The sequence below is a fragment of the Oryctolagus cuniculus genome, chromosome 3 (assembly GCF_051225735.1).
Source record: "Oryctolagus cuniculus isolate XC-2025 breed Fujian yellow rabbit chromosome 3, ASM5122573v1, whole genome shotgun sequence".
Lineage (NCBI taxonomy): Eukaryota > Metazoa > Chordata > Mammalia > Lagomorpha > Leporidae > Oryctolagus > Oryctolagus cuniculus.
The window spans coordinates 65,642,795-65,786,973 of NC_142869.1; the positions used below are offsets into that span (position 1 = coordinate 65,642,795).

Sequence of the window (144,179 nt, forward strand, 5' to 3'; positions counted from 1 at the left end):
GAGCTCCAGACTCCTGGCTTCCTCCTGGCTGTGCCTGCCTGTTGCAATCATTAAGGCAGTGAGTCAGTGGCTGGATCTCCTGCTCCACTCCCTCCCCACCCTGTGCTTCCTTCTGGTCTCTTTAAAAGAAAAAAAAAAAATCTAGATGGACCTATATTGCACATAGTTTTTTATCCAATACACAAAGAATTTCTGGTTATTGTGGGAGATCGTCTTTCTCCAAGGCATCTTTATCAAATTTGAATTTCAAGTCTTTATTGCCAAAATATTTTACAAATTGTAAACAACATGAGATGAAATTCAAGATGAACTATTTTTGTTAGACACAGAAAATGAGTTTTACTTGAAATTTAAGCTAAGTAGTCCCTTTAAAAAATTCATTAGCAAAACACTAACATAAAGACTAAATATAAATAAGGGTTTCCTATGTGGAAGGTAACACTTCTTTTACAAGTAAAGTTAAGCACTTATAGATACTGGCTTACATCAGGGCAATGCAAATCAAAAGCACAATAAGATATCACCTCACCCCTATCAGAATGGCTAAAATCCAAAACACAGAGAGTAACAAATCTGGGGAGGGTGTGGACGAAGGGGAACACTTACACTGTTGGTGGGAATGGAAATGGGTGCAGCCACTGTGGAAAACAGTGTGGAGATTTCTTTAAAAACTAGAAAAGAGTTGCCACGTGAGCCCGCAATCCCACTGCTGGGCATATACACAGAAGACTTGAGCACGGGGTTTCAGAGAGACACTTGCACCACCATGTTCACAGCAGCGCTGCTCACAACAGCCAAAATGTGGAGTCAACCAAGGTGCCATCATCAGCAGGATGGATAAAGAAAATGTAGTATATATATATATATATATATATATATACATACATATATATATATATATATTACTCAGCTATTAAAAAAGAACAAAATTGTAACTTTTCAGCAAAATGGACACAACTGGAGGACATCATATTGAGTGAAATAAGCCAGACCTGGAAAGACAAATACCACATAGCTCCCTTATATGTGGGAGCTGAAATTAAAAAAAGAAAGAAATGTTAGGGCCGGCGCCGCAGCTCACTAGGCTAATCCTCCGCCTAGCGGTGCCGGCACACCAGGTTCTAGTCCCGGTTGGGGCGCCGGATCTGTCCCGGTTGCCCCTCTTCCAGGCCAGCTCTCTGCTGTGGCCAGGGAGTGCAGTGGAGGATGGCCCAGGTGCTTGGGCCCTGCACCCCATGGGAGACCAGGAAAAGCACCTGGCTCCTGGCTCCTGCCATCGGATCAGCGCGGTGCGCCGGCCGCAGCACGCCGGCCATGGCGGCCATTGGAGGGTGAACCAACGGCAAAAGGAAGACCTTTCTCTCTGTCTCTCTCTCTCTCTCACTGTCCACTCTACCTGTCAAAAACAAAAAAAGAAAGAAAGAAATGTCTATGCATAGCGGTGTCGCTGCAAATATGGTTTTGTGTAACTTTGTTTTATACCTTTGCCAAAGCAATGGTTAAGAATATTGAACTACTTTAGTTTTAATGAACTGTGATTATTTTGAAATTTACTGTATATGGTGAAATGGTCATTTTTCCAATCAATTTTTGTTTATAGCCATTGTCTCTATTCTCATTAAACTAGGGTCTTTTTGCTTTCTACTGGTTAAACTTCTTATTTGGTATCTGTAAATATAAAATATGTCATCTTAGAAACAAACAAACAAAAAAAGAGAAAAAAGGAGAGTGGGAGGGACAACCAGGGCGGGAGGGAGGGATGAAGGGAATTTCGTCATGTTCTTACAAGTGAATCTACGGCCGGCACCGCGGCTCACTAGGCTAATCCTCTGCTTTGCGGTGCCGGCACACCGGGTTCTAGTCCCGGTCAGGGCGCCGGATTCTGTCCAGGTTGCCCCTCTTCCAGGCCAGCTCTCTGCTGTGGCCAGGGAGTGCAGTGGAGGATGGCCCAAGTGCTTGGGCCCTGCACCCCACCAGAATAAGCACCTGGCTCCTGCCTTCGGATCAGTGCGGTGCGCCGGCCGCGGCGGCCATTGGAGGGTGAACCAACGGCAAAGGAAGACCTTTCTCTCTGTCTCTCTCTCTCATTGTTCACTCTGCCTGTCAAAAAAGAAAAGAAGAAAAAAAGAAAAAAAAAAAGAAGTGAATCTACAAACCATATTGAATCTATTACGAACTAATTAAAATTTTAAAAAACAAGACGCTGGCTTAAAGGTCCTGTCAAAGCAGATTCTCGGGTGCCTGGCACATTCTCATGGACGGTGTGGGGATTCCCCAGGTTAATGAGGGAGTGACCTGTGATCCGGCACCTGGCTGAGATGTCTCTCTCTCTCTCTCTCACTCTCACACACACACACACACACACTCACAACTCACCCTCAACGTTTCCCATGATCTGCCATAAACGTACATTTAGCAAGCAAATCTGAGCAACAAATGAAATGCTCTCCACAATCCCATTTCAAAGACACATCAAATTCTCTTGAGTCCATCCCATCCCAATATCCGGTGTCGGCACTGAGCATCTCTGTAGGCAGAGGGCCTGAATCGTTACAAGAAAAGAGTGTGAAATTTTCAAAAACATTTAGTGTTCGTTTCCTCCAAGGCCTAATTCCTTCAGATCTTTGGTTTGGGGAGCCAGGCTAATTAGTGGGCCTTCTTCATAGAAGTCCCGATTTGTGAAATGTGGCTTCTCGTAACCCTCCAGGGAGAGATTTTGGGTGGCCAAGCTTTTGAAGTCCATGCAGCAAATGCAGGTTGCTCCCTTTAGGAAACTGAACATGACAGATGAGACCCAGATGAAGGCATGGGATGCCTTTGGCAAATAACACTTCTGAATGTATAATTTCTAAAACAAGGCACAGTAGTCCCACCTTACTGTGCGGAATATATTGCAAGACCCTCCATGGATGCCTGAAAGCACAGATGGTACCAAACTGTCGCTCCCCCTCTTCGTGGAGGAACGACACAGGACCCTGCGCTGTTCTTTCGTCTGCTCGGCCCTCCCCGGGTTTTCTGCTGGTTCTTCCCGGGTTGGCTACTATCCCTTCCACCTCCGTGGAAGGGCAGTTCCCCCTGGCCACATTCCCCACTTCCGCAGGGGAGCGGCACACCGCCGGCCGGCTTTCTCGGGGGCTGCACGGGTGTTCCTTCAGCTAGATGTTCCCCATAGATGTTCCTGGTGCATGCCGTCTCTCTCCTCCTTTATAGTCCTCCTCCGCCAATCCTAACTCGGCTGCCCACACGCCGAGTACGCTGCTCTCCTCCAATCAGGAGCAAGTCCTACAGTTTATTGGTTGAACTGGAGGCAGCTGTGCGGAAGCTGTTTACTTCTCTCCCAGCGCCATATTGTGGGAGAGCAGATGCATAGAATAAGTCTTAATTCCAGTAACTCAGTCCAGTCCGGATTGCTCCCCACAGATCCCCCTTTCTTTTTATTTTTTGGCGTTGATACGCGCCTGTCTTCGGTGTCCCGCGGCACACACTCTGCTCTACTTGCTAGAGTTGCCACAGGCTCTTACAAGTCCTATCAATCAGGCAAACCGAATCCGGGTCCTCTCTTCGCCATGTTGTGAGGAGGTTTTTAGGCGCTGATGCGTGCCTGTGTTCGGTGCCCTGCAGCGCATGCTCTGGTCGAGCCTGCAGGGGCTTACAAGCCCTATCAGGCAAACCGAATCCAAGCCTTCTCATTGCCTTTTTGTGGGGAGGCCTTACTGATGTTAATTCGTGCCTGTCTTCGGTGACCTGCGGCGCATAAGCTGCTAGCCGCCGCAGGTGCTCATCGTGCTCATCGCCTCACTTAATCAGGCAGACCGAATCCAAGCTCTCACACTGCAGTGTTGTAGGGAGGCCTTTCTATTTCTCTATTTCTCTATCTCCGGGCATTCCTATTTCTCCCATTTTACTTCTGTCTGCCAACATTCCCATTTCTCTCACTCCACTTCCAAACTTCTGTTTCTCCCCGCAGCTTCCCGCTGCCTGCCCCGAGGCTACTTCTCGGCGGCTTCCCAGCTGAGCCGCTTCAGCCCGCGCCTCTTTCATCTGCGCAGCTTCCCGGCTTTGCGGGGCTTGGCTTCGCGCGCTGCGCGGTCTCCACGCCCTTCGCGTCTGCACCACGGCCTCGCGCCAGCCCCGTTCCCTATCTATTCACGCCCCGTGCTCTCTCTGCACGCGGCGGCTTCCGCGAGTAACACAGCGTAGCTTACGTGTCCGCCACTAGCATTCAATCTAAGTTCCCCGGGCTAGCCTGGTGAATTCAACCCAGCATACGTCTCCGCCCCACGATCTGGCTTCCGTTTCAGCTTCTGGTTTCAACTTTTCGCCCCCTATTCCCGGGCTAACTTGAGAATCCCAAAGTGGCTTTCGTATCCGCCTCGGCCTGCACTCGCGGCTTCATTTTCCCTAACATTTTTCTCTACCCGGTATATTTCCCCCAGCTTTCCTCCAACAATATTCCTCCCTCATTTCTCCTGGCCTCTCCCCACAGTCCGCGTCCGAGTCTGTTTGTTCTAGCTTTCACTTTCGCTTTCGACCTTAGAGATTTCTCCCAGCTTCCCCCCGTAGTCCGTATCCGAGTCTATGCCTAGGCTTTCAATAGCTTCTTCCGGCTCCTTTTTCGTCCGGCTTTTCCCTAGGCTGTTTGCTAGTCTCTCCGATATTTTCCCTAGGCTGTTTGCTAGTTTCTCTCTCCAATATTTTCCCTAGTTCTTCCCGTTTCTTCCCTCCTAAGTTTCATATCCGTCCTAAGTTTCCTATCCAAGCTAGGTTTCCTATCCGAGTCACGGCACCATTATGTCGCTCCCCCTCTTCGTGGAGGAACGACACAGGACCCTGCGCTGTTCTTTCGTCTGCTCGGCCCTCCCCGGGTTTTCTGCTGGTTCTTCCCGGGTTGGCTACTATCCCTTCCACCTCCGTGGAAGGGCAGTTCCCCCTGGCCACATTCCCCACTTCCGCAGGGGAGCGGCACACCGCCGGCCGGCTTTCTCGGGGGCTGCACGGGTGTTCCTTCAGCTAGATGTTCCCCATAGATGTTCCTGGTGCATGCCGTCTCTCTCCTCCTTTATAGTCCTCCTCCGCCAATCCTAACTCGGCTGCCCACACGCCGAGTACGCTGCTCTCCTCCAATCAGGAGCAAGTCCTACAGTTTATTGGTTGAACTGGAGGCAGCTGTGCGGAAGCTGTTTACTTCTCTCCCAGCGCCATATTGTGGGAGAGCAGATGCATAGAATAAGTCTTAATTCCAGTAACTCAGTCCAGTCCGGATTGCTCCCCACACCAAACCCTCTCATTTAATGCCTTTTCTAGTTTAACAAAGCATTTACTACTAACCACGGCTATGACTTTGACAATCTGAAGTGAGACAGCAAAGCTAGCAGGGCGTTCTTTTTTTCCTTTGTGACTTCATGGGCAGAGGATACATTCTTCTTTATAGGATTTATTCATTTGAATGTCAGAGTTAGAGAGGGAGAGACAGAGAGAGACAAGAGAGGCAGACAGACATAGAAAGAGGTTTTCCATCTGCTGGTTCACTCCCCAGATGTCTGCAATGTCCAGAGCTTGGCCAGTCCAAAGCCGGGAACAAGGAGCTTCATCTGGTCTCTCATGCAGGTGCAGGAGCCCAAGCACTTGGGCCGTCCTTTAATGCTTTTCCAGGCCATAGAAGAGAGCTGGATCAGAAGTGGAGCAGCCAGGACATGAACCAGTACCCACATGGGATGCCGGCATCGCAGATGGTGGCTTTTCCCGCTATACCACAGTGCTGGCCACAGAAGATTCATTCTTATCATAGATCTTAGCAGTCTCAGAATATGATTTTTTTTGCCTTTTATCAAGAACTTTTTCACTTAAAAGAAGCCCTTTACAGATTCTCTTTGGCATATACAAATTGCCAATAACTGTGCTTTGGGGCCATTACTAAGTAAAATAAATGTTACTTAAATGCAATACCACAGTAGTTGAGCTGATGACCAAGATGGCTACTAAGAGACTAAATGGATGGGTGACATAAGCCACACGGACACACCGAACCAAGGGATGAGTCACATCCTGGGTGAGACAGAGCAACGCAGCTGAGATTTCATCAAGAGACTCAGAACAGTGCCCAATGTAGAACTTACGAGTTATTTCTGGACTTTTCCATTTAATATTTTCAGACCACAACTATGAATTACTGAAATCATGGAAAGTTAAACCTCTGATGAGGGAAGTACTATGCATACATCTGCACTTTATAACCAAAAGGTTAAGTAATGGTAAGTAACAAATTTTCTATCTGCTCCTTGAGGATGAAGAATTCAGAGCTTTGCAGGGGCAATTTGCTAAGTGGACTTAAATTCAATAGACTTTTAAGCTAGAAAACTCAGAGAAGCCTTCCTGGGGTGAGAATCAGTCTAAATGAGACCCTAAAAGCACAGAACACAGGATGGGTTTGGCTGGGAATAGGGATCCTGGGGTGCAAAGCCCTCTGTGGGAGCTCGCCCAGGAGCTCCACACTGTAAGCCAGAGCCCAGGACTGGGTGGGTCACTGGCAGGACACCTGCCCCTGGGCAGTACCAAGTTCTTTGCCTTCCAAGGGGAAGAGCCCAGTGCTGGCCATTCTGGAATTTTTAGAGTAGTTCTTTGATCAGAGTCAGCAAGGAACACATGCCTTCATGTCTTTTTCTTTCCTAACTTCCACTATGAGGCACCTGGTTTCCAAGCTCAAGCAAGGTGAAGGGAAAGAAAATCCAGCACAGTGAGGGTGCCGGTGTGGCTGCTGGCGCAGGCTCCATCCTTGTGCTTCAAGTTGCTGTGGCTTTAAATTGTCCATGTTTGCATCTGAGCTTGCGTTTCAGCCATGGACACAGGCCTGGCAGGCTGAGACGAGGCGCCCTCCCCGTCAGTCCTCCCTCGTGGCCGCACAAGGAGCAGGGGACATCCAGAACGCCCTCAGCTCTGGGTGGTAAAGCTCTGTCGGCAGTTACATTTGTTGATCTTATAACTGAAATATAAAAGGGGCTTGCAGCTGTCAGGAGTGGGTTTAACAGGGTGTCTCTGCTGCAATATTGCGAGCTGCTGTGACTTTGTAATTGTGCGGTGTGTTTACAGGCGCCACAAAGAAGGGCAAGGAAGGAAGCACATAAAGAAATCCCTTGGAACTGTTTGTAGGGTCTGGGCCCCCAGGGCAGCAGGATATGTTGGCCAAGGGTCTGAAGCAGTGTTGGGAAACCAGCAGGGCCTGTGGTTTTGGAAGCTGGGCTGGGCTACATTACAGTTAGCTGGGGGCCCACTTGGCGAGTCCGAGTTTCAGGACCAAAGCATTCACGTCCTCTGCCACTGTTGTGCGTCAGATGTCCCCACCCTGGTGTCTTCCCTGGACACTCTGACCTGCATGGGAAACTCGCCTCTGCCTAATGCTTCGTGCTTCCTTTGATTTCTGCAGTGTATGATGCCAACAATGCCATGTCCCTTGCCTTCTGTGATTTGTATTTTGAAGGTAACCCCCTGTTCTACTTTATGTCTAGCCGTTCTCTGTCCTTGTCTAGATTTCTAGTTACACAGGGAAAGGAGAGCTTATCCTCTCCATGCAGTCACAGCCGGTAAGTCTGCACACACTGATCTCATCTAACTTCCCGCTTGTTTGAGTTGTACTCACTCCTGCTGTTTTAATGATCCTTTTGCTTTTGCTAACTTTTTGCAGCACGTTCCCTCTCTTATCTCAATGCTAGCATTTTCTAAAAGAGATTTTACTTATTTATTTGAGACGTAGAGTTACAGACAGGGGGAGAGACTGGGTCACTCCCCAAATGGCTACAACAGCAGGAGCTAGGCCAATGCGAAACCAAGAGCCAGGAGTTTCTTCAGGTCTCCCAAGCACTTGGGCCATCTTCCACGGTTTTCCCAGGCCATCAACAGAGAGTGGGATCAGAGGAGGAGCAGCCGGGACTGGAGCTGGCACCCATATGGGGTGCCAGCAACACACGCAGGGAGAAGCTTAGCCCACTATGCCACAACGCCAGCCCCTCAATGCTAGCATTTTAAATACTGTAACTTCAGCCAGAATAGACAGAGACTCAGAAAATGTTTTTGAATATTTGAGTATGCAGTCTGAACTCCTCACTCTGACCATTATTTAGATGTCGGTGGATTTATTGGAACCTCAGTTGCCATCTTTACTGACTTTTACTCCTTTGGCCCATTCTTTAGTTTGTGAAGTGTGGCATTTAGAGGGCATGGTTGGAAGGATGCTTCCTGTCAGAAAGAAGGGTTCCAAGGCCAGTAATTCCTCACCATCTGTGAAAGGGGCCTTTAAAACTATGGAAAGTACCTATTGTGAAAATACTAAAATACTATGCATGGGCTGGCGCCGTGGCTCACTTGGCTAATCCTCTGCCTGCGGCGCCGGCACCCCAGGTTCTAGTCCCAGTTGGGGTGCCGGGTACTAGTTCCAGTTGCTCCTCTTCCAGTCCATCTCTCTGCTGTGGCCCAGGAAGGCAGTGGAGGATGGTCCAAGTGCTTGGGCCCTGCACCCCATGGGAGACCAGGAGAAGTACCCACCCGGCTCCTGGCTTTGGATGGGCACAGCACCGGCCGTAACGGCCATTAAGGGAGTGAACCAACAGAAGGAAGACCTTTCTCTCTGTCTCTCTCTCACTGTCTATAACTCTCTCTCTGTCTCTCGCTCTCTCTAACTCTGCCTGTCAAAAAAAAAAAAAAAAAAAAAAAAAAACAACTATGCATGGATTCCAAGCCTTTTTGCACCAAAATAAACTATTTCCTAATTTTATTTGTCTGCAGACTTCTTTGAATTCCCCTCATGTGTATGTCTTTGGTTTCTTTAGTTCTCATCTCTTTCACCCACATTCCCCCATTTGGATGGTGGAGAAAAGAGCAATGTATCTCCTTGACTCCCACAAGGGCTGAATGAAATGCCATGGGTGCAGACCCACACAGGAGTGAGGCCCCAGTCAAAGTTGATTGCTGTTAATATCATCAGAATATTAATTCAGAAAGCCATCCCCTGCTCTGTGGCATTTGGTTTTTATTTGTTGAGCAAAGGGTTCTTGGGGTTGCAAGGGTACTTGGTTAACCGTTAAGCCATGAGTGTTCCAGCAGCACTCCTTTAGGACTTGAAGAAACGCATCTCTGTCTGGGTGTTTTCCTACCACTCCGACTGGAGATAAGAAAAGCCCATTGGCTGCTCCAGTTAACACATCTGGCCACCACCAGAATCTCTGCTTACCATGGGACAGCTGCCCCTCCCCCAAAATCTGGTTCCAGGGGCAACCTGGGGTTCCTTTGAATTTTGACTTTGACAAAGATCTTCTGGCCTTGGGTTGCAATTCTCCATAGCAAAGCAGTGGCTGCTTCCTCAAACCTGGAGCCCATTCTGCTTCTAAACATCATCCCTATGGTCTCAATGAGCTCCTTCCAGGCCTCACTGTCCATATTGTTTTAAATCCTGTTGTAAATAATTGTGACTGTTTCTTTTCAGTCAAATTCATCAGAAAGCTTTAAGCCTGATCACCTTACTGAATACCCTACAGACACCTAAACTCAGTTCAACCTAAGAAATGTTAGAAACTAAGGGAGCTACAGAGAGGAGGACTTGCATGTTCACAGCTTCCTACACAGGAAGTGCTCTGAGCGCAGAGGCAATGAGAAGGCAGAGGCAGAGGTAGACACTGACACGACACTCGCCCTCTCTTATGGTTTGAACAGGATCTATCTCCCCCAACACCTGCCGATGTTTAAACTCCAAAGCTCTCTGTTAACCATTAATGGACCAATGTTAAGGGTCTGTGGATTAGGGTGGAGACTTGATCCAATTATGATATCTGAAGATGGGACTTCTGGAAGGAGACTGGATTAAATAAATGGTTATGGATGAGCCTGTGGTCAAATCATGATAACTTTATGAAGAGAGACCATGTGGACATGGAAGATGAGTGTGCTCTGGTGTCTCTCTGCTTCCTGGCTTATCATGTGATCATCCCTCCTCCCTCTTCATCATTTGATCATCCTCCTCCATCATCATGTGATCATCCTCCTCCCTCCTCATCATGTGATCATCCCTCTCCCATCCTCATCATGTGATCATCTCCCCTCCATCATGTGATCATCCTCCTCCCTCCTCATCATGTGATCATCCCTCCTCCCTCCTCATCATGTGATCATCCTCCTCCCTTCTCATCATATGTTCATCCCTCTTCTCTCCTCATCATGTGATCATCCTTGCACCTTCCTTCAGTCTCACCAGATGCCTGATCCCATAGTCAACCCAATCTTGGACTGTGAACCTACACAACTGTAAGCCAAAATAAACTTTCTGCCTCCATAGGCAACTCTTCTCAGGTATTTTGGTGATAATAATGAGAAGCTCTTTATACTTGCCACCCAAAATTAATTATATGGGAGAGGCCTTAAACAAAGGATGTACACACAGGAGTAGGACTTCTAACGTAGCACAGTCAGCACTCTGTCTCCACAGATTCCACATTGGCAGATTTAACCCACTATGGGTTGAAAATTTCTTGGAAAAAAAAGTGTCTGTATTGTGTAGAGACTTTTTTCTTGTCATTATTTCCAAAACAGCATAGTATAACAACCATTTACATAACATTTACATTGTATTAGGTATTATAGGTAATCCTAAGATGATTTAAAATAATTGGGAACATTGTAAATAGGTTATATACAAATACTACAGCACATTATATAAGGGACTTGACCATCTGCAGATTTTAGTATTCAAGGGCAAGGCCTGTGAGCAGTCCCTATAGATACAAAGGGAGGATGGCTTGTGCGTGTGCCCTGCCATACCATGCAGCAATGCTTAGATGAAAAGGAACACTTGGGTGGTACTGCATATGTGCCAGGCCTGGCTCTAAAAGTTTCAATGTGTCCACTGTATCACAGTAGCCTTATAAACTAGATAACATGACTTTTACACTCAAAATATGTGGAAACTGAAGTCCTTGTGTAAGCTCACACAGCTAGCAAGTGACAGGACCACATTTGTGAACAGAGGGAGTTTAGCTCTAAAGTCCACATTTTCTTTTTCTTTTCTTTTTTTTTTTTTAAGAATTATTTATCTATTTGAAAGTCAGAGTTACACAGAGAGAGAGAGGTCTTCCATCCTCCCATCTGCTGGTTCACTTCCCAATTAGCCACAACAGCTGGAGCTGCACCGATCTGAAACCAGGAGCCAGAAGCTTCTTCCAGGTCTCCCATGCAGGTCCAGGGGCCCAAGGACTTGAGCCATCTTCTATTGCTTTCCTAGGCCATAGCAGAGAGCTGGATTGGAAGTGGGGCCACTGGGACTCGGACTGGCACCCATATGGGATGCTGGCACCGCAGGCGGTGGCTTTACCTGCTGCACCACAACACTGGCCCCCGCATCTTATTTTTCAAAACCAAATCATATCTGGCTTCAGTTTTGCCAGGATGGATGGAACATTCTCTTTCAGTCATCATATGGGGTCCTTTCTCAGAGTCTCTCAAGAGTTAAAGGGGCACCTAGTTCTACAATTATGAGAAAGGACTTGTGGGGAGCAACTCGGACTATACTGTTACTGGAATTAAGACTTATTCTATGCATCTGCTCTCCCACTGTGGGGAGCAACTCGGACTATATTGTTACTGGAATTAAGACTTATTCTATGCATCTGCTCTCCCACAATATGGCGCTGGGAGAGAAGAAAGAGGCTTCTACACAGCTGCCTCCAGTTCAACCAAGGAACTGTAGGACCTGCTCCTGGTTGGAGGAGAGCAGCGTGCTCGGCGTGTGGGTAGCAGAGTTGGGATTGGTGGAGGAGGACTATAAAGGAGGAGAGAGACGGCATGCACCAGGAACATCTAAGGGGAACATCTGAGGGAACACCTGTGCAGCCCCCCGAGACGAGCCGGCCGGCGGTGTGCCGTTCCCCTGCGGAAGTGGGGAATGCGGCCAGGGGGAACTGCCCTTCCACGGAGGTGGAAGGGATAGTAGCCAACCCGGGAAGAACCAGCAGCAAACCCGGGGAGGGCCGAGCAGACGAAAGAACAGCGCAGGGTTCAGTGTCGTTCCTCCACGAAGAGGGGGAGCGACAGGACTGGTTTTCAGTCCACTGTGACTGCATTTGGGAAGAGATGTGCTTTGGAAAGCTGGACCCAGCACACTGCTGCCTTGGAGTCCATTCTCCCAAAACTCTAAGTCTCTCCCGCCCCACCCAAGGCCCTGTCACCCTTCTGAGTGAGAGAGAGCACACTGGGTTCAACCAGGAGCCACTTACCTCCCATACATGCATCTTCCTCCCAGTTTTAGGAAAGCTTCCCTTTCTTTAATTTTTAAAATTGCATAGGCCGGCGCCGTGGCTCACTAGGCTAATCCTCCGCCTGCGGCACCAGCACCCTGGATTCTAGTCCCGGTTGGGGCACCGGGTTCTGTCCCGGTTGCTCCTCTTCCAGTCCAGCTCTCTGCTGTGGCCCAGAAAGGCAGTGGAGGATGGCCCAAGTGCTTGGGCCCTGCACCCGCATGGGAGACCAGGAGAAGCACCTGGCTCCTGGCTTCGGAGCAGCACGATGAGCCGGCCGCGGCGGCCATTTGGGGGGTGAACCAACGGAAGGAAGACCTTTCTCTCTCTCTCTCTCTCTCACTTTCTAACTCTGCCTGTCAAAAAAAAATTGCATTTTATTTGAAAGAGAGATTTTTCTATCCATTGGTTCACTCCCCAGATACCTGCAATAGCCACGGTCTGCCAAGCCAAAGCCAGAAGCATGGCACTCCATCCAGATCTCCTACTTGGGTGGCAGGGACCCAAGTACTTGAGCCATCATCTGCTGCCACCCAGGGTGCAGGTTAGCAGGAAGCTGAACCTGCTAGTTCAGCAGGTTTAGTAGGATAGCTGGGACTCGAACCAGGCACTCTAACATGGGATGCAAGCACCCCAAGCGTGACCTAAGCCACTATACCACATGCCCCTCCCAGGAAAGTGTTTTCCTCCTAAGGCGCCATCCCCTCCCCCTTGCAGAATATCTCCAGGTCTAAGTTTTGGAAACAAAAGCTTCTGAAGTCTCCGGTGGGACAAGGGGTAGCTGGCACTGTTCTTTCTTAACATCACTGCAAGGTAAACAAGCATAGGGAATGTCTCACTCAGGTTAAATCGCTTCCTGAATATTCTGGGATGCAGAAACAATTCCAAGCTCTCACAATGCTTCTGTGAAGCAGGTCTCCTTACATACAAGTACCACATTTGAACCTAATTTCAAATTAAGGCTTTCCTACTTAAAATGATGCAGGCAATTTATTGAGCTAGTGTAGAAAAAAAGGAGAGAGAAAAAAAAAGAGACTGCCAGAAAGCCCTCAGCCATGGAGGTGAGTGCCTGACCCTGTAATCCCAACTTGTCTATATAATTTGCTGTGTGTTGCATCATACAGAATATGCCAACCTTTTTCCGCCTGCTCAAAAAAGGTGATGCTAATTAGGTCAGGCAAATAGCTGCTGTTGTTGATTCATTTGAAAATGATTGTTCCAAGGCAGTGTGTTTTCACCCAGCATGTCCCGGCTTTCCCTATTAATGCTCCAAGGTGGCTGCCAGACTTCCAGTCAGGGGTGTACTCGGAGGCTCTCAGTGCATGCTGGGACAACAGTGGAGGCCAGGTCCCTACCAGAGCCTTTATCTGAGCGCAAGAAACAAATCTGTCGACACTTAGGAATTTAATCCCTTCTGGTTAGTATGTATGGACTCCATCATCAACTCAGGGCTAACATATATCCAATGGGCCGTTTGCCATGTGCAAAACCTAATATGGAATTCACACAAAAACCAACAGGAAACTGGGGCCTCCTTCTTAAGGCTCTTACACTGCAGTGAAAGAGCTAAAATGCTGACCAATGCATGTAACAATGCAGCTTGTTACAGGTGCTGTAATTAAGTGAAATAATACGAGTGAAGTGCATTGACAGAATGCCGACCTCTCCGTATTAGCTGATTACTTACTACACTGAAAGTATCCCTAATGTGCTATGAGAACATCTTTAATGTAAAGATTCAACTTAAAAAGGTAGATCCAGGAATAAAAACAGGAGAGGGCTTTGTGAATATGGGTGCATCTGAGCTCCTTTAGAAGTGTGAGTCAAGTTTTGACTATCAATAAAGCATAAGAGTAGAAAGCCAAGAGCAATGATGGTGGTCCGAGTTGACATCAGCAGCAAAATAGAAATAATTCTTGTACTTAAAAATGTAATTGGATCATAGAGAGTCTCAAATCTAGGCGTGAAGAGTTTGGATCTTCTTTCTACTAAATTCACAATGAAGCAGAACACAAATGTTTCTCTGGGAAGTGTCTGTAAAAAACCCAACACACGTTAAAATGGCCACAAACAGGGAAACGCTCTATACCATTATTGAGGTTAATCTAAAAAATGTGTGAAAATTACGATTTATTTTGGAGGGTGGTGTTTCCAAAGGCACAGATTCTAGATAAAAGTTGGCCATTATAATCCAATAATATTGAAACAGATTTCATTGCTACCAAATAAAGAACATGTTTTCCTCTTTTTGTCTTCTGTTTAAATTCCCCTTCCTCCTTGTGAAACTGTTAATATGCTGCAGCAGTGCGTTTAGCCCACCTCCAAACCCTTAAAATGTGGGTAATTACAAGATAGTCCAATTTAAACTTTACGACATTCTTGATACCAGAGTGCAGGCTGAGTCGGTGCCGTTAATCAACAGAAGGCAGTGGGGGTGGTGCCGGGGGCGCTGACCCTGGGAAGGGCAGGGCTGCTCTGGGCAGAGACTGGGCTCAGCTTCCCACTGGCTGGAGCAGCAGCCACTTCACCCCCTTCTGGATCTAAGGAAGGAGGCCATGGGCCTGGAATATCTCGGCAACTCAAGCAGCGGAGTTGTGACACATGGGCTGTGTGAGTGCACCGTGAGAATGTATATAGAATATTCTCAAACAGTTCCCTTTGTCCATCACACATACTAGAGAAGGGCTGCTTTCGGGCAGACAAGGAGGCCAGAGATGCAGATGATCTAGAAGAAGAGATGATTTCATTTTCAAAATAAAAGGATGACATATTCTTCTGCCCAGTGCTCACGCTCAAAATGGCATTTCAGGAGGTCAAAACTGGAGGCATCCTGGATGGGAGGTTTCTCAGTTCTGTGTCGCTCAGTTGTGTCCTGTGGAATGGTATCATTTTATCCCTGTAGCTGGATACTTTGGAATGGACAACCTGTAGCCTAAAACCCTAGCGGAATCTAGCAAAAATATTTTGCCTGGGAATACAAAGCTGGCAGTAATTTTTTCAGATCTTTTAAAACTGATTGCTGTCTCTATAAACTTGGAAGCTTGTGAGGCCCTAGCTAAAGAATCTCCAGATAGCAGGTGCCTGCGACTTCCTTTCCTTTACCTTTCTTCGCCTTTGAAAGACTTCAGTAGCAAAAGAATTCAATGGAAAACTGCAGGGTTTCGTTGCCTAGAAATTAATTTATCTCCTAAAGATTTCAGGGGACAAAGTCAAGTGCCCTCCTGATCCAAGACAAGAAGTCTCTCGATTGCGAGAGGAACATAAAGTAGAAGTAGCTCATGGCGGGGTTATAGTGAGGAGACACTGCAAACAGTCAGCAACGTGATTTTTCCCTGTTGCCCCTGTGAGCTCATGGTCTGCTCTCCAATCAGCCGGCAGCATCCTTCTGTCTAGGGGAGAACAGAATTGCTGCAGAGGGATGCAAGGACAAAGAAAATATATATTTATTTTTTTCCCTGCTGACATCCGGTATAAGATTGTGTGGCAAGACACCAAGCATGCGAGGCAGGCTACTGCCTTGAACTAGGGTTTTCCGCGTCCCTCTATTGCTGTCCCTAACACAAGCAGAACCAAGGCAGAAGATGTCCATCGCCAGGTTCTGCTCTTGTGCATAGAAAGATCCTTCTGCTGGGGCCCGGCCGTTCAACTTTGGAGAAGAACAAGAGAAACTGCTCTGTGCCTGGAGGATTTGAGCAAGCAGTAGGAGGAGAGGTGAGGAGGACAAGGCAGCACCGCGTGCGGGAGGAGCTCCTGCCCCACGCCCTCTCAGGCACCAGGAAGAGCTCAAGTTTCGTGGCCTCGCAGAGCTGTGAAGCCAGAAAGGGCCTGCACTCGCCCCGCCCCCGCCCCCTCCCCCTCCAGCAGACCGCGGCCCCTCAGGGCACAGAGGTGGCCGGATGTTAGCCTGGGCCTGGGAGAGGGATAGGGGCAGGTTCCCAGAGCTGTGGCTGGTGAGGGGACCGAAAGGACTCCCCCGGCAGGAGCCATGGTCTTTGTTACCAGGAACACTGGGTCTGGGATGAGCGGAGTGGATAAAATGCAGCGCATACAGTGACCCTGGAACCTCAGACAAACAGCAAATCCTGTTACGTGTACTATTTGGGACATACTTATGCCAAGACAATTACGTGTTCTTTATCTGAAATTCAGATTTAAGCGGGTGTCCTGTATTTTCATTGGGTAAATCTGAGAGCCCTACCTGGACCTGACCAAGAGCTGCCACCAGACTTCACGGGGGCCCTGATGCAAGCGAGAACCAAGGAGAAGCAGCGGTAGCAGCAGCAGGCAAGGCACCACCAGGCTGGCAGCGAACCAGGAACGTGACAACACCCCCACGCTACAGCAGCAAGCACCTCAGCAGCAAAAGCGATCAAGACACCTGCTGGCCAGGCAGCCGCGGACACTGCTGCGGGTGACCTGGTGGCCGGGGTAAGGACAGCACTGGATCTCCAGGGCTCTGAGCTCACGTAGCGCCCTGTGCATCTAGATGCACCTTTGGCAGAGCAGCAGAGGCAGGGAGGCAGCCACGGGTGCTCCAGTCCATTTGTGCTGCTAAAACAAAATACCCAAGGCTTTGTACCCTGTAAAGTACAGAAGTTTGTTTGTTGGGGCTGACTCTGTGGCGCAGCGGGTTAACACTCTGGCCTGAAGCACCGGCATCCCATATGGGCGCCGGTTCTAGTCCCAGCTGCTCCTCTTCCGATCTAGCTCTCTGCTATGGCCTCGGAAAGCAGTAGAAGATGGCCCAAGTTCTTGGGCCCCTGTACCCACGTGGGAGACCTGGAAGAAGCTCCTGGCTCCTGGCTTCTGATCAACGCAGCTTCAGCCATTGCAGTCATCTGGGGAGTGAACCAGTGGATGGAAGACCTCTCTCTCTGTCTCTCTCTCTCTCTGTAACTCTGTCTTTCAAATAATACAATTAAAAAAAAAAAGTTTGTTGGCAATTCTGAAGGCTGAAGTCCAAAATTGAGGTGGCGGTTCCGGTATTTGATGAGGGTCTCATCTCTGCTTCCAAGATGGTGCCTACGGTGGGGAGGAGCGGGCGCAAACACTGTCCTCATCTCGTGGAAGGGACAGGAGAGCAAAGCAGACCCTAGCTAGTTCCCTCTGGGCCTTTAGTGAGGTTGCTAACCCCACTCATGAGAGCTCCGCCTCCATGACTCAGCCTTCTTCTAAGGCTCCTCCTCCTAACAATGTCACATTGGGGTTTAAGTTCCAACACACAAATTTTGGAGAGGCCCATACATTGGAACCACAACAGAGAGAGCAATTTATTTGCAAATTGGTAGTAAGCTAAGCCTCACACTGGAAGGAGCTAGAAAACATACTTTTCCCTTCTACTCTGAGCAGGGGTTCATAGAAGAAACCAGCTAGGGACCCGCATTATGGTGCAGTGGGTTAAGCCACCACCTGTGACTCTGGCATCCCATATGAGTCCTGGTTCTAAGTCCTGGCTTCTCCACTTCCAATACAGCTCCCTGTTAATGTACCTGGGAAAGCAATAGAAGATGGCCTGAGTACTAGGCCCCTGCTACCCATGTGGGAGACCCAGATGGAGTTCCAGGCTCCTGACTTCAGCCTGGGCCAGTCCTGGCCATTGCAGCCATTTGGGGACTGAACCAGCAGATGGAAGATCTCTCCCTCTCTCTCTCTGTCTCTCTTTCTCCCTCCCTGCCCCTCCCTCCCTTTCCTCCACCCCTTCTCTCTCTCTCCTTCTCTCTTTAACTGTCTTTCAAATAAATAAACCTTGGCTGGCGCCGTGGCTCACTAGGCTAATCCTCCGCCTTGCGGCGCCAGCACACCGGGTTCTAGTCCCAGCCAGGGAGCCGGATTCTGTCGCGGATGCCCCTCTTCCAGGCCAGCTCTCTGCTGTGGCCAGGGAGTGCAGTGGAGGATGGCCCAAGTCCTTGGGCCCTGTACCCCATGGGAGACCAGGAGAAGCACCTGGCTCCTGCCATCGGATCAGCACGGTGCGCCGGCCGCGGCGGCCATTGGAGGGTGAACCAACGGCAAAGGAAGACCTTTCTCTCTGTCTCTCTCTCTCACTGTCCACTCTGCCTGTCAAAAAATAAATAAATAAAAATTTTAAAAAATCAAACAAATAAACTTTAAAATAAAAAAAAAATCAGTTGCAGAACTGAATTTTTAAAGTGCATCTTCTCTGCACTTCGGAGTTGCAATGTCCGTCATGATGAGATTCCTCAACTTCACAGCTGTCTGCAAGGACTTCTCAAGAGAAAAGAGAGAATGAAAGATTCCAAGAGAAACCTGGCTATGTTCCTTCCTCAATTTTAACTCCTCACACTAGAGCAATCTGTAGACCCAGAGCTCTGACCCTGGGGGCGTTAGTGGTTGTGGTCCTTCCCCAGCCACTTCAATCCACACCTTTGCAAGCCACTGTGACGTGGTTTCAGAAAGCCCTGCATGGAGTGCAAGCACAGAGCAGAAAGGGCTGCTGTGGCTCCTCAGCGCCGTGGGCACTTGGAAGGTCCCCCATCACGCCACATGCTGCCTCCTGCCAGCACACAAGTCTCCAAGCATTGCTCCTAAAGAATGAGCACACAATTAGCATACACTGGACAAGACTGACATGGAGCTGTGGAAAGGGTTAAATGTGCATTCTTTAGAAATAGCTGCTGATAAGTGGAGTACAGCAAACTTTCCCTCCCCCAGGTGATGGAAGCTCAGGGTGTAAAGGGCCAAGAGGACCTCTGTCCAGCTGCTACCCCTGCACAGCGTCAGGTCAACTGGTCACCCGTGCTCTGCTGAGACCCTCCCATTCCCCACAAGGGACAGCCGCCCTTCCTGTGTCTGTCGGCAGGAAATGAGTTCCCACAAACTTGGGAAGTTCTAAACTTATTACAATTCCTATTTTCCTAGATTCTGTTTGCCCCAGCTTATTTTTCAAGATCCAAGTATGTGTTGATTTTTATAATCAAAGAAAATTTGGTGAAGATAAGACATGAAAAACCTTGATGAGTTGGATGTCAGGGGCAGATGGATGTTGTTCACCACAGAACCTTTGGGAGCCAGGGCCCAGCCGAGATTACTGTGTGTGTTAAAATGTAAATGGCATTCTAACTTCCTACTCCATGTTCGGTGGAAGTTCAAGTCCTTCTCACCACTTCTGGAAATTTCTAGAAACTTGTATTCTCAAGGTCACGATTGGTTTCTCTTGACCTGACTCGTTTCTTGCCCTCCAAGACGTTTCCTCTCTTCTGAGCCTCCTGCCCTCCCAGGAGCTCCACCCCTTCTCCTTACTTTTCTCTTGAACTCCTCCAATGAGCCAGTTCTGGCACTTAGGCAGAGATGAGCTCTGCAGATTGCCTAAAGTGGAGGATTAAACATTCTGCAAAATCCTCTGGCTGCCCTGCCACAGAAAACTCTTCAATGTCCACTTTTCTGGAAGGACTCCAGCCTCCTGGATGGGTCTGGACTCAGGTGCTCCCCGCCCCACCTCCCTTGCCTCCCTTTCTCCTCCCCTCTCCCCTTTTCCACTTCAGATTCCTCTGCATTTCTGTATTCTCTGCATTTGCTGTATTCTTCCAACTCCTGCCCTCGAATCTCATTTAGAGATTGCTCCCTAAATAAAAAGCTTATTTCCTAGGAGGAACTCCAGTGCTAATAACAGATAGGTGGACGGAGTTTTGGGGAGGGGGAGAGGGTTGGCCCCAAAACCTAAGGGGACTAATTTCCAATTTCTCTCTGTGTGTGTGTGTGCACGCGTGTGCGTGTGTGGGTATAGAGGACATGGGAACACTAAACTTTAATTATGGCAACAGAAAGCCCTCCGGAGTGGAACTACAGAGAGCTTCTTGGCCGACATCTTTCACATGCCCTCTCCATGGGTGGCCTCTGTGCCTCTAACCACTGCCCAAGGGTCTTCCTATCTGTGCATACGCAGTATACAGTATACGCATGGAACTAGCAACAGGGAGGGCGGCAACCTTCACTGGGAAGGCTTTTGCAGGTGGTGAGGGAACAGGTGAGAAGCAGGTGTCTCTTCTTAAAATCCCAAAAGGTCACACTTGTGTGCCTCACATGGCAGGTGAAGCAGCTGCCGCCAGAGTTTTCAAGTAGACAAGAGGACCTGAACAGTCTTCCTTAAGGTTCATTACCCAAGTGTGACCCCTCCCTGCTATGATTTGAACATTAGACTTCTCATCTAATGCAGCATTTAAACCCCCAAATTGTGTTGGTGGTAATAGAAAGGTAGAAGCTTGATCCATTCATGGCATCTAGCAGGTGGGCGGTCCTTCAGTCGTTGGGGTGTGGCCTAAGGAGGTAGGGCTCCCAAAAGGGTTGCTTAGAAAAGCTGGCTTGGGCCTCTGCTTCCTGGCTCACCCTGTTGACTTCTTACCTCCACACGTTACACGGCTGAACCGGGCGGGGGCCACCCAGCCTTGGACTAGGAACCTCCAAAACCGTGAGTCAGTATCAATCTGCTTCTTTTGTAAGTGGCTTGCATTCGCTATCTTGTGATTGTGGCGAAAAGCTGACTAATACACCGTGTGCTGGGCAGCATAGAAAGAGGAGCAAGAGGCGAGGCTGGCAGAGAAACTGGGAAGCACGGAGAATGAAGCGAAAACGGCTGGGCTGAAATCTGCACCCCCTCATCTGCGCCTTGGGTTTGTGCTTGTGCTCAGGTGTTTGTGTTTTTCCAGGGAAACAATAGGCTCATTAGAGCGCAGCTGAAGAAGTTACTTAATAGGTTCGTAAGTCACCCGGTTCTTACAAGCCAACAGCCATGCAGGGCTGCAGATGAGTGAGAATCACTGATGAAGCTTTAAATTGATACACTCGCTGAAGCGTGGGCCATCAATACTGACCTTGTTTACGGCTTCCCAAGCAGGCAAGTAGAGTCTCTGGAACCTTCGAGTAACAATCTGTGCATTTAAACTGATTTCAAAGAACTGCATTTAATTGAACCACATAGCTCCATTAAATTGTTTCTGGGTTTCCAAGGATTAAACTCTTATTAGAATAGAGGTTTAAAACTTTTCTCTTAGTCATCCACTTTGAGCAGAAGAGTCTAAGCTTTAGTTTTTCTAGAAAGAAAACATCCTTGAGGGCTCGAGGAGATGGTGGCTGGGACAGACGCGAAGCCCTCTGATGATCGCAGCCAGCATTAATGCACCACGTGCTGGGTCCTAGGGCCTCTGATAATGCACTTTAAGAGGCATCATTTTATTTAATTCCCATCCTGACCTTGGGAGAACCAGGCAAGGAAATTAAAACTTAAAGAAGTAAAGTGAATTACCCAAGATCTCAGAGCTAATTAAGATTTAAGTCCAGGACCTGAGGCTTTAGCTACTTCCCTGTATTGGCTCCAATGTAATTCCACAAATATGTAAGTCCAGAAATGTTTTTTAAATTAGGACTACATAAAAAGAAATAAAAGTTGACCCCAAGTATTCGTTCTCTTGTTGCCTATCACATCAATGGAATTCCACTTAGCTTTATCTACATAGCCAAATCCTAAGCGCAGCGGCTTACCTCCCTCAGCCACATCGCCTCGGCAGGGCTGTGGTGCGCCTTGTCTCCCTCCAGTCCAGTTCCCAGCTGTGGCCAGAGATCTTATTCTAACACCCTAAGGATTCCACTTCTTCATCTTATTTATTTTTTATTTATACGAAGTGAACAAACTCCATGGATTTCATATACACAGATCTAAGAACATAATGATACTTCCCACCCTACCCCTCTTCCTTTCTTAATTTTTTCTTTTACTTTTCACAGTGACATCCTTTCAGCTTATTTTATAATCACAAGCTTAACCCTCCACTAAATAACAAATTCAACAAGTAGTAAGTCCACTTTTCCTCGAGTAGCTTAGCACCATCCATGCAGCCTCTTTCTGTCGCCGTCATACACAGCCTGTCATGATCCAGCTCCTACCTCTGTCGTAGATTCATTTTTTTTGCCTCTCATCCCACACATACACTTCAAGTGATGATTTGTTTCCGAGATTCATGTACAGACAGCTTGGGCAACTTCCCCACCAGCATTGTGTAGAAGCCCTGCTCACGTTGAACACAATCTTGTGAGTTTACTGGGAGACCCCGGAATCACAGGTTGGGGGCAGTGGAAAAGGCCTTAGTGTTGATCTATTAAATGTTTTCATCATCTTTCAATTAAATATGAAAGTCCAAAGTCACTAAGTCCCCTGCATAAAATCACATCACTGGGTAGCTGGTATATTAATCTGTTCATACAAAGCCTGTCCTTAGATCAAGAGTTTCTGTTCTAATGATTTCTAAATTTATTAAGTAGAGGCTTCATCTATCTGCCTTATATATATATATATATATATATATATATATATTTTAACAGGCAGAGTTAGACAGTGAGAGAGAGAGAGGTCTTCCTTCCATTGGTTCACCCCCCAAATGGCCATTGCAGCCAGCGTGCTGCGCAGATCCAAAGCCAGGAGCCAGGTGCTTCCTCCTGGTCTCCCATGGGGTGCAGGACCCAAGCACTTGGGCCATCCTCCACTGCCTTCCTGGGCCACAGCAGAGAGCTGGACTGGAAGAGGAGCAACCAGGACAGAGCCGGTGCCCCAACCGGGACTAGAACCTGGGGTGCCGGCGCCACAGGCGGAGGATTAGCCCAGTGAGCTGCAGCACCGGCTCTGCCTTATATTTTGAACCTCAAAATTCTTAGTATAAATCACCACAATTAAACTTGTACCTTTCAGGGCTAATGTACCCACTGTGTTTAGAAGTTTTGGAGCAAGCACTGACTTAGCAGTTAAGTCGCCACTTTGGGATGCCTGCATCCCAGATCTGAATTCCTGGGTTCTAGTCCTGGCTGTGCTCATGAGTCCAGTTCCCTGCTAATGGCACCCTAGGAGTCTGCAGGTGATAGCTCAAGTAGTGGGGCCCCCACCACCCATGGGGGAGACTTGAATCATATTCCAGGAGGTCTGTGTCCTCCCCTAATCCCAGCCATCATGAACCTTTGGGGAGTGAACCAGTGAATGGGACACTCACTCTCTCTCTCTTTCTCTCTCTCTCTCTCTCTCACACACATTGTATCTCTGTCTCTGCCTTTCAAATATTTTTAAATATTTTAAAAATTTTAAGAAGACTCACATTAAAAAAATCGAGACTTCTCAACTGTGTTTTCCTGGCCTCTTATTCATTCTGTAATTCAGCAAATAATGGCTGATACTGTATTACCGCTTGGCAGACACTGTGAAGATCAAGATGAGAATGTTTCTGCCCCCCGGAGATTGCCATCTAGTAAGGAAAGAGATGTGTATTTTTATTTAATTCAGTATGAAAACTTTGAAGGAAAGAGGGACAGAGGCCTATGACAGCACAGAGAATTACACAGACTGGGGAAAGTTTGGCAGGAAAGACACAGGGAGGCCTTTGCGCTGGCCTAAGTGGGGAGGGGGCGGGGAGTGGGGCACAGACTTCACACCTTGCCCAGCATTCCAAGAGGGGGCATCTTCCAAAGGCTCATAAGACTTTAAAAACAGTAATGGCTAGGACAAGTGTAATACTGACAATGTACGGGATCGCTTCCCAGTGATGTTCATGCCAAAACTCGGAGCAATCCCATTTTGTAGATGAGGAAACCGAGGCACAGAGGAAAACTGAGTAACTTGCTGAAAGCCACCTGGCTGCCTAGTGGTAGAATGAGGATGGCATCCAGACATGGGTCTGTGAACTCGGCCACTGTTCCTCCCATGGATTGCAGAGCCTGAGGTTCAAATGAGCACACAGGTGACATAAGACACTCGTGGTCTCATCTCGGCCACCCCAAGCCTCAGTGTGCTAACCTTTGGTTTGATCATTGAGCCTCTTAGCCACCTGAGTCATAAGCCAGTTACAATCCATCTGCCAGGGTCTTGGAAGCCTGCCAGTGTGTGTCTCAGCTACTCAGTTCTGTTGTTGTAGCCCGGAAGCACCAGGAAACTATGCAAACAGGTGTCACCGGGCTTAGTCTCATTTCAAGAGCCTAAAATTAATTTGAATCTCATATAAATTTTACAGCTGGCAAAGTATTCTTCAGAGTTTTTTTCCAACCATTTATCAAGATCAAATTAGTTCCTGCCACACAGGCCACCCCAAGGCAAGTGGCTACCTGAGCCATGGCCCGTGCCAATCCTTGGTCTAAAGTGTTGGGCAAAGCTTCTTAAGAAAACGCTACAGGTAGCCGGCACCATGGCTCACTGGGCTAATCCTCCGCCTTGCAGCGCCGGCACACCGGGTTCTAGTCCTGGTCAGGGTGCCGGATTCTGTCCCAGTTGCCCGTCTTCCAGGCCTGCTCTCTGCTGTGGCCCAGGAGTGCAGTGGAGGATGTGCCCAAGTGCTTGGGCCCTGCACCCCATGAGAGACCAGGAGGAAGCACCTGGCTCCTGGCTTTGGATCAGTGCGATGCGCCAGCAGCAGCGGCCATTGGAAGGTGAACCAAGGGCAAAAGAAAGACCTTTCTCTCTGTCTCTCTCTCTCACACTATCCACTCTGCCTGTCAAAAAAAAAAAAAAAAAAGAAAACGCTACAGGAACCGCCCAGTGCTGGGCACCCAGGGGCTGCTCAGGACATGTGAATGCTCCAGGGTGGCTCCTACGGATGTGGTAGAGGGACGTCAGGATCTGGAAAGATCGTGCAGCGAGGGACTGGAAGACCAACCTGGAGCCCCACATCATATTTACTAGCGGTAACCCTGAGACAGTCATTAATCTCCTCCTGCACTTTGGGTTCCCCTTTCATTTGTCCTTGGCAAGGACAGGCCATACTAGCCGTTAAGAATGCCATTCACTTAAGTTGTATTACAAGCCTGGAACCTTACATGTGTTAACTTAAGCCTCAGAACAGCCTTCTAAGATAGAAACTAGTAAGATCCCCTTTTAAAAATGAAGAGCAGAGGCCGGCGCCGCGGCTCACTAGGCTAATCCTCCGCCTAGCGGCGCCGGCACACCGGGTTCTAGTCCCGGTTGGGGTGCCGGATTCTGTCCCGGTTGCCCCTCTTCCAGGCCAGCCCTCTGCTGTGGCCCGGGAGTGCAGTGGAGGATGGCCCAGGTGCTTGGGCCCTGCACCCCATGGGAGACCAGGAAAAGCACCTGGCTCCTGGCTCCTGCCATCGGATCAGCGCGGTGCGCCGGCCACATCGCGCTGGCCGCGGCGGCCATTGGAGGGTGAACCAACGGCAAAGGAAGACCTTTCTCTCTGTCTCTCTCTCTCACTGTCCACTCTGCCTGTCAAAAATAAAAAAATAAAATAAAATAAAATAAAAATGAAGAGCAGAAAACAAGCTATGCCCAAGATCACAGCAAATGATCAAGGCTGGACTTGAACCCACGCTTGCTTCAAAAGCTGGGCCCTAACCTGTGGGCTGTAATGACTTCTCTTAAACCAGTGAGAGAGGTCCCCTCTCTAAACAAATAAATGCACACACACAAGACCCTTCAAACTCCTGGCATGGGGAGTGCAAAGTCTCAGTGATGAATTCCTGAGAAACAGAAGCTGAAAAATAAACGTCATAAACCATCCTATTTTTCCAGGTCGAGTATTTCACTCTGTCTGATCTCACTTAATCCTTCAAACAATTTTATGAGTTAAGTTCTGTTACGAACCCCTTTCACAGGTGGGAAAGTTGAGATGTAGAGAGATGAAAGTGTTTGTACAGGGTCCCGGAGCAGTAAGCCACAGGGCTAAGGTGTGAACACAAGCCACCTGGTCTCAGAGCCCAAATGTGGCCCGAGTGCAGCAGCAAGCACCTGCTCAGCCAAGCTTGAGTCTATTAGCAGTCTATTCTACTCCGTTACAGGTCAAGTACAGCTTTGGCAGCTTGGAACCTAAGCTCCACTTAAAACTCCACTCCATGGGAAAAGCCATGGTGAGATGGAACCAACTGGATCACAAGCAGGTTTTGGAAAACAACCAGTTGGTATATTTGGTACTGGCTGTGTATATTGCTACAGTGGAATGACGGTCATGCTGGTCAATGGTTTACATGCGTCTGTGTTGATCCTATCCCGTGTATGAATGTTAGGCACGTCTGCCTTAGAGAATGAACTTGGCCCCGCCCTGAAGTGCCTACTCCTAGCTGGTAATTCGCTGGGCAACTCTTGGTGCTGGGCTGGGAGCTGTGTAATGACAGCTCTCATCAGACACCCCAAGTGTGGCCTCCAGACGTGTTGGAGGATGCAGCATCATCTGTGATCAAGGCTACAGGGACCCACTGCACCGCTGTTGAATGAAATCGAATTGAAAGGCTGCAGATCAAGGTCAATGTGAGGGCTGAAGTACAGCAAAAAGAGGCAGAGGAGTAGCTCTTGTAGTCTCAGGATGGGGCTCCTGACAAGGACCTCTGCATGAACTGTGTGGACGCTGGTGGATTGCCAGGCAGTAACAACAGTCCTTATTAAGCTTGTCGTGTTCATTTGCTTCTAAGACATGTGCTATATTTATTAGCAATGCTTATGAAGGAGTCTCCTTTAGGTTGGATTAGTTCCACCTTTCCCTGGAGCATTCTGTGTGTGGAGCTATAGAGAAGGGGTGAAGAGCAGTTCAAGGCAGAGATGCAGCATTGGCTTGCAGTGTGACCTTGCGCAAGTCACTTTATCGCCACACTTCTGTCTCCACCTCTGTAAAAAGAACAGCGCTTGCTCTAACTCTCACAGATAAATCAATGTCTGAGACGTGCTTGGAGCCTTTGGACATATAGGCGAGCATTCCGTACCACCATTAATTAACATTTATTAATAGAAAATGTAGTGCAGAAAACCCAAAGGTGATCCAAAATAGTGATGAACAAACCTGTCATATTATATTAGCAACTGTCAGGGAGCAGGCAGTGGAAAAGAACAGCCTCTCTCCCTAATTCCGCACGGTTTTTCATCCTGCAGACTGACTCATGTGAAATCCAATCTTTTTTTTTTAAATAAATAAATAAACTTGTGTGCCAAGTTCAATTCACTTGCAAATGTCTTAGCAAGTGAAATTTTCTTTTGAAAAGGGATGCAGAAGAGAAATCTCCCCCTGTTTCTTCCTAATTTAACACAACTGCTGAGTGTACATGAACCTATAATAGGTAGGGGAACACCATTGACTGCCATAATGGCCCAGGTTTAAGTATGAGGACTCATTAGTTGTTTTGTTTTGTTTTTTTTTTTTTTTTTTTTTTTTTTTTTTTTTTAATGCGTTCGCTCTTTCCTCCTCCATTGGGCTGTTTTGGCTGAAAGGATCTGACAGCAGCTTTCAGTCTTATCTGCAGGGTCTTGCTGGCACTCTCTGTGCACCTGTGTCTGTCCGTGCAGTCGACCTGACTGGAGGACTCTCGTCACAAATGAACTGTCAGATCATTGCTACGGCTGATGCAGTATAATCTGTCTTGAAATTAGAGTCGGTCTGGCCGGGTTGGGCACTCGCTTGCCACAGAGGCTAATTCACTGCTTGAATATGCATTCATGGAGATGTGCCTCGATTTGGCGTCCGGGGGGAGTACACGTTAAGAGCAGATTTTCTGAATTAGCATGGCGAGAGGAGAGGGTCCTTCATTTAGACGGCTGCAGATGCTGCTCCCTCTTGTTCATTACAATTGCATTTCATCAGCTTTATGATGTCCACATGTCAATTGAGTGTGAGGATTTTGCACACAAAAGAGCCTCAGGGAAAACGACTCCACGAGCTAATCAGCTGATTATCATACCTCAAATGGGCTGCAGTACTTTCTGCTCCCAACCTGTACGGGCGAGAGCAGAATTGAAGATTAAGACTGCAACGGAAGAGGACTCTTCAGTCCGTTTAGGGAGCTGGAAGAGGAATTTGTGGGCGAGGAGAAGAAAGAGCGGAAGGGCGAGCCTTTGAAATAAAAGGACATTTGGAATAAAATGGCTAACGTTTGTCTTTAAAAGGGGGTTGGTGGGGAGAGGGTGAAAGGTTAATTAACTCTATCATCCTCCCGTTTATGCCCAGCTGTGGAAAGCTCCGTCTGCCTCTGCCCTGGATTTTAAAACCTAGGTTTAAGCACCCAGCCCCGAGTGCAGGAGAGCATCTTAGAGTAATTGAATTAGTTTCCGACAAGAAGAGGATTCCGAACCGCCCCGGGGGCACCGCCTTACAGGTTTCCTTGGATTGTTTGGGAATTAATTGATGAAGAACAAGGAATTAATGGCCATCGGAGAAGAAAAACACACACGATGACTCCACGCAGGGGGCTGGCTTGAGGAAGTATTTATGAAAAGTCATTAGCTGAGCTCTTATCAGAGGCGCACGTTGATACGCTTTGAGGAGAGGAAATTAATGGGTGATCTTTTCTCCCCCTTTTTTTTTGTCTGAAATTTACCAAAGTTTTCTCCCGGCTCCCTAGGGTCCTCCTGCAGTCGATCTAAAATGCAGTTCGAGCAGAGGCTGTCTTTTGCTTCACGGCGCGCCTGCCGTATGCTTTCATCAGAGGAGTCTAACTCACACAGATGCACTATTTAACAATGCCATCCCCTGCTTTCATCAGGAGGGGGAAGGTTGCAGAGCCGAGCCCTGCAGAATAAGGGGGGCAGGTCCCCTGTGATCGGCGAAAGCTGAACATCGGTGCCAGTTTCCATCTGTCATGATAGCCTATCTCCGAACCTTCAATCTGTCAAAAGCTCGCTGCCTGGCTGAAGGCTCCAGGAGATTTGGTGCACTAAACACATTTGACAACAGCATTATCACTGCAAGAAGCCAGCAAAACGCCATCAATGTGTTAATTGTAACTGGCTATGTAAAGTGTCACTTCCCATAGCATTTAACACCAGCTTCGCCTCTTTCGCAGTCCCTAATTTTCTACACTTTATAAACATATGGATTGCTCTTGGAACAACAAGAGAGCTTCTTAGCAGAGGTTTAATTTTGTTGGGATCCAGGGCACCCAGGCTTCTGCCAGGCAAAGGGCGACAGGAAGGGGCTCCAGGGAGGTGAAAGGGAAGGGAAAATAAAGGGAAGCTTGGGGAAGAGGAGTGGGGGGGGGGGGGATGCCAGAGACAGCAGGAATCAAAGCGCTTCTCTGGGAGGCTGCTTGGCTAGTTTTTTAGGTGTCTGGAATACTGGGGCTTTTTCCGGGGTGTGTTCCTGCTCACGGGTAAATGGTTCTATTTCTCTTGTACAGGATAAAAAATGCATATCCAGAGTGCTGGCAGGCAGGGAGCTTTCTTCCATCGCAACATGTACAGTTTCATAATGGTAAACATGAGAACAGCACATAAATAAATGAAAACTCCCCCTTGAAGGTCTGAATGGGTTTTTAGCACCCAAGTACCTAATATTCAATTTCTAGTACAACCAGGGCCAGGTGTTAAATTTCTCTAGTTACTGTCACTAATGCAAATTAGATTCTTTTTCTGCTCGTAAAAAATCAAATCCACATTAGAAATTAGCTATAAAATGTAATGACTTAAATGCTATAGTGTTTTACAAATCTCCCTGCATTTCAATGGTAGATACTGCTGTAAAACTGGGAGAAGATAATAAAATATGGTAGGAAGTTGAGTTATTTAAAGGTCTTTTGTGACTGCTTGCTTAGAAATGGGATGTATTCTTTTGCTCTTCTCCCTCCCTGTCCCCCTCTGCTGTGGGAAATGAACACATTTATGATTCTGTTTTTTACAAGCATAGAAGTAATCAAAATCCATTTGTAAATGTTGTCACTAAAAGAGCTGGAAAGATTATTTGCATGATTGAAAAAAAAAAAAAAAACCCACCCAGAAAACTTTACAACAGCGTTGCAACTTTGATTCATTGATACCTAACCATCCCGCGGCAAGTTGGCAGTGATTAAATAAGGAGATTTGTTAGCGTTTTTCAACTCTTCATTCAGAGGATCACCAAAGTTGCCCATGGGATTGTTTGATAGTGTGTACCCACCGCCCTATCCCAATTTTCCTGCACAAGAATATCGGAGGGAGAGAGAGGAGAGGAGAACTTCCCTTTAAAATGCAGGAATATTTTTTTTATCCTACAATAGACAACAGAGTAACACTGAAGTGGGAAGAACATAAAGCTATGTATTTATCACAATTCAAACGCTTAGCATTTCATTCCCTTGGCTGTAGAATGCATGTTTCACTGCACTTCTGCCAAGTACCCAATTTAAATCCTTAAACTAAAATCCTAATGAAGCTTTAGGCCCCGGATGAATTGGGAATTTCTCACAAAGCGAACAAAGGCAGGATGAAGATTAACATTTCTCAACTCAGAGAAACTTAGATCACAGAGCAGGTTTATCTGAGAAATAAACTTGATCAAAGGAAGACAAAGAGAACAATACTTCTTGAGCATATTCTATGTCCCAAGACCACACGGCTCATCCCATTCTGACCCTTACTCCCTGATGTCACCCACGGGTGCTCAGGAGACTCTGGGGGGAGTCTTGTGGATTTTTGTAGACTCGCCTTAACCTGCCTTGGGTCCCTAACTTGACCATACTCATTCCCAGTGGCTTTCTTGCTTTTTTTCTGGGACATCTTCAGAAGTCCTGCCTCTGCACCTCTCTTTGGCCAGTGATGTCTTAGTGCCTGGAATCAGATGCCTCTACCAACATCCAGTAGAAAGTTCCCTTCTCTCCACTGCCTCGTGTGCTAAGCCACTGTCTCCCGGTCTTCACCTGGGTTGCCTGGACTTTCTGCCTCCACATTGTCCTCCTCTTCTCCTGGACTGACAGTGCCTCCCTACAGCTTCCCACTTGCTTGCTTTACCACTGTGTGGGTTTTTTCCCACAGTCCTCTCCCCAAGTGGTTCTCAGAGAAGGTGAATTCATTCACAAGGAAAGATGATAGTTGATAAAGAGCTACTTGGTTCTGCTCTTGTGAGTGTTTGAACTTGGAAATGAAGCCCATGCAAAAAAAAAAAAAAAAATTCTGGGTTTTGTTTCACTGGGGGATAAGGAAGTGCTTCCTAACCATTAACCGGATGCACTCTGCCCTCCCTCCTCTCATGTCTGACCTCATAAACAACATGTTTAAGATTCTTAAGGCATCTTACTGGGGTGAAGAGTCTCCCCCCAAAATTCATGCTCCCCTCAATCTGGGAATGTGATCTTATTTGGAACCAGAGTCTTTGCTGGTGCAATCAAGTTAGGATGAGGCCATACTGGATTAGAGCTTGGGCCTAAATCCCATAGGACTGATGTCTCCATAAAAAGAGGGAAATTTGGATACAAGCACACCTGGAGAAGGGAAATAACCCTGTGAAGGTGGAGGCAGAGATGGAAGCTTTGTGGCCAGCAGCCAAGGAACACCAAGGCTGGCTGGCAGCCTCCAGATGCTAGGAAGAGGCCCAAGTTACTTCCACAGCCTTCAGAAGGGGGCGTGGCCTCACTGCCTCCTAGACTGGACTTGCAGCCTCCACAACTGGAAAAGATGAAATTTCCGTTGTTCTAAACCACCCCGCTTCTCGTATTTTTTTACAGCAACCCTAGGAAACTAACACAATATTTTTCTACCAAAACCCCAACAGGTTCCACCACATTTATGTCATCCATCCTTATACTGCTACTTTCGGAATAGAACTGAATGACCTTGATAACTCATTCATGTAGCACATATTAACTGAGCTCCTACTATGGGCCAGGAACCCTGTTCCATGAAAGTATCCCAAAGGCAGGAACAAGCCAGATGCAGTTAACCTCACAGAGCATAAATTCCGGTGGGTCGGTCTTTCTTTGAGAATTTCCAAATAAGCACTGTTCATTTTTCTTTTTAGAAACCCAACACACTAGCAGCTGTTATGGTAATGATTTCAAAATATAACAACATTATTGTGGAAGAAAACTAGAAATAAGGATGTATGGTTTAGTTTAAAAAAAAAAAAAAACCTGTACTTGCACAGATCTAACTTCAATATCTCTCATTCTTTATTATGTAACTTTGGGCAAATTACTTAACCCTCTTCATGCCTCAGTTTTGTTATCTCAAGAATTGAGATAATAAATACATCTACCTCCCAGGTATTTTGTGATGTTCGGGTTATGAGTAAAGTGATTAGGGCATAGTTAACTTATATACTCTCAACAGTTGTCAGCTATTATTTTTAAATGAAAAATACATTACATAAAAAGGGCTCAATAGAAATGACTGCTTCAAATGGAAAAATCCTGCATTTTTGCTGATGTGACACAACCAATATAATCAGATTCGAAGTCTGGGAGCACGCCTGTCACTTAGAATCTTGCCAGCTGCTGTGTGCCCCTGCCCATGTCACTTGACCTCTCAAAACCTGGATTACTTTCTTTCTTTAGTAAAACAGCTACTTCCCGCAGTAGTTGGGAATATTACGTGGGAGAAGTTCCTGGAAAATAGCCGGCACGAGGCAGGCACCCGCCCCCTCCTACCCCAAGTCTGCAACAGCGCCCTTCAGTTTGTGGAGTTCTTGCTTTTTAAAAATACCAGATTATGATCCAGCACAAAAAGTACTAAATGTTTCAAAGAAGCATTTGAGAAAGTAACAAATGTTTATTTTCAACTCATTTTCCTACAAATACTAAGAAAACTTTAAAGGCCTTAAACAAAAACGTATGTATCTAATGTGGATGTTTTCTCTACATGAAAATGATACACTTTGTATCTTATTTGCTTGGTTTGAACCTGCAGCTCTCAGAGGCTAGAAACAGAGTGGACTTTTTTTTTTTTTTAATTAATCGTTATCAGGATATATTGATACAATGTCAGTACAGCAGCGGAGCCTCTCCTTCACTCTATCTAAGCTCTACCATCTCAGCTTCTATGAACTCTCACCACCACTTTTCTCCTCCTCTCTCTCAGATATGCTGCTCCTATTCTGATACTAATGGCATCTGGGGAGGGGCTCCTGGGAGAACACAGTGGAACTCTGTCCCTTCTGATGATATCACCTCTCTGATAGAATGCTTCTGCTTTATGGAAACTAGAAGTAATAATGCATGGGCTGGGGGGAGGGAGAGCAGAGTTAATATTCAAATGTTCCAGTCTAGCCTTATTTTTAAAAAAGCAGCGCAACTCTGAAAATTTGTCTCAGCTAGTTTTTGCTGTGTAACAAGCTGTCCCAAAGCTTAGCTCACAACCCCATGGGCCAGGCATCCAGCTGGACTTCCCTGGGCTTCCTTTACAGCTGCAGCCAGATAGCAGGCCCCTGGAGACCACATAAGCCTACACTGACCTCACTTGGGTTTATCTGGAGGTGCTGGCTGTTGGCTCGAGTAATTACGGTGACCGAGCTAATTCACATGATGGTGGTTATAGGGTTTCTTTATTTATTTGAGAGGTAGAGTTACAGACAGTGAGAGGCAGAGACACAAAGAAAGATCTTCCTCCCGTTGGTTCACTCCCCAAATGGCTGCAACAGCCGGAGCTGCACCAATCTGAAGCCAGGAGCCAGGTGCCTCTTCAGGGTCTCCTACGTGGATGCAGGGACCCAAGAACTTGGACCATCCTCTACTGCTATCTCAGGCCATAGCACAGAGCTGGGCTGGAAGAGGAGCAGCCGGGACTAGAACCGGCGCCCATATGAGATGCCGGTGCTGCACGCGGAGGATTAACCTGCACCACAGTGCCAGCCTGCTTTCAGGGTTTCTAAGAGCAGCCAGGAAAAATGCATCTTGGTAGCTAAGCCTCTGCTTACATCATATTTGCTATTGTACATGGGCAAGTCACATAGCCAAACCACAGGCAAGGAGACTGTCCAGGTGCATGGATGAAGAAAGAAAAGTAACTTGGGCCATTTTTACAATCTACCAAGTTAGCAGTTCACATTTATTCTGTTGTCTGGAGGAAGCAGAGCCTGTGCTCTAAATGGGCACTTTAAGGAGATCACCATTATTTCCACATATCAGGAAAAAACAGGAACCCCAGAAAAATTAAATATTAAGGAGAATCCAACTTGGGAGGAGAGAGCATCCAAAGAATTCTCAGAAATGAATGACAAGGGGCAGGCATTTGGTGTGGCCGTCACTCACTGATTGAGATGAACACATCCCATAGCTGAGTGCCTGGGTCATGTGTCAGCTGCTCTCCTTCCCAGCCAGCTTCCTGCCAATGTGCACACACCCTGGAAGACAGCAAATGATGGCCAGAGGACTTGGATCCTTGCCACCCACGTGGGAGACCCACATTGATTTCTGGGCTTCTGGCTTTTCCTGGTCCAGCCCTGGCTTTTGCGGGCATTTGGGTAGTGAGCCAGCCACGACTCATCTGAGACAGACCAAGCAGAGGAGAACTCAAGCTCTCAGAAATGCTTCCAGCAGTGGACTGATGTGAAAGGGGGTTTAAGACAATTCTGTGAGTCTGAATTTTTCGGTGACCAGGATTTTGTCATTTGATTGGCAAAGTCTTAGGTTTTGTGGTGACTTGGCTAAGGTTGATGCACAGTCACAGAAGCAAAAGAGCATGGAGAGCCACACCCCAGCCAAGCTACTTTGCTCCAAAACTCGGGAGGGTCAATGTCTACCCCAGAGCAAGTGGCACTTCGGATCACCAAACCTGCACCTGCACCTGCACCTGCTGCTGCCTCTGCCTTCCATGACCCCACCACTCCCAGCCCACAAGGCCCCCTGCCCTCGCTCCCTGCTCAGGAATGGTCTTGGAGCCACCCTTCCAGATCACTCTCTGGCATTGCAGAAACTGGCGGAGAGTCCAGGCTAACAGAATAGCTGTGTTAGTCTGGTAATTAAGACAGGAGTGACATTCAAACACAGCCTGGACAGGACGAGGCAAATTACTGTATTCTTTGTGTGAAAAGCTGTTCCCGATCTGCTTTGTCTGCCCTCCTGGGATCTCATCATCTTCACTAAAAGTCAAAATGGGATTTTGTACCCTCTATTCCCTTATCTTTCCCCCCTAATATATATCTGCTTTGTGGGAGCTATGTTTGTCAAAATGTGCTAATTTATGGCATTATGGGGGAAAATGAAACCTCAATTTTCAAATCTTATTCCTTCAGGCGGCTTACAAAGGGTCTCCTTTCTCCCTCCCTCTCTCTCGGATTCTGGGGCCGTTGGTTGCTAAACAGAACAGGTTCTTTCCCGCCCCCCTGCAACCTATGAGGCAGGCAAATGGCTACTCGTCATCCCTTTTCCAAGCATGTTATACATGCAATTGTCTCACAGCTAATAGCTCCTTCTATTGTCCATAATTTATCACTGTCAAGGTTCTTTACATTTTATTCCCTCCTTATGTGTTTCATGAGAAATCTGTGCTCCTCCTATTGTAGCCCTGGCTTTCATTAGCATAAACTGCATGATGTCAAAGAAATATATGTTCTGTATCACACTAGTGTCCGTGTTCTTTGCAAAGAACAGGATGTTACCTTTATTGGTATGTTTTTACTCATTTCCTTACGGTCTTTTTCTTTTTCCCCTAAACCATTATGGAGTGAGTACCAAAGGTATCCTGGGTAATTAGCCATTACAGTACTGTCACAGAGGGTTCCACAGTCAATACAAAGATAATTTGGGCAATGGTGAATGACAGTGCTGTCCAGACTTTTGGGATAATCAAGGACACATCCAGCTGTACCAGACATCTGTCAGACCCATGAATCATTTCAACTAGCTCGACAACCGCCAGGCAGCCCCGGCGAAGGTAAACACTACCGCAGGCAGCAACACTTGTTCTCGCACAAAGCCTGCGTCTGCTGCAAGAGCAGCGCCCTGGGCAGAACAGGAACAGTCGCGATGGTTTTGTATTGCCTGGGAAAATAAGAGGGAGCACATGTAAATCCAGTGGTTAGACGCAATGCTACTCAGGGTATGAGAATACTTGCTTTTTGCCTATCTAATCATTTGGGATATATTCGGTCCTAATTATTGGTTTGGTGTAATTAACTCTGTTTCCGACCAGTCCAGACTTCTCTGCACACTGCGGTTCTGCTCTGTTAAGGGTTTTTTTTTTTTTTTTTTTAATTTTATAAGTTGACATTGCTTTTATGGCTTTCCCTTTCAAACTTCCTCAGCAGGAGTGGCTGGCTGCAGAGCAAGCTTGGCTCCCGGATCTCAGAATGGTATTGAAAACTGTCTGAAACGGGACGGAGAGTGAGACAACAGGCCAAATTGAATTAGAGGCACTGTAATTGCTTCTGATTTTTTGTTAATGGCTCCCTCTGTGAGAATCTTTGATGCTCTCACATGGCAGATCGAACTCGGATTCCAAACTATAATCGGCACCTGATCAGGAGTTCTCTACCAGGGGGTGTAAACATGATCTTGTCCTGGTTTGGTTTGACTTGGTGTTCTCTAGCTACTCCCGAATTCCCAGCTGTAGCCAGGTGCCAGAAACTAGTCAGTTTGCTGCCCCCACACCCTTGTCTCCCAAGAAGCTATTCTTATACAAATCACTTTTATGAGTCACTTAACAGGCTGCTCATTCCCAGTTCCTTCTAAGTCCTTTAAATGTCAGGCCTGGGAGTGCAAAGTGGGCTGAACTGGAGCAGCACCATGGTGGGTCCTGCAGTGGGGCCAGGGACCAAGGCCACCTGGGAAGTTGGGATCCCAGGTAATTCAAGAGTCTGACATGGAAATCACCATCAAAGGTACATCAAGTATCGCTCTTTCACTAATTCCACCAACTTTTCAAGCGCTTTTGAAAATGAGCTTTATTGGGGTATAAGTGAGATTCTAGGAGCCGTGCAACTTTAAAAGCCCAATTTGATCATTTTGACCTATGTGTACACCTACGACACCCTCATCACAACAAAGGCAGTGAACATATCCCGCACCTCTAAAATTCACCTGTGCCCATCTGTAATCTTTTTCCCTGACCCCTTTCCCTTCAAATGTTTTCTGTCACTGTACATTAATTTGCACGTTCTAGGATTTTATACATTTTGTGCCTGGCTTCTTTCATTTAATATAATTTTGAGATTCACCCATGTTTTTTGCATGTATCAGTAATTCAGGTCTATCAAGTAGCATTCCATTGTATCTGTAAACTACAATTTACTTATCCAGTTTCCTCATTGATGGCATTGGACTTGGCTCCTACAGATGAAACTGCAGTGAGCATTCAGGTACAAGTCTTGGAATGGACACATGTTTTCTTTCTACTGGACAAATACCTATGAGTACAATGGCCCAATTACATGGCTCTTTATATCATGACAACCAGTGGTGCGTGGGCGTTCCTGTTCTTCAACGTTCTGATCAACTCTTCATTGATCAGTTGCCTTCCTTTCGGCCGCTGTAATAGACATGTAGTGATACCTCACTAGGGTTTTAATTTTCACTTGATGACGAACGATGCTGAGCATCTTTTCATCTGCTTTTGCCACCTATATATATTTTGATGGAGTGTCTGCTCAAATATTTTGTCCACTCATCAAAAGTGAGTTTTCTGTAAATCAATATTTTGTTCATCAAAAAGTTTTTTGTAAACCACCATGTCTATTTCTGGACTCTACATTGTAGAGTCAAAGTGTCAGATCCTAAAGTATACCACATTTTTATTAAAGAGATTGATTTTTAATGTCAGTGGATATCATTTTTATTCCAATTTCTAAATATTTGTAATGGGTATATAAAATGCAATTTACTTTTAGAAAATCGCTTTGTATCCAGTAGTCTTGCTAAATTTATTTATTGGCTCTAAGAGATATTTTGTGGATTCCATTGGATTTTCTATTTAGACCATTACAGAAGCAGGCTTTGTGCAAGAGCAAGTGTTGCGGCCTGCTGAGTGTTCACCTCCGCTGGGGCTGACTGGTGGTCAAGCTGGCTGAAATGATTCATTGTTCCATGGATTAGTTTGACTCTTTATGCCAATACCACACTTTTTCATTATTATTATAGCTTTGTGATATGTTTTTTTTAAACAGGCAGAGTTAGAAAGAGACAGAGAGAAAGGTCTTCCTTTTTCCATTGGTTCACCCCCAAAATGGCCACTGCGGCTGGCGCTGCACCAATCCAAAGCCAAGAGCCAGGTGCTTCCTCCTGGTCTCCCATGTGGGTGCAGGGCCCAAGCACCTGGGTCATCCTCCACTGCACTCCCGGGCCACAGCAGAGAGCTAGACTAGAACCCAGGGTGCCAGCACCGCAGGCGGAGGATTAGCCTAGTAGCCATGGCACCGGCCATTGTGATATGTTTTAATAATAGCACTGTTCTTCCAGCTATATTTTCATGTCCAATTTTATTTTGACTGTTGTAGGTCACTTATACTTCCATATAAAGGTTAGATTTATCCTGTCAGACGAAAGCTAGCTGGTATTTTGATTGGGATTGTGTTGCTTCTAGAGATCAACTTCAAAGGAGTAACCTGTTAATAATACTGACTCATCAGCAAGGAATATTTCTCCATTCACTTAGGTAGTCTTTAATTTCTCGGCAATAATTGTTCTGCTGGTGATGGACAGTTTCAGCTTTCCTGTGTCTGAAAACATCTGTTTCATCTTCATATCTGAAACATTTCCAGCTGAGTATAGTTTTAGCTGATACATTTTTTTTCTCTCATTGCTTTAAAAATGTTGCCCCTCGGTCTTCTTGCTTGCATGGTTTCTGGGAACACACTGTATTCTTGTATGCTTTCTGTGTTCACAAAGTATCTTTTCTTCTCAAGCTGTTTTAAAAGTTTCTCTTTATCATTGAATTTAAGTGACTTCATGATTAGCCTTGATGTTGTCTTCTTCATGTCTCTTGTGCTTGTTGTTGAGGGAGCTTCTTACATCTGTGAGTCTACCATTTTCATCCAATGTAGATGTTCCATCCCTTTTCTCCTTCAGAAATTTTTCTCTCTCCCTTCTGTTTCTCTTGAATACTTGAGTTTTACATTTATTTTGCTGCTTGAGGGAGAACCACAACTCTCTAATACTCTTTTTTTTCTAAAGATTTACTTATTTATTTGAAAGGTAGAGTTACAGAGAAGCAGAGGTAGAGAGTGGGGGAGGAGGGAGAAGGAGAGAGGAAGAAAGGGAGAGAGGGGAGAGAAGGAGAGAGGGAGAGAGAGAGAAAGGTCTTCCATCCACTGGTTCACTCCCCAAATGGCCACAACAGCTGGAGCTATGCTGACCCAAAGCCAGGAAGCTAGAGCTTCTTCCAGGTCTCCCATGCGAGGACTTGGGCCATCTTCCACCACAAGCCCAAGACATAGCAGAGAGCTGGATTGGAAGTGGAGCAGCTGAGACTCGAACTCGTGTCCATATGGGATGCCGGCACTGCAAGCGGCAGCCTTACTTGCTACTCTACAGTGCCAGCCCTGCTAATGCTCTTTTAATTTTTGTGGATTGTTTTGTTCTACCTGTTTCATGTTGAATAGTTTTTATTATCATTTCTTCAAATCCACTCATATTTTCTTCAATAATGTCTAATCTATTGTTAATTACTTCCAATGTAGTTTTTTTGTTGTTGTTATTTCAGAAATTATAGGTTTCACCTCTACAAGCTCTTTCAAAGCCTGGTAATCCTTGATTGGAAACCAAACATGACGAAATTTGCCCTGAGCTTTATTTGGGGATACAGTTAATTATTCATAAATGTGAGGTCTGGTCACACCTTGCTTCTGTAGCCTGTGAGTAATTCTGTAGCAGTACTCAGTTCAGAGATGATTATTCTCCCACGTCTAAGGCCAAGATTTCCCCGTTATTCTACCTAATGCCCTGTGAATTGTAAGTTTTTCCTTTTTGGTTGGTAGCTTAGTCACTATTCCAGTCCTATATGAGGGCAAATGATGTTCCTTTTAATCTTTCCCATGTATTCTCCCCCAGCCTTACGTGGTTTCATCACGTATGTACACAGTCAGTACTTGAGCGGTTCTTGAGCGGTTCCCCCACAGATCCTCAGGTGTCTGTCTCTCTGCAGCTCTCTTCTCACTGGAACTCGTCCTGGTGACTCACCGTGGTCTTGCTGGATGCTGCACTCCATCCGGGCAACTCCGATATTTCCTGAACTCTGCTTGGGTTCCCCACGCCTGAACCAGAGTCTGGAACCTCTCTGAGGCAGGAGAGTAAGCTGGAGAGATCATAGGACCCATTCTACTGGTTTTCTTTCTCTCTCAGATTACTGTTCTTCATTGCCCATTGGCCAATGTCTTGAAACTTTTTTCATATAGTTTGTATTTTTTTTCAAGCAGGACAACAAATCTGGTTCCTATTGCTCCATATTTTGTGCTTAATGTCTTCTCGGTTCTTATTCATCCGTTTATTTATTCAACAAATCATTATGCCCCATCCCTATGTGATAAAGACCTGAGAAGATTTAAATGAAAAGGTCTGCTCTCTTAGGGTGGAGACCTATCTGTTTCATTCATTTATTCATTCATTTATTCCATTCCATTATTTCATTCATTTATTCCCTAGGGAATAAATAAAGTAATAAAGTGTTCATTCATCAGAGTGCTCAGGAGCTGGGGCGGGGGTGGGGGGGTGGAGTGATAGATGATTCTAATTCAGTCTGCAGGTTGCATGTTCATACAGGGGGGGAAATACTTGAGTCTATATGGAAGAATCCAAAAGACCTTGCAGGAATCAAAACCCTTGGGCCCAGTCACAATGAAAGTATCAAAGTCTTCCAGAGAGGCAAGAAGGGGAAGGCATTCAACAAAGGTGGACTCACGTAAGCAAAGGTGTAGAGACACAAAGAGGCATGCTAGGTTCAGGGAGATAAATTTACTTGGAGTGTTAGGCTTGTGAGGGCAGAGTGAGAGCACCAGAAAGAAGGACAGTAGCAAAGGATGCAGTTGAACAGATAGGAAGGAGCCAGATCACCTAAGACTTCATGCTAAGGTTGTAAATATGTTGTGAAAAAGGACCATCATTTCAGAGAAAAGATTAAATCATAATAGGAAAGAAGTACAGAGAGCTCGAACTCCATGATGTGAGACCATAGAAAGCTAAGAGCTTGGAAGTCAGCAAGTAGGTCTGGGATGAAGAGGAGGTAGGTGAGCCACCATGAGCCACATGTAAGGAGATATTCACGGTCAAGGTCACGGACTTGCCCTCCCTGCACCAGCATACTCACAGGAGGGAGCAGCTCCTTCAATCTCACACCCTTGGTGCCACACTGCCCCCCTCTAGTCTCCTAGAGGAGATTTCTCATCTCCTATAGGTGATCAATAGATCAGTAGCATAGAGAACCAAATCAATGACATAGAGACCCAAACAGAATGGAGATGGAGACTGAGAAAGAATAGGCAGCAGGCAGACATAAACAGTCCATAGAGAAAATATTTATCTGTTCAAGATTTTCGACTAAATCTCACTCCATCATCTGGAGTTTCTCCCATCAGCAGAAGTCAGTCACATATAACAGTTTTCTACCTAGAGCACTGGAAGCCTGCATTAAAGCTCTTTGGAAGTAGATCTTTCACTCACACCAACTATCTGGTAGTCACTGCACCTTGGCTGGCACAGCCTGGAGAAAGAGCACCATACTGGCCCCCAGGTGCCTCAGATCTCAACCTCGGCTCCAAGAGACGGCCCCCGGGACAGAGGAGACTTGTGTGGGAAGAACTGTGCTCCAAAGTGTTGCCACTTAACCTTGGTCCCCCAGCAGCACCTGGCAGCTTGTCAGAAATGCAGAAACTCGGGCCTCACAACAAACTCGCATTTTCTGAAGATGCCCAGTGATTGCTGTGCACGCCAGAGTTTGAGACGCACTGCCGGAGATGAGTCTCCTCTGGGTTGCTTCGAGGATCCTGCTGCACAGGTTACATAAAAGATGCATTTGGAACTTACAGCTGGTGAACAATGGTCCCAATCAGTCAAGGTACATCAGTACCCTAATACCCAGAACCTGCACACCCGGCTTTATTTGGGGAGAGGATCTCAAGATGACATCTGAATAATCCAGGGGGGGCCCTACATCTGTGACAGGCACCCTAATAGGAGTGAGGTGGGGGAGATTTCACACCAAGGCAGGGACACCCAGGAATGCCAGGGGCCACCATCACCAAGACAAGGAGCAGAATCTTCCCTAAATCCCCCAGAGGGAACGTGGCCCTGCTGAACCCTCAGCTTCAAACTTCTAACCTCCCAAACCACGAGAGAATACTTTTCTGTTTTAAGTCACAAAATTTGTGACAATTTGTTATGGGAGCTCTAGGAAACAAACAGAACGGCCAAGTGCACGAGGTGAGTCATTCAGTGATTTAGTCAGTTAACTGGTGAACAACATTTATTGTTTATCTTCTATGGACCATTTCACAGATGTAGAAACTGAGACCCATAGAACTGAAACATGTTCATTGTCACACCCAGGGAGTAAGTCACAGAACCAGAGTTCAAGGTCAGATGATCTTAATTTCAAATCCAGTTTGTCTTTTTTTTTTTTTTTTTTTTTGACAGGCAGAGTGGACAGTGAGAGAGAGAGACAGAGAGAAAGGTCTTCCTTTGCCATTGGTTCACCCTCCAATGGCCGCCGCCGCGGCTGGCGCCCTGCGGCCGGTGCACCACGCTGATCCAATGGCAGGAGCCAGGAGCCAGGTGCTTTTCCTGGTCTCCCATGGGGTGCAGGGCCCAAGCACTTGGGCCATCCTCCACTGCACTCCCTGGCCACAGCAGAGAGCTGGTCTGGAAGAGGGGCAACCGGGACAGAATCCGGCGCCCCGACCGGGACTAGAACCTGGTGTGCCGGCGCCACTAGGCAGAGGATTAGCCTAGTGAGCCGCGGCGCCGGCCTCCAGTTTGTCTTTCTACTGAACAACACTTTAGAAGCAAAAATTAGGTCCCTGGTCGCCAGTGAGTCACAAATATAATTCTCACCAAATCAAGGCCCTCCCAGTAGCACATCTGTAAAACACTGCCCACAATCCCTGCTTTTAGCCTATTAGTGAAGGTGAACGTCATCGGCCTCATCTTGTACAAATCCCTATCAAGTCTTCTCCAAGTGCAGAATCCCAGTGCCTTCTGCTGTGTACACTTGGCCTTGCATCAGAGTAGGAAAAGCACTGGTGTTTGCACTAAAACCAGCCCACTCTACCCATGTTTTGCCATTTGCCTTTAATGCCTTTCACAGCTAGGAACAGGACGAAAGCTTCATTTCCTTGGTGAAGCCAAGTGGCTCTGAAAATGCAGTGGAGACAATGACTTTAGGGGCCTGGAATGATGAGGCCAGCAGGTATCCTGCCTTCCTCATGTGTTCTTCATTCCCTTGCTCCATGTGCATGTAGTAGGTCCTTGCTACCATCAGGAACGGGGTTGCACCTGGGGTTGGAGTTGGCAGGGCTTGGGAAGGGCAGGTAGGACAAGAGAACCCCAGCCCCTGCCTTCAGGGGGTCAAGGAACTGATGTTGAGGAAGGGGCCTGTGAGTGGAATTGGCAGGGAGAAAGGATCTGGTGTACACTTGGTGCTGTGGGAGCTGTTCGGGCTCATCACTTGACACCAGGATCCAACAGGGCATGGTGAGGACTATGACAAACTGTGGGAATCCCGTCCTTAGCTCCAAACAACTCACTTTAACTTGGAGCACCTGATTTCAACTGGTCACCTGGTAATCCTCAGTCCTGAATGCCTGATGTGTCTAGCCTGGACATAGAAAAGCATGGAAGCTCTCCAAGGATAATCTAAGCCAGGCGCTCCTCGTGCTGTCCTGGGGAGGAAGAGCCAGGGCACTGCCTGCATCTTCACTGCCTGGCACTCGTCCTTCTCTGCTCCATTTGTTTTTCAAAACTGAAGCCCAAAATGTTGCAGACTAAGCTCATGCGTCTCGGGATGCTCATGGACTTCCTTTATGTTCAGCCTTCAAAGTTCACATGGCAAAGCCTACTCTTCCCAGACTGCAGACCCCAGAATAAACATTCACCTTGGACACGCTCCTAGAGAGAAGGAAAGGAGCAGGGTTTCCTTTGGACGGGAGGCTCAGGTACGAGGCGACCTGGCCATGGTGGAGGAATATTAGCAAGGGGATGGTGGAACAATAAGCCACCTGTGTCTTTTTAAAGAGATGAACTTGACTTGAACCTTCCAGCCTTGGTTTTATTCTGATTTTCATGTGTCCTTGGGAACCTGGCAAGAAATCTATAATTATTAGTAGATCAGTTCCACATTTTCATTTTGCCTTCATCCAATGCCAGCAGCAAGTCTTAAACCTAAAAGAAGCTCCATTGCAGACAGGAATTGGATTCAGGGAAAGGGTGCCCCTCAGAAAGGCGTGGCCACAGCAGCTCCAAGGAAGGCTTCCCTCCCTAGTTTCAGAGGATGGCACCCAAGGAGCAAGGGCAGAAGATACCATTTTGGTCTTCCTAAATCCATACGAGACAGGTTGTCTCAAGAGCTCCAGCTTTGCAAACCCTGTGAGTAGCCTCTGCAACACACCTCGTCTGGGGTAATGAACTTGAAGGATTTCAGGAATTAATCTGAGGTCATCTTGGGTACTTCCAAGAGTTCGTCTTTGTTTTGCACAATGTCTGCTATGAATCGTAGAGGCTGACATTGGACTACCTCAATGCCCTTTCAAAAGTATGTGAGAGGGGTCCTTGGGAATTGGGGGAATAGTTAGGGCAAACTGAATAAGGAAAAGAAACCATCTTGAAAGGATGTATTATTCACAATGGAATTGGAAATCCAAAGTGTGTCAGACTTAGATGAGTTAGCACAGTAGTAAAGGAGACTACAAGAGGAGAGAAATTCAAGCTAGGCGACCTGACTGGGTTTTTAATCTTGAGTTGGTTCCTTCTCAAAGCCTCCACTTCCTCATCTGACCAACGGGCATGACAGCAGCCCTTCCCACGGGACTCCTGCAGAGAATGCTGAGGTAAAGGATCCCTCTGTGCTGTGCCCTGTTCACAGGAAGCACTCAGCTACCAGTGCCCAGCAATACCGCAGCAGCTGTCGGCGGGCGTGGGAACTGGAAGAGATGGAGGATGAGCTGACAGCAGGTCAGGGGGAAGTGGATGAGGAGAAAGGCCCAGACACAGGCCAGGGCTGTGGACAGTGGCATCTCCCCGATAGCACCCAAGTTTGAGGTCCTCACTCTGCACACTAGGTTTTGCATTTTTTTAAATACTTATGCTTAGGCCTCACCTTCCATATTTAAGTGGTCTGGGGTGGGGCCAGAGCATCCGTAGTTTTAAATGTGGGTAGCTGTCTTTAATTTTCCAAGTGTTTCTAATAATGTGCAGCCAGAACTGATGATGCACATGGAGATGACCTTGAACTCCAAGGTTAGAGAGAGCTTGGATGAGAATGGCAGGAATCTAAAATGACTCCTGAGTTCTTTGAAAAACTAGAACAGGGCTGCCATTTCCTGGTATAGGTAAGACTGCACAAGGACACGACAGTTGCTTTTAGCCCAGCAGTGAGTGTAGAGCACTCAGCTTTGGGGGTGCAGAGCTGACTCTGGGGTCACCGCTGGGGGAGACAGTGTGTGTTTGTCCAGAGAGTGACATGGAAACGTGGTGAGAGCACTAGGAGCAATGTGCATAGACAGTCACAGATGCACAGAGCCAGAAGGGTCCAGCTCTGCTTGTTGGGGAAGACAACAGGCCGGCAGTGCAGGGGATACACTGGGGAAGACCATGGCAGCCCAGAGTAAGGGAGGGGTGCTGGGGTCGGAGACCAGGAGTCAGGACAGCTGGGTGGCGCCAGGCAGAGGTGATAGGGAGACTTTGCCTGTGGCCAGCCCTGCATGGGAACCTTGGATGAGTGGAGGCCTTCCCCATTCTGTCTCCCCAGCAGCACCTGGGCCAGCTCCTAGGTACAGCGCCATTTGGAGATAATCTGCCTCCCCAGGAGTGCACATTCATCCTGCTCTCCAGGTCTTTGCAGCCCCCGCTCCCAGCTCAGTGACTTGGGACCTTCACCTCTCTCACTGCCTCCTTCTCTGCCTCTGAGCTTCTCCACAGGCGCTCTCTGCCCTTGGGCTTTCCGAATGCCATCAGCCTCAGATGGCATTCTGTTCTTCTCCATCCTGACAGCCTCCTCCTCTAGATCGGTCAGCTGGTATCAGTAGCAAGGGATGAGCACAACTCTGGGGGAGCCCTTATGTAGCGCCAAGGTCTTAGTAGTACATCTTTATTATGCTGCTCCGACCCTGTTACCGTGATTTGTGTTTGTTTTCTTTGTTGGTTTCCCTGAGTCTTTCCATGTGGGCAGCAATTTGCTTTGAGTTCTAGCTCCAGTGTTCTCCAAAGACCTAGCAATCAGGCTCACATCATGGGTGGGCAGGGAAGGGCATGCCGACACCCTGGGAACCAGTCCAGGGTCCGTCTGTCATGCTGAGTTCTGGCATATCTCTTACCTATGCTATCACATAATCTTCACATGCCATAAATATACACGTACCTATAGACCTACCTATATGGGTGTGCACAGGTATAATTTACACTTAGGAGAAAGCATTAGCTAAGCATCCAAGCCTTAGCCACCTACAGGCCTGAATTATCTCTCCGGCCAGCTTTGAAGCCTCTCCACGGAGTGAATTTGCACGTGCAAGTATTTAACCCAGTTTAAATCAAGCCCAAAGATCTAGCTATCCAGTATTGCCTTTTCATAATCTGCTTTAATTGCTATTGATCGCTGTGTTTGGAACGTGCTTGGCGATGAGAAAGGCCTCCAGGCGGCAGCACTGCCGGCCACTTGCTGGTTGGTCTCTGCCAGTCCTTGTCTCTTCATTTGGTCCCTCTTTAGCACTGCCACAACGGTGCCACCTCTGGCCCCCGAGGAGGTCCCCAATCCTGTAACAAATTGAGTTATCAACCAGAAGCAAACTGGTAAATTAATGGCATTAAATAAAATCAAATATTCAAAAGAAGATTTTCTATGGAAAGGCAATTGGAGTTCTAATCAGCAGTGAAGAAAGATGAAATATATCCTCTCTATTTTCATGTATTAGAATCTCATCAAGACACTCATGGAGAAATTTCTGCCCAGGTGTGACCAAAGTGCTGTGCAGTACCTCTGCTCCACCGCTCTCTGGCAAGTTCTGTTCCTCCAGGTTAGCTGAACTTGGCCTCCAGTTTTTTCAGGGGCCTGAGAATTCATAGTATTGTTTCTGTCTTTGGGTGACTGGCAGCAGATGAAGGAAAACCAATATAATCATGCTGAGGGGAGGAGAGGGGTATTTTGATGATGGATGAAATTAAAATTTCATGGAGCTCTTAAAATCTATCAGTTTATAATTAGCATCAGTTTTCCTCTCGGCATCATCACTTGTATGTGTCCATGTGGAGTAGAAGATGATGAAAACTCATTAGAATGACTTCTTAGGACTAAATAGAAGAGAGAGAATGCAGGCCATCCCCTCCAAAAGCAGAGGACAAGTCACTCACATGGTATGTGATATGTGAAGGAGAGGGGAAAAAATCAGAAATGACTTTGTAGATCACAATGGAGCTGTAAAAATAAAGAATATTGGGATATGGGAAGACAAGACAATAAAATCTCCCTTTTGGTAAATTGTGTAGGAAGCATTCCTGTTTCTGTGCCCTAGAGCTGTCCTGGTTTGTTTGAATATGACTTAAATTCAGGTTCAAAAGAAGAAGTGAAATCTCTTTTTAGAAATAAAGCCAGCAACATCCTAGTATGGTAAGACTAGAAGACTGGCACGTGAATGGAAAGGAACTTTCCACAGCTTCAGGTGTAAGCTCAGCAGGAGCCTAGTGGAGTGAGGACACAGGGCTGTGGACCAGAGGAACCTGCATGGAAAGGGAGTTCTTGGGGCCGGTGGGCATGCGAGCACATCAAGAGTGAGAGGTTGTTTGGAGAAATGCGATTCGCCAATCTACAAGGAAAATTCAAATGGGGGGATGTAACGTTTGGAGACGTGAGGCAATTAGGATTAAATTTAAAGTGCTCCAAAACAATGAACAGAACCAGCAAACAGTGCAAAACAAGTCAACAAGTGCACGCTGCCTTCTTTGTGGGAGAGAGGGGCGGATGAAACTGCAGGCATGGCTGCAAGGCTGCCCTGAATCTCAGAGGCACTCAGCTCACCATTGGCCTTGCCTGATAATGTGTGGACCCCAGAGGAAGCTCCACTATGAATTCCCCATAAGAGAAAGAAAACTTGCATTGGTAAATATTGCCTTAGATCACAAGTTTATTTTAGGTTTTCACATATGAACTCCTTTCAGTTTTTGATACTTGAAACAGATGACTATTGGAATTTCTAGTTTTTTCCTGAAAAATTTACACAGCAGTTGTTTTTGCGGAAACCAAAGATTTAAGACAAGCAATTCAAGTTATTAAGATGTGCCACATTATTATGACTCCGCTTCATGGTGACGGTCTGGGTTAACAAATCCAAGAGGCAAAGAGCAAATGTTTTGAAGGAGCATCTTAAGCAACTTCATCCACTACTTGCTGCTTTTGGATCTGGAATTTGTTTTCTTTACCCTACTGGTTCCTAAAATGAGGAAGACAAACTTTGGTTGCAATGTAAGGACTCTAATTGACCTTTTCATATATTCCTTTCTTGTATCTCTAGCCTATTTAATGAATAAGTAAGCATGCTTAGAAAACACTTCACAGAGAGAACTTCCACTTTGCTTATGGCCTTATCGAAATACTGACTTAGACGGTGGACTCAAAAGGCTTCCATAGCCTAGGCAGCTCATGTCAAGAACCTCAGGTAGTCATTGACATCATACATAGGAGTGTTAATTGTTAAATCAACAACAGGAGTCACTGTGCACTTACTTGCCGTGAGGGATCTTTGTCCTCAATGAGTTGTATTATGAGTTAACTGTGATACTTGTTCTCAAACAGTTTTTTTGTTGTTGTTGTTGGAGTGTGTGCAAATTGTTGAAATCTTTACTTAGTATAGAGTTGATCTTTTGTATACAGTTAATTGAAAATGAGTCTTAATGGAGAATGAGACAGGGAAGGGGAGAGGGAGGAGGAGGAGGAGGGGTGGGAGTATAGGTGGGAGGGTAGATATGATGGCAAGAGTAACTATATTCCTAAAGTTGTACATATTAAATTTGTATTCTTTAAAAAATAATTAATTTTAGAAAAATATTTTACAATAGTGCCACTGCCCCTATTCTTATGCCTCAGTAGACATCATTCATGAATCCTGCCTTCATTCCCCAGTGGGTTTGGTCAGAAGCACACAACTTTTCTCTAGACTTTTTTTTTTTTTTTTTTTTTTTTTAAGATTTATTTATGGCCGGCGCTGTGGCTCACTAGGCTAATCCTCCGCCTGCGGTGCCAGCACCCTGGGGTTCTAGTCCTGGTTGGGGGGCCGGTTCTGTCCTGGTTGCTCCTCTTCCTGTCCAGCTCTCTGCTGTGGCCCAGGAAGGCAGTGGAGGATGGCCCAAGTGCTTGGGCCCTGCATCCGCATGGAAGACCAGGAGGAAGCACCTGGCTCCTGGCTTCAGATGGGTGCAGTGCACAGATGTAGCAGCCATTTTGGGGGTGAACTAACGGCAACAGAGGCCTTTCTCTCTCTCTCTCTCTCTCTCTCTCTCACTGTCTAACTCTGCATGTCAAAAAAAAAAAAAAAAGATTTATTTATTTATTGAGAGAGTTACAGAGAGAGGAAAGGGGAAGATAGAAGTCTTCCACTCACTGGTTCTCTCCCCCAGATGGCCTCAACAGCCAGGACTGATTCAGGTCAAAGCCATGAGCCAGAGCTTCATCCAGGGCTCCCAATTAGTAGTAGGCCCAAACATTCGGGCCAACCTCAGCTAGTTTTCCCAGGCCATTAGCAGGAAGCTGGGTCAGAAGCAGAACAGCCTGGATGAGAACTGGCACCCATATGGTGTCACAGGCAATAGCTTTACCCACTACATGACAATATCAGGCCCTAGGCATTGTTTTAAGAAACCCTGACACATTAGCATATTAAGTGAATCCTATTTCTTGTCTTAGGTTCAGTATCTCAGTGGAAGTTTTTAAATGCATAAGATAGGAGAGAATCTTGACCAAGTGGTACCTTTTCATGACTTGCAGAGGCCAGAAAGTAGAAAGAAACAATAAAGGAAGTAGCAACATTCATAATCTAAGGCCTATTTTGTTGCTAGTCACTAAATGAATTTGTTCTTCTGTCTGTTGCTATTTAAGTGCAACATAATTACATATTATGGAGTATATATACTACTTTAATAGAGGTTATTATTGGGGCTTTGCCATAATTATTTTCACTTGTTTCATTAGAGGTATAAATAATTAGGGGAGGGAGGTGTTTTTAGGATGAAAAGATGGTTTTTAATTATTATGGCTTCCTTTGTTTGGAGCTTATTTTCATAATTAACACATATTGGAGTCAAATACAGCCATGTATTTTAAGCTCAGTGGAATACACAAAATTTCCCTTCTCTCCTGGGCTGTTTGCACCAGAGCATTTTCAGAGTGGCCTCTGCAAACTCTGGGTGATGGTGATTTTATGTCAATATGCCAATCTATACCATGTGTACCACTGAAAGAATTAATCAACTTTTTGCAGAGTTTACACAATGTCACACTGTTTGATGAAAATGTCCAAAGTAAAATTTCATGTTAGTAATTTAGAGTCGTCAGACCTCACTGATCAGCAAGTGTAAAGTGAAGAACTAGACTGAGAATGAAAGAGGCAGAGAACTTGGATAGACTTTTTTTTTAAGATCTATTTATTTGAAAGAGTTACACAGAGAGAGAAGGAGATGTGAAGCAGAGAGAGAGAAAGAAAGGTCTTCCATCCACTGGTTTACTCCCCAGATGGCCACAACAGCCAGAGCTGGGATGATCCAAAGCCAGAAGCTTCCTCAGGGTCTCCCACATGGGTGCAGAGGCCCAAGGACTCGGACCATCTTCCACTGCTTTCCCAGGCCACAGTAGAGAGCTGGATTGGAAGAGGAGCAGCCAGGACTAGAACTGGTGCCCATATGAGATGCTGGTGATTCAGGCCAGAGCTTTAACCCACTGCGCCACAGCGTCGGCCCAGGATGGCCTTTTAAAAAGCACTCTGCAAATGTCTGGGATCTGGGAAATCAATTCATGTGAGTGATACAACTCCTACTGCTTGAGCCATCACTTGCTGCTTCTCAGGATATACATTAGCAGGAAGCTGAAATTGGAAGCAGAGCTAGGATCTGAACCCCGGGCACGCCAATGCGGGAGGCAGGTGTCTTAATTAGCAGGTTAATCTCAGTGCTAAACACCAGTCCCCACACACAGGTTTGAATGCTTGTTGTGTAATGAGTTTGAAAAAGCATTAGACAGTAATTCTGAGAATACAGACTTTACCATCAACTACAATAGGATGAATTCTTCTTTATAAGTCTTCCTGCAACAATTGCATTTTTCTGGGATATAACCTCAGTCTGGAATATGAGCACCCCTGTCTGAAATGAGCGTTTCCGGGTTGGGGATCTAAAGTGAGTTGGAACAGGTTTACTCTGTCATTAGAAAGCACCCAGCAGGTGCTAGAGGCTCCAGATAAAGTAATATTATTTCACTCAACCCTCTTGGCTTTCCTAGGAACTAGTCACTGGGTCTTGATTTCATAGATATGGAAATGCGAACAAGGAATATTAGGCCACAATCTTGCAGACCACCGCCCTACTAAGAGGTGGGGCAGCTCCCCACGCCCAGACCGTGCTCTTCACTGGTCTGCTGCCCCAGGTGCCCCACCTGAAACTGACTCCAAGGACCTCATAATCTTGATGGCATGAGAAGTTGATAAAGGGGATGGGGGCAGGGTAGATGCTGTCTCAAAAGATACCAGTAGTTTCTGTCTTGAAAGAGAATTTGAAAAGAAAAATAAGTCTTTTTAGAATATACTGTTGTTATTGTTTGCTTAAAAAAACCATAATGGATGATATGCATGAAGAAGAAATAGCACACTTGGAAGTGGAACTTGTTGCAAAGCAGAGGCTGTAGGAGGTCATATTTTCAGTTTCAGGCAGTGTGGTATGGTAGGTATAGCCTACAGGATATTGTATACATTATTTTTAATGCAGACAGAATTCTCTGAAGACTACTCAGGGTTTAGAACAAAATATATGCTGGATAAATACTGAGTAGGTGGAAGAATATGGATTTAGGTTGCCCCAGGCCTTTGAATAGTGGTAGGTTCTTGGGGGCACATAGCATTCCCAGTTGGTTAGCTGTTCAAGGAACATCTGACTTGACAACAAGAAGATTTTAAGGATTTTTTGGACCTGATCTCCACTTCTTACTAGAAAAGGAAACTGTAAAACAAGAATTGGATTGAGTGGACTCCAGTTTAGCTTGGTCGGGTTTGACACGGTATTATTTCTAAACACCGAGACTGTGAAAACAAAAGGAGCCTTCTTTTCTTTCTCTAATTTGGAAGAGTGAGAGGAAAGACAGATATTGTCTGTGTGTCTTTCCTACAGATACAAGAGAAAGAATATCTCCACTACCAGTCATGCAGGGTAAAGGGAAATTCTTGGATAAAAATAAATAATAAGTAAAAGTAAGAAGGTCAGCCAAAACTGAGATAAGAGGGGACATTTCTTCCCGAACAGGGGGCAGAATGATGCAGCCCTACAGGAGTTGGAACGCACAAATAGAACTCTTGCATATTGACAAGAGTGTGTCCTGCCACAAGAGTCATCCAGGAATAGGCTGGGCCCAGGAACTCTGCCTTGGCTGGCCAGAGAAGTGTCTCTCTAAGTAGAAGGGACGAATCCTTAGAGCTGAGTTCAGAGGCAGCTTCTATAGGAGCTCTCTGGAGAACTGGAGCAGCCAGCCTAGGAACAAGGATGTTATGTGAGAGGCTTAAGAATAAGTCTTACTCTATGATTCAGCCCAATTTCAAGCGTGTGTGTGTGTGTGTGTGTGTGTATTGCAGGAAGGAGGGTGAAGGAAAGGCTTTTCTGTCTGTCATGCAGGGGTCCGTGAGGGTGGGAACACAGCCCAAGGTAGGCTGAGGATTGGGAACCCAGAAACACGTTCTAACCCAAGATGGAGCAGTGGACACAAGCAGCCTGGCTCCAGACAGTGCACTGGGCCGGCTGAGCAAGAGTGTTTGGCAAAGTAAACTGGGGGAAGGGTGCCATCATGCCTAGAGACTCATGAAAGACTGGATGGGTGTCGGAGGAGAGGCACTGGTGCTCAAGCTGGAACAAAAGAGACAGGTATCCATGCTAGCTGGAGTTCAGCATAGGGGAGATTACACCATCAAGATTGGGGGGTGGTTAGGTAACTTTGTCTATAAGGACACACCAGTTACTTTAATTTTGCAGAACAGAGATTAATTCTAATGTAATACATGATTTCAACTGTGCCGAAGTACATATGACTCATTCAGTAACATTTGGAAGAAACTAGAGACATTGGTCTTTACAGCCCTGTTGAAGCCTGTCATTCACATAGATGCGGTCACTTGTCCTGAACAGATGTATGGTTATGCTTGAGACCCAGCTTGCTTTGGTTGTCTTTGACCAGGTAGCTCTGTTTGTGAATTCTGGAGCCTGTTAGAATGCTGCATGTGGTAGCTATACAGCTAGGTCTTGGATCTGGGGCCCTGGAATTACACACCCATTTCGGGAGCTGTGCAGTCACAAGAAAGACATGGCAAAGGGAGGGAAAGAAGGCTCCTGACATTCAAATAGGTCCTCAAATCTACCATTGCTGTTCAATTAAACTCCGTGTAAATATGTGAGCTGCCTTTGTATCCATCAACAACACAATTGGGACGTGCCACTTAATTTATTTCATCTTCCCACTTTTTTATCCATACCCTGCTTGGCTGCAATTCCTGCCTTAGTGCCACCCTTACCTCCCCCCCCCCCCCAATTCAGACCTTCCCAGGACAATCCCCAGAGTATTCTGGAGCTTTTAAGTCTCTTGTCTCCAATTTTTACTTCTGACAGCTTGGAATCTGGGGAGGGAATCTGCTTTCTGGGGATGGCCACTCTCAACATCTCATACCTTGAAAGTCCTAGACCCCACCCCTGCGACTGGTCTCCCACAGGAAACACCTGGTGACTCTACTCAGCTCTCATCTGAGTCCAACTGAATACAGCTGATTTTAATATTCACTTTTATTTAGAAAAATGCTAAGGGTTGAAGAGTGGCTCACACAGCACAGTGGCCAAAGGATCCTGGCACAAAGAATACCCATGGCTTTGAGTTAATGGAAAGTGAACCATCAGTGGGCTGTTAGTTCTGTCCAGTGGCAAACATGTGGTTTGCCAAAACACTGCCACAAACCAGTGGTTAGTGGGAAGGGAGACCAAGAATGGAGCCACCCCAATCCTATAAAACAAGCTGAGATCCTCTTGTCAAATGAGAGTCTCATCTGTTGTCACTCATCACTGGGAGCTCTGACAATGTGGAGTTTGTGTCAAGAGAGTCTGACGTCTTGAATGGCCAACAAATCATGTCATGGTTTCTCCCTGGTGAGCTGATGATAGGGAGATTTCTCTAATCCTGTCATATAATCTGTATTAATTTATTTGTGTCATGTGAGCCTAGAGTCTTACATGCTTATGTCTTATATATACATAAGATTGCTCTAAGGAGCTAATTTTGTAAACATGTTTTACTTATATGAGAGGCAGAGAGAAAGAAAGAGGTCACTCCTATTTGCTGGTTCACTCCCCCCAAATGCCTACAATGGCCAGGACTGGGCCAGGTTAAAGTCAAGCAGGGACCACACATAACTACTAGGACCATCACCAGTCACAGGAAGCTGTAGCAAGAGGCTGAAAACAAGTGTGGAAGTCTGGCATTCTACCATGGGACATGGCCACCTTTATTGCTGGACCCAACACTACTCTTACTGTGTCAGTAGGCAGATCTTGGTGACCCTACCCACTCACTCAACTAGCCCAGTTTTTCCCAGGAGACCTGGCCTTGCTAGAAAATTCCTGACATGTATGTTTCCTGTCACATGTATGGCATGCAGTTAGATACTGAGTTGCACCCTCAATGGAGAAAGAAGCAGAGAGAATGCCAGTGGATGGCCTAGGGATTGCAACCCAGTCCAGCCTAGGTTTTTGAGCCTCCTTGAAATGTTTTCTGATGGCTAACCATGGTACTATTCCTACCAAAGGGGAAGAAAACTTTATAAATATACCCAAAGCTGAGTTTTATTTGCTTTGTATTTTCTCTTTAGACACCATGTCAAGAACTTGCATGAAGATTGGATAGATTTCAGAAATACTTCTTCCGGAAAAGAATACAACCACTTCCTGTTTTAAATTTCCTCTTACTAAAGGCAAGCTTTAAAGGCATTAAAGGAAAACATAGCAATTTTAATTTCTAATTTTTGTTTCTGTCAGTTTAAATTAAGCCCATGATATCTGAGCACAATTTCCTATATTTAATAATACATGAAGCAAGATAATTAAAAGGTATGCACGCATGCTGGGATAGCAACAGTATTGAGTAAAACACCGAATTTCATCCCTGCCCCTGCTGATGAAATGTAGTGAAACAAAGCAACTAAAAATCAAGGACAGTGGTAGGGACCATTCTTCACACTGGCTCTCCTGAGCCCCCAGTATCCATATCCAACTCTGTACCAGACATGTCTACTTGGAAGTCATCCACTGTCAACTCCTCAACAAAGACCCCAAACCTAGTGTGTCCCTCACATTATAAAGGAGAACACTGTTAGCCCAGCAAGTGGGAGCCACGTGTGATTCTTCCTCTCTTGCAACACAACCCTCCCCCAACCACATACACACACCCCACAGATGCATGTGCACCTGCCAACACATACATAACTAATGGAGCTCCATGGTCACTTGTTTCTCCTTTTTAAAAGTCTCCAAGCTCACTGCTCCCAGCACACCCAAGCCATCTAGACCACTGTAATAGCCTCCTAACTGCTCTCTCTGCCTCCAGTTTTGCCCCTTTCCAATTCAGTCCCCCAGGAAAATCCAGGGTGATTTTTTTAAAACTCATATGTTATCATACTATTCCTTGTTTTAAAATAGCCATAGCTTTTCTTAGGAAATAATGATGATATTTCGGCAAGCCCCAGTTCTCCTGCATCACGCTCCCTTACTCCCACTGTCTCGCCCTCTACAGATTAGTCACACTGAACTTCATTTGGCTCCCCCAAAACACCCTGCTGGAAGCCTCCTAAATGCTCACTGCTCGTCTTCTAATTTGAAGGTAACTGGTCTTTCCGGGTCTGCGAGTCCTTCTCATGTGCTCCTTGGGCATGGTGGGTGTACCCCAGCAGAGGACACAACACCAGTGGTGACCATCTCCTTATTCCACATTTCCCATGAGATTGAAAATTCTGCGCAAGATCATATATACCATGTTCATGTTCAAAACCCCAGAAGTTAACACCCAGAAAGCAATGAATAAATATAAGAGGGAAGAGGGAAGGAGGGAGAACAAGGGAGGAAGGGAAAGATGTATCACCATGGTTATGTCTTAAATAAGAGACCATGTGCTCCCTGTGTACTTAGGGATAGGGATTCCCTTAGTACTGATGCAGCCACACTCAGAGGTAGGGCAAGTCCTCTTGAGTATCCCACAGTTTATAAGATCAGGGAGGTATTTTCCCAGGTCCAGTCAAAATCCTCTACACATACTCCTGAGACCACAGGTTTACATCAATATGATTATCCCGTTCTAAACCACATGTTCTTCAAAGGAAAATTCACGTCTGCTTCATCTTTGAATTCTCACAGTATCCAGTACCATGTCCTCCACAAGGGAGGTATTTAATACATTATTTGTTGAACGGATTAATGAATTCAAGTTCTGAGAAGCCAGAACTAGGAGACCTGGGAATGGATCCTCAAAGATTTGACTCTGAGGCAGATGTTGTGCAATTGCTACCTCTTAGGATGCCCACATCCCATATCAGAGCACAGGGGACCAAGTCCCATCTCCATTTCCAATCCAGCTTTCGCTAATGAACCGCCTAGGAGGCAGAAATGATGGCTGAAGTCCTTGGGTCCCTGCCAGCCACGTCAGAGACCCACATAGAGTTCCTGACTCCTGGCTGCGGCTTGGTCCAGCCCTGTGAGTGAACCAGCAGATTAAAGATCTCTCTCTCCCTTTCTCTCACTCTTCCTTTCAAATACATAAACAAATCTTTAAAAACAATAAAAAGCCTTATGATTTGGGCTGCCCCAATAAGGCATGGATAGTGACGTTCACTGACCACGAAGCCAACACGTCTACCGGTGGCCCGAGTCCTTTCCGTCTTGGCACTGGGGTGAACCCAGTGACTGACAGCCACAGGGGAGGAAGGAAAATTTCCTGGCAGTGAAGGAAGGCTGATCAGTAGGAACCGGAAGGCTGAACCTCTACATTCTCAAATGATTGCTGTGCAGTACAGGCAAAATGCGAGACTACTCTTCCTCTGTTCAGCAGAGTTCCTGGGGTGACTGAGACTGCGGGGTGAAAAAAAGACTTGGGGCACCCCGTGGAAGGCAGCTAGAGTCTATATGTTTAACTTAGCACTGCAGAACGTTCCATTTTAAGCCAGTGTATAATTAGAGAGCCTGCCATGAAAATGAGCGCTTTTGTTTATTTATTATGTAAGTATGCCTTTTATTAAAACGACTTTGTGAAAACCTAATTGCCACTCCAGTAATACAGCATAGCAGTCCCTTACATAAATACATGATTATTATGTACAGTCACTTATCTGTGAGCGAGTTCTGCTACTACTTTCCTTAATTAAGGATACAAAAGGGCTCCTTCATCTTTGCATATTCCCTCGCTAGGACATTGATACTCATTATTTCCTAAGTCCAAACACTGAAACTGTGTCAAGAAGGCATCCATCACTGGCTGGGTACTTATAGTCAGCGGAATTTTCAACCCTGTCAGCAGTTTCAGCAATTTGCCATTTCTGTATGTCTGACATGTGTTTTTATTGGTGAAGATCACTTTCAAATACCAAGATCATGAGAATGATTCTTCGGGTGCTCTCTGCAGCAGGCTAATGTAATGACAGTAATTAACAGCCTGTGATTAGCAGCCACTCCAGAAAGTGTTTGAATGTTAATTTGCTTCAACTAATATGCAGCACTTCTGTGTAATGAGATCTAAGCTATAGGTTCATAGGGAAAGCAAATTATTTTCCAGCATTTAATCATACAAATGATTCTTAGTTAATCACTTGAACAGTAAACCTCAATGTTCTAATAAGTGACATTTGTTTTTCTGTCATTCCGTTTATCATGGTATGGGCCAGACCAAAGAGCCTGTTTTTCATTATGGTCAAATTCCTACTTGCTGGCGGCATCCCTCCTCAGTGAGGGCTCCCATGGCAGAGAAAGGAAAGCACATAGCAGCGACTAAAATTGAGAGAGAAACGACAAACTCCCCAAATTGTACTGTCTTCATGGTAGAGTTGTCACTGGGTGCCACGTTACCTCGGTTTACACATCTGCAGAATGGAAAGAATGACCTTGAGCTCTTCAGCACCAGTGTCCTGATGCCAATGTCAACGGAGAGGTGGAGAGCAAAGGCTGTTGGTTAACCGAGCATTAATTATTTGAATTGCTACCGTTAAAAGGCTGAGTAGAAAAGCAGAAGTCATAAGAACAAGCACATACTCACTAATGAACTGACTCCCCAGAAAATACATGCCCTCTCTACATTAGCCAGGAGCCGGTCAGATCTCGGAGCAGAGCCATTGACAAATGAGGGTTTGGCCAAGCTGCACCAGCTGAGAATTGACAATATAGCAACCCCTTCAAAAGACAATGATTTCGGTATCAAAGAACAAAGAAAGACCTCTGGGAAAATGGGCAAAATCTTAGAATATTTTTTGCAAACTCACCAACTCTCCACATTTATACTGAAAAGGTCAAGTGTGTCACAAAGAATGCTGACTCATGTTGTCACAGTGTCATCAGAAGAATCAACTCGCGATGTGTTTAGATGTGGCACATGATTGCAAGCATCTAAACGGGGTCAAACTGAAGATGTTTTTATAATTTTGTTTGTTTTTAGCTAGCGTATCCCATATTTGTTATGAAATTTGATTTCTCGTTTTATGTAAATTGACTTCAAGTGAACTTTTTCCATTAATGGTTATCCTTGGATAACAAGTTTCCTGTGCTCTTCCATTTTTTTTTCTTTAAAGATTTATTTATTTCTTTGAAAACCAGAGTCCCAGAGAAGGGGGGAAGACGGAGAGAGAGGGGTCTTCCATCCACTGATTCACTCCCCGCGTGGCTGTGATGACCAGGGCTGAGCCAGGCTGAATCCAGGAGTCAGGAGCTTCATCCAGGTCTCCTATGTGGGTGGCAGGAGCCCAAGCACCGGACCATCTCCACTGCGTTTCCCAGGCACAGTAGCAGGGAGCTGGATCGAAGGTGGAGCCACTGGGACATGAACTGGCAGGCAGAGGCTCTACCCACTACACCACACCACCAGCCCCTCCTGAGCTCTTCAAAGGTCAATGTCAGGGTTCATGATGCGCAGCAAGGGTTATTTATTTACTAAGTTCCTAATTTATTCCGAAGAACCAGAATTAACTGAGAATCCTTTCCTGTGGAAGTGGCATGTGGGTCCTAAACATCATATGGAAATAGTCTTCAAGGGCAAATCCTCAACAACTGCAAGTGATATACGCAAAGCTGGCCTCCCTCCCGGCTGGAAAGACAAGCTGCCTCCGTCCAGTCTGAATGCTTCCTGATGGGGAATGGTGTCAGGGCTTCAGGAAGGCTTTTGATGTTAACCTCTCCAGTGGATGTCCCAATCCCATACTTGCTCCAACCCCAAATCACAGGTTTGGGCTCTACAGCAATTGTAAATAATGCCATATCAATCATCAAGATCTCAACATATGTGGATTTATTGGGTAACTTAAGCACTGAATGCTTTAGGGGAAACAATGAGAGCGAGTGTTTCTGAAACAAAAAAGGAGGACAGAAAAAGGAGCTTGAAGACACGGTGAAGAAAGCAGTGTTAGCTTCTACTGACCATCTTACCCGAAACTACCCTGCGCAAGACGGCGTTTGAGGCAGGTGTTTCCCAAACATCTCTCCCTTCACTGCCATTGTCTATAAGGCTGCCATGGAAGATTCAGCCCATCCTTTGACCTCATAATTCTTGAAATTATTTTTAAAGACATAATCATGGGTATGCCAAAGATACAGCTAAATGTATATGTTACAACATTGCTTGTAATCACAAAGTACCAAAAACAACCCTTGTATTCCTGATGGTTATGTTTTTCCATATGACAGAATATTCTCTAAAGCCATTAAAATATGACTATCATTGCAAAAGAATATTTCATATGAGAAAATATGCTTCTGATATTTTATTAGTAGAAAAATGTTCATACATTACAGTAACTACTTGTGGTTCCACTTTGTACATAAATAGAAAGATGCTGTAAATGAATAAAAATCTTATCAAATGATTAGCATGATAAAAATAATTCACAACTCATTAAAGCCAAATGAGGTTGCTGGTAAACCAAGAATATGAGGAAGAAGCCCTGAGACCTGTCTTTAGAGCCACAGAAGTGGACAAATCTCACTTGCTGTGATAAATCAATTTTTTAAAAAAAGATTTACTTATTTATTTGAAAGGCAGAGTTACAGAGAGAGAGAAAGAGATAGAGATCTTCCATCTGCTGGTTCACTCCCCAAATGGCCTTGATGGCCTGGGCTGGGCCAGGCCAAAGCCAGGAGCCAGGAGCTTCTTCTGGGTCTCCCATGTGGGTGCAGGGGCCCAAGCACTGGGGCCATCTTCTGCAGCTTTCCCAGGTGCATTAGCAGGGAGCTGGATCAGAAGTGGAGGGAGCAACTGGGACACCAACCAGTGCCCATGTGGGATGTCTGTGGTATCCTTACCCATCATGCTAGTAAGTCAATTTTAAGATGAAGTGTTTGCTTACAAAGCAATCATACATCTGTATATCCAAAGGCATTTGGCCGGCGCAAACCGCCTCTATGTAAGAAGATAAATTCAGTTTTCCCAAAACCTTTGGCCACTTCAGTCATCCATTTGTTAGCCCATTGAAGTGATTCTTATGCTCTGCTATGCACAAAGTACCTTCCTTCTTTAGCCACATCTCCCAGGTCCACCAGCGCCGCCCTGAGCTGAGCCCCAGCCTCTTCTTGCCGCCCAGTCCTCTCGCCCACTCTTCCAGGCAGCCTCAGAAGCTCATGGGTCATTGGTAGCACCTTTAGTAGCACTCCCTTAATAGTCACTCATTGGTAGCATTTATTTGAGATTTTCTAAATATGGATGTCACCCACAAATAATTTTCTGGCCATTCCTTGAACAGCAAGTATTTTTCTCAACGTCTTACACCCATTTCACTTACTTGATCTACACAGTAGCCCTACAAAGTAGTTGCGATCCATTATCCTCACTTCACAAATGGAAAAAACTGAGACACAGAGTTGACTAATTTGCCCAAGTTCTACAACGAGGAACTGGAGGGAGCAGGCTTCCACCCGGAGCCCAGGCTCTGAGCCAGAGGTTGTCGCCATCACTGCTGTGAGATTCTTCCTGTCCCTGCACACTGTGGAAGCCCCCACGCCCACACCAGGCTGCAGAAGTGTCAGGGAGCATGCGAGTGTCATGGGGAGCTTGTAAAACACGGATCTTAATCCATGGAGTTTGAGTTGGGGCCTGAGATTCTGGATCTCTCCCAAGCTCCCACGTGCCACAGATGCTTCCAGATGGGAGCTCACACCTTGAGTAACAAGGAGTCCCTGCGGTGTGGATGTCACTAAGAAGTGGTTGTGGGGCCGGCATTGTGGTGCAGCAGGCTAAGCCACCATTTGTGATCCCAGCATCTCAGATGGGAATACTGGTTTGAGTCCTGGCTGCTCTGCTTCCAAGTCAGCTTCCTACTAATGTGTCTGGGGGGCGGGGGGGTGCAGCAGATGATGATTCAAGTACTTGGGCCCCTGCCATCCATGTGGGAGACCTGCACTGAATTCCTGGCTCCTGGCTTTGGTCTGACCCAGACCTGGCTGTTATGGCCATTTGGAGAATGAATCAACCAATGGAAGATCTCTCACTCTCTCTCTCTCAGTCCCCTTCTTTCCTCTCCTCCTTTCTTCTGTCTCCTTCTCTCTCTCTCTCTCTCTCTCTCTCTGCCTTTCAGATAAATATTTTTAAAATGTGTTTGTTAAGTGAATACCTGAATGACCAAAAATGGCATACTTCACCCTGTTCTTTCTGAGAAGCATATGCTAAATTTTTTTAAGATTTATTTATTTATTTGAAAGAGTTACACAGAGAGAAGAGAGGCAGAGAGAGAGCCTCCATCTGCTAGTTCACTCCCCAGTTAGCCACAATGGCCAGAGCTGAACTGATCTGAAGCCAGGAGGCAGGAGCTTCCTCTGGGTCTCCCACACAGGGGTGTAAGGGTGCAGGGGCCCAAGGACTTGGGCCATCTTCTACGGCTTACCCACACCATAGCGGAGAGCTGGATTGGAAGAGGAGCAGCCAGGACTAGAACTGATGCCATATGGGATGCTGGCACTACAGGCAGTGGTTTTACCTGCTAAGCCACAGCACCGGCCCCAGCGTATGCTAAACTTTAAGTAGACAGGATCAAGGACCTCCTGAAGGCCATACTGCAGTTGGCTCATGACGGGGGAGAATCTTGGACAGGCAGGGTGGTGAGACCATAGCAAACTTGCAGAGGGAGAGGGCAATACCAAGGCCTGGGGTCAGGAGCAGGCACAAGGTTCCAGGAGGTAACAAGGACGCTGAGCCAACTGGAGCTGAGCTCTCAGAGGAGGAGGAACGGGAAAGCTGTAAACAAAACCGACTTGATGATGACGAGTAGGCTACGAGAGAATAGCGCAGCTTCCTGAAGGTGAGGAATGAGCACTCAAGGGAAGAGACGAGGAGCGCTGCAGTCCAACACCCAGCAGGCAGGAGGGAGCGCTGGACAGGGCATCTCCTGGGGTTTGGTCACCGTGTCCCACGAGACTTCTCTCGTGCTAGTGGAGGAGACTGAAGGGAAATGGGTGGGATATACGTTTAATTTGCATATTGTTTTTACTGTGCCTTTGATAGGATTCTGGTATTACTTTGTCTTCTTCTTCCTCTTCCTCTCTGGTACCTGCGTGTCCTCTGGAGCACAAGCGGAGACAGACACACAACTTGAACAGATAATAACTCTGTGGATATTTGCTGCGTGAACCCTCCCCACAGTCTCTTCTGCTGCCCCAACCCGTTTGTTCACTTCACGAGCAGTTCCGAGTGTCTACTCTATGTGTCGTATCCCGGGCCCAGCTCTGAGGATGCCCGTGAGGAGCCAGCAGTACTGCTGGGTTTCCTTCCTCCCCTGGGTCTGCCCCAGCTGCATTTCCCGTGCTCGCTTCCAAAGTCGGTAGGGGAAGTGAACACCCAGCTTCCACTTGGAAGAGGAAGGCTGCCTTGAATTTCTCCCTCCCTCCTTCCCTCTCCCCTGCCCTGTTCCTTCCTTCTTTCCTTGAATCATTGACCCCAAAGAGCCCATGACAAGAAGGTAGCAGTGTTTGGCCAGAGAAAATGAAATAGAATGAGTTCCAATGCAGTTATGAATGTGTTAGATGGTATTTTCTCGCTTAATGTTGCCTGCCAGCAAACAAAACTTTATCACTTCATAAACAAAGGACTTTACATTTACTGTGACACCAGCAGAGGAAGTGCTCAAAATCTAGTGCATGGAGTATAACTTACATGCCCAGAACATCTAGAGAAGACTGTATAAAAGAAACCCACAGGATACATTTGGAGGAATTTCTAAGCCAATAGGGAGAAACTGCTTGGTTTTTTTTTTTTTTTTTTTTTTTTTTTTTTGACAGGCAGAGTGGACAGTGAGAGAGAGAGACAGAGAGAAAGGTCTTCCTTTGCCGTTGGTTCACCCTCCAATGGCCACCATGGCTGGTGTGCTGCGGCCGGCGCACCGCGCTGATCCAATGGCAGGAGCCAGGAGCCAGGTGCTTTTCCTGGTCTCCCATGGGGTGCAGGGCCCAAGCACCTGGGCCATCCTCCACTGCACTCCCTGGCCACAGCAGAGAGCTGGCCTGGAAGAGGGGCAACTGGGACAGAATCCGGCGCCCCGACCGGGACTAGAACCCGGTGTGCCGGCGCCGCTAGGCGGAGGATTAGCCTAGTGAGCCGCAGCGCCAGCCAACTGCTTGTTTTTTTAAGGTATTTTGTTACCCAGCAGTATCTTCTTGCTGATCATCCCAATTTTGTTCTGACTTGAAGTTGGCCAGAATTTTCTAGCCAAATGGATAGCATTTCTTGTTGACATCTCTTTTAGTCATTATTTCCCACTACCCGTTATATGTTGAAATTTTGCTGGTTAATTTTATGTTCTAATCAAAGTTTAGCTCCATCATCTGTTTTCTAAATTGAACCTTCTTTTTTTTTAAATCATCTTTTTTCAAGTACTGATGGAGTACCAAATGATTCTCCAAGTTAAATGGCAAAGTACGTTCCTATATGTGCATTAGCTCTAATTCCCTAATCCAGAAAAACTGCTGCCTCCAAGCAAATCTCACTACAGCCCTCTTTTAAAAGTTGTTTTTGAACTTGTAGACGGCTTTCTTGTTCCTTAATGCTCCTTCTTGAAACGTTTTACGGCCCTGCGGTTCCCTCCACTTGTAGCAGCTCTGACACTATCGTGAGCATCACCGGTGGTATTCTGTAAATGCCAGCCAAAATCTATCTGCAGGAACATCTGCTCAACAGTGCAAAACTGATGTAATTACCAACCATCATCTTTGCTCCTCCTGCTGGGGTAACTGCTCCAAAGCATGACTTCTTGCCCTGAGCTAACAAGATCCAGAAACTCCCTGTTATGAACAAAACCTGCTGCTGGAAACCCATGTAGCTTCAACACAAATTATAACCTAGTCTCTCAACTACAAGAGTAGACCAGCGCCCCTGTGCCACAGGGTCTTGGAGAAGCTTGCTCAAAACCTGTGAGTCCGAGACCTTGTTCCACACTCCCTACCTGTTTTTCTGTTGTATAAATGGTTTTCAAAAGGCTGTGATAGGAAAAGGGAGGATATATCTACCATTCCATTAACATTGTTTTGAAATAACAACCGCTAATAAGAAGAATTAGATGCCAAACGTCTAAATTGGAGCTAAAGTAACAAAAGCAATAGAAAAATCTTTATTGAGGATCTGCTATTTGCCAAGACTTGCCTTGGGTGCTTTGCCTATGTTGTCTCATTCAATTATGGTTTTAACAATTCTGGTAATCAAGAGATTTTCAAGTTTTTAAAGAATTTGAAAAAAAAAAAAGGCAGAGAGAGGTAGGCAGACAGAGCTCCCATCTGCTGATTCACTTCCCAAATGACTGCAACAGCCAGAGGTGGGCCAGGCAAAAACCAGGAGCCAGGACCTCAAAGTGGGTCTCCCATGTGGATGGTAGGGGGCCGGTTACTGGATCCGTCACCTGCTGCCTTCCAGGGCATGCATTAACAGAAGCTGGAATTGGCTGCAGAGCTGGTGCCTGAACCCAGGCATTCCCAGGTTGGGAAGCAGGCAGCCCAGCTGACTTTCTGACCAATTCAATGACCATTGTAGTATTTCCTAGAGTTGAGCTAATCAGGACAGAGGAAAGTGAACAGAAAGGCCAAATTAAAGAAAGGAGCTGTCTGTAGGAATTGTAGACAGGCCTACTGAAATTAGACGCTAAAGCAAACACAGTTAAAGATCATTCAAAGCTTGTTTCTCTTAGAGATTAGCTGCTCTGCTGCTGCCAGTAGGGAATCTGGGAAGCAGAGCTTTCTATACACCTTGGAAGACACTTAGGCAACAATTCTTTCAAAATTTTTCTTTTAATTTTTCACATCTGGTTTTTATTAAAGAGTTAAAAATTTAATACTTTTGCAAGGGCCTGGCCAGTAATGAAGAATAAGAAAGTTAACTAAGGAATGAATGAATCATATATTAGTAAGAATGTTTTCATCCCTCTCCTGCTTCCTGCCCTCCTTAGGTTATATACATCCAAGGGGGAGGAGCTCCTGTCTTGGCTACACAGGCTCGCTCTGTAACTCATGCCATGCTATGGGGCAGCTGCCCCTTGCCTTCCTGCTTCGAAAGAAAAGCTGTCCAGTAAAAAGCCTAGCTGGGCTCTGTTGGGGAGATGATGCAGTAAGATATGCTTCTGGAAGGAAAATGTCAAACCCCATATTCATATACATATACATTGTCAAACCCCAGGGCTTCATATACATACTAACAATAGGGCCTGCATAAGCATTTGAGCTAGTTTAGCGTGTGCTCTGATTTCTGGGGTCAACTCCTCTGATGCTGCTGTGCTAAGCCAGCATTCTTTAGATACAACATGCAGGCTAACCTCTCTGCCGTGCCTGGAGGACCCGCTGAGGGATGTCGGGGTGGACACACATGAAGGCAGACTCTCCAAGAGGAAAGCTTTCTTCCTGGAACTCGTGGTGGTTTGGCCTAAAAGCTTTCAAAGAGACAGCATCTTTGCCTTATATTCCTCCTCATCCCATCCCATTATTCCCATGTCAGAGAACCATTCTTGTAAATCAGCGTCTCTCAGTATGGCGAAATGTTCACCGCCATGTTTAGCATCCTGAATTACAGGGGCTGGGGTGGTGGAGAGAAAAGTGCAAGAAACATGTGGCTAAAAAGCAAACAACAAACAAAATATATATATATATATATATATATATATATATATATATATATATCATTTGGAAGACACTTTTTCTACTGATACTCCGGACCTTCTGCGAGTGAGTATGGACTCTCCTTATTCCATAATCTTGCTCCATCTCAATTTGTGCTTGCTTTTGTTTTTGTTTTGTTTTGTTTTGTTTTTTTGCAATTTGACCACGAGTATCTTCCTGACTAAAGGCGTGATCACTTGGTGACACACAGGTCAGGGCTTCTCATTAACAATAAGTAAGATCCTGATATCAATTCCAGATCACAACTGCCTGATCTGCTTACCAGTTGTCACACGACCCACATGTCTAGAGTGATTCAAGCACCAGTGTGGTGCCAACAAAACCACCTCCGAAAGTCAGAATAGTTCATGTGTGTTCTCTGGGGCATTCTAGTTTTTCCTAGAACGTTGTATCCATTTCTCATGCAGTACTCCAAATTCTGTTTCTGTCTCACCACCTGACTATAAATCAGAAGGGTTTGGTTAAAAGTGAAAACAAATGGAACATCTGAGAGATAAAAAATTAGATGTACTATCCAGGGCAGAGGAGCTTCAGACCAACGATTTTAAATGTTCAGTACTCTTGGGCAAGGCCATTTCTATTGCAAGCTTGTGTATTAAGTTACATTAAACTGACAGAATTAAACATTTGTTTAGTTGAACTCCCTTTCTTTGATTCAGCACTCACCAAGACTCTGATCATGACTGCATTGCCTAGAAGAAAAAAACTGAGTGTACCTTCTAGTATTATAATGGATTCATTCCAGACAAGTAGATTTCCACTGTCAACAAAAGCAGTCCATTGGCAGTCACATGAGCTTGGTTACCATGAGTCCAGTCTGAGAGATGAAGTTACCCGTAGTGTGCCATAAAAATTAGTCTTTGGTCCATGCAAATCCATTAAGGTCTCAATGCCATGTTGTGAGAGGTCCAATCGGCCAACCGTTCTCTAGGCAAAGACATACTCCCTCTCAATCATTTGCAGAATGGGTGTTCCTGTGACCTTAAGAGTTGCTTTTCTGAAACTCAGCTCCCCAGGCAGGAACTTAGAAACTTCTGATTATTTATATCTTTGCTGAGTAAAATCCTTCTTGAACTTATGAATCCATTGCCAGGTGAACATGCTTCAGCTATTATCCATGCACTGTGGCTATGCTAAGCACGTGTCACAACTCCAGGCCAATGACAGCAGCTTTCCACTCCCTGTTGGCTCTGTGGCTCTGTAAATGAATGACTTCTGACACACCTCCTCGTCTTCCAGTAAGCCACTATTAAACTCCTGATGCCACTCCTTCACTCCATTGACTAGGGGAGGGTTGTCCATTTTTCAAAATAAATGATGCTATGTGTTTCTCAATACTGTGTGTGGTTTTTTTTGACATGATGGGGAAAAAAGCCTATAAAATTACACCTAAGTACTGCTACTGACACACGATCAACCATTTGACCAGTGACCCAACATATCACCTCTTGTGTGAAAACTGTACCTCTGGCTGGCTCGAGGTCATGCATGAAGCTGAAAGAATCCCTTCTACAAGAAAACATATTAGTCAAGACACTCTAAGCCGGTCAGAGTCAGTTCTGTCAGCTTCAGATAAGCATCATTTTCCTTCAAGGAATTCAAGACAAGAAACATTCAATTTCCTCGACTTAGCCATTTCTGGATTCCCAGACCCTAGTAGTGCATGGCATTTAACTCAATAAATATTTGCTGATTAAATTAATTGAATGATAAATTATTATGGATTTTTGTTTTCTATTCCCAATGTTATTTTTCTCTACTATATTACTGCTTTTTCCTTTCCATCCTTAAAATCTTTTTGTATCAATTCATGTTATAACTTTATGCTTCTTACTCTTAAGGATGTATGATCAAAGTAGTAATAATTAGAAATGTACAAGCCCTCAAGACAATAATTATTGAAAGCTTCCTTAGAGCACTGAAGGCTCAACCTAAGATAGATCCTAAATGGTATGTGAGTGGGACACACCTCAGACACAATACATTAGTAGTTTCTGTTTCTTATCCTAAAATATAATAGCAATCTAAATAATCACATGGTGGCAGAGTGCTTTATGATTTATGAGCACCTTTATAAGCGTTCCCTGATCTGATGCTTTTAGGAACTCTATGGATTGAGCTCTACAACCTAAAAATGGATTTCTTTTTTTAAAAAAAATTCTGATGTTCTCCAGCATCTTGGTTTATTCTTTAACCTGTTTTGTCTCCTGTCCCACTGTCTCTACTTTAAATAGCAAATTATAGTTTCATCACAGCTTCTTAGCTGTTACTGCTTTTCACTTCTTGGCTTTGAGGTCTTCTTTCTACAAAGCCTCTGTATTTATGATCATATCCTTGGTTTACATTTCTAGAATAAAGAATAAATGGCTTAGCAAAGAGTAAAATTAGAACTCATCATGGTTTCGTGTTATGACTACATTTCAGAAGATACGTGTGTCGACGCTTCATTACACTTATGTATTTGCTTAAATACCACACACATGTTTCCCAACACTATGCTTAGATACAGCTCTGCTGTTTCCAGAGGTTTTAAAACTCAAGGGAAACCTAAGTATACTATAAATGTATTTGTTCTTACTCCTACCCTGGGTGACCTTGTAAAATCACATTTACGAAAAGTGCCTTAATTTCAAAGTTATTGTCCCAGGAGTCTAAAAAAAGCACATTCCTTCCTGCTCATGCCACCCTGGAGCTGGTGGTGGCCCAAGTACTTGGTCCCTGCCACCCACGTGGGAGACTGAAGTCAAGCTCCTGACTCCTGGCTTCTGCCTGGCCCAGCCCCAGTTGTTGTGCGGCATCTGGGGAGTGAACCAATGGATGGAAAATCTCTATCTGCCTGTGACTGACTCGTCTTCTCTCTCTGCCTGTCACACTCTCCAGCGCTCCAGTGTAACTGATCAAACCCCGTTCATGCTTGCAAACCAGCTGCATTCATCTTTTTCTCTTTCCCATCTCGAGTTTTTATCTCTTGTTTGGCCAAAACTTCACTCACACTTGAGACCTGCCCAGATTTCCAACTTGATTACTCTTCCTGTGACGTTTCTCTCCATGAGGCAGGCAACACATTTTCTTCCATGTGATTTTCTTCGTCTTGGAAGGTGGGACATTTTCAGATTGAAATGAGTTTGCAAGGCAAGTTCAACAGAGGCCTTTGCTTCCTACTGTGTCCTGAGGCCACACTCAGTGCACTGGACTAGGCAACTGGATTAGAGCCGTGCAGGTGCTACTGTTACACTTGTGACATGAGGAGCCCTTAGGATACATCAATGCTCCATGGGATCCTCATGTGGCCTTTTTCATAGTGAACATTATTTTTTAAGGTCATTAATTTCACTTACATTTCTTATTTTTTGCTCTCTGTTACAGTTGGAATAAGGGTTCAAGAAAGTTTGAGCTCCTAAATGCCTTATCATTCTCTTAAGTGCCACAACCCCACATCCATAAATTGATCTGATTTTCCCACACCTAAGGCCTACTTAACTAACTTTGAGTTCTCTAATCTGAGTTGCCTGTCCTACTTTCTAAAGCTTCCTTGACAAATTTAACAGAGGAATAGAAGAAGGCAGGCGCTGTTTATCTGCAGGCTTGTCACAATCGCCTAACTGGTGCTTCGGCTGTATGGAGTCCCATCTGTGGCCATGACCTAGATGAGGCCTGTATCTGCCTTCCTGCAAGGAATCGTATACAGAGAAATTCGATTCTCTAGGCTTTGGATGTATGTACCCTAGAAAAAGGATATTGATGATCATTACAATTTTAAATTTGCGTTTATTTGGCTTCACACCCAGAAGCTGAATTATTTGGTCTCTGGAGATCCTACTTGATGATGACTCAACAAAACGAATTAGAATGCCCCATCCAGTTGGTCACCAAATCATGAATTGCCCCTCCTACCTGCCTCTCATTTAGTGGAGGCTTGTGTGTATCTCTTCTGGACCTTTAGTGTAGCCATGGGCTCAGCCACACCTTCCTCTCTGCAGTCTCCTACACACAACACAAGGATGTCTTCTCTAAGCTCAGATTGCATCACTTCCTTACTTCAAAACCCCTCTTGGCATCTCAAACTAGTTAGTCTCAAATTAATACAAATGGCAAGCTGGTCTGTTAACAAATGGGCCTGCACACCCAATATATTCCGATTTCCTGCCCACAGCCTGGGCCCTCCACCTTGAACTTGTTCCAACATCCCCATCCCTGAGCCGCTGCATGTACCATCTCTTCTGTCTAGAAGGTTCTCACTCCTTCTCTACCTGCTCCCTGTTTTAAGATGCACATTTTAATGTTTCTGAGGTTGAAGGAACTTTATAGTTGATGTCAGAAGGAAACCACTGGCTTCTAAGCAAGTCGTTTCATCATGTGATTATCCATGAAATGGGGCTGCCTTAGGAAGTGCCAGGAAGGATCTGTTTATCAGATTCCCATCTCAATTAAATTATTTGCTTTGATAGCACCACAAGCGGGTGGAATGTATTTAAATGTGTTTCCTTAATTGTCCAGAAAATATTTTCACAAAGATCACATTATGATGCAGCAATGAAATAAAAACTTCCAGAGAGCAGAGGAGAAAGCTTATCTTGTGCTTGGCAAGGGGACTAAAGACAAGAGAACTTGCCAAATCTAGCAGATTACATTTGAGAATCATCAAAACTGAGAGAGGCCGCTGGGAGCGATTCGTGCATCAGGAGGGATTGTCTCTCAAGCAGCAAATATCTGTCTTCTAGGCGTTTCCATTTGAATTGACAAGAAAAATCTACTTAACATTCTTTAATTGGGAAAATCCCACCATTTAACAGAACAAGAAATCCAAATGAGAACTTGATTGTCTTCCATGACCCTCCAAATTATGTTTTCAGTCCTAACAAGATCAACAGCACAAATGAAAGCTATGGAAAGCCACAAGTCACCGTCTACATACACAGGACTACTGGTTATCAATAATGATTCAGAAGAATCTATCTTAATATGAATAAAGCTAAATTGCAAACTTAAGAGTATGACAAAAAGTACATAAATATGTTATTAGCAGATTTTATTCAACATTTGTATTCAATGTTCCTTCTTTGTCCTTCAGAGTTTTTGTTTGACCAAGGATATATTGTCCAACTGATGACATCTTTGACTCAGGAGATCAGATATTTAATTTATGTCCTAAGTATTCTCATGCACAATTCCTTTCATCCTTATTGCAACACTCTGAAATATATTCCACATTTCACACGTAGAAAATCATGATTTAAGATGTTTAAGTCAGCTATACAAGGTATACAGTTTAATGAAAAAAAGTGCTAAAGTATTTGACCTTAGGTCCAGACTAACCCCAGTGGCAAAGCTCTTGACCATGATATACATGCCTCTCCCCTTTTAGCTGAAAATATGTTTGCTGTGTTTTCTGGGTGCCTAACTATTTGGGCTGCTTTTAATCACCCAAAGTGACCCAAAGAACATATAGACACAATTAGTTAAGTAAGTTCTTTTTATCTATTTAGTTTTATTTATATTTATTTTAAGAGGCAGAATGACAAATCTTCCATCTGCTAGTTCACTTCCCAAATGCCCACAACAGCTAGGGCCAGGCTTGATGGAAGCCAGGAACCCAGAACTCTGAGTCTCCTACATGGGTGGCAGAGTGCCAATATTTGACCCCTCACCTACTACTTCCTGGGGTGCACATGAGCAGGAAGCTAGATGGGAAGCAGAGCCAGGACTCAAACCCTGACAGTGTCATATAGGATGCAGGTGTCCCAAGTGATGACTTAATCATTGAGCCACAATGCCTACCCTAACTGAGTGAGTTCTTAAGCCAATGTTGGTTTCAAAAGAAGTCTGCCTTTAGGTCTTATTTTTCCCCGTGGTATGATGTCCCTAGATAAAGACTCATTATAAATTGGAAAACATGGCTCATACCTCTTTCTGTGCATGGTTAGACACATAATTAGCAATCAATATAAACTTATTAATGAATTAATCTTCAGTTTCTAAAGAAACAAAAGTATAACTTGTTATTTGAAAACAACAATGAAATCTGGATTTATTCTCATACTCTACTATTGTTTACATTATTTGGGGCTTGGATCCAACAATTTAGAATCCATCTTTGAGTCTGCATAAAACTACTTCCTCCAGTCTCTTCCCCCATACCACCCTCCTCTCAACTTTAAAAGTCATCATGATTTAAGCTCAATAAATTACAATATCCCTATTTTACCCTTGGAGCATTTACGATGCCCACTGATCTTCTAGGTCTAGGAGCTCCAAGAACAGTCATACTTCCTGCCTGCCTGTCCACTGAGCATTTTCCCAGTGTGTGAGCTCTCCTATCTCAGGCATCTTCTAAGGAGGCCTGAGCAGCCACTGGGTGCTCAGAGCCCATTCATGAAAGGCAGGAAGGCCGGTGCCACGGCTCAATAGGCTAATCCTCTGCCTGTGGTGCTGGCTCACCGGGTTCTAGTCCCAGTCGGGGCACCAGATTCTGTCCCGGTTGCCCCTCTTCCAGTCCAGCTCTCCGCTCTGGCCCGGGAGTGCAGTGGAGGATGACCCAAGTCCTTGGGCCCTGCACCACATGGGAGACCAGGAGAAGCACCTGGCTCCTGGCTTAGGATCAGCGCAATGCGCTGGCCACGGCGCACCAGCCGCGGCGGCCATTGGAGGGTGAACCAACGGCAAAGGAAGACCTTTCTCTCTGTCTCTCTCTCACTGTCCACTCTGCCTGTCAAAAAAAAAAAAAAAAAAAAAAGGAGGTGGCTCAAACTATTTTAATGGACTGAACTTTGAGTGTTGAGCTATTCGGAACTGAATTCCAAATTCTAACACTTTTAACTTAGGCTTATTTTGCATTCTAAACAACAGTTGACAACTTTGGGCTCTATCTTCATGCAAATACACCTTTGTAAATTAAGACTGGCAAAAATTATCTGAGATTTCCTATTTGTGTGTTCAAAAGACTGACCACAGTACACAACCCATTCTATGGCCAAAGGACCCTCACTTTTATTGGCTTCTGAAGTTAAAAACTACTTAATATCCCCAAGTCTTTTTTTTTTTCTATTTCTACTTCAAAGTGGAAATTCAAAGAAAACATTCTTTCAGAGATCACCAAATTATACTGACCTAAAAATCCTAAGGACCTGAAACATTCTAAAATTATATTCCAAATTTGATTTATCTAAATTTTAAACACCTAACTTTAACCTCATTTCCCCTCATTTTCAGCCTTAACCACTATTTGGTATTTATGGAAAACTGCTCTGAGTTAATGAAAGAGAATATATACCATTAAAAATCTATATGCCGATTAGATTTATAGAGCATAATTCAATAATTTTTTATAAAGCAATAAAAACACTTGCCAACTCTCATGAAAAACAACCATATGTTTTGGTTTTAATAATGAAAATGTTTTATAAATAAACTCCAATTATGGTCTACATTATTTAAAAGCATTGAATCTTTTCCCCTTCTAAGTATGTTTTTTCTGTATTTTTCAAGGCACCCCTAATAATTTACACATAAATTTATAGTATTTCCAGATTTTTGTTTAGCCACAAAAGAGACATTTATTTTTTTTCACTTTTGGCTCCCAGCATTCCCTAAAAGGACATTTATCAAGTTAGATGACTAATGTATCAACTATGAAAACATTTTATCCATATAAGAAGTATTTTTATCCACAATAAAATCAAATTAAATCATAAGCATGGATGCCTTTGTCAAATTCAGGAGCAAATTTATTCCATAAATTAATATGCCCATGTAGATTATCTGAAAATAAAGTGTTTAATGTTTTTATATATCCTTTTATCACTTATGCATAAAAGTATAGCCAGACTCTTTCTGTAAAGCAACTTGGTTACCCAGAGACTATAGTAATGATACAATTACCAAGGCTTACCAACATTTCTGTAGAAAAATGTTGATTATTCTGCTATTTATGATAGTGGCAAATTGGAAATGCCATTAACGTCCAACAAGACAATAAAAAACTTCATGGAAAATTGAGTTTAAGTTTATTTTGGGGTAAAACAATTTTGAAATTTAAGCATAGTTTTGTCACAATACTCATTTTACACAAACATCTTGAAGATCCTCACGTAAGCCTAGTTAAGTGACTTGTGGTTAAGTCATTTAATGCAAACTACACACATAAAAATTTGTAAGGAATATTAAATGATACTGATAAATGCTTGTGATAAAAATGCCAAGTTAAAAAAAAAAAGACCTAACTATATGTACTAGTCTTTGACAGTCTTGCACAACTAGAATTGTCATGTATATATTTTAACAGAATGGACACACAATAGAAACACACCAAAATATTAATCCTGCTTTCCTTTTTGAAATCATGAGTGATTTAAAAGTTCTTCATTGTATTTTTTACATTTTATACAATGAACGTGTATTTTTATAGTCAGAAAAAAGATGCTACTAAAAATAACATTGCAAAAAAACTAACAAAAGGGGCTGGTGCTGTGGCATAGCCAGTAAAGCTGCCATTTGCAGTGCCAGCATCCCATATGGGCGCTGGTTCTAGTCCTGGCTGCTCCACTTCTGATCCAGCTCTCCGCTATGGCTTCGGAAAGCAGTGGAAGATGGCCAAAGTCCTTGGGCCCCTGCACCTGCGTGGGAGACCTGGAAAAAGCTCCTGGCTCCTGGCTTCGGATCAGCTCAGCTCTGGCCGTTGCGACCATCTAGGGAGTGAACCAGAGGATGAAAGACCTCTATCCCTCTCTCCCTCCCTCCCTCCCTCCTTCTGTGGCTCTGCCTTTCACATAAAATAAATAAATCTTTAAAAAAATCTAACAAAAAAGAGTATTAAAAATGATATACTGAAATAGAAAGTTGTTTATATAAATTGACAAAAGTCATTTCAAAATATTTTGGATCATATGCTCAAATTTTAACTAAATATATATATGAGTTTTCATGAAAAAAGTTGATATATATATATAAAACACAAATATAGATTACTTTGAAGTTGTGAGATATAATGACATATTGCATAAATATTTGTGAATTTTTTGGTCTGCATTCTCAGCAATGAGGCTTTTGCCCATCTACATTTGTGTCCATCTTTACTCATAGCCCTTTATGTGTATTTCATATATACTCATACACAAAAATAGAAGTATAAAGTGGATCACATTTGAAGTACAAATTCTTATACTTCCTATTCTTAACAGATTCTCTTAGAATGTGGACACTCTATTTCAGGGGATACCAATTAAAAAGAACTGATATCTGTGAGTATGATTTTTTCTCTTTTTAATTATGTAATATTTCAAACATCTGATAACACAGAAAGTAATGTGACAGATCCTTGTAGCCCCTGTAGCACGTCCAGATTTATCAAAAGTAAGCCCTTCGACTATTTGCTTCAGATCTTTCATTAAAATAAAAATATGTAGAATTATCTATTCCTCCTGTATGTTCTCCAGAGGAAATCAGTATCTGAAAAATACTAGGCATTCCTCATAACCTCATCATTATACATTTTAACAAATATATGAGCCCCAGACAATAGGAAATGTCTAGTGAAGTTTTTTTAAATCACTGTAAGTGGTTTCAGAGTGTATTTGTACTGTGTATACCCTTTTGTGAAGTGGTTTTTAAAATAAACTGTATGTTTTGGAGATGTATCCAAGGTAAGATAGATATATATCTAATTTACTCATTTTATGCATTGTACAGTATTCTGTTTTATTATTTTACAACAACTTCTATTTCTATTTCTAATTGATAGAAGTTTGTGCTGTTTCCAATTGTCTTTACCATTTCAATATGGAAATGAATAGTTTTATACAAGGCTCCTTATTTTTGTGAATAAAAATTTCATTACTGTGTAGCCCTGGACTAGGAATTGCTGTGTTGTGAGGTGTGCTCAACTTCAGCCCTATTCCACATAGCCAGATGCTCCTCAGAGGCCCTGGGTGACGCAGTGAGTCAGCTTGCGTCAGTAATGTGCATTGCCAGTATCTTCTCTCAGTCTGTTGCTTGTTTCCCAGTTTGTGTTTAATTTAGTCCAGCCACCCATCTTTTCCAACAGGGTGTATTCTTCCCTAGCCCATTTTTAGATAAGTAGTTTCTATATTTAATCCTAAAAGTTTAATATTTTCCCTTTTCATATATCTGAAATGTATTTTTGTATACAGTATAAAAAATATACACACTTAGACCTGCATGGATATCCATTAGTCCAAGCCATATTTTTAAGAATATGAGGCTCCTAAAATCCCCCACTACTTCTCCAGAGTGCCAAAAGCCCGTGCGTCTAGTACCGGGCTTTTTATTCTTCCATTAGTGTAAAACAATTTTGAAATTTAAACACTATCATCAAACACTGTCTCAGGGGCTTAATTACTATACTTTTATAAGAGGCTTTGGTATCTTCTAGAGTGATTTCTCTTCCTACCTCCTTCATACCTGCCTTTACTATTTTTGTTGCTTTATTTTCCATGCAAACTTGAGGATGAGTTTGCCAAGTCCTGTCCACCCTTTTGTGCGGGAGCCTTGCCTGCAGGTCACCCATGGGGCACAGGTGCAACAGGGTACCCTTGATTCAGTGCCTTTTTGTGCCCTCTCAGAACTTTTTTGCAAGCTGGACCAGCTACATCCTAAGGAGTTGACTTATCACTTATCAGTTCTTTTACTCAAGGGTTTCTTCATTACAATGCTATCTTTGCAATAAGGCCCTACAGACTGTGTAATAATTCTGAAGGCTTGCTTTGATTTTCTCTCTCCCCCACCACAGGGATATTCCAACACAGCCTTTCTCAATCTGGAGGTGACCACCTACTGTTTGAAGAGCTCCTTGCATGGTGAGCCAAGTGAGCGAGACTGTATTTTCCAACCCCAAAAGCCAGATGCATGATTTAGCCAGACAATTGGCAGGATATTTGTAATCAAATAGACCTGGGAAAACCCAAGATCCATAGTTTGCCAAGTGGTATTCATCTAAATCTTAATAAGACTAATCATTGGGTCATGTTAACAGTAGCTCTCTCATAAAAGGAGGCAGAGAAAGGGGGGCAAAGCAGCCAACTCATTTTTCTGCTAATCACATTTAAGAGTTTTCTCTGAAAAGTTTCTTCTATGAAATGTCCAATGTGTAAATGTACATAATAGCACATAATTTCGTTTTAGTTAAGTATTTATTTATAAGGCATCCATAACTTATTCTTAAAATTATACTGGAATTCATGTTATTTGAGGAAAAATACACTAATCATTTGACCCTACACTTCAGTGAAAACAAAACCAAAGCAACGTGTTTTGCTATTGCTGTTTTCATTATCTTAAGCAGGTAAAGGACCACAGACATCGGTTGTCTTCTTACAACATATTCCCTGACAATTGCTAAGCTATACTTTCTGGGCCAGAGATGGCAAGTTCCAGGAGAAGGTCAACCTGGCTGCCTTGATTCCATTAAAATATTTGCAAATAGTTTTCAGTGGGACCAATCCTAGGCCTGCATTCTCCGGGCAAAAAGTAGCAAGGTTGCAGGGCAGGGTGGTGTTTGTGAGAACTTTAGTCTTTCTACTCTTCTGTTTCCCTGGATTTTTACTTTGGGGATATGCACCTCTTGGATCATCACTGGTAGCTTCAGGAACCTCATTCAGAGTGGCCCCTACCGTCTCCAACATAGCAAGAACCCTCGGGAAACAAACACTCGCAGCCAAGGAAGCCAACCACCTCAAGGCTGAAAGAGAAATAAGAGAGAAAAGCAAGACCAGGTGGAGGAAAGAGGAGACTATTGCACAAGCTGGGGCACTCTACATGGGGCCACTTCTTAGACTGAAGCTGGTATGTTCTCTCTTCCTTAGGGAAAACCCAGCTCAAGTCCAGGCCAGGGCATCACAACTGAGCCATCTTTTAAGCCGGTTCTGCAGCAGCAGGAGAAGTAGGCTCAGATCTGCCCAGACCCCCACCCTCAAAACACACAGACACCCAGGAAGCAGGAGTGCTTGTATGTGATGGCTCCAGGCAACTAGGGGGCCTCACACAGCCAAGTCAGGCTAGAAGCAAGGCAGAGACCAAAGCCTAAGAAAAAAAAGCAAAGCCGGAAAGAGCCCCGAGTGGCGCTCTCTGTGCCCTGCCCTTCGCTCACTTCGCTTCCCTGGCTGATGTCTTGCGGCAACTTTAGCACCAAGCCCTCTGCCACAAACAGAAGCTGGTTTTCTGAGATTCAATCAGATGCTAAAATAAATGGCTGGAAATCCAACTGTCCAGGCCTAGGTGGAAGCTCATTGTTTACCAAGCCAGGCACACACACACTAGATTATCACAAAAATATACAAACAGCTCTCTTTCTTAGTCAAATAAGTAAGCACTGGCATTTACAATGGTAAAAGACTCTGCCACAGTCATAGAAAGCCCTGGCTGTACATGAGATGCCCAGTGAGGCTCAGGGGTTGGCCCATACTGTAACCTCACTGTAGTACAGGCCACATATTATGGAATTCAGCTCTCAGGATTTCAGACTAATTAAGAGAGGCACCCAGTAGCACTGTGCGGGTTCTGTCAGCATTTCCACTATAAAACCCCTTTTCTGGGGTTTATAACTTGACCAATAAAAGGTAGCCCCAGGCTGGAATGCAAAACCCAGGAACAAGATTTTTTGTTTTAAACTAAATTTCATTAAAAATCAGTTCTTGTAAGAACAAAGCAATAAAAATATGCTGGTTTCATTATTTCTGATGTTTTCAGCTCCTTGCTTTGTTTTAAAAAGAAAAAGGGGAAAAAATGCATTTTCCAGGCATCAGGTCTAAGTCTCTTTTGGTGAGTGTGTATTTTAATGAAAAATATTTGAGTTATTGGGGCTCAGAAGAAACTAGTGCCTGCCACACACTAGTTTGGTTTCACAATGTAGGTCTAGGATTTAGCTCAGCTCAAATCGATTCAGAAATAAAGACATTGAATCATAGGGGCATTAATGGGTTTTCACGATTAGCACATGTTAACCACCATCAGACTGCAGAGTAAAATCCTAAACACTAGCAGGGCTGGCTGAGAGCAAAGCTTTGCAATGATCCCAGTGTTTTATATTATCCATTAATGCTTACACATGACAACTGCATTCCCCACATCTTGACAAGAGGAAATGAGGAAAATACAAATTCCATATACTCAGTGTTATACACCCTTCTGCACAAATAAAATTAAGCGCCTCTGTCACTTCGCTTTAATGCTTGCAGCTTATAATTTTATCATAACTGTAGCTACTTTATTTTAAAATATTAAAGTAGAGGAGTACTTTTAGCCAAAATCCCAAAAGAAGGGGAAAGGGTGGGGAAAGCAATGCCTTGGAGCAGCTCCCCTTGTGTCTGCCCTGCTGTAGGGGCTTTATATGTGTTTCTCAATAAAAATTCACAGCAACCCCAATGAAAACGAGGCTCCAGGAGGTGAACTAAGTTTACCCAGAGTCAGAAAGTTAATTGACAAAGCAGATATTCCAAGGCAGCACAGCCAACTCCAAACTGAAAGGCAGCATGGCCAACTCCAAAGACGGTTCTCTTCCTGCTATCATTACTGTAGAGCCGAAGGTCTTTCTCCTCAAGTCATTTTTCTGCGAGACCATGGTCTTGGTTTCTACCTGCGTTCATTCTCAGATAACCCTGGCTTATCATTGGCCTAACTTTCTAATCCTAAAAGAAGTGGAGAGAATGGAGCTGACCTCCAGAAGCTTTTGGTTCCCAGAATACCCCACTCCCAGAGCCATCTGGACGGGATGAAAAAGCAGAAGGTTCTTCCAGAGAAATGCAAAGGCCCCTTCCAAGGGAACTGTCAAGTCCAAGTCGTTCAACTGAGCAGTAAATGTAAGTTTTTGAGTCATCTTCAGAAAAGTTTCATTAAAGAGAAGAAGCAGCACATGACCCGTTTTACAAAGAAGCTGAACCAGGGTCTCCGTCTACCCGGGAAGACTGCACCTGCACTGACTGTTTAACTCAGCACCTCTGCCCGAAGGAAGAGTCATCTCGGGCTTCTTTGCTGTCTTCCCCTGCGCTGTACCTATCTATACTGCAAGGTGCATTTGCTTCCTTAGAGGCCATTCGTGCTATTTACACCGTGAAGAATCACCGGGAGCCAACCGGGAAGCCCTGAGCTGGCCAGCCAGCTGGCTCTTGGCTCCAGGAAGCCCTGCCCTGCTGTGGGAAGGGGCCGTGGGTGATAAAGCTCAAGATGTCCAGGAGACTCCTCTTTTTCTTAGCAACCTCCTGTTCTGTTTCAACATCCTGCATTCTTCTATCTAGCCAGAGCCCTCAGCAAAGGGATGACAGCTGTGTCGTCCACACAGAAAGGAAAGAAGTAAGGGGCACCTCCCATTAAGAATGTCCTCGATTTTGTCTGCTTCAATTAGAGCCTTAAGGGGAAACCACATGCTTTTAATGGGCTATAATTGGTTAAAGAGAACAGTAAGTTCCCTCCCAGAAGCTTGAGAACAGAACTCCTTTCCTTCCGGATTTGTTTCTTGGTTAACCAGACTGGGGAACAAAAGAGTTGTAAAATATTTGTTTGGGCTGCTGAGTCGAACAAAGAAATGTTAAACAACACTGATGAGAATATTGATTTCCCTTTCTCCAGGCCTGCTTATCCCAGCTGTTAACCCAGGATGACTCTCCTAGGCTGGAGGCTGTTGGTGGCTTGGAGAATACGTAAGGTCTGGGCGCAAGTGGCCCTTACTCACCGCTGGCTGCACCATCGGTTCTGCTTCAAAATTCCCTGGCAGGCTCAACCCATGTTTCCTGCCTCTCTGGCTACTCAGACTCACTAAGGGGGTTATGCACGCATATACAATGTCTGTCCATCCAGGGACACTCGGAAAACCCCAATTTACCAACATTCAGGCTTAGAGGAAAGCGCATTTACAGTAATTTATCCATGTTCCAAAAACTTCTGCTTAATTCAAAGAATCACAGCAGAGTTCCTTAAGGCCACACATTTCAAGTGATTGCACTTGGATCCAATAGTTCAGCAAAACATCTACAATATATAATGGAGAAATGAAGTCTGAATAGACACATCTCTGAGTCATTACAGTTATTTTTTGTAATATATGTAATTCCATCTTACATTCTTGATAGAGAAAAATAAAATTATCAAGTTTGATAGCCAAATATCTTTAATTGTTTTTTTTTAACTTTTATTTAATGAATATAAATTTCCAAAGTACGATTTATGCATTACAATGGCTTCCCCCACATACCGTCCCTCCCACCCACTACCCTCCCCTTTCCCACTCCCTCTCCCTTTCCATTCACATCAAGATTCATTTTCGATTATCTTAATATACAGAAGATCAGCTTAGTATACATTAAGTAAGGATTTCAACAGTTTGCTCTCACACAGAAACATAAAGTGAAAAATAATAGATGATTTTTTTTAAATGATGATGAAATCAGATCAGACCTATTGTCATGTTTAATCCCAGTGAGAGTCAAGTTGGGAGTTGATAATTTCTTTTTTTTTTTTTTTTTACAGAGGATCAGTTTAGTATAATTACCACGGAACCTGATGCATTGCTTTTCACAAAATGAGAACACAGACGGCATTACTGAATGACTTGGGGCCCGTGGCATGTGGTAAAATGCCCATTAGGGTCAAAAATTACTTGAGTCATGCTAGTTATTTTTTGCCTTCAGTGCTCATGATCAATATATTTGTGTTTGATTTTGTTTTTACTTTAAATGTGTTTCTGTGCATCTATTAGATTCCCCAGCAGCGAGCATGGGAACCAGCTCTATGAGGGGGACACAGTAGGTACTCAATAGATGCTTGTCAAATGAGCAACTGGATCATTGAAAGGGTCTGCCTGCGTTAAGGCAGGGTTAATATATTTATGTGTGTTTGCTCATACTGCTTTGAAACTCTGTTCTCTGAAAAACCAGTGAGTTGCAGAGAAATTACAGGGAGCTCTTCTGCCATAAATAAGTTCACAGGGACATGATTAATTCCTGCCTGCTCCATAGCGCTCAGATTTTATCCAAGTATTTGCATTTCAGGAAGAAAGAAGACCCATGGAACAGAGCTCTCCAGCTTCCAAGCCCTAAAAAGCACAGAAGCATTAGGTTAATAGGAGCTCTAGTTAGTAATAATTTGTTACCTATTTTAAGTGATAAAACTGTATCATAAAATATCAGTATCTTAAATTAAGTGCCAACAAAACAACAGTTCCACACAGCCAAAGTTAATGGCAAGTTCAGCCCCAGCCTCTCCCTTTCTCATCAGCGTTTTGTTCACGTCACATGGTGACCCTTGGACCTCAGGCCCGGGTCCTCCCCTGCCACTCTCCCTTGCATCTCCTCTGCCCTCAGCTCTCAACTTTGCAATCAGGAAGCCAGGCTAAATCACATGCAGTAAAACGGATCCCACGCAGCCCTGTGGAAAGCACACTCCTCTAGAGAGGGAAGAAATAAACCAGGGTTACCAAACTCCCGTAGTTCATGAGCCTGGGTCCAACAGAGAATACCGACATTTTCAGATCACTCTCTCGCCCTCACTCACCTGTCCATGAGCCACAGTCTATTCTAGCTACCTTCCTGAATAGCCATCAGTTCTTCTTGTAAATTATTTTATTCATGAATTTTTTGGGTGAATGTAACACTTGTACATTTTTATGGGGTGCAGTGGAAAACCTCAACACACACACAGAGCATAAAAGAACCATAGCAGGCCAGCAGTCTTTCTGTCTCCTATCCTTTACTTCCCTGGTTTATGAGAAAGAGTAAAAAAGAAAAGGAAAAATACCTGGAATTTTGTTTGGAGGCACAGATAACAAAGGGAACATTCAGTCGTCTGGGAAAGTGTTTTTGTTGTTGTTGTTGTTATTGTTTTTAGCTCCCAGTTTTGTCTTTTTCTTTACCTTTCTCTCCCCTACTCCCCCTGACCTGGGCATTATTTAGTGGTTCCCCATCGCTTGCTGGCTCTGCCCTGAGCCCTCACTTCCCAGCATTCATCAGCGATGACCATAACCCCCCGTTCTCTACATTGCCAATAAGTCAGTGCTTTCCCGTTCCACCCGGCCCACCCAGGCAGGAAGCGGAAGTGGGAGAGTCTCGACAGCACGGAGGCACGCCCTTCTTCTGCACACCTGTTTACCCCATCTTGTCTGAGGCCGCATGTGCTTCCATTGTGTGTTCACTCTCCCACCTTGGGTAGAGAGGAGGCAATGGAGCTGGGATGGATGGACAGACCTGTGGACGACAGACCTGTGGACAATGTTGTTAGCATGCCAGATCTCATTACAGACCCATGGGAGGTCATGTCTGCCACATCCCAACTCCATGGGGACCACCCCATTTAAAACAAGATGAAAACAATGTGATGTGGGGGCAAAGCCCCTCATGGGCAGCCTTCAAAGGCAGAGACAGGCTGTGACTGGATTAACATTTATTGACTGTTTAAGCCTGCTTTTTTTGCTTCAAGACAGAGATGCACGAGTTTAATTGTAGAGGCTGTTCTGCCAACTGATCACTAGAGTGGCAACCAAAGCTTAACTAATCGGTCCTTCATTAGTGAAAAGTCTCTATTACAAAACAAATTAAGCGTGCTCTGATCCTAACCTACAGGTCCAATGGCATTACGACAAAGTTTAAGCTGTTAGAGCAGTGAAAAACTTATTAAGGGTTAGCGCTGAGGTAGCACTTTGCTATTGATTTTACAATACACAGGTATTATGATTTATGGAGTGCTGGTGTCACTCTAACAAGCTGAAGGACACACAATATCATCTCCAGCATCATTAAAATTCAGAAGCCTCTAGAACTAACTCATCAACCCCTGTGCATTGTCACAGGCTATGGGACTGGGCTCCCTTTCAAAGCACCCTAAGCTTTGGGACAGTCATGTCTCTGCCTGTTTGACCATCAGAAATGTACTGCAGCCCATGGAGATGCACTCAATGTCTTCCCTTAATAATCAGAGCCTGGTTTCACCCTCAGTTGTCAAACCCATTTTGATATGTAATTGTGCCCTTTAACATCCCAAAGTATCAAGTGCCTGTTAAAGAAAGACTATATACCAAGGCAGTTCATAATTCAAGCAAGCTTGGAACTAAGCCATGCCCCCCCAAAAATGACTGCCTTATTTTTTCTCCACACGTAACAAGCTGGCAAGAGTAGCTGTGGTAATCAATCAATAGATATTCAATGAGTACCAATTATGCTCAAGTCATAGTAATAAGAGCTAATCGTTATTAAGCATTTATTATGTACCAGAACTGTTCTAAATCCTTTTATTTCATTAATACATTTAATCCTCACAAATCCTTTGATATGGAAAGTACTTTTGATCTCAGTCTTACTGATAAAAACATAGAGGGTGAGAGAACCTAAGGAACTTTGCTCAGAGAAGTTAAGGACACAGCTTTCAAATACCACAGTCAGTAGTCAAAGCGAGGGAGTCGGACATCCATAGGTTATTCTGGGCCAGTTCCTATACTGAATAATTTATAGTAGCAAAAGCAGCATCCTTTCAACTAACTTCAGTAAGTCTATAATTTGAGGATGTTTCCTGTTATGTCTAATCAAAATGAAGACCTAGAAAAATGTGATCACTAGTCTTCTCCAACCCTTTCCTATGGAGTGTCATGGTTACTTTTCCTGAATTATATAAATCTAATCACAATAACTATGAAATTCTTTCAAAGGATTTATCTTCAATGCCTTTAATAATTGATAACTTCATTTAGTTATGCCTTTCTACTTTGCTAAAACAAAGTGCTAAATAAACCAAACACATGGTTCTTTTTCTTTTTCACACTATTTCCCACTCCCAATCCCAAGCTTAACACTGTGGTTGATGTTTTAGAAAGCAACTGAGGTATTTTCAATCAATATTTGCCAAAATCAATCCAACTACAAATTTATAATTTAGCTTAGCTTTATATTTTTATTTCTCATGTCTACCAAAGAACAGAAATTAGCAAATGGTATGTCTATTTTGTATCTGCCACAAAAAAAGCTGGGGGATTGGTGGAGCAAAAGAGTTTTCATTCAATGCTCTCTCACCTTTGGGTTCTCAGGACCCCAAACATGGCCCAGGAAACAAGGTGTTGAACTTTATAAATCCAGGTCCTTTTCCGTCTGATGCGCATAGTGAATCATTTGCAGTTTATTTTCCCACATCATCACACACCTTGTATCCCTACCAAAGGTTGTCCCCATCCATATTCACCATTTTCACACCTTGAAAGGTTGTTGGATTTGAAGCTCTGCCTGTCTTTTCCTCTCTCACTCGTGGTGCCTTTCATCATCTAGATCTGCAAGAATTTCCAGGGTATTACAGGTCAGCAGCAGGCGCCTGTGGAAGACTATCTGCCTTGCCACATCTGAGTTAGAGGAGTCTGCCTGGCATCGAGTCACCCACGTGGGTTATCTCTTCTTCCGACTGTCACTTGCCGGTACCAATGACGCTCCATGGTTCTGACTGTCTTCTGGTTACGTGGGTCCTGTAAGCATCCCTCGACTTGCTACCTGTAGAAGTCACATGTCATTATTAGTGATCAGGCTCCAGTGGTATCTCCTAGGAAGCCTGCTGTGCTTCCCCAAGTTAGAATTAATCACTGCACCCTCACTTACCTCCCTGCGTTAGCAACTTAATCTGGACTGAAGCAAAAGCCTCAATGCAAGAAAGTTGGATATGAAACCAGAGTTCTACCCAAGCCTAGTTTGGCTACATTTCTTCAATGAACCCCTGGGAGCTTAGATTCACAGTCCTTTCTTACCTTGTAGTCTCATTTTTCACATCTTGCAAGTATCATTTCTCTGAACTCTGGCCATTTTGGTCTTCATTTGGTCAAATTTGCTACTCAGTAGCTTTTATCTTTCTCACATAAGCAATAAGATAGTTTCTTGTTTCCTTGGTGGAATTTCTTTTATCTTTTTAAGATTTATTTATTTGGGAGGTAGAGTTACAGAGAAAGAGAGGGAGAGGCAGACAGAGAAGTCTTCCATCCACTGGTTCACTCCCCAAATAACCACAATGGCTGGAGATGGGCCAATCTGAAGCCAGGAGCCAGGAGTTTCTTCTGGGTCTCCCATGTGGGTGCAGGGGCCCAGGCACCTGGTCCATCCTCTACTGCTTTACCAGACCATAGCTGAGAACTGGATCAGAAGAGAAGCAGCCTGGACACGAACCAGCATCCATATGGGATGCCAGTGCCGCAGGCAGAAGACCAGCCTACTACGCCACAGCATGGGCCCTGGTGGCATTTTCTTTAAAAGATGCAGCTCTTCTAAACTCCTTTGTTCCCTGGGATATTCAGCCTGACTTTCATCCCCAAGATCCTTGAGAGCTGGCAGAGACCTTGGCTACAAAGTAATACAAACTTTGACTTTATAGATAGGAAGTTAATCTGGGAAAGAGTAAAGAGAGTAACACCAAGTCTACCAGCCAGCTACGGTGACACAGATGGCTGATAATCAGTGTTCTGGGCTGAGATGTGAAATGAGCAAACTGGCCACACCTAAGTGTGCAAAAGCACTGGTCGTTGGCTGGCGCCGCAGCTCACTAGGCTAATCCTCCGCCTTGCGGCGCCGGCACACCGGGTTCTAGTCCCGGTCAGGGCGCCAGATTCTGTCCCGGTTGCCCCTCTTCCAGGCCAGCTCTCTGCTGTGGCCCGGGAGTGCAGTGGAGGATGGCCCAAGTGCTTGGGACCTGCACCCCATGGGAGACCAGGATAAGTACCTGGCTCCTGCCATCGGATCAACGTGGTGCGCTGGCCGCAGCGCGCCGGCTGTGGCAGCCATTGGAAGGTGAACCAACGGCAAAGGAAGACCTTTCTCTCTCTCTCTCTCTCTCTCTCTCTCTCACTGTCCACTCTGCCTGTGGAAAAAAAAAAAAAGGCACTGGTCATGTGGGTTTGACTGAATAAGCCTTTACATAACCATGGGCTTTGTTCCAGTGCAGTCATCTTGACGGTCCCCCTAAGCATCGTGGTTGTGACTTCTGGAAATTAACATTCTATTTTTACCACACACACAGAGACAGACACAACCTTGAACTTGAAATCCAATGCACCTTCAACGAGGCAGTCTTCCTTCTCTGGAGAGTCCTCCATCCTCCCTTCCCAGCAGGAACAACCCAACACATCTTAAAAAGTTTTGTACGTGACGTGTCATTCAAGAGCCCACAAGTTGTCACACGTGGCAAGCTCTTCTCCCCACACACTGCCCATCACAATCCAAACCTTCATCCACAGCTCAGCTCATAGGCCAACTCCTTTGCTAACAGCTCTCAACCCCAGACGCAGAACTAACGGCTTAATCACCTTTCCTTCATGATACCTTATTTTTGCCTCAGTGTCAGCTCCCACCTCTGTGTTCTTTTAGAATTTCTTCTTTATGTATCAGTTCCTAGACTGTACTCTTTGAAGAAAGCTCTTCGCTTTAAGGCACTGAGTGACTTCACAAAACATAACCTAAATAAAGGGTTTTTTTAAAATAAATAATGAATGATGAGAAAGGCATTTTGAATATCTATCACCCTTTCTAGATGAATAGATCTATCCCCAATCTCCAGAAAGGTCTTAATTTGTTAGTCAAAGATATAAAAGCAATTCTTCCCAGAATGGAAACATTGAGAGATTCCATGATTCGTAAAAACAAAGTATGCCTTGACATGCTTTATACATCCTGGATCTGTACTGCTATTTCTAAATGTGACCTAAAATTCACATTATTATAAATTATAATTTTCCTTTTTTTTTTTTTTTTGGAGTTCCATACCCTCATATCTGTAGCAGTGGGGCAAAAAGACATATTTCAATGCCCACGTTCTCACTTGGAAAAAATAACTTCATCAAAACTATTATGAACCAGTTTTGGCATTGATATTTAGACCATTTCAATTCATTACCAAAAGATTCAAGTGAGATCAGAAAAATGCGTTTACTCTTCAGGATGTTCCAGATAAACAAAGCCATGTTTAACTATCTGGAAACACCAGTGTAGCTGCCTGGATATTCTCTCTCCTCTCTGGGGCATGGTCAGACCATATCGGCACCCTTAGGTTAAAGGTATCTTCACACCAAACCGAGACATGTTTTGCTGCTGCTTATCACTTGTAACTTGTGACGTCACCCCTTCACTCCTTGAATAAAGCCAGTATCGGCCCCAGCCCATATAAATCTGTTCTGCTCCTCTGCTTCTGTCTTCCTGTACAGCATACTGTAAATAATCATAATGGCGTGGTGGGAATAGTTATGTGGTACACTAGAGACCCCTATTGGCGAGACACAGAAGGTGAATTCCTGCCCTGACATCCTAGCATCCTCGATAGCAGAATTCTGTGGAATCAGCTTCTGCATGGTGCCTCCGGGTTCCAGGAGAGCAGAAAGCGACAGCCTTGGCAAGGTTGGCACACTGACCAATCTGTTTATGAAAGCAAATGTGTCTGTGTCGACTGCATTTTGTGTTTGTATGAAGATATCACTAAGTAAGAAGGTAGCATAAATGACAAGGGGAAAAGTGTGATCTACAATCTTGGCGCAATGCGTTTTCAGTAGACTGTGCACAATAGGACTAAACGCAGCATCGCCGCTACATAAGTGCATGTTGGTCAAAATACAGCGAAGCATCTAATCTCTCTGAGAGTTCGGAGGTAGAATGCATACTTCATTTATCCAGCCATAAAAGCAGTATTGTATTTTTGGTGATAGAGTTTAATAAATAACTAGATTTTCATGGAGCTATTAAAAGGTGCCCTACTTAAGTCAAAAATGACAGGTTTAGAACCTTGGAATGTTTAAAATAAAATTTTTATTTTAAATCATAAAGCAAAATTAATGTATAATAAAGGAATGATTCTCTAAAGCACCTAGGCATACTCTCCAATGAATATGTTGAAATTAGTTTAACAGCTTAAAAGATCAGACAGGGAGAGTTTGCATTACAATGTAAGAGGTATATATAATGCCAAATGTACCATAAATTATTCATTTGGCATGGGAAGGTTGTCTAAAACTTATTTTGTAAATTTTGTCCAGCATTTCTCCTCTTTATTTTCCATGGTTCTGAAATAGCCAATCTCGCCTACCAGATGAAAAATGTCTTTGTGCCTGGCCTGGGAATGCCCCCTCCGCCCACCCCCACCCCCACCCCCGCCACCATGGGATCATTAGTAGAATGCCCCTTATTTAGCAAAAGCACCAATAATAGAACACAAGACTTCGAAAAGATTTCCACATGCTGTTCTTGATCACCATTGTGGCTTTTGTTAATATTTTCATATTCATTTTCTTCTCCATGATTTTTCTTTTCAAACTAAATTTCTGTTTCTCCTGCCTTCCTCCTCCCCTTCCTCTTACACACGCACACACGTGTGCGCACACACACCGCCTCTTCTCGGGTCTAACTTTGCCTTGCCTTTAACTGCAGCTCTAAGCACAGGAGCCAGCTCGAGTGTACAGCACAAAAGCTGGATGCCTGGGAGCTGAATCTAAAAATAGAAATTCCTTTTCACACCCTGGCCAGTTGATGAGGCTTTCTTGTTGGTTTTCTTCCTCCTTTTCTGGTCATTTCTACCAACCTATCCCATGTGCACGTCTGATTCATTCATGGTGAGTTTCTAATCTTCTTTGCAAGGGAAGAAAATATTTTTACGCTGCGTCAGGCAACTGCCGCTACCTGCGAAGTCCCTCGGGCTGAAGCCTGAGAGAGGTGAGATGTTGGGGGCAAAGGGGGCCTGTGATCCCGTGCAGTCTGAGCTCTCCCGTTAGGAAACACATTCACCTCCCTCCCCCTGCAAGTTCCCACATAACTGTGGCCTAATAGAAGGAGCCAGAAGCTGTGCATCCTTAGCATAGAGTTCCGAGTGTGCAACTAGGCTGCGGGTGGGAGTTTGGAATTTCAAAAAGGTCAGAAAGCTACAGGAGCCTCCTGGGGAGACATCAGAAGGGAGGAACCTCCTGAGTTCTAACGCCAGCACTGTCGTCTCCTTTCTTGAATTTTTTGCATGATTTTCCTACTATGCGCGCACCATCGCGACTGCTGGAGTTACTAACTCGTGACTTTTACGTACAGAGTGCACCTCCGTGGGTCCTCCAGCAGTGCCAACAAAGCGCCCTTCGGGTAGGTGCACGTGGAGCCGCCTGAGGACCCCATGAAGAGCAGAGGTGCCATCACACATTTCCCGCAGCGCTCTTAGCTCTGGACGACTGTTTCACCCAACTCTGAGGGATGTGCATGCACGCCCTGCACAAGCAGTGTTTCTACAAACTTTAATAGCAAAGGAAATAGTATTATAAAGAATGAAACGGCTTTGTGCAGAAGAAAGAGTAAAGTACATAAGGCAGAGAGTTCAAAGACCAAAATGATCCCAGCTTTTCCATGAGCTAATTCGATAGCCTATTTCCTTGTTTCCTTTCACCTCCACGATCGCACGGGCTTACGAACTTCCCCTGCCTATGTCATTCACAGAGTCAACGGGGATGATACATGCAAAAGAGCTTTGCAAAGCTACAGGCCCTGTCTCCACATGGGGTTATTATTATCCTTACTACCATCAAAAACTGCCAATGCCGCTCATGGCTATTAGCAAAATCCAAATCCAAAATCCAAAAATCCTTTTGTTTGTGTTTTGCCTACAGAAAGCAATAAAGTGGAATAAATATTAGTCAATGGCCAACACGTATTGAAACAGCTGAAGCACCAAGCAAGGCCTTCTGGTCCTGAAGCAGAATGCTAAACTAGTCTCACTTCAGAAGCTGGGGCGGGAGAGGGCAGGAGCGAGAATGCTGCTGAGTGGAACTGGGGTGAGGGCTAGCGGGGGTGGACATAAGGGGCCTCTGCCTCCTCCCAAGACACCCTCTCCCCTCTCTCCTAAATCACACTCCACCTAATTACTCCTAAGAGAAACGTCAGAAAGAAGGGTCAGCTTGAACGGCGGCCTGGCATTGCTCAGCATTAAGACGCTCTTGCTAGGAGACGTGCTGCGCTACGTTGCCGTCGGCCACGCATTCCTGACGAATAGCGATTTGCCCAACAGCTCACCACCTCAGCAGAAAGGCCCGGCCGCTCCTGCTGAGTCGCGCACAGACGACTTGTCGCCAAGCGCACGGCGTCCGAGGCCCGCCACCTTCCGGCTCTGCGCCATGGCGCAGTGCGCACGGTCCTCAGGTCCTGCTGTGACTTGGCACGCCCCGCTGGACAGCTGGAGACTGCAGAAGAGAGGCTGCTGCCAAGAACACAGGACAAGGGAGTTCCAACCAACAGTCCTGAGCTTTAGTATTTCATGGGTGGCTATTGCTCGAGCTATATAGAGATCTATTATGGTGCTGTGAACTCTCTGTTTATACCTGGTATGATACACAATAAAACACTCCGACGCCTTCCCACTCCCATTTGTGAGCTCAAGCAAGGAAAAATAGGGAGACAATTTACCATCGCCTTATGTTATGCCTAATATAATTTTGGAAATCAGCTAGTGCCCCCAGCAGCATTTTATTACATGCATCAAAAAGATTTAACTTGCTAAGGGTCACATAAGTGTACTCAGAATGTGCCTCAAAAGCTGAGAGACACTAGAGATAGATAGTTTATTGTACGTCTCATTTCTCCTCCTGCCCCCAAGACCGCTCGCAACGAAGTGCTACCAGAGATCGTTAAAAAAAAGATGGCTCGTTTTATGTAGCTTGAATATAGAAAACGGCAGTAATCTCAGTTCCAATGGCAAGACTGTTTGGAAGACAATGCCACGAGATAAACAAAAGTGAGTTAAATCAGGGAGCCGGGCTGTGTAGCAATTAGTCTAATGTAATGTCATTTTTAATGCAAAGAAGCTACATTTTCTAATTTTCACTAACGCCCTAGATGCTGAATGGGTTAGAATAAATGCATGCAATAAAAACCAGGTACACTCATCTTATGAAGCAGCCTATTAACCAGACTGCTAGTGCTGCAAAATTCAGTACACGGTAAACAATACTTTTCCTATTAGAACAATGACGCCTACTTTACTCTTTTCTACCATGCAGCACCTGGGGACCACATCCATTTACCAAAATCATGCCAAATTAGTACTGTAAATATTGAAATCAGACCTTTCAGGCTAACCGGTGGCCTAATTTTCTCTTCAATCTGCTCTTAATCTCAATTCATCAATAACACTACCTTATTATCGGACTTTGACAGCGAGCAAAGGCTTTTGATAAATTATACATCTCAAGCCGGATTTAAAATTTGAAGCTCAAGTGCTAATTATCTGTACAGGCCTAGTTAATAACGAGATTTCTTGTTAAGTATCTGATCACAGCATGGGCATCATTTGTCAAGATCCTCAAGTCTACCTTGGAGACCGCCTCTTGGAATCCTCCCTTGCCTACCATATGTAAAATTGGGATCTTTGTTTCTATAATAACCTTTTATTAGGAAGCTGACATAATGATTAAGTTCGCTGTAGACACACACAATGAATTAGACAATTACCCTTGCTGCTTTAAAGCGCTCAGACTCCTAGCAAGACAAAATAATTAATATTGAATTTTAATTTGATGTGTTCCACATTTAAACCCCAATTTGCAAAGTACACCTGGAAAGCTGCCGCTGTTCCCTTGCAGTTTGTGTGCATGAAATAAAGGCCCCTGCCGTCTGAATGGGAAAGCACAGACGGCGCGATGCACCACATCACTTCTCAGTGGAGCACAGAATTTTCTAGCATTAATGGGAAAGGTAATTACCTAGGTCTAACTTTATAGCCTTCCCTCTAATGAAACTATAATCTCCCAGGCCTACACACTTTAAGCATTTGCATGATTTTAATGATTTCAGGGCCATAACTGTTGGTATACCCCGTCATTTTGAAATGGAACGCCTTAAACACAAAGACGTTAATTATATTTCCTGGCTCTTCTTATAGGCACAAAGTACACCTGAGTCAGAAGCGCCATTGTGCAAACAACCAAGCGAAAGGTTGCCCACGTGGACACCGCCGCCGCCCAAAGACAAGTCCGAAGCAGCAACATGCATTTCCTTTTCTTCCTCCTCCCAGCACACTCAACCTGTGCTACAGGGTAAGAGACACAAAGTCCTTTTGGCTTTGCACCCATACAGAATGGGTATAGCACCGTAGCACCCCGAAATATTTTTTCTGCTCTAACCACATTGCATTTCGGAAAATGATTAACTCTCCTGGCGAGGGGTGGTTTCCTCTCCTGGCAGGAGCTGGGAGTCAGAGCCATTTTTCTTTCCTGGAAAGGCTGGGCTTCAGGAGAGAAAAGGTGACTTTCTTCTCCGCAGCCTTACGCAGGGCCGGACCTAGATGCCAGGCTAAACTGAATTATCTGTTTGAAGACCTGTGAAGGCAACTCGCGCCATCAAGGAAAGGAATAAAGATTCACGATCTGTTTATCGCGAGCTCTCAAAGCCCACGTTCATCCAGATCTTGCTCCGCTCCTGCTCCTGCTCCTGCTCCTTCGTGGGCTGGCCACGGCCGGGAACAATGGCTTCTCCTCTGGCCGCGGGCTTCCCCCTTGCTTGCCTCGTGTTCCACGGTTGGCAGCCAGAGGAGGAGGAAAGACTGCCCACGTGGGTGCTGGATATAAGAGGTCACGAAGCAGCAGTTTTTAAAACTCGCTGCAGCCGTGTGGTTGGCCAGGTCTGCTGTGGGTAGGAAGAGCCCCCGCCCTCTCGCGCACCACGCCACGGATCCCGGGATTCTCACGCTGTGTCTGCCGTCAGCGCCAAGGAGGAGGCACTGTTTCGGCGCGTTTACCTCCCTCCGGTCCTCCGCAATACCCAGACAACCATAAAGTCATGGGGAAACCATCCCGGAGCTTCAGTTTGATTCTTTGTTAAGAAAGATGAAGAGCAGTTTTATTGATAGCTTACAATATAGACTAAACAGTCACACGCTAAGTCTCCCGAAGTCCAGAGCTCTTTCCCCAAACTATAAAAAAGGAGGCCTGTGTGAACAGAACAAAATGATAATCACTTTCTGAGAAAAATACCCTGGAAAAAAAGGAAAATTCTCCGAGCTCTCAAATCTGGGAAGCTTCTGGCAGCTTTCTCCTTTGGATGATTCCCATCAATAATAATGCTTTCTCCCTAGGTTGTCTGGTTTTTTTTTGTTTGTTTGTTTTTGTTTTTGTTTTTGTTTTTTAAGTGGATGCAACTCTAGGCTCTGCAAGTTACACTGTGCAAACTTGCACAAGCGAGAGGACCTCTCAGCTTTAGTTTCATAAGAAACAAGATTAGAATGGCAAGCATCTGCTCCCCAGAGTGGTTATGGGGAGTATGTAAGATAAGGTACGTTTCGTTCCTGGGACAGCTGTTGGCAGTAGTTAGGGCTTAATAAGCGCAGGCTGCTATTAATAGTGTTGTCTGTGGTCATTGTTAGCGTTTACCAGGCTGCTGCAGACTACTCTTTAGGATCCCTTTAATGGAACCACTACTTTTGGCAGTCTGGCCACCACATCCTTGGAAGACCAGAATAGTCTCCTTTCAAGGAACAACAGGTTGACAGTCAAAAATGCTTGCTCAGGCAGGATTTCTAACCAGAGCCACAAATCCAAGTAAATATATCTGATGGCTAGTAAGACAAAGACCATATGCTTAAGAAAACAATGAAAAGGAAATACTCACCTTTTTTTTGTGGTAAAAAAGTTGATAAGGTAAAATATCATCTGAACCATCTCTAAACGTACCGTAGTGTTATCTGCACACTGTAGAACAACAGATTGCTAGACATTTTCCGTCTTGGAAAACTGAAACTCTACACTTACTGAACACCTCCCCTTCCTCACTTCCAAGCCCATGGCCACTACCATTCGACTTTCTGTTTCTAAGGGGTTTGCTCTTTTCTATGCCTCATATAAGTGAATTGTATAGTATTTGGTGGGGGGTAGGGAGACTCGCACATAAAGCCCTTAAGGTCACCCATATTGTAGCATATGGTAGAATTTCTTCTTTTAACGGTTGCATAATATTCCATTGTATGAATATGTCACACTGTCATTATTCATTCATCCATTGGTAGACAGGTGCTTCTACTTCTTGACTTTTGTGAATAATGCTTTAATGAAGCTGAGTGTTCAAACATCTCTTCAGCATCCTGTTTACAGGGGTGGGCGTTTGGTACAGCAGTGAAGACACCATTTGGAATGCCTATATTCCGGATCACAGTGCCTGGGTTCATGTTCTGGCTCCACTCCCAATTTAAGCCTCCTGCTGATACACACCCTGGGAGACAGCAGGCAATGGCTCAAGTAGTTAGACTCCCATGGTACACATGGGAGACCCACACTGAGTTGCTGGCTCCTAGCTTTGGTCTGGTGTGGCCTTAGCTATTACAGACATCTGGGAAATGAACAAGCAGATGGAATCTCTCTCTCTCTCTCTCTCTCTCTCTCTCTCTCTCTCCCCTCTCCCTCTCCCCCTCCCTCTCCCCCTGCACCCTCTTCCTCTCTTAACTATTTTTAAGAACCTCCATACTGTTTTCCATGATGGCCAGACCATTTTACATTCCTGCCACCCGTGCACAAGGGTTCCAATTTCTTGACATCCTTGCCAACAGTTGTCATTTTTCTGGGATTTATTTTAGCTGTTTATTTATTTGAAAGGCAGAGTTACAGAGAGGGAGAGGCAGAGACACAGAGAAATATCGTCTATCTGCTGGTTCACTGCCCAGATGGCCACAAAGGCCAGGGCTGGGTCAAGCCAAAGCCGGGAGCCTGGAACTCTTCCACAAGGGTGGCAGGGGCCCAACCACTTGGACCATTTTCTGCTGCTTTCTCAGGTGCCTTAACAGGGATCTGGATCTGAAATGAAGCAGCCAGAAGTCAAACTGGCACTCAGATGGGTGGCAGGCATTGCAGGCAGTGCCACAAAACTGCTCTTTCTGTTTTTCTGTTGTTTGTTTTAACAGAAGTTCCCCTCACAGGTGAGGTGAGATCTCATTGTAACTTTAATTTGTATTTCTCTGATTATTAATGAAATTGAGTGTCTTCTTGTATGGCTTTTGGTCATTTGTGTATTCTCTTGGTGAATTGGTCTTTGGCCCATTCTTCACTTGGATTTGTTGGGTGTTTGTTGTTGAACTGAAGGAGTTCTCTGGGTACCCTGATATTAAACTCTTGGCAGATGTGTAATTGGCAGATATTTTTCCCATTCTCTGTTGCATCTTTAGCTTGTTGATTCTTTTCTTTGCTGCCCAGAAGTTTTTAAACTTCATGTCATCACATCTGTCTATTTTTGCTTTTGCTGACTATGCTTTTGATGTCAGATCTAAGAAATAATTGCAAAGTCCAATGTCATAAAGCTTTTACACTATATTTTCTTTTACGAGTTTTGTCACTGCAAGTCTTCTGTTTAGACCATTGTTTCTTTTTTGGTTAACTTTTTTTTGTATGGGTGTCAGGTAGGGGTCCACCTTGATATTCTTTTGCATGTGGATATCCAGTTTGTCCAACATCATTTGTTAAAGAGACTCTCCTTTCCCCATTGCCCCTTTTTGATTATTTTTTACCAAGCATGTGAGGGTTTGTTTCTGAGTTCTCTATTCTGTATGTATGTCCTAATGTCAGGACCATGCTGTTTTGATCAATGTAGCCTTGTCATATGTCTTAAAATCAAGAAATGTGAGCTTTCTTTTTCTTTCACTTTCTTTCACAAGTTTGTTTTGAGGAACTACATCACATTTCAATATTATTGCTCGTAGTGTTATCTGCAGTTAATGGGACTATCTGAACTTTACAGATTGTATCTAATCAGCAAGCATTACAAATGTGTATACTTGGTGGAACTCTGGAGGGAGACAACACATTCTTCATTGCATACTGGATAATCTTGATTCAAACCTTTATTCTGCTAATGGTGTATAACTTAACCCTACTACTTTCAGATATAAAGTTGGTGCCATAAAGTGGTTTTTCAGGTGAAAATGATGTTAACTGCCCAGTTTCAGTACAGTCCTAATGCAATAGTCAGTCTCTCCCCTCACCTTGCCTCTGGACAACAGATGCACAGGGGAGCTGATGGATAGTGCAGAGCCCGGGAGGATCTCTCAGCTGCTGCAGTCATGGCACAGCCGCTGAGGTCCACCCTTGGATGTTTCCCGAGGGTGATCCCTGATGCTCGCTCTGACTGGTAGCAATAGAAGGTTCTGATGAAATCTTCTGGCTTCTAGTCCAGCTTTTGCAGTGGATGATGTCCCAGTAATGTGGCTGATTTTCCTTCCCAACTCAAGGAAAAGGTCCATATGTTTCTTTTCTTTTCTTTTCTTTTTCTTTTTCTTTTTTTCTTTTTTTTTTTTTTTTTTTTTTTTTTTTTTTTTTTTTGGACAGGCAGAGTTAGACAGTGAGAGAGAGAGAGAGAGAGATCTTCCTTTTTCTGTTGGTTCACCCCCCAAGTGGCTGCTACGGCCGGCACATTGTGGCTGGCACGCTGCGCCGATCCGAAGCCAGGAGCCAGGTGCTTCCTCCTGGTCTCTCATGCGGGCACAGGGCCCAAGCACCTGGGCCATCCTCCACTGTACTCCCGGGCCACAGCAGAGAACTGGAATGGAAGAGGGGCAACCGGACAGAATCTGGTGCCCCGACCGGGACTAGAACCTGGGGCGCCAGCGCCGCAGGCAGAGGATTAGCCTAGTGAGCCATGGCGCCGGCCACATGTTTCTTTTCAATATCATTTATTGGCTCTGACCAGAAGCCACTGGGTCTGTCACATCATCACTGGCTCCCAGCCACCAGCCTCAGCACATGCTGGGCTCAGCATAGCTAGCAAGTCACAGGCTCTGCACAAGCCAGGATGGGGGCAGGTGCTGATGCCCTCTCATCTCTGCTACTCTCAGCTTATGGTTCGATGGGTCCCTTCCTGGATCCTCTGGTGGAAGCACTATTCCATTGCAGATCAGAATCTGTAACCCATAGAACCCTAGATGAAAAGTATAAACTCCCCATGTGGGTCATTGAGAGTGATGGGAAGTGGGGTCTGGTACCATCCTGTAACTCCTGGACCAATGTATTCTTCCTCCTGGAAACATGGCAACATATAAAGGCTTTTGATTCCAGGGATGCACTGTGTCCTGGGGGACAGCAGCCATCCCCAACCATTGCCTCCAAGCTGTCACTCTGGCTGTGCCTTCAGCAGTCGCTTGCAATGCTCTGTGGGGCCGTGAGCTTTGGTGTGTGCCATGTGTAATGTGACCAGGGAATCCCATGGTCATGGATCTTCTTTCACATTCCCTTTGCTGGAACATGAGTCCCCTAATATAATATAATATGTATGTAGGATGCCTTTACCAATGGAACAAACTCTTTAAAACCTTTAAATAGTAGTAGTGATGGAGAGCCTAAAGGCAGTAAAAGCAAACCCACTTGCAGAATGTGTGAGTATTCCTATTAGAATAAATCTCTGGCCCTTTCAGGGTAAAGAGATCCAATGTATTCAACTTCCCATCAGATGGTTTGTTGGTGTAATATTGGATTTGCAGCCAAAGATCTCATACATGGATAGTACCAAGTATGTCTTTTCCAACTATACATTCAGGGACCAGACAATTAGACACCAGAGGGATCTACTCACTGTGGCAAGGACAACTCTATTCATTTATTACCTGGCTCTGATATTCTCACACTCTAACAGGATAGCAATGATGAGGCATAGGGTCTCTAAGTGTTCATGTCAATCAGCAGAACTATGTCTAATAATTTTTTTTTGACAGGCAGAGTTAGACAGTGAGTGAGAGAGAGAGAGAGGTCTTCCTTCCATTGGTTCACCCCCAAATGGTCGCTATGGCTGGCACGCTGCGCCAGGATCCAGGTGCTTCCTCCTGGTCTCCCATGCGGGTGCAGGGCCCAGGCACTTGGGCCATCCTCCACTGCCTTCCCGGGCCACAGCAGAGAGCTGGACTGGAAGAGGAGCAACCAGGACTAGAACCTAGGGTGCCGGTGCCGCAGGTGGAGGATTAGCCTAGTGAGCCGTGGCGCCGGCCAATAATTCTTAAAATGTGTGTGTGCTCAGTGCTTGGTTCCTTGGTACTCGGCTACCCAGGTAAATGGCAGCAGGCCCTCTTAAGAAAGGACTAGGTGGGTCATTGTGTACACCCGCTGTGGTGTTGCAGGCTGCCTCTACCAGGCAACTAAGCTTTTTCTTCAGCCAATGTTCCAGTCTCAAAACTGGTTCAGATGAAGGTAATGGGAAAGGGATTGTGATTTGTTGGGGAAACTTCCCTTAGCCCTCTGTCGATATTTCCTGGATTGAATAGTGTCCTCCCCCCAAATTCATTGCTGTCTGGAACCTCGGGATGTAACCGTGCTAGGACAAAGGGTCTTTGCAATTGTAATCAAGTTCAGATGAGTTCATACTCCAGTAGGATGGGTTCTAGTCCAGTGAATTTCCTTATAAGAGGGAAATTGGACACAGAGGGAAAAACCAAGTGACAGTGAAGACACACAGGGAGAAGGCTGTGTGACTGCAGAGGTGGATATTGGAAAGACACATCATCAAGCCAGGGACCACCGAGGATTCCTGGCGGCCCCCAGAAGCTAGGAGAGAGGGAGAGAGGCATGGAACAGATTGTCCCTCAGAGACTCCGGAAAGAATCAGCCCTGCCAACACCTTGATTTCAAACTTCCGGCTTCCAGAACAGTGAGAATAAATTCCTGTTCATTAAAGCCATCAGTCTGTGAGACGTTCTTAACAGCAGCCCTGGGAAACTGTTATCCCATCCATCCTTGATTTCTTTTGATGATAGAGATTGGCCAGCACTCTTGCTGCCCATCTGCTTTTCTCCCCCTAAGAATGCTGCATCTTATTAGCCTTTTACCACTGTGTAGACACCTCCCCACCCCCACCCTTTCACACGGGCTGCCCGTTGTGGCTATGTGTCCACCTGCCTTGTGAAACTTCACCAGCACCGTGAGGCCTCTGTGGTCTCATGCTCTAGGGCATCGCTACCAGTGTGCCTGGTCCCATGGCAGCATTTCCTACCCTGGACCAGGCAGCTCGGTGACGCTGAGTCCTCTTCGACAGTGAGTTCTGGTTGTTACTGGTAGTGTATCCTTTGGCACTTCCCATGGAGTAGAATTGTGTCAAGCATGCTGACATCGCTGAGACTTTTAACCCCTTCTTCCACGGCTGCCACGGCGATCCTGACATTGCAGCCTCATTCAGCGTAGTCCATCATTGATTTCAGTCTTCTGGGAGCCACCCTAGAAGCAAGTCTGTGCTTGCCCTGGAGTCTTTGCCAAGGTGTTAACTCCTGTATGCTCTTGGATTAAATGACTCTAGAATTCACTGCCATGCCTACTTCCCAGTACAGGCTGATGATACAGGAAGGCAAATCTTCCAACTCATTTGGGATGAAGTCCCTTCTTCTCCTGTCAGGCCCAAAGCATCTCCAGTTGGGTTTATGTTATACCTTTTTTAAAAAAAAAATGATTACTCATTTGTATTTACCTGAAAGGCAGAGTGACAGAGAGAGACACATAGAAATAGACCTTCCATCTACTGGCTCACTCCCCAAATCCCTGCAACAGCCAGTCTGGGCCAGGCCAACACCACGAACCTAAAACTCAATCCCATCTCCCACTAGGTGGTAGGGACTCAAGCACTTGAGCCATCATCTGCTGCCTCCTGGGTGCATCCACAGGAAGCTGGAGCAGAAGTAGAGCAGAACTCACTCCCAGGTGCTTCAGCCTGGCATGCGGGCACTCTCAAGCAGTAGCTAGATCTGTGCCACAACAACTGCCCCATGTTGTACCTTCTCTCTAGTTACAGGTCCAGTGCCTAGGATGGCAGGAAGGGGCAGAGCATAAGAAGAACAAATGTGTATTGGGGGGAGAAGCCTCTGCATCACCTCAGACCAGTCAGAACAAGACGATTAACCCTTTAGGCCCAGGGAGATTTGTGGGTCTCCAGAGAAGGAGGGATACGCAGGGAGCCTGAGAGTGGGGTTAGCAGCTGGCTCTAAAGTATTTCACATTTTAACTTGATGTGAGTGAACCAGTGAGTTCCAGGATGCAAAACACTTAAGAATGAGCACAAGGCCCTGAGGGGTAGAGGTTGGGGCAGTCACGGGTGGGGGGACTTGTAAAAGACAAAGTTTCCAGCCCCCTCCCCAGAGATTCTATTCTCTGCACAAATGTGGCAGAGGTGGAGAAGCAGAGGGAAGGCGGGACTACTGTACAGTGGGAAGTAGAGGGTGCTGAGGCCAGGGAACAGAGCCAGGGAGGAGATGCGGCCCTTCCTCCATGAGCGCTCAGAGGGGCCAGTGTGTCCCCAGTCACATGAATCCAGGGTCAAGGGTGTTCTGGAATAGAGTCCCAAAAGGATGCAACTCCTCAGGAGTTGTTGCAAGCAGACAAGCTCAAGGCATCCATCCAGCCAGAGTCTAGGCTAGGGAGGAAGGGAGAGCAGCCAGGAGGGTTGGAGGGATGGGGAGAAAATGGAGAGCTCAAGCAATTAGAAGCCTCCGTGAAATTCAAGTTCAGGAGTGCGGCAGAGTAGGGAGGTGGCTGCAGTTGGCAGACCTGGGTTATGAGAGTCTTCAGAGGAGGGTTGTCCTGGATGTGACTGGCTGGGCTGGAGCAGAGACAGAAAGAGATGGAGATGGTACCTACCCAGCAGTTGCATGGGAGTCTAAACAATGGGCCTCCAAAAGCTAGTCACCCCCAAAGCCTTGGAAGCCAGGAGAGCTACCCTCTGTGGCCGCACATGTGCATGCATGATAGGGATCTTGGGATGGGGAGATTACCCTGGATTGTGTGAGGAGGCCCTAACCCCAATCACATGTGTGCCTATGTGAGGGGAGGAGGGAGATTCCGTATAGACAGCAGATGAGAAGCCCAGGACCACAGAGGCAGAGATGCAGTGATTGCAACCAGGAACCAAGGGTTGACGACAGGATGCAGGCAGCCACGGGAAGCTAGAGGAGGAAGGGAATGGATTCTCCCCGACAGCCTCCAGGGGCGGCACAGCCCTGCTGACACCTTCATTTCAGCCCAGCAGTGCTGACTTCACACTGCGGGGCTTCAGGACTGGAAAGAATAAATCTCTGTGTGTTAAGCCACCAGGTTCATCATAACTCAGCACAGCAACCTCAGGAAATGAACAAAGTGAGGTCGTTGGATGCATTTTAGAGCTGTTGGAATAGTCCTGTGAGGACAGTGGATTGGACAACTCCTACGGGTGAGAGGGAGCAATGCAGAGCTCGTTCACAATCCTCAGAGAGAGGAGCCTGGATCCCTAGGTGGGAGGGAACTGCCTAGAAGTGGCCATGGGGGCGCTGCATGAATGCCGTAGCTCCTTGGCTTCCAGAATGTGAAAAAAGAGCACACTCCCCTCAGGGAAAGATGGATCTAGAAATCTAACTGAATTCTGAGTAGCTGGAGCCGAAGCAGAGCAGAGGAGCAGGGAATCAAACCAGCGCTCTGATACGGGATGTTGGCATCGCAAGCAGTGGCCTTACCCACTACACCACAGTGCCAGCCCCTTTTGTTTCTTCATGTTTCTGTTTGCTGAATTAGTGGCAATTTTCTGTGCCTTTTCATCCAGAATCACCAGCCTTTAACAGAGCAATATACAGCAACGTGGTAAAGACACAACGTAACATGTAGGATGCATGAAGCCTGCTGCTCCCTTTCCACAGTATTGGCAGGGCTGCTATAGCTGCTACAGGCTTTGCCCTAGCGTGTAGGAATTCTGATGAATTTGATGTCACTTGATTCCCACCAAAAAGAGAACTTATGGTGCATTTACAATCATACACTGTGTCACCAAGGACATCTGATGGAGAGAAAGTTCCATTTTGACTAAGTTATAATGAAAACCAAACCATCTCTCCAAAAATGTTCACATTTGGACTTTTGTAAAATGTTTCAAATCATGCTCTTCTTCCACCACCCCCACCTGCTGTTTGTGTTGGGCACTAGGTTGGGGGGGGGGGGTGCTCTCTTGTGATCTTGCTTAGTCCTGAGCATTCATTTCACAGAGGTGGATGTATGAACTGCCCAGCAGGCAGCAGCGGGATTCCTAGAAGTCATTCCTTCACTAGAATGGCTAAAAATAACTTCACTATACACAGAACTGACTGTAAACCACATAAATATATTCCTCTCAACCCCAGGTAAATGTGTCCTCAGCTCAACTTCCCCTTGCCAAAGGCCAAAACCTTTGTAGCCATTTCAACACCATCCAATTCAATGAGAGGTGCAACGGGGCACGAGACAGTGTCAAATGCTTTTGCAAATTTTTCCATACTGCAATCACGTGACCTCATTACTAAGTTTTATTGGTGTCATAGTAAATCAGCCTCTAGTTTCAGGGCTCAAAACATACTCAGAATGCCTGCCTTATTGCTAATGGTCATTTGCAAAGACCTAAATAACTCAGACCTCAGGTCTGACCCACCATGAAGGCACCTGAACTACTTATGATAAGTAAGGCCCCTCTCAACAAACTCCATGAGCCATCTACTATTTTTTTGCTCTCCTGAAAACTAACAGCGTAGGATATACTGGTGTGAGTGGGTTCTTGAGATGGAGCCTACACAAACTTGTGATTGCCAAGGCCTTGTCACTGTGGTGGTTTTCCACAGGTGATCTGGTGTGCACTAACTCCCAAGTTCAATTTGCATCTTTATTTGAGGACATTATGCTATAAAAACAGAACACAAATACTGGGGAAGCATCAGCTTTTACTTTGCATGGAGTTCTTCAAATGGTCAATGTTTGTCAATAGTGACAATATGCACTGTACAAGAACACATCACGTGCAGGCCAACAGCAGCACAGTCCATTGGAGCACATTGTAAAGACTTCACAAGCCGTCAACTGTTCATTTTATTTCATCATCTATGAAATGGCTCTCCAGTGCTGGGGGAGAAGAACTCATACCACTGTCATGGACCTACAGCGGCATTCTGAGATCAAATAAAATGGCATCTACGTCATATAAGGTGAAAAGACACATTTCTAGTTACTGCTAAGCACCTGTCTTCTGCTTCAAGGTAAACAAAGACACTCTGTGTTCTACCCGAGAAAAATGGCAAGAACTCTCCTTGCCCAGAGCAAGCTCGCCAGCTCCAGTGCCTCACTTCATGGTCACTGCCACTGCCATCCTGGAACCAGAAGGCGGCAGTCCCATTAACCCCCATTGGTAATTGGAATTGGCCCAACTGGTAATCAGCATAGACCAGCCAGTCAGAAGGGGAAACCATCTGAGTGTGAGCATCTCCTAAGGCCTCAGGCCTGGTCAGAGGCAGGAGCAGCTTCTTCCAAATCCTCACTCTTCAGGTAGGAAACCCAGTCCGCCCAGCTAGCATTTTGCTGCAGTAATTAATCTCCCGGAGGCTCTAAGACATGGCATTAAATCTGTGTTAAGGTTAGAGAGCTACAATCATGTGGAAAAGTGCAGAGTCCTGACCTTAACACCTACGCTAACAACTGTCCTGGTATATCAAAAGATTTAATTAATTTTGATCTTCTATTAGCTAAAGGGGAAAATGAAGGTAAAAATAAAGACATGATGAAGAAAAGGGAAAGAAGTTCCAACTCCACTATGTTATCCAAATTATCCATATCCCATGAGAACTCTGGGAGGGTGGGCAAAGGCCATTTTAAGTGTTGTAATAAATTATTTAAATCTAAGATGGTAGATCTGTGTTGGGACTTTCAGGAAAGGTGCACTAACACAGATTCTTGTGGAGAGAATGGTGGCACATGTGATGTGAGATTTCAGGGGAGGAAGATGCATTCACTGGGCACTTTATCCCACTGCTCCCAAGACTTCCCAAGGAAGCTGATGGCCTCACCATTTTACACTCAAAGAAACTGAAGCCCAGAGAATTGAAGCACCTTGCTCAAAGTCACAGAGTGACTGAGCCAGAATCCAAACCCAGGCCCAGCTGTCCCTATTTATACCATGTTACCTTCCTAGAGCTCCCATGTGTTCATTTACACAAAGATACAAATATCTAATTTTATAAACTTTTTCGTGAAGGGAAGTCTGAGTAGAAGGAAAGATTCCATAGAAAGGATTGTTCAAGTCTACCCACAGCAGTGTGTGTCCCTTAACAAGTGCATGGAGTGGAGCTACCCACACTCCCTGCCCCAACCCACACTCAGCGTCCTGGCATACTCACTCTTGACAGTTTTAAGAGTGTGAAAAAAATTATATTGCTAGATCCATGGCATTTGAGGCTCTTTCTGCAGTAGAAGTTTAGCTACACTAAATCATAGCCATCAATAGGTGTTCATTTCATTCTCATCCCCATTCCTCGCGTCTCCCTTTAGAGTACTTACAGCAATTGTATCAAAGTTTCTGGAAAAACTTTAAGAATCCACAGTTACAGTAGGTATGTAAACATGGCCACTTAATAAGTAATAAAAATTAAAATTCCAAAAATATATAAATACAAGAGTACTTCAAATTGTTCATGGAAAAATGAATTAAAAGATCTGTATTTTGGTGCAAAAAAAAATTGAAATCCATGTCTCTTTTTTGTTACTGTCCATTTTCTGTGAGCTTTTTGAAGATACCTTATATATATATATATATATAAAATATATAAATAATATGTCTTTCTCCTGCCAAATTCCTTCTAAACATCTGGGATAAATTTAGATTTGTGAAAGAAAGCCCCAACCTGGAAAAAAATGAGTTAATGCACCTAATCCCAAGAACAGAGATATTTCCTTTCTAATATGTAAACCCACACAGACGCTATTTCTTCTTCCATTTTCACTTTTTCACTGGGGAAGCTCATCAGACTGTCCATTTTGTTAGTTGAAAAGTTAAGGCAGTTTGGATTCCTGATTTGTAAGTAATGAGTGTGGAAACTCTAAATTAGCTTGTCTTGAGTGATTTTGGCCATGTGCTACATTGACTGTATACTTCCCTGTGGTTGATAAGCCAGAGTAAGTGAAGCCAGGTACAGCACCTAACACCTTCTAGCAGATAAATTCCAACAGGTATCTTGTGTGTTTCAGTAGCTTGAAACTTTGGATTCTTTGGATCCTGGGATTGATCTCAAAAGCACATTAATTCCATAGTGCAATGGTTTTCCAAATCATGAACCAGCAGCATCACATGGGATTTGACAGAAATACAAATCTCATGTCTTACAACCCCGACCTATAATGCATTGTTATCATGTATCAAAACACAAACAGATTGTAACAAGCACACCTAGCACCCAGATTTTGGTTTCTAATACCATTCTTCAATGAAAGGAAGCATGGCTTATTGGAAAAATGGACGATTTCTAGGACTGAAAGAGGAAATACACAGAAGAAGCCTGGAATGTCTTATCATGTCAGAAAGTGAGTGTCTCAAAAAATTTAAAGAAAAAATTTAAAGAAAAATTTAAAGGAAAAGAGACATTAGAGTGGCCAAACCTGACAAACTACCTCAGCCAGGTGATCAAGGTCAATATCAACAATAAGTCATGTGAACAGTACGCACCATGGATATAATGGGATGAAAATGACACTTCACTTTCACCTTGTGTTTTCAGCAAACCCTAGAACCTTAGTCAAACCATGAGATACACATCAGAAAAATCCCACCCGAGGAGCATTCTACAAAAGACCTGAACACTACTCCCCAAAGTTGTCAAAGAAATAAAAAACAGTGAACATCTACACATGCAAAAGAATGAAACTAGACCCCCCCAACCTCCCACCAGATACAAATCCATGCAAAACAAGTTAAAGACCTAAATGTAAGCTCTAAAACTATGAAGCTACTAGAAGACAGCATAGGAGAAACACTTCAAAACAATGGAATGGACAAGGATTTTTTGAATAAGCCTCCCAAGGTACAAGAAACAGCACAAAAAAGGCAAATAGGGTTCTACCAAACTAAAAGCCCTCTATATGCAAAAAAAAAAAAAAAAAAAAAAAAGTGAAAAGAGAACCTACAAAATGGGAGAAAACATTTGCAAACTAGGCATCTGTCCAAGGTTATGAACCAGAATATATAAGAATATATGGGCCGGCGCGGCTCACTAGGCTAATCCTCCGCCTAGCGGCGCCGGCACACCGGGTTCTAGTCCCGGTTGGGGTGCCGGATTCTGTCCCGGTTGTCCCTCTTCCAGGCCAGCTCTCTGCTGTGGCCAGGGAGTGCAGTGGAGGATGGCCCAGGTGCTTGGGCCCTGCACCCCATGGGAGACCAGGAAAAGCACCTGGCTCCTGGCTCCTGCCATCAGATCAGCGCGGTGCGCCGGCCATTGGAGGGTGAACCAACGGCAAAAGGAAGACCTTTCTCTCTGTCTCTCTCTCTCACTGTCCACTCTGCCTGTCAAAAAAAAAAAAAAAAAGAATATATGAGGCTGGAGCCGTGGCTCAATAGGCTAATCCTCCGCCTTGCGGCGCCGGCACACCGGGTTCTAGTCCCGGTTGGGGCACCGGATTCTGTCCCGGTTGCCCCTCTTCCAGACCAGCTCTCTGCTGTGGCCCAGGAGTGCAGTGGAGGATGGCCCAAGTGCTTGGGCCCTGCACCCCATGGGAGACCAGGAGAAGTACCTGGCTCCTGGCTTCGGATCAGCGTGGTGTGCCCGCCACGGCGGCCATTGGAGGGTGAACCAACGGCAAAGGAAGACCTTTCTCTCTGTCTCTCTCTCTCACTGTCCACTCTGCCAGTCAAAAAAAAAGAATATATGAGATTCAAGCAACTCAATAGCAAAGAATAAAAGCAATTTTTAAATGGGCATTAGGGGGTGGTGCTGTGGTACAGCAGTGTATTTAGCCACCAGTTGCAGCCCACATGGGTACTAGCTCGAGTCCTGGCTGCTCCCCTTCCCAACCAGCTCTCTGCTAAGTTGCCTAAGAAAGCAGCGAGGATGGCTAAAGTACTTGGGCCCCAGCACCCATGTGAGAGACCAGGATGAAGCTACTGGTTTTGGCCTAGCCTAGCCCTGGCTGATACAGCCATTTGGGGAATGAACCAGTTTATGGAAGGTGTCTCTCTCTCTCCCTCTCTCTCTCACCCTCTCTCTGTCTCTTTCTCTCCACCTCTCCCTCTCTCTCTCTCTGTAACTCTGCCTTTCAAATAAATAAGTCATTTAAAAAAAAAGGGCACTAGATCAAAATAGACATTTTTCTTTAAAGATTTATTTATTTATTTATTTGAAAGTCAGAGTTACACAGAGAGAGGGGAGGCAGAGAGAGAGAGAGAGAGAGATCTTCCATCTGATGGTTCGCTCCCTAATTGGTCACAACGGCTGGAGCTGTGCTGATCCGAAACCAGGAGCCAGGAGCTTCTTCCAGGTCTCCCACACGGGTTCAGGGGCCCAAGGACTTGGGCAATCTTCCACTGCTACCCCAGGCCATAGCAGAGAGCTGGATCAGAAGAAGAGCAGCCAGGACTAGAACTGGCATCCATATGGGATGCCAGCACTCCAGGCCAGGGCATTAACCCGCTGTGCCACAGCGCCGGCTCCTAAAATAGACATTTTTCAAAAGGAGATAGTCAATAAATAAATTTTTTTTAGAAAAGAAAAATGTTCAATATCACTAATTATCAGAAAAGTACAAATCAAACCCACAATGATACAGCACCTTATTTCAGTTAAAGTTGGCTATTATCAAAGAGACCACAGATAACAAGGGCTTATGAGGAAGTAGAGAAAAGGGAACCCTTACACACAGCTGGTGGAATATAAATTAGTATACCCATTGCGGAAAACAGTATGGAATTTTCCCAAAACATTTTAAAAAATAAATCTACCTGATGATCTAGCAATCCCATTACTGGGCACACATGCAAAGGTGTCTGTAAAGAGACATCAGCATTCTATGTTTCCTGCAGCCAAGTGCACAATAGCCAAGCAATGAGAAGAACCCAGGTGTCCATCAATGAACTAATGGATAATTAAAATGTGGTGGACAGGTACAATGGAATGCCATTAGGGCCTTTAAAAATGAGGAAATTCTGTCATTTGTGTGACATGGTGGAACAATGTATGAAGTGACTTAAGCCAAGCACAGAAAGACAAACACCATATGATTTCACTTCTAGGTAAAATCTACAAAGGTTCGTCTCTTAGAAGTTAAGAGTACAGTGGTAGTTACCAGAACCTTAGCAGAGTAAGGGGAGGGAAGGATGGACAAAGGTTGATTAATGGGAACTAGGCTGTAGCTCAATAGGAGAGATAAGTCTTGGTGCTGTAACACACACCAGGGTGACTATAGGCAATGTAATATGTATATTATTTATAAATGTGTGGATTTTTTTAAGCTACAAGAGAGGATTTTGAAGGTTTTACACCATAAAGAGATGCTGAATGTTTGAGGAAGCAGATCTGAACATTACACAATGTACACATGTATCAAGACATTACCTGGTACTCCATATGTATGTATAAGTTTTAGATATCAGTTATACATCAGTTAAAGTTTTAAAAATAACATCAAGTCCAGCTGGCGCTGCAGCTCACTAGGCTAATCCTCCACCTGCATCACCGGCACTCCGGGTTCTAGTCCCGGTTGGGGCGCCGGATTCTGTCCCAGTTGCCCCTCTTCCAGGCCAGCTCTCTGCTGTGGCCAGGGAGTGCAGAGGAGGATGGCCCAAGTGCTTGGGCCCTGCACCCCATGGGAGACCAGGAGAAGCACCTGGCTCCTGGCTTCAGATCAGCGTGGTGTGCTGGCCGCAGCGGCCATTGTTGGGTGAACCAATGGAAAAGGAAGACCTTTCTCTCCGTCTCTCTCTCTCTCACTGTCCACTCTGCCTGTCAAAAATAAATAAATAAATAACATCAAGTCCAAGAAACTGTCAGAGCCAAAAGCAGCCTGAGGAGCTGTGGTGACTAAATGTCACGAGGTATCTCAGATGGGATCCTGGAATAGAAAAGGGACATTAGATAAGAACTAGGGAAATCTGAATGTAGACTTCAGTTAATAATAATATAAGTGTTGGTGCATTAATTATAACAAATGTGTCATGTGAATACAAGATATTATGAGAAATTGGATATGGGATATATGGAAACTCTACTATCTTGGTAATTTTTCTGTAAGACTTTTCTAAAATATAAGGTTCACTTACAAATGTAAATAGATTACAATATCTTTGATGTTATTTTGAAAATAAGCATGCACCTGTTTAGATATAGAAATCAGGTAAACAAAGTTATGTTAGTCTTAAAATGTTTTTGGGCTTTGGAGATTGGTTTTTCTATACAGACTCAGCTTGTATAACAGAAACCCACAGTCATAGGGTCTTAAACAAGAGAGACATTGATTTCTCCCTCGTGTGCCAATTCAGGGTTGGCTGTCTAGCATAGGAATGGCATCTCCACAGTGATGGAGCCACAGGCTCCTTCTAGATCGTTGCTCTGCAGTCTAGGGTTGACCTCATCCACATTGTCCAAGATAGGTCTCCTGTCTCATCACGGCCTCCCAGACAGAGGAAGGAGAAAAGGGTCGGGGAGGGCCCGTCCCTGTGCACCCAGAGCATGGCCTTGAACTTGTACCCATCACTTTTACTCAAATCCAGGACTAATTTGTATGACTGGAGTTGGCTGCAAAGGAGGCTGAGAAATGAGATCTTTATTCTGAGAAATAATATACTCAGCTAAGAACCAGAGCTTCTATTGTTATAGAAGAAGAATTAATGGGATTTGGGGAGCTGATTCTCAGGCCAGCCCTACAACTGATTTCTTCCTGCATTAAATTTTATCTGAACTCTTGTGACTCCCTACTCCAAAACAATCACCAGTGTGATAGGGCCATGTCTGGAGGAGATCACTAGTGCTCAATAAAATATTTTCCCGTCTTTGCATTCAAAATTTGCATCTTATTTTACCTTAGACTCTTGTTTATCTAATACCATGGTCTTCCAAATACTTCTTTCTTCTATTGTTTTATCATGTTTCATGGCTCCTAGATACCTTGTGTCACGATACAAGCTAACTGGTGGGGTTCTCATGTAGAGAACTGGCAATGCTTCCCTGGTTCCTGGGGGAGCCCAGGTGACAGACTCAAATCCCAGGCTCGTGATTACCCACCCAGAATGCCTTTTCTGGACTACAAGATTCAGCACTAGAATGAGACCAGAGACCAGACAGCCCTTCATCTGGCCAAGTTGGATTTAGCACAGGTGATGGGGTCATGAATGCCTCTGACCCAGTTCCAAAGTCCAAATCTCCCAACCCTTCATTTGCACTCTAATGGAACCCAAGAATCGGGAGTCGAGAGTAGGAAGTCACTGACTCCAAAGTGGGAGGTCACTAGGAATGGGAAAGAAGAGCCACCCTCACCCTCCAATGTTCCCCCTCCTGAATACCAGCAAGGACTAAGACTGGGCCAAGGCCATGGACCTGGTTGCTGGAGGCAGATACCACCATGAACCAGCAGTCATCCCACCCACTAGCCATGAGTGATGGGAAGAGAGAAGTCCTCATTGGAAACAAGACCAAAGCAGAGGTGTCTCAATTACTTATAGAATCCATTTACAGGGGCCGGCATCCCATATGGGCGCTGGTTATAGTCCTGGCTGCTCCTCTTCTGATCCAGCTCCCTGCTATGGCCTGGGAAAGCAGTAGAAGATGGCCCAAGTCCTTGAGCCCCTGCACCTGCATGGGAGACCCAGAAGAAGCTCCGGGCTCCTGGCTTTGGATCGACGCAGCTCCAGCCATTGCAGTCATCTGGGGAGTGTACCAGAGAAAGGAAGACTTCTCTCTCTGTCTCTATCTCTCTCTGTAACTCTGTCTTTCAAATAAATAAAATAAATCTTTTTTTTAAAAAAAAAGAATACATTTACATATAGAGGGCCAGAAAAATAAACAGTACACTCCAAAGAGAAATTACAGCATTGACTAGTCACTTGACAAAATAACCAACCATTTAATTTCCTTAGACAAAAAGGTCACCCAGAGTACATTCCACAGCTTCTGACCTGGCAAATCAGAAGCACCTCCTCTCCAGAAGTCGAGGTATTCCCAACAACCTTAGAAAACACAGGGCTGGAGACGGGCTGGGCCACGTTCTCCATGTGCCGTTTGAACACTAGTGTACAGCGCTCCAGTTCACTGGGTGGGCAAGCCTTGCCCTTGCCATTTCTTGCTCCCTCCTCTGTGCCATCCCATGCCCCTGGAGATCCAGCAAACATCCTGAGTTGTAACAAACGTCCAGTCTCGTCTTGTTCGGTTTGCTTGGCCAAGGCTCACCCTTACAGCCCTGAGCCACCTTGTCTGCCATCATTCTGTCACACCACACGCACTTGACATCAAGAGGGTTCTCTCTAACCACGGGCTTTGGGGAGGGTGGTCAGACACTCATATGAGAAGGCAGAGACTGGCTGAACACAGCTGGTGATGAACTCTCGGGTTCCTTCATCTCTGGGCACACATGTAGAACTCTGTTTCCCCGTTCACCTTGAGCTAGGAGTGGGAATGTAGTTGGGAAAGCTAGGCTATGGCTAGAGGACAACCAAGGCTTTGAGGAATTGGGTATGCCCCCCTCCATGCTCTTGATTGCCTGCCACTGGCTGGATGCCGAAAGTGTTGAGCCCCCCGGGGAACACAGAGCCACACAATGGCAGCAGGTTGGGTCCTGGATTCGCTGCACAGAAAGCAGCCATCCACCATCCTGAAACATCTGCCTTGCTTTGCTGTATAGATGAAAAGCAAACTTTGGTCTTGAAACCATTGGAGGGGCCAGCACTGTGGTTCAGTGGGTTAATGCCCTGGCCTGAAGTTTCAGCATCCCATATGGGTGCCGGTTCTGGTGCCGGCTGCTCCACTTCCGATCCAGATCTCTGCTATGGCCTGGGAAAGCAGTAGAAAATGGCCCAAGTACTTGGGCCCCTGCACCCATGTGGGAAACCCAGAAGAAGCTCCTGGCTCCTGGCTCCTGGCTTCCGATTGGTACAGCTCCAGCCATTGTGGCCATCTGGGGAGTAAACCATTGGATGGAAGACCTCTCTCTAAACAAGGAAGGAAGGAAGGAACCATTGGAACCATAGAATAATTTTGGCTCTAATTGTTACAGCAGCTAGCATGCTACCTAATAAAACTGACTTTCTCATTCCCTGACTTTCTACACAGAGGCTCCACTGTTCCTCCTTCTCTCTCTCTCTCTCTCTCTCTCTCTCTCTCTCTTCTCTGTGCCTTAGCTCCTCACAGAAGTCCCTTGAGCTCAGTGTGCACACCTTGGCTAAGCACTTGTCCAATGTCCCCAATTTGTTTTTCCTCCTTGCCTCTTTACTTACATGAATTCTTTCATACAGAAAATGAAGTTACAGTTGGACTTTCTGTAATTAAAATTGTAATTAAAAGCATTAGAGAGCCGGCGCCGCGGCTCACTAGGCTAATCCTCCGCCTTGCGGCGCCGGCACACCGGGTTCTAGTCCCGGTCGGGGCGCCGGATTCTGTCCCGGTTGCCCCTCTTCCAGGCCAGCCCTCTGCTGTGGCCAGGGAGTGCAGTGGAGGATGGCCCAGGTGCTTGGGCCCTGCACCCCATGGGAGACCAGGAAAAGCACCTGGCTCCTGGCTCCTGCCATCGGATCAGCGCGGTGCGCCGGCCGCAGCGCGCCGGCCGCGGCGGCCATTGGAGGGTGAACCAACGGCAAAGGAAGACCTTTCTCTCTGTCTCTCTCTCTCACTGTCCACTCTGCCTGTCAAAAAAAAAAAAAAAAAAAAAAAAAAAAAAAAAAAAAGCATTAGAGAAGTGGCTTCCTGATGTCAATTCATAGACCTAAACTACATCCCAATTTCCTAGAAAGAATTGATTTATTAATTTTTTTGAAAGGCAGAGCAACATAGAGAAAAAGAGAGGGAGAGAAAGAGAGCGATCTTTTTTTTAAGATTTATTTATTTAAAGCTATTTAAAGTTATTTATTTGAGTTACACAAAGAAAGAAGGAGAGGCAGAGAGAGGGGTCTTCCATCCGCTGGTTCCCTCCCCAGATGGTCGCAACAGCTGGAGCTGCACCAATCCGAAGCCAGGAGCCAGGTACCTCTTCCAGGTCTCCCACGCGGGTACAGGGGCCCAAGGACCTGGGCCATCTTCTACTGCTTTCCCAGGCCATAGCAGAGATGCTGGATAGGAACTGGAGCAGCCAGGACTCAAACCAGCGCCCATATGTGATGTTGGCACTGCAGGCGACAGCTTAACCCGCTACACCACAGCACCAGCCCCGATATCAATCTTCTGTTTGCTGGTTCATTCCCCAAATGTTCACAACTTCTGGGGCTGGACCTAGCTGAAGCCAGGAGCTAGAACTCAATTTTGGTCTCCCTCATGGGTAGCAGCAACCCAAGAAATTGAGTCATTACCCGTTACCTCTTCAGATCTGCATTAGCAGGAAGCCGGATCAGAAGCAGAGTCAGGGCCCCAACCCAGGCAATGTAATTTGGGGTGTGGACATCCTGAGCAGCAACTTAACCTCTGTGCCACTCTGCCCTGCCCCTCAGGATTTTTTTTTTTAAAGATTCATGGGTTCAAATTCATATTTTCATGAGATATTTCTGAAATGGGTGATTAGGAACCCATATTTTTTAAAGTATCTTTATAACCTTGATCGATAACCATTGTGCTAAACAATGGCAAATACTAGCAAATATTAATTGTAAAATGGCCCAAGATGGACAGCACAGCATTATGGGTAAGGGCTTGGGATTTGAAGGCAGATGCTGAGTTTGAACTCGCGCATCATCACTTAGAAACTGGGGGGCCCTGGCAAACTTATGTCAACATGTCAGAACCTCCGTTTCCCCCACTGTTGAATGGATTTATAATGCAACAATTGAAAAACAGCCTAAAGTTCCCAGCATGGAGAAAAGAGGAAAATAGGAGCCTTACATTGGGAAGAGGGGAGGGGTGTCAGAGAAAGCTTTAAATCCATCTGTAGAGACAGAACAGCTGTGGGACCACCCCACCCACCCGCCCCGCCATGGCCAGGAGCTGCACCTGAAGGGGCAATGCGGGTCTAGAATCTGCTGTGTCCCCTGGGGTTGGTTTCGCTGCAGCCGCCGCTACTAAAAGTTACCACCAGAGGGAGCAATTTTGCCCCTCCGGGAGAGTTTGCATCCTCGCTGCGATGTCTGGTTTTCCCCTCTCTACTCCTTTAAGGAAAAACAAAGTGGAGCCAGGCCCACTGATGCAGGAGTCTGATCCTGGTGCAGACTGGGCACGGGGCAGTCAGCAGCCCGCGGACAAAGAGCGAATGGCCTCCTGCCCGCGGCTGGCCCGAAGGCTACCCCGAGGGAACGCAAACCAGGCTTCAATAACGCCTCAGTTTCCTAGCCTCGCTCCCTACACCACTCCCCAGGATATTCTGGAGGATGATATAAATTTATTACAACGACAAAAATAGTGCTCGGCACTGGCTGCTCGTCAGACACCGCGTGGCGTCCTCAGGGCCAGCCCGCGGTAGGTACTGCTGCCCCGTTTGGTGGCTGACGAGAGCAAGCATAAGGGGACGAGAGCTTTGCAAAAGTGCTTGTTGATGACGACAGGATGAAATATAAAATCTGCTTTGAAATTTTAGAATTCAAATGTAAAATATAAAAACAAGATTTGGTTCCTAACGTCGTGAGTTAATGGTACTAAGATGGTGGGAAACTGAATCCAGTTCTGGTGTGAGGGAGTGGAGCCTGGTGGGAGGTCCCTGGGTCATGGGGGCGTGCCCTCCACACCTCCATCTCCAGGTAGTTCTCCAGGGAGGCTTGATTACATTAGCCTGAGTCAGCAGTCTCGCTGCTCCTGACTCACCCCATAATTCCTGCTCCTCCTCTGCCTCCCCCCAAGCCCTGGCCACGTCCTGCTCTATGGCTGCCTCGGGACCCCGCCAGCAAGAATGCCATCACCAAATGCCAAACCAATGGTGCCCTTCTGATCTTGGACTGTGACCCTCCAAAACCGTGAGTCTAAATAAGCTCCCTTCCCCCATAAGCAGCTTGTCTCAGATACTGTGTCAAGGCTGACAAATGCGGTGGCCAAGCCATTTATACCTGGGTCTTATTGCTGCACCTGATAGAGACAGTGCAGAGTGTTCTGTGATCACCTTAGAATGCTTCTCTTCATAGTAGCATTTCTAAATGACAAGGGAACTCTCTCTTTTGTGGTTCAGATGTTTTGGATGCTGGGAGAATTCTGGTCTGAGAAGGTACATACCATTTGCATGTCAATCATACATTTTAAAATACTGACTACCTTTCCATCACCATCCCAATCCTTTTCCTGAATGTTCTACGAGTTCTTCTCCAATCCAAGACCCCAAAGTCAATGACTCCACATCACCCCCCAATCATTTAAGCAGCAGCTGCACCCAGTCGTCAGGGGGTCACCCCAGTACTGCTGCCCCAGGACACTCTTCTTCTAGGGACAAAGCGGCTCAAGCTGAATCCCTGTGGGTGTTGAGTTGGGAGGCAGCCCTTCCACTTCCCTGCTGTACTGGGCCAAGGGTACCACCCTGTAGATTTCCAGCCTTGAAGATGTCAGAAGCAAAGCTCATAGTTGTGACATTAGGAGTTCTTGGTAATTATCAGGAGGCCAAACAGGGTTTAAATCCTTGTATCTCAGGTCCTGGGCACTTAGTAGGCATTGTTGTTGTTGTTGTTGTTAAGTTCTCTGAGGTTTGTGCTAGCAATAGTGCCATTCTACACAGCAGGCTTAAGAAACATAAGACTCTAGAGCAAGTGTTGGCTAGCTACAGCCCACAGGCCAGGCACCTCTCTCTAAATAAAGTTTTATTAGAATACAGCCAGGCCCAATCACTTAAGCATTATCTGCGGCAGAGGTGAGACCTTGAAACAGATCACATGTGGTCTGCAAGCCTGAAGGTTGTATTGTGTGACCCTGGAGAACAAGTGTGTGTGTTCCTGTCCTGGCTCCAACGCGCATCAGCTGTGTAACCTTGCACGGGTTATTTCACTTCCATGGGCCTCTGGCTTCCTCATCTGCAACCTGCGGATGCTAACAGAATCCACCCCGAGGACTGTTTGAGGAACGAGTTAATGTGTAGTCTGCCACACAAGAGCAGCGTCTGCAGCACTGGGAGCCTGTTAGAAATGCAAATTCTGCTTCACCCCAGACCCACAGAGCCAGGACCAAGGCCAGGGCCAGGGCAAGGGCCAGGGCCAGGGCCAAGGCCAAGGCCAAGTCCGGCAACCCAGGCTCCCTCAAGCTGCCGAGTGATTCTGATGCTTACCAAAATCTGAGAACCACTCACTCTGAGTTTAAATCCATCCATAATTTCTCAGTTATTACTTCACATGGGCATTTAATCCCTGTCTGTGTTTTGTGGATTCTTCTTAAAAAATCAGCAGTCTACTTGGGAGCTCCTCAGTAGAAAGAATAACATTTGAGCTTTCTTCTGTATCCGCCCTGTACCAAGCACCTGTCAGGTGCTCATTCAGTACTATCCAATTGATTGCACGGTTTCTAAAACTGCGATCTATGTAGCAGCAGTGGATTGGAGTACGTGGCAGGGCCCCAGAGAATCCTTGCATCACCAGAGGTTTCTGGGGTGGGGAGCAGCTGGCCTGTAGCCTGTATAAAGCCCACGAAATCATCTGGTCTGGCCCTGCCAAGGCAGCCACAGGCAGGACTCACAATGCAGTAACACTGTAGCAGGCTCTTTTTTAAGTTGATGAGTTCGGAAGACCTCTGATTGATGTTACAAACATCCAAGTGGCCCTTGGCAGAATGAAAGGGCCCCCACCCCCTGGAAAGCAAATCTTTGCACGTGCAGTCATGCACGTTTCTCTGTAGATGCTCTAACGTTTGCAGCAGCGTCTCAGAGTTCCCCCAGGTGAAGGGTTCTGGTGTCGTCACACTACGGTGGGTTGCAACAGATGCACCCTTCCCCACCCTGTGAAACAGAGTAGGAACCCAAATAAGAGAGGGCCTCCCTGGCTCTTTATTTCCGCTTCTCTGTGCCCCCCCACCCCCCGCAATTCTCGTTCTCCCAGGAACTCTGCTTCTCTTCTTCCAGCAAGTGGAGTCGACAGAACTCTGCATCCCGTCATGGCGCTGGCTGTTTAATTTGAGATGAGTGTTACATTACTCATTGCTCTCAGCCCACTTTGATCCGCCAGCATTGGCTGCTTTTATCCCCTTGTACTGCTCACATTAGTGCCCTGAACGCTTCGTGGTCTCCTTGTCTCTGAGATGCTGTCAGCAATTATTTACTCGGAAAAGCAGATGGATATCTTGCTTAATGTCAAAATAATTACTATTTGCTTTGCCTGATCATTTATTTACGCTTTTGCTATTTTTATGTTTACATCAAAAGAGCGTTGCCAAAATTATATTTTGTCTGTTAAAGTAAACAGGATATGACAACCATTTTTTCTTAACCTAATTTTTCTATCTGATGAGTCGGTTTATTAAAATGGTTAGAAGATAACAGAACCAAGTCGGAGTGGCCCCTCGGAATGGACAGCCATCTGCTGTCTACTTGTATGAGTACTGGGAAGGGAAGCGGAGGGTGCTGTGAACAAGGAGCGGTGTACACAGTGGTGAAAAGCGCAGACTTTGCTTCCACTTCCAGATCCCAGCTTTGCTGCTTTTGAGTCATCTGAGTGTCCGCCTAATTTTTTCAACCTCTCTGTGCCTCAGTGTCCCCATCAGCAAAATAGGTGCATGTTGAGTATCTCTTTTTTTTTTTTTTTTTTTTTTTTTTTTTTTGACAGGCAGAGTGGACAGTGAGAGAGAGACAGAGAGAAAGGTCTTCCTTTGCCGTTGGTTCACCCTCCAATGGCCGCCGCGGCTGGAGCGCTGCGGCCAGCGCACCGCGCTGATCTGATGGCAGGAGCCAGGTACTTCTCCTGGTCTCCCATGGGGTGCAGGGCCCAAGCACCTGGGCCATCCTCCACTGCACTCCCGGGCCACAGCAGAGAGCTGGCCTGGAAGAGGGGCAACCGGGACAGAATCCGGCGCCCTGACCGGGACTAGAACCCGATGTGCTGGCGCCGCTAGGCGGAGGATTAGCCTAGTGAGCCGCGGCGCCGGCCTGTTGAGTATCTCTTACCCAGAATGCATGGTACCAGATGCTGCAGATTTGTTATTGTTTTTGGACTTTGGAGTATTTATGTATACCAAATGAGATATCTTGTGGCTTGGACCCAATTCTAAACACAAAGTTTGTTTTTGTTTCCTGTACAGCTGACACACACAGCCTGCAGGCGACTGTGAGCATTATCTGAACGCATCTGTGTTTTGACTATGACCTGCATGTGATGTCAGGTTTCCCACTTGGGGTAACTGCATTGTCCATCTCAGCAGCATCTTGTATTTCAGACTTTGAGAGTAGAATTCCTCCCCAGGGACCGCTGTGAGCGCTGTGAAGGGATTTCATATACATCAGTTTCTGGATTTGCAAATGCTGTGTGAGTGTTGGCTATGGATTTGAATAAACACAAGTTTCAAAGTAAATTCTATGAGTTTGAAGTGGGGCAAGGGAGCAAGCTTTCCAATTTTATGAGGGACTGAAATTCCCAGTAGGAGCCTCCGTGAGCACCACATCCTGGCTTCTCTGGCCCCGTGACCACTTTGTCTCCATTGGTGAAGCCATGTAGATCCTGGTCTTATCCTGACACTGAACAAGCACTCCCCTTTCTCAGCTGAGCTCGTCTAGAAAGATGCATTTAAAAAAAAAATCTGCTTACCTGTAGCTAATGTGCTCATCGATCGTGTTCTCAGGGAATCACTCTAAGATAGTTCACCTGTCTCTCTAGATGCAACCCTTGATTCATTATAGCAACTTTTCTTTCCATTCTCTTGTTTGCCATGGAAGCTCATGCTAGGAAAACTCCCTGGCAGGTTGCCACCACTAACCCGTTTGAAAAGAGGCACAGAGGATAGGGATTCTGCAACTCAACTTCCACTTGGAGCTCTTCCGGGTATTTGGACTTGGTGCTTGTGCTTGATGTTATTCCTTATTCTTAATAGGGTAATAGCTTTCTATTAAAATATTTATTGCTATATAGTAATCACTACTTCAGTCAAACCAGATTGCTTCTAGTTGGTTTTCCTCAATTTTGCTACCCGGTTGGTAAAATACATGTATCAATTTAGCCCTTGGTCTTTTTTCTCAAATTCAAGTTCTTTGCTCAAGTTTGAGATGGCTTGGAGTGAGTCATCTTTCTTCCATAGAGCGCTCCTCTCCACTCTGGGAGGAATGAATCCAGAAGCGGTTGCACTTGTGTGTCAGGTGACCAAGTTTAAGGTTTGTTTCACGTCTGTGGGCCTTTGAATGCCCCTCTTTGGTTTGGAGTCATGGGCAAGGTGATTTGAATCAGGACTGCCAGAGAAGACTGCACAGCCCATTAAACTCGCAGAAAGTAAGCCAGAGTGGGGCTGGTTCCTCCACTTTCCCCATAGCCCCCAGCAGGATCCAGGGGCCCTGCAAAAGAAATCTGTCTTGCAAAGATTAGATGCCATACACTACTTCTGGGCCCACATGGCAGGAATTATACGTTCCTGCTGTGTTGTAAATTCCTTGTATGTATCTGGCATTAAAGATCTGGAAATAATAATTTTTTATTATTGTATCACCAGAAATTTCAAGACTAGCAACATTCAAAAGACTGAGATGAACCCAATACTAGGCTACAATTTAAGTTAAGCACTAACAAAACAGAAGTTCACTAAGGCCAAATAGATGTGTCATTGTGGGTATGATTCTATGTGTTGGAAAATACAGACCTGAAAAGGATCCCAGGAGTAAATTTAGCCCCCCCCCCCTTTTTTTTTGGGACAGGTAGAGTTAGTGAGAGAGAGAGAGACAGAGAGAAAGGTCTTCCTTCCGTTGGTTCACCCCCCAAGTGGCCGCCACGGCCAGTGTGTTGCGGCCAGCACGCTGCGTCAATCTGAAGCCAGGAGCCAAGTGCTTCTTCCTGGTCTCCCATGTGGGTGCAGGGCCCAAGTATCTCCACTGCCTTCCCAGGCCACAGCAGAGAGCTGGACTGGAAGAGGAGCCAGCGCCCCAACCGGGGCTAGAACCTGGGGTGCCAGCACCACAGGCAGAGAATTAGCACCAGCCCCCCTTTGGTTTTAAAACCCTTAGAAAACTGTATCAATTGGCAACAAAGACAATTTAAAATGCAGAATGTGGCAAAATGGAAATGCACCAGTGGTAGAAGTATGAAAGAGTCTACACATTTTGGAAAGCAATTGGGCAACATCAGCATCTAGAAAACTCAGATAGGTGCACCCTTACAATCCACATATTCTGCTTCCAACTCCACCCTCTTTAGGAAAGAATTTGACATCAACAAAAGCCCAAGCAGAAAGATGTTCACTGCGGGTTGGTTTTAACAGCCAAATGTTGGGAGACAATCTAATTGTTCATCAATGGGGAGATGGATGAATAGACCATGAGGTGTTCACACAATGATACCAGACAGCAGTTAAACTGAGCTGCATGTGCCAGCAGAGACAAACGTTGGAAACACAGCCGAGAGCAGAGAACAAGATGCTGAAGGCTGTGTCGAGAGGGAACACGTCGAGGGGGAAGCTAAGACCGTGTCCAAACACGCGCCTCCGAAGTGAGAGGGGAGCAACCTAGAAGGGCAGGGGACACGCTGATTTCCCAAGCGTGGTGTTTCTGAAGAGGAAACCAACCCAAGGAGGAACAAAAAGAGGCTTCAACTGCATCTGTTAAAACTTAGGATCTTAAAAAGATCTGAAGAAAATATGGTAAATATTACTGTGGTAAACACATGGAGCTTTTTTTATTCCCAGAAATTCTTGCACATGGGCCCTCTTTTACAACCCTCCCAATGCAGCCACCAGGTCAGCTGGCCTTTCCCTCACGTAATGTTTCTGTTCAAATGCCTTTCTGACCATTAGCATCTTTAATTCTCCAATTCAGGAGACAAAGCGCTTTGCTTTCTAGTAAGTTCTTTCTGCCCTCAATCCCTCCTGTCAAGAGAACATTTCCTAGTTCAATGACGTCCTTGACGTCTGGACAGAATGGCTCCTCTGCTGCGAGATCTTATTGCTCTTAGGTATCTCCCCCATCCCCACGAGTGTCCTGGCACCTGGCCATCCAATGTCATTAGCTACAAAGGTGCTGTTTGTCTGTGACCCAGATCATCAGTGCCTCCGACCTGTGTTTCCGTCTCATTCTTTTGGTCCCTACGTAGGCTTAAGGGAGGAACTTCCTTTGAGCAGAGATCCACTAAAGTTACTGGAAGTGGTTCTGTAGGACTGTCCACTCCTTCACCTGCCTGTGAGCTTAGCCAAGGATAAAGTGCAAGCCTAAAGCACATGTTGCATGATAAAACCCAACGTATCGTCCTGGCCCGCCCTGGTCGGGCACTTCATCTTCTCTGTAGTCAGACTAAACTCCAAGAAATTCGCCTCTCATTTGAAATATCCAATCAGGGTGAACTAGATAGAAAAACCAGCATGCAAATTTTCTTTTAAAAAAAACCTTCAAGGACCCTAAGTAGGAGGTAAAAGTCTATAAATTGCTCCTGTAGAATAGACAAAACAGAGGTTTTCGTGTCTGAGATGTTTACAAGTTCCTGTTCTCTCTCGTTTTCCAGCCCCTCCAAGAAGAATTCACAGGAATATTGAAAACATAGAAGGAAGGAGTCAGTAGTACAGTGAACAGTCTTAATGATGGCACCATGGAGCCAGCACAAAGAGGGAGCAAGGTCAAAATGTTTGAATTGGGGAGAAGAACCCAATTTCTGTGATAGCCTCCATAGTGTTGGGAGCACGCTCACCCGTGATAAATTATTATTATTGTGGAGCAGATGGATGAATCTCAATCATTATACTATAATGGAAGATTAAACATTTTCTTCACTTCTATTCATCAAATTAAGTCTTTATACTCACAACAAAGGACGATGTATCAATGCTATCATTAGGGCTTTTTTTAATATAACTTTAGCGTGAAGCATAATAAGACATGATTAATGCACTGACAGAAGTAAATACTACACAACACACATTAGTCTAGATTAGAATCACTTTCTCTGTTCCCCTCGTCTGTGGCTTCTCAGTCCACGGTGAGTTTTGTCAATGGGAAGCGACCCTCAAAATCTTCTGATCTTTTTGGCTAGGTCTTGCTTTCAGCACCTTTACCTGTAAAATGGTACTTACTCCCTAAAGCTCTCAGATTTTTTTTTCCTGGAGATGGAGGGGGACATAATGCCTGTTCCACTCCCAGGGTGGGCAACACATTTTCCTTGTGGTTAGGTTTTTGCATCACATGTAATAGCTTGTAATATTTGAAAGGGATGGAGAGAAATCTCATGACCCACAGACCCCCTTGTCCATCCCTTCCCCCGTTGTACAGGACTCCTCCCAACAACCCCAGTTTCAAGTACATAGTCCATCTTTACAACCTGTGGGAAGGCAGTTTCACAATCTCCCTCCAGAATGACTGGCAAAATTCAACTTTACCAAACACTCATTTGCAGAGACAGACATAAAGAACTGACAGTAGCAATCTGTGTGTGTGTGTGTGAGAGAGAGAGAGAGACAGAGACATAGACAGAAAGAGACAAAGAGCTTGGAGTCACTTGGAACACTTAACCTTGAGACCCAAGGTCAAGCCCCTGATCTTCCATTTGATGGGGCAGAGGCACTTACACATTCTGTTTAGTCTCTTATTTTATTCTTTGATTTGTAACATTTATTGCTTTCTCTGACCAGGTGTACACTAAACAGCATGTAACATCCCAGTTTATTCATTCAGAAATCCCTTCCCCTACCAGGTAGTTCTTATTATTTCTTCTTACAGCCACTTTGATTGTTCCTGCTTGTTTCTAAATTATTAGAATACAACCCAAAAAAATGCAAAGATAGTTATCAAACCTCAAACATTGTCCAGTAATAAATAGCCTCAAATATCAATTACTGCTCATCAGCGCACCATTTATTAGTCACGGGGCTCCCTAGCTGGCATATGTGCTATGAGTTTCTTGTTATCACAGATAACAACAGAAATTGTATTTAATAATCGGATCATGAATCAGGGTGATATACCAGTTATAAGTGTGAATGTGCCTAAAACCAAAGTTTCAAAGGGCATGAAACAAAATTACAGAATGAAACAGGAAACTAAAAAAAAATCTATAAATAATGTTTGACCATTAATACTCCTTTCATAGTAATTGATGGTACAAACAGATAAAAAGTCAAATATAAACATAAATGGCAGTATGTTTTTTATTTGAAAGGCAGAGCTCCAGAGAGAGAGAGAGAGAGAGGTCTTCCATCTGTGGTTCACCTCCCAAATAATGTACTGCAACAGCCAGGGCTGGACCAGGCCAAAGCCAGAAGCCTGGAGCTCCATCTGGGTCTCTCATGTCAGTGTGAGGGCCCAAGTTCTTGGAGCATCTTCTGCTGCTTTCCCAGGTGCAAACCAATACCCATATAGGGATGCTGGTGTCACAGTATAGTAACCTAATTACTAGTTACAGACACTGTGGAACACTATCGCAGAACCTAGGCTGAGTCATCAAAACTGAAATCTTGGAGCATTCTTTTTAATGTACTATGATTTTTAACAAGAACTAAAATTTTTCCATTTTGAATTTTTCCATCAACTTAACAGAATTTTGGAGATAATATTGTCAGTCCGTAGAACCCAACAAAGCAAGATATTAAGTGGGAAGAAGAAAAATGATGCTTCAAGATGCTGTATTAAGGATGGGTGATTGGCACGGCTATTAACTAGCAGCTTGGGATGACTGCATCCCATGTCAGAGCACCTGGTTCGGGTCCCAGCTATTCTGCTTCCAGTCCAGCGTCCTGCTAATGGGCACCCTAGAAAGACAGAAGATTCAAATACTTGGATCTCTTCCAGCCATGTAGGAGACCCTGGATTGAGTTCTTGGCTCTTGGCTTTGGCTTAGCCCAGCTTCTCTCTCTTCTCTTTAATTCTGTTTATCTCTCTTTTCTTTTTTCTAATAAATTTTTTAGGATAGGGGCCGGCACTGTGGTGCAAAGGGTTAATGCCCTGGCCTGAAGTGCTGGCATCCTAAATGGGTGCCAGTTCAAGACCTGGCTGCTCCACTTCCTATCCAGCTCTCTGCTATGGCCTGGGATAGCAGCAGAAGATGGCCCAAGTCCTTGGGCCCCTTGCACCCACATGGGAGACCCGGAAGAAGCTCCTGGCTCCTGGCTTTGGATCAGCGCAGCTCTGGCCATTGCAGCCAATTGGGGAATGAACCATCAGATGGAAGATCTCTCTCTCTGCCTCTCTCTCTCTGCCTCTCTCTCTGCCTCACCTCTCTGAGTAACTCTGACTTTCAAATAAATAAAGTTTTAAAAAAGAAAATAATAAATTTTTAGGACACCATACTTTTTATAAAAATTTATTTGTTTGAAAGAGTTACAGAGACAGGTCAAGCCAGAGAAAGAGAGAGCAGTCTTCCATCCACTGGTTCACTCCCCAAGTGGCTACAATGGCCAGAGTTGAGCTGATCTGAAGCCAGGAGCCAAGAGCTTCTTCTGGGTCTTCCATGTGGGTGCAGGGGCCCAAGGACTAGAGCCATCTTCTGCTGCTTTCCCAGGCAATAGCAGAGAGCTGGATCATAGTGGAGCAGCCAGAACTTCAACCAGTGCCCATATGGGATGCCGGTGCCGCAGGCCAGGACTTTAACCTGCTATGCCACAGCACCAGCCCCAAGGAGACCATATTAAATAGAACAGGAACAAGGCCAGTATTGACTCTTTGTTTACTTTTTTTTATTTCACTATACAGTAAGGATCTTATCATTCACAACAAAAGACATCTCAGCTTTTTGGGAGACAATAAGAGAACATAGGAGGACATTGTTTAAACACCTGTAATACTGGAATAATTATGCCTATCTCTTAACCCTAAAATAGCCCTGATACACATCACTCTTGTCTTGGTAGTGATTCAGAAGTCATATCAGATCTTGGAGGCCCTTGAATCATCATTCCCTCCATTAATTACATTGAACAGAGCTATGATTTCAGAAGGTATAAAAATCAGGCTGAATCTTGGTATCTGACCACTTCTCATTCACTTCCTTCTCATCAGCATACAGTACCTGCAAGTGCATGTACACAGCCAGTTTGGATTCTAGGAAAGAAATCTTTCCTTAAACCCCATTGTCTTTTTACATCTGTCCTTGGAAAAAGAGATGAAACATTTTGCTTACAAATAAGATCCCCTTATAAAAAGATCATGGCCAGATTCAGACACCGTGAGGAAGAAAGCAAGGTGAGGATCAGATACTCAGAATTTGGGGCACCGCAAGCAACTTCCTGACAGAGGTGTGCAGACTGTTAATGGAAAGGCGCAGGTTCTCATGTGTGCAGGGCTACACCCGTGCATACATGCACATGTCTGCCTGGAGGTGTGCAGACCGAGGGCTGGGGGGGGGGGGCTGATAAATGGAGGTGAGAAGACCCTGGGTAGTGGAAACCTGATGGTTTCATTTTTTAAGTTTTAATTGTATTTCCTTATTTCCTTCAGTGCGCGAGTTCTGCTTTGTAGCAAGTAAAGGATTTGCTAGACTGATGATTTGTTTTAAATGGCTTTTTCTACACATCTCAGCTTTGTTGCACTTTCCTCTCTTCTTTCCTTTCATCTGGATCTCAACCACAGGGTAAGGCTAATAGTTTTTCTTCAGTTTTGCCATTGGAAAGGGACCAGTATACAGCTGGGAGGATGCGATTGTTTTATCTCTTCCCTGCCCTCCAACACGTGTGCACACAGGCTTACACGTACATGGATGTCTGCATGCACGTGTGCGTGCTCACACACACACACACACACACACACACACACACAGGCACATACGAAGAGCTATGCTTCTCATTCAGAGACCTGTGATTCTGAGCTCCAGTATCTGTTAACTCTTTGACCCGGACAAATGAGTTCACTTCTCTCCACCTCAGATCTTCAACTACTAAATGTGGTTGATAATACTTGCCCTAAAATATAGTGAGTAAATTGAGAAAACACGTGTAAAAACATGGTAGGCATTCAAAATATGGTACAGCCCCTGCAAACTATTACTTATGTAATTCCACGTTTAGCAGACATGTTTCTGCTGTATTATTTAAGCATTTATGTGGCAATTATATGGAGGAATTATTGCTCATGGCTGCTCACAGTTTGAACCCTAAATCTCCAGAACTGTAGGAGCTGATGCCTAAATATGATTTCTCATCTACACGCACTGCTGCTGTCTTATTGTCGGCTTCTAGAAAATTGTTTCCTGATCACATGACAAGAACGGAACAGAAAAGATGACAATAAAATGCTATTATCTCCAACCACACCTGGCGAGAAACACACACAAGGGCCTTAGCACAACCCTATAAATATGACAGTACATTAAAGATGTCACAGGCAAATGACCAGAGAACTCATCAGGATCTGATGTTAAGAATCTACTGTTGTCCTGAGCCATCCCTCTGTCCATGTCCGAAAGAGCCCACCCATATCAGCGACAGACTTGCCAAGAATATGGCTTACAAAGAGTAAGTTAGAGTGAAGCTGCTTTTATGGCTGGTGGTCAGGTGAGAGATTTAGGAGAAGAGCAAGTTGAACGGCTTATTTTTGGGTGAAGTCATCTAGTCTGTACAAAGGCGATCATGTCTTCATCTCTCGCACGAGAGCTTCAGGAAAACCTGCATTGCTCGCAAGTGCTTTTGTGGGAAGAGATTATTCATGATGAATTCATGGAGGCTGCCTTTGGGTCAGGCACTCTGGGTGAGTTTAAGGTCCTATTTTGTGTCTCAATGAAGCCAGTTTTGGCCAATCCCCCCACTGTTGGCTTCGCAGTACAAATTCTTTCATCACATGACTTTCATCACTGACTTAGCCAAGCAAGATAGCAAATCCAACGACACGACCTAAGAACTTTCAAACCCACCCAACTCTCACTACTGCCCATCAGTTTGGGGTGCCCATGCAGCACCTTCTTTGAGATCTCCTGGGTGCGATCTTGCCCTTCTATATTCAAGAATAGCTGGCCCATCATTGCTTCCAGAACATACGGTGTCTGAGAGGGACCCTGTGAGCATTTTAGTAAAGAACATTGCTCAGGCATTTGGAAACTCAACCTCCCACCACACACCCCTTTGATTTCAAGACCAGCTGCCACTTAGAACTTTAAACAATGATTTTTGGTTTCCCATGAACCTGTCTCTTTGCAATGAAATCCTAAGGGCTCATGTCTTTCTTCATAACTGAATTAAGTCCCTGCTGTTGCAGGTGGACTGACCTGGGATAAGGTCAGAGTTTGATACAAGTGAAAGTTCCTCTAAGTTTCTCACTCAATAAGAGACTTAATGTAGAGATTTGGGTTCTTCTGAATAACAGACAGTCTCAAATGCACTGGACTGGACTGCAAAGTCCTAACACTGTCATAGGGACACAAAGATGTCTCTGCTACTGAAGATGCCCTTGCAAGGCCGGTGCTGTGGCGTAGCAGGTAAAGCCGCCGCCTGCAGCATCAGCATTCCAATGGGTGCTGGTTCCATTCCTGGCTGCTCTACTTCCGATCCAGCTCCCTGCTGGATCTCTCCATAACTATTTCTGTACACAGTGCTTTCATTCAGCACACTTGAACCATGTAACTGGAGGTACATTTCCTACCAGAACCCGGCCACACCCCTTTATGATCCTCTCTTCCCACCTCACCCCAGCCTCAGCAGCCTGCCAGACCCCTGAATCCTCCCCTCTTAACCGTCCCTCCCCAGCCTACTCCCATACCACCTTTCCTCTGTGCCTTCTACTCAGGACCTTGCACTTTGAAAAATCACTTGTAAGTTCATTGCTAACCCAAAAATTGGGGCCATGATAAGATTTCTGAATTTTAAGGAGAGACGTTTGGTATGACGGCATAGGGGTATCTGTATCATGATAAACACTTCAGGCAAAAGTAGGAAACAGGCTGGAGGGAGGTGAGCTTATGGAGCCTGCAATCTCGCTAAAGGAAATTTACTTGTTAGAGGCTCTGGTCTTGAATGAGCGAGAAAATTCGATTCGTAGTTAGAAAAGCAAAGAGCAAGGCCGGCGCCGCAGCTCACTAGGCTAATCCTCCGCCTTGCAGCGCCGACACACTGGGTTCTAGTCCCGGTTGGGGTGCCAGATTCTGTCCTGGTTGCCCCTCTTCCAGGCCCGCTCTCTGCTGTGGCCCAGGAGTGCAGTGGAGGATGGCCCAAGTCCTTGGGCCCTGTACCCCATGGGAGACCAGGAGAAGTACCAGGCTCCTGCCATTGGATCAGCACGGTGCGCCAGCCGTGGCGGCCATTGGAGGGTGAACCAATGGCAAAAGGAAGACCTTTCTCTCTGTCTCTCTCTCTCACTGTCCACTCTGCCTGTCAAAAAAAAAAAAAAAAAGGCAAAGAGCAGCCTCCTCGAGGGTAGAGATGCTGCCTCGTCTCCAGCACCTGGTGCAGAACCCGCACACACTAGGAACTCTGTCAGTTCTTAAATGGATGAGAAAAGCAAGTGCACTGGAGGCTGCTCGGTCCTTGGCCACTCAGCCTTTGTCACATGTGACTTGGTGGCCTGTGATGTTGCCACCATCAGTTGACACAAAACCCATATTTTTTTTAAAGATTTATTTATTTATTTGAAAGCAGAATTACAGAGAGGCAGAGGCAGGAAGAGAGAGAGGTCTTCCATCCACTGGTTCACTCCCCAGTTGGCCGCAAAGTCCGGAGCTGAGCCCATCCGAAGCCGAGCCCATCCGAAGGCAGCAGCCAGGAGCTTCTTCCAGGTCTCCCACACAGGTGCAGGTACCTGAGGACTTGGGCCATCCTCTACTGCTTTCCCAGGCCACAGCAGGCAGCTGGATAGGAAGTAGAGCAGCCAGGACTCGAGCTGGTACCCAGAGGGGATGCCGGCACTGCAGGCGATGGCTTTACCTGCTATGCCACAGTGCTGGCCCCAAAACCCATGCTTGACCCCTATAGTTCTCACTGTAGTTCAGGTTTCTATCAAAAAAGTTTATCAAAATGGGTATAAGAGGAAAGAGAAGAAAGACAGTCTGAATTTCAGACAATTTTTTTTAAAGGAGGGCGTAAAATGCCCCATTGGCATCATGGACTAGAAAGAGTAATTATTAAAAATTGACAGAGTACATTCTGTATCCATAAACATACTGCTGACAGCAGCAGCTGAAATCTGAGCTTTTCATCATGGATTGCTGTCTCTTAAAAGGCCAAATCTGAGAAATAATCATACCTAGATTAGAATATCTTTTACCATTAATTTTGTCATAAGTAATAAAAATATTCAACCATTTTAACTAGAAGTAAATAACCTATTCTTGAGTAGTGAAAATATTGCCCATCAAACCAATATTTTAAAGACTTGACTAGAGAAAGTTCTAGCTCAAAAATATGCAGGCATAGTAAAACTAAGAGAATAAAGGCCATATTCTCATAATCACTTTCTTTCCAAGCCACAGGTAATTTATGAGTACAGACTAGTCTAATGCATTGCACTTGGGTAGTTGTGGCTTAACCTAAACTGTTGAGATAGCATCATTAAGATGGGCAACAAACAAATATAAACTCAGTTATACAGAGTTCTTACTGCCTAATTTAAGATTTTTTCACAGAAGTTATTGCTGAATTGTAACAAAATTAAGTCAAGCCTGGGAATGTACATTGAAAGCAAAAAGCTCATTTTCTTAGTAGGAGGCATGAGAGTCCTTTTGGGGAAGTAGCCATCTTTGTGGGGAAAATACCTACTTTGAAAGAGAGGCAAAAACAATAATCGTCACCAAATGTTCTATGGTTTCCCTGTATTTCAAAGCCCTTTAAGGTGAGTGAAGCCATGTGGGGCACCTTCCAGCCAATGAGCTGTGAGTAGTAGCACCGTGTGTTGCTTCGAGGTGGAAGCATAAATGCCTAGCAGAGTGATGTGCTGAAATCAGGGACCTCATGTCAGCCTAGACCTCTGAGGGACACGCAGCAGAGCCCCTCAGTGACTGCATGGGAGAGACCTACAAGAACAGGAAATGAGCTTTTGTTGTCATACCCCTAAGATTTTATTATGTAAACTCCATTTTATTTATTCTGACTAAAACAGAAGACCGGATCCTAAAAAGCCTGAGTATTCACAACACTCACCACATGAAGAATTTGGTCCTTGTTCTAAGACACGGGAGAGAAAGTTGTGTAGGAAATGAAGGGAGGCAAATTCCAGATGTTATTTAATGCTACAAAAACTCAAAAAATGCTTATTGCCAGTGAATTATCAGTAAAGCAGCTAATCTTCGCACCCATGTGACACAGGAATGGAACAGTGTGGTTGCTCTCAGAAGCAAGATCAAAGCAGTAATGGGAAGTGGCAGAAATCTTAGGCTTACAAGATCTCCTACCCATGAAGTAGGTCCTCCTGTGCCCAACGTAAGATCAAGAAGGCCTAAACTTTCTTGTTTTGACTGGATATCAGACCACTTGTTTTATCCACAGGAAAAGTTGCTCTAAGTTAAAAAAAAAAAAAAAGTTACTTTTTGTTTGAGTCAACAAAATCCAACAGTCCAATATGACCAGAGAATCTCTAGATCTCAGGGTTAGAAAGAACATCAAATCTCACCTGCTCTAACGCTCCCTACTTCCTCTTTCTAGCACAATTCTACCACATGCCTCTTGATCTCTACTTGTATGTGTCTAGTGGTAGAAATTCACTGTCTCCAGAAAAGCAACACATCCCATTCTCTGCGCGGCTTTGACAGTCTGTAAGTTCTCCCTTCCTGAGCTCAAGATCTACCTGTCACTTTCACTCAGTGGCCCAAGTTCTACACCTTCAGCCATACAAAACAAGGCTAATCCCACTTGCACACAGTAGGTCTTCAACTACTTGCAGGCAGCACCAGCTATGGCCTCCTCCCTCTGGAAGTTCGTTTTGGAAAAACATTACCCATATTCTCTTCACCAAGCCTGAGTGAGGGCTGTCCTCCTTTGGCCTATTAACTTCTGTGCCCTTCAGAAATGGGTTAGATGCAGGGAGGGGAATAAGAGGGAATACAGATCATGTTAATATCATGCTAATATCAACTGAAGACCTAATTAAGCAAGATTTCTTGTCTGCTCATTACCTCCTCATGAATCATACCTCAAGGGAACCATTAAGTGGGTGAGAGCCAGAGCTGTCTTTTGAGTGGAACAAGTAAGGGTTGCTCTCACGGTCTACTTTGAGAGTACACCAGACAGCGCCATCTGCCTTAACCTCCCAAACCCCACACACAACAGTCAGCTATTATCTCTCCTTTGGATGACGGAGGTTTGCCTGACACACACTGTAATAACAATGATGAGACAACGGTTCTCTGGCTGCAGCCCATTCGCCAAAATAAGACCATCCAGACGAAATCAAAACTGCTAGCACTACTCTGTATACCAGTACCGAAAGGAGGAAACACTGTTCATAACACATGGCACCGATATATTCTGCTCCCTGGGTCTTGCTGAGATTTCAAGCAACTCTCTGATTCCTGTTGAGCCGCTGACTTCTACCACTCAGACTGGGCCAGAGGAAAGCTCAGAAACACACTTCTTCCAGACCCTCGCCTTCCAGTTTCCAGGCACAGCTTTGGAGCACAGTTGGGCTCCTCCTCCTCCTGCATGCAAATGAGCTTGTAAAGGTTAGTCCACACCCTCCTCTAGAGCTGCCCACACAAAGGTGAGTTTCAGTGTGAATGTGACTGTGGTGCAAGTTAAGAGGCAGGACTTGACATAGTTGGGATTCTTGAAAGTTTTTAACCTGAAGCAAGTGAAATGCATGAACGTGAAAATGAAAAGGGTTTGCTGTATGTGTGGCGTCATGACAAAGCACTTGTCTTACATGCTCTAAGAGAAAATACCACTGCGTGTTTAAAGCAGGGTGGAGAAATTAAGAGTAAATTTAAACACCCCTAATGTAAAATCTCTGTTTCATATCCTGGCTCTTACTAACCTTGGGCAAGTTATTTAACCTTTCCTCCTGCCCCAGGCTGATGACAATGTCAATCCCTCCTCCATCACTCCCGTCACCTTCACTTGCTTGATAAGAATTACATAGAAGAAAGTATGGAACTTGGGCAAGTGCTTGGGACAAAATGAAGAGGCAAGATGGGTTAGCCTTTCTCCTGCACATCGGGGCAGCTCCATACCATACTGGGATGTGGACTTGCTGTAGAAGCTGGATCCACAAACAATGCAGCAGATGGATGGGCCCACCCAGTGAGCATCTGGGATGGGGCGGGCTTCCTGCAGGTTGGCTGAGGTTGGGAACACTGGGCTCCATGACGTGCGGCTGCAACCATTCATCACGGGTCATGTTCAAGGAGCCACGGCAGGGCAACGAGGGCGGCGCATGATTTTTTTTTTCACCCAGATGGAAATAAGCATTGATAAAATGATTAAAAAAAAAAAACTAAAGAATTTATGCCTGTGCATGTGGTATATCTATTTGTTTTTTTATCCAAAGAAAGTATCTTTTACAAACTTCAAGCAAAAAAATAAAAATATCCAACAGTAGAATGAGAGGCAGCATCCATTCAGCATGGTCTAACACAAAACAAAACAACCTTAGATGAGAAGCTCTTTATCTAAATGTAGGTAGAAACCAACAAGTAATTATCCCATTTGGGTGGGAGAGGGGAACAGTTGTATCGCCCTATCTCCCTGACTTGCTCTTTCCTCCAATGTACCTCAAAAAATGGAAGACTTTTCTAAATAAAGCCATAATCTTTTTCCCCACCCTCTCCACCCCCAAGCTTCTGTCAGAGCAGCAAGGCATTAACTCAGGGGAGGCTGCCACCTACTGGGCCACCAATAACATCCCTCAGCATTTGTCAGTCTTTCAAGATCTGTGCGGAAAACCGTGATCTGAGCTGAAGCTGCTTTGTTAGTGACAATGACAAAAACCACAATCACTGCTGTACAGAAACTTAAAAAGGTTGCAGCATGAATTAATAATATGACAATATCTTGCAAACTTTGCAACAAAACGGTTTTGCTTTCAGCATCAGAAACCCTGCAAATTCAAAGGGAGAGAGAACCCTTTCTGTCTTTTTCTGTGGTTGTTTTCGAAGGATCAAGTGCTTTAATAGTAGGTAAGTCCTGCTAATTGCTCCCCGGACAGCCCTAATCTAGCCATTTCCTCCCTACCTTCTACTCCATAAATCCTTCAGAAGACTAACATATTGGTTAGCAGTCCTCAAAAGTACCCGTTGGATTCGATTGGTTTACATCTTATAAATGGTTTTTCTATACCAACCCATTTGAAAGCGCCTATTTTAGTAAATCTTCTATAATTAATGCTCAGAAAAACTTCAGATTCTTCACTGTATTGCTAAGATCAACCACCAACCCTCTTCTTTGTTCACTTTTTTCTTTCCTTTTTTTTTTTTTTTTTTTTTTTTGATAGGCAGAGTGGACAGTGAGAGAGAGAGAGAGAGAGAGAGAGAGAGAGAGAAAGGTCTTCCTTTGCCGTTGGTTCACCCTCCAATGGCCGCCGCGGCCAGCGCACTGCGGCCAGTGCACCGCGCTGATCTAATGGCAAGAGCAGGTACTTCTCCTGGTCTCCCATGGGGTGCAGGGCCCAAGCACTTGGGCCATCCTCCACTGCACTCCTGGGCCACAGCAGAGAGCTGGCCTGGAAGAGGGGCAACCAGGACAGAATCCGGCGCCCCAACCGGGACTAGAACCCGGTGTGCTGGCGCTGCAAGGCAGAGGATTAGCCTAGTGAGCCGCGGCGCCTGGCTGTCTTCTTTCTTTTTTAAGAGACACCACCTGCACTCATTGTGCCTTTGGACAAAATCCTTATGCCTCGGATTTTTCATTTATGAAACAGGAAATGCAGTCTGCTCTAGAAAGTATATATAATAATCGCAGTAGCTATACTTAAGAGCTCTATCATGATAAATTATTTTCTCATAGTCTTCTGAATCCAACAACAATGCCATCCATGGCGTGGCAACCATCACCTGAGGAAGAGAGTAGAGATTAACCTAGGGTCAAACATGGAATTAGTACAAGATGCAGGATTCGTACTCGGAACCTCCCATCTATGCCAGCGCTATTTCTGCTGCCTTCTGTTTCATCTTCCTTCTCTTGTCAGGCGAAGAACTAATGTGTGTGAATGCACTCAAAAAGGATAAAGCTGTTTGCAAATTTACACTCCAAGAGGAACAAATGCTATCTTTTGAAATTAGAACTTGCAAAAAACTTGCCTCCAACAAATACTTGATAATCTGAGATATGGAAACATTTGCCTATGAGATTAGGCAAGTAATATGGGCAAAGATGACAGATAGATAGATTGATCGATCTTTTTATGACTCCTCTTTTAAAAAGTTGCCAGTTATTCAAAGAAGCACTATTCTGCTTCTTTTTCACTTTAGGCTCTTTCCTCTGCTTGTTTGCAGATTGCTTAATGACTTCATTGGGCTTTGGAACTCATACATTACAGATACATGATCATCCAAGTCATTACGTGCATATTTTCCCATTAAGAATAATTATAGCTCTTACCACCACTGCCCACATACTTATGTCCTGCAGGCCTGGGCACACTGAAGTAATCATCTTTTAAAAATGATCTTGATGGGCAAGTGTTGCGTGTACAATCAGCAGTAAGCAAGATGAGGTGAAAGGTTTGTTTCTCCTCCATTACTGAACAGCTCAAAAGTCGTGTTCTATCATTTCATCCCAGTGCCGTGCAGGTCACTCAAGTGGTTGACGGTCTCCAGAAAAATGAATTAGCAGTAAGCGCAGAGACAAACCCCGTGGGGTGCTGGGTTGTATCTGCCTCCACATACATGTCACCCATTTCCTGGCTCAATTTCATTGTCTACAAAATGCAATTTAGAAGATGCTTTAAAAATCTCCAGTCATCGGCTCTGATATGGAATCAGTCTTTTAGATGGCAACACAACTTTTTACAGTGATTAAAAGGCCACGTCCTAGAACCCTGGCTCCTCCACTTTATCAACTCTATAGCCTTAGCCATGTGACTTTACCTCTTGGAGCCTCAGTTTGCCTGCCTGTAAAAAGGAGACAATAGTGATCCATGCCTCTTAGTGATTCAGTGAAATCCTGTGTTCACAGCACTTCACCCAGTGCCTGGAACAGGTGAGTGTCCAACCAATGTTACCTGATCCTGCTATCATCAAGGCTACGCTCTGGGAGTCTGCAGACTCTTCAACAGAGCTCAGGCAACACATCTAAATTAAATATATTAATTGCCTGCCAGATACTAATCTAAAGACACAGTGAAGGGTCACATGTTACTTTAATCAGTGGATCATGAACAGATTCAGTTTCAAAGGTAAGAGGGAGACAAGCTAACAGATGTTTGAAAAAATATTAGCTTGCATCCAAAAAGAAGCTATTTAAATAACTGGTTAGCGAACAATCAGCAACCAGTTGTTTCAAGAATTAGTTGATTACTCTTGTGTATAAAAAATCTTATTTTCCATACAGATAAAAGAATTCAACTGTTAATTTTTAATCAGCAAGGAAAAGCCTCTAAAGTTAATAAAATTGCCCATTTCCACCTAGAACTAAAGGTTAATATTTGTGAATAATTCTGCTACTTCTCATCCCTGACCTCAGTACACTCTCCATGTAACAAATAATGTTCTCTCGTGTACTTTCTTATATGTACTTAGTTATATATTGCAAAACCTTTTTGTATCATTTAATATTCTTTGTCGTCTCCTGAGTGGCTACATGATTGTCTATTTCGAAAGTAATTTATTTAACCAAGCCCCTGTTGTTGGTTATTTAGATTTGTTCCCAAATAAAGATCTTGAATATCAATAAATTTCCAGATATAAGTTTGCCAAATCAATAAGAATATACCTCTCCCCAGTAAGTTGATTTTTAAATCCTATCTTTCTTTCATTGGTTTGTACATGTAGACACCTCCTCCTCCATACTGGACGCCAGTGTCCCCACTAAAATAATGTGTGTGTTTTATCTGGGACAGACTATCTTGAAGCAGCCTCTGCTGATCCTACCCTGCGATGCTGCAAGTAGCAAATGACCATTGGTCCTGAGCACACTGTCTACCTAGGCCCCTGTAGACTAAACATGTCGCATTTACAACCCTTGTGGCTGTGCTTCCGGAACGGGGGCCAGCAGAAGTTTGAGAAGGATGCGCCAGTACCCCCAACTGAATCTGATTAGCTAAGTGCCTGGGTAGCTTGCTGTCCTCAGATACATGTGGTGTCACTGCTTGCAGTAGACAAGCATTCAAAACTGCTTAGAAAATGCACCTTTTTTTTTTTCCAAAAGGAATTTGCAGTATAAACATGAAGGTGCTCTGTAGAATTTCTTTAGAAGGACTCAGAAGCAATTGACAGGGGTTTGCCTCTGGCTAGGGGAGGTGAAAGTAAGGGGAGTGCATGAGAAACTGATGTTTCGCTATGTTCTTTGGCACAGTTTTTGTTTCTTACCTTATTCAAAAGAAGAATTTTGGGGAACAATGCATGCATGAGATGCTCTGTCCTTGTTCCTTGCTGGCTTAGTAAAATGTAAGCCATAGCAAAGCATCTGAATGGCTTCACAGAAAGGGTAGAGTCTAGCAGCATGTGGTCTTAGACAGTGTCTCAGCAGCCCTGTATGTCAGTTTGCCCATCAATAAAATGGGCTGATAATAGTACTTATTTCATGGTTAATCGTATCAAATAAGTGAATACAGAAAAGCCTTTAGAATGCTAATTAGCATATAGCACGAATCATTGGATATTAGCTGTTGTTGTTGCAATTATTCTTTATTCAGTTTGAACAGTGCTATAATTATAATAGCAAAGAGCCATCCTTATGATTTGCAGACTTGGAAAATTAAACGAACATATTTGCTGTGAGTGTCTAATTGATTTTATGATGTTATGCATCTATTCAAATAGTCAATGCAAAGAAGGAGATGGTAGGATATGTCCCCTTGACTGCTAGTGACTCCAAATTGAAAACTTGCTAGAAGTATTTGCAACAATAGGTGACTCAAACCATTTCGCATCAATGTGCTCTATGAATCAATTTCTAAACATTTATTTGAAAGGTAGAGAGAGCTTCCATCTGCTGGTTCACTCCCCAAACGCCATCAATAGCCCCTAACCAGGGCTGAAGCTGGGAGGTGGAAACTCATTCCAGGTCTCCCATGCATGGAACCTAATTACTTGAGCCATCACTGCCGCCTTTCGGGGGCCGCAGGAGCAGGAAGCTGGAGTTTGCAGCCGGAGCCAAGTACTATATGCGAGGCATGAACATCCTACCCTGTGCCTCTTGTTGGTAGGCCAAATGCCCAGCCACCTGAGTAGGTTTTTAAAGGCATTCTGTTCAGGGGGTTCAGTTTTATAGTCATTGTTTTATGTGCATTTGTTGTGCTTTTATTTCTTTTTTGAGTGTGGAAGGAGGGGAGGCAAAATGAAAGTTGCAGTGCCCATTTAATCTGATGGCTCTTTAAGCAACTGCATCTGTAAGAAGTATATGTTTTGCAATAAGTATTTGCCTCAGGAAAGCATTCAGAAGGTAAGAGGGCATTAGAGATTCCTGGAAACATTCTAATTCCATCTACAGTGAATAATGTGCTCAGTCATTGGAAATGAATTGCTGGCAAAGCAGGTGATGTGGTGACGAAGACAAGTAGACTGTGCTGTCACACGAGCCCAGATACATTGTTTTGCCCAACACTGTGCCGAGCATGATACGCAGAAGGCTGTTACACCTGTTTTGTGGGTGACCCTTCTCTCAAGGTGGCTGTTCCAAGCCAAACAACATTATCAGAATGGAATCTCCCGTCCAGGATTTTAGGCCCAAGCCAATCTCAAACTCAAGTCAACAAATCTATTACTGAGCATACAGAAGACCTTGAGCATTCCTAGGGACTCTGTTCTGGGTTCTTAGCAGATTTAGCAATGTGTTTTACGATGGGTGTTCGGTGAGCATTTCTTGAATGAGTCACCGAATTCACTCTGTGTATGTTGCACGGTATTTCCCTGTCAACACAGGACAATCTCAAATGCCCTGGATAAGCAACACCTACAGCTATAACAAGGCTGTTTTGTTTGATCCACAGCTCACCACTTCCTCTGCCACTGTGCATCTCTCTCTCTCTCTCTCTCTCACACACACACACACACACTCTCTCACACATTGCTGCTTTGACTGCCAAAGATGACTCAAACAGAGCAAAGCATAAGACTTGTGTCCAAACAGTGAAGACTGGTCAGAAAGTATTTTCTTCACATAAACACAGATCGCATTAAGCTTGGAGTTGAGTCACAGCACTGCCTAGAACAGCTTTAGAAACAAACTAAAAACTGGTTTGTTTCATTTTTTTGAATTAGTCAAAGTCCAGCAACGTTTTCAAACAGCTGGGCTCCATGACCAGCGGTCTAATAGGAAGTCTGAGAGCGGCGGTAAACGCCCACCTTGCCCTCCGTCCACGCCCTGGCAGCGCCCCACTCGCCTGGCCGGGACCCAGACAGCAAGGATCCAGCCTTGCTCCGAGTGGCTCCGTGTTCAGTTCCCCTCCTGTGGATTACCCGCTGTCTTTGAACAGTGATATAACTACACAACATCATTTTGGGGAAAAAAAGAACATGTAGAATGTTTATACTTTCTAGTAAAAATCGAGGGAGCTGGATTTAGACCCGCTGAATTGGAATTTACCGGGAAACCAGATTCAGACATTCCTTTTTTTTTTTTTTTTTTTTTTTTTTGACAGGCAGAGTGGACAATGAGAGAGAGAGAGACAGAGAGAAAGGTCTTCCTTTTGCCGTTGGTTCACCCTCCAATGGCCGCCGCGCCCAGCGCACTGCGGCCTGATCCGATGGCAGGAGCCAGGTGCTTTTCCTGGTCTCCCATGGGGTGCAGGGCTCAAGCACCTGGGCCATCCTCCACTGCACTCCCTGGCCACAGCAGAGAGCTGGCCTGGAAGAGGGGCAACCGGGACAGAATCCGGCGCCCCAACCGGGACTAGAACCCAGTGTGCCGGCGCCGCTAGGCGGAGGATTAGCCTAGTGAGCTGCAGCGCCGGTGCCACTCTGCTCTTGAAATGTCTGAATCTGGGGTCGGCGCCGCGGCTCACTAGGCTAATCCTCCGCCTAGCGGCGCCGGCACACCAGGTTGTAGTCCTGGTTGGGGCGCCGGATTCTGTCCCGGTTGCCCCTCTTCTAGGCCAGCTCTCTGCTGTGGCCAGGCAGTGCGGTGGAGGATGGCCCAAGTCCTTGGGCCCTGCACCCCATGGGAGACCAGGTTAAGTACCTGGCTCCTGCCATCGGATCAGTGCGGTGCGCTGGCCACAGTGCGACGGCCGTGGCGGCCATTGGAGGGTGAACCAACGGCAAAGGAAGACCTTTCTCTCTGTCTCTCTCTCTCACTGTCCACTCTGCCTGTCAAAAAAAAAAAAAAAAAAAGGCAGAGTGGCAGGGAAACACCGCGACACCAAAGGCTGCAGACAACTAGGATAACGCGATTGCCTTGTCACTGGCCACAAGCTACATGGCATTACCATTGTTCAACCTCCCCCACACTCGGAACAGCTTGGTTCCTGGGATACAATCCGTCTGGATAATATTAAAACTGGTGGTGATGGCTGTTTGGTCCTTACAGGCATTTTAATTACAATGCATCATTAATAGGCTGAGGAAAGAAATCTATTTATGCCAACAGATAGGAAATAAATCCTCACTACCTCCTTGGCCTGCTGGTTTGTGTTTAGAACATGTAGCTTTTCTGAAAAGCTGTTGGAGACATATGTCTTGTTACCGTCCTATAGTGAGCTATCACTCAACTCTGAAACATAGCACCTATCCAACTTAGCCTCTCACTGCTGTCCTATTCTGGCTAGCACTAATTAACTCGAAATGTTACTCTCCTACACACACAGTGTTGTTTTGGCAACCCTATGCTTCAAATCTCTACCTAATATTTGTATATATTCCTTTGGCTAGTATGTATTGAAAATCTATTATGTGCCCAACGCTGTTATTCAGTGATATTTTTTAGCTTCCCAACTACCCCTGAAATTTCTTATGAAGATTTATTCTCAAAAAAGAGCATTTCTGAGAAAAGCCTCAGCATCAGACTGTGAACGTGCAAGAGCGAGTTCTTGTACCAGCCATGCCAGTAGTCCACAGTAAGATGTAGCAGTCATTGTGTGTCCGGGCCTGTTTCTTCACCTGTAATAGAGAAGTGAGTGATTTTCCTTGCCCTGCGTCAATTGGTAGGAGAAACACCTAATAAAAATTGTTGGAAAATACCATGAATATTGAAAAGTGCATGATCATCATGATTAATAATAATGTGTAAAGCTCAAATATTGAAATGACTCCCTGGCATTATTCCAAATCAAGAAATACAAGTGCTGGTCTCGCATACCAATGAAGAGAAACAGTGTGAGATAGTCTTATTGTACCAGTTTAAATGAACATAGTGATGAATTTCTTTAATTATGACTGTAGTCTGTAACCAAGCGTGTATGTGTGTGTGTGTGTGGTGTGTGTGTGTGTGTTTTAAGCTAAATGTAACGCAATCTTCACAGAATATGTTCAAAATCAAATAGATTTCGAATAGAACCATTCCCGAGCCAGGCTGGCATGTATACTCTGTATCTAACCTCGGGATGAATGCTCATGTTGATGGAGACTGTAAGCCTCCAGCAGTCCTCAGTTAAAGAAATCTGGCTCGGATTTCAGTGACCTCCAAATCTGTCATCCTCACGTTAGCCGACTGCCTGGCACCTAATGAGAAAAACAAATTGCTTTTACGTTCTACAGAAGACATTTGCATTTGGAAAATTTTTTTGCTTGTAAGAGGTTTATAAAACATCTACTCAAACCATTCCACCTGCATTTTTCACCTAAAAGGGTCTTTATGAAATCTTACAGTAAATTTAATAACCCTCTTCAATAAACATGAGCTTTTATGAGCGTAACATATCTAAGTAGACTCAATGGTCTGGGGATAAAATCTGCATCAGTAATATTTTCAGTGCTGTAATGTACCACATATTAAAAAAAAAAAAAAAAGCCGTGCACAGAGCAGACCACTGCACGGGGTTGGGGGGAATCCATCTCCAAGTTTAAGAAAGTGACTGGTCAGTGAGCACCTGGATGACTCGTTTAGTTAAATGTGAAATGTCCCAATACGTACGGACAGCATCGAGCTTCATAATAGTCAAACATTAGGATCTGTCATCTTCTTCCATTTTCAGCAAACGCACATTATGGAAATACCTTTAGAAATGGCCTTTAGGAATCACTCACATTGGGTGTTTCAGGAAAGGGCCTTCCCCCATTTCAGTCACCTCCACAGGGGACTTCTGCTTGGGTGAACCTGCTGACACGAGCCCTATTGCCTGGGGTATCTCATAGCTTCTGTCGCCAGTTAAGCTACCAAATTAGGCATGAGACGGGGACCCTCATTTCCCCTATTGCTGGTGTGTATCAGTAAGGAAGACAGGAAAATGCTAGTGGCTGTTTTTTTTATAGCTGCTATATAACAAGAGAATGAAATGTCAAAGCCCGGGAACTCCATCTTTCTTAGTCTCATCAAAGCTCACCCAGCTACTGTTAGTGCTGCAACTTGCGCCTCACCTTCAACTTTGCCTCACTAGCAAGCTGCAGCTTAAAATTCAGCATTACAGAGATGTCCAATGAGTTAAAAGACCCCGATTACGGACTCAGTAGTTACTGAACATCTATATGACATGCTAAGGGCTTTGGCAAGCATGAAGAGAAACCAACTCTTAGTATCTTGAAATATGTCACTTCCTAAAACAAGACATACTCCTGAGAGGTTAATTGTCAACTTCTTTCATTATAATTAATATTTATAACACATCAAGGGAGCATGTGTTAAAATATTAACTTCTTTGGGCCTGGCACCATGACGTGGTGCGTCAAGCTTCTGGCTGCAGTGCCAGCAGCCCATATGGGCGCCAGTTCAAGTTTGGCTGCTTCACTTCCAATGCAGCTCCCTCCTAATGCACCTGGGAAAGCAGAGGAGGATGGCCCAAGTGCTTGGGCCCCTGCACCCACATGGGCTCCTGGCTTTGGATTGACCCAGCTTCAGCTGCAGACATTTTGTGGAGTAAACCAACAGATAGAAAATCTCTCTCTCTCTAACTCTGCCTTTCAAATAAAATAAACCTTTAAAAAGAATAAAGATAGAGGCCAGCACTTTAAAAAGAATAAAGATAGTGGTGCAGCAGATTAAAGCCCCAGCCTCCAGTGCTGGTATCCCACATGGGCACCAGTTCGTGTCCCAGCTGCTCCACTTCTGATCCAGCTCCCTGCTAACATGCCTGAGAAAGCAGGGGAGGATGACCCAAGTCCTTGGGTCCCTGCACCCACGTGGGAGACCCCAAGGTCAGCTCCAGTTGTTGTGGCTATTTGGGGAGGGAACCAGTGGATGGAAGACCTCTCTCTCTCTCCATCTGTCTGTAACTCTATCTTTCAAATAAATAAATCTTTTTTTAAAAAAATAAAACTTCTGTACATAAGTTTTTAAAATTTGTAAAATTACATCTCTTTAAAGGCAAAATTCACATGTTTAAATCAAGGTTTGTGTGAAGTGGAAAAGATAGAGATAAATGCAAATAAAACCACAAACTCTCATTTTAATTCTTATATCTGTCTGCTCTCACCCTTTCATATTTTTTAACTT

The 144,179-nt window shown here is 45.1% G+C and overlaps 1 long non-coding RNA gene across 2 annotated transcripts; it reads left to right on the forward strand.

The window, feature by feature from the left end:
• Positions 1 to 20,018: 20,018 nt before the first annotated feature.
• LOC149127361 (uncharacterized) lies at positions 20,019 to 81,684 on the forward strand. Of its 2 annotated transcripts, none has more exons than XR_016231183.1 (4): positions 20,019 to 20,701; positions 75,857 to 75,916; positions 77,425 to 77,491; positions 81,255 to 81,684. It is a non-coding gene; the product is annotated as an uncharacterized LOC149127361 (long non-coding RNA). The 2 variants fall into 2 exon arrangements; XR_016231184.1 differs by having other exon boundaries at positions 20,019 to 20,697.
• Positions 81,685 to 144,179: the final 62,495 nt, after the last annotated feature.